The sequence below is a fragment of the Trematomus bernacchii genome, unplaced genomic scaffold, assembly GCF_902827165.1.
Source record: "Trematomus bernacchii unplaced genomic scaffold, fTreBer1.1, whole genome shotgun sequence".
Classification (NCBI taxonomy): Eukaryota; Metazoa; Chordata; class Actinopteri; order Perciformes; family Nototheniidae; genus Trematomus; species Trematomus bernacchii.
Window position 1 is genome coordinate 2,678,522 of NW_022987739.1, and position 142,389 is coordinate 2,820,910.

Sequence of the window (142,389 nt, forward strand, 5' to 3'; positions counted from 1 at the left end):
CAAGTACTGCTAACTGACTTATTTACCCTGAATGTGTACTTCTGTACATTTTCCTTTTATTTTATTTCATGTTAAATACTATATGCATGCCCTTTTATCTAACAGTGTGATATTTTTACTTTCCGTCTCTATCTATCCTGCTGTAACAATGTACGTTTCCCCTCTGTGGGACTAATAAAGGGATTCTGATTCTGAACAACATATCCAAGAGTTAAGAAAGCTACGTTTTCAAAATGGGGGCAATTTAAGTGACTTACTAATTCAATAACAAATCACCAGCAAGTCACACTTTTTAAGCAAAATTCAAATACATCTCCTCTGCTCGGTCATGAACTCAGAGCCACCACTAATCCTTTTAACGAAGAGGTCAGCTGTGGTGCAAACAGCCTTCAGTGCAGTATCCTTACTGTATACTGCTGCCTAGTGGCCTGGTTAGGCAGCACCAGTGTCTAGTTAATTCCCAACACTGTGGTTTCGCACTTTTGTCCCTCGGTGGCACCCGTAGATTTACGGTTAAGTCAGACGTGTATCTATCAAGACATTTCCTCCCTAAACAGCTGCAACATGAATGATTCCTATGAGCCGTCGCTTGTTTTTCTGAGACAATAGACTCATGAATTGTAAACAGGATGTCGACCAACTTGGCGTTATACTTAGAAAATCTTCAAAAAGACCCCGGGATGGATAGTGAAACAGGGATAATGTCTATCGACCAGGGAGGAGAGTGGGGTAAGTTAACCCAAACAGGAAAGAAGCGTTAGCTAGCTTTTAATTGAGGTAACAGATCAGATATACATAATAAATATAAATATATATGACTCTTAACTGTATCTTGTGACAAGGTTGCCGTTAAAAAGACACTCGTACATTTGCGGAAGGTTGATGTTGTACTGTTTACATCCACTTCATGTCATAGCAAATACAGTTAGCATTTCGTTAGCTAGCTGTATAAGGAAATGATGTGCTGATGTAACCTGCTGAGCCTGATCTGTAATGTAAATAATAACCATTAATGAGGCTTTAAACAGACACAAAGTCTAAAAACCCATTTTTGGCTTTTTATTTGTTTGATAAATGTGGTTGTACTAAGTTATTTCATGTACATGGCAGGGCTGTGAGTTGTATTTTTCAGGTGATGTTTTTGAATTTTTAGCATTGTTTACGGTTTTATTTGTCTTTTATAATAACATGTATACTGTAGGGCTGTAAAGGTATACTGTACTGTTTTAAAGGTATACCGATATTGCTGTGGTTTTTAACAAACAAACAAGCTAAAGGTGACTGTTATAGTAGGCTATTTAACATGGTTAAATTGACGTCAGGTGACATAGACAGACAGACCCATAGAGTGAAGCAGAGTTTAACAACATTTAGGTAACCAAATCAGATATATTTATTAGTATAAAGGTGCATTTAGTTTACATATTGTGACAAGTTGCAACGCTCGGACTTACCATAGACTGTATTTACATACGTGAAGAGATGTCTTGTTATCATGTGCTTTGAGTCTTAAATACAGATAGCATTGAGCTTAGCTACGTTCGCTGTAGTAGATGTTGATGGATGAGACCTGCTGGGTTTGGCTGTTTTGTGAAAAAATAACCAGCAATACGCCTAGACATAATACACACAGTGAACATGCCTAAGGTCCTGACCATACACTTTAGATACAAGGTGCTGATGCATAAAATAACAAGTTTTGACCGAGCACAACATTCGAATTTTGAACCAGGATTTGAACCAGTCTCACTGACCACCCGATTTGCATGTCTGCCCGATTTGCACTGCGCAAGCGCGAGTTGGTCTGCCATATTGGACAGCTACGTACGGCAAACCAAACAGGACACTTGACGTCCCTACTGATCTAATAACAGAGTTTTGTTCTTGAATCAACTGTTTTTATGAAAAGTCATATCCCTTTCCAGGAATCTCAACAGAAAAAGTTTGGCCAGACTAATACATTTCTAATGTTAAATACATGAAAACAATTTACAGTTAAGAATTAGATATTAATTATGAATGCCATAAATGATTGCATACATTTACAGTTTCTTTTTTTTTCTAGTGTGAAGGCTGCCAACCGACAAATATCACATATGTTCTGCGCATGCGTGGCAGGAAATAACTTTCCGTAACACGGCGGCGTCTGTTGTTTTTCCGACCCAGTTTTGATTTAATCACGCCCACTTCCGCTTGACGATTGCGTTTTCCTACGGAAGATGAATTTGACAGCTACAGTCGCTTCTAAATGTGAGATAAGATCACAGTTATGCATAGCTGAATAAATGTTGATTAATCGTTCAATATTAATATATAATATATATTTTTAAAATAAATTATTTGTTCAATTATTATTATAAAACATTTTTTATTTTATTTTCCTTTATTATTATTTTTCTTTTGTTTGCGTTCTCTTTATACATCCGTGACGCAGTCGTGCAAAGCTACGCTAATGCAGACGTGGGCGTGGTTTAATCTCAACTGGGTTGGAAACATGATAGATGCCACCAGGTGGCGGCATTATGTAGACTTGATACATAAATAGTAGAATTTAGTGGTTCTTATGATTCTAACTTCAGAACAAGAACTCACCAATTAGCCTAATATCCGACAGTTAGAATTATCGGGTACCACTTTACAATAAGACTACCCTTATAAAGGATTCATAAAGGGTTTATAATTAGGTTATGAATTAGGTTGTAAACACTTTATTAATCATTAAGAACCATTTATAAACCAGTTCTAACATCATATTCGCTACTTAGCGAGAATCAACTCAGTGAACAACAGATACCAAGGATGCTGGTTAATGAAGAAGACGAAGTAAGCTAAATAGCCAATATAAGACTTAGCAGTACAGATAAATGTGGGCTCACTATTTGGCAAGCAACCGGTCACAGTTGCCCTGTTTATCTCATGTCTTATAAAAGCTTATTAATGATTTATAAAGTATTCACAACCTAATTAATAAATGAATTACAAACTATTCGTGAACCCTTTATAAGGGTAGTCTTATTGTGAAGTGGTACCCAATTATCATATGACATAAAGATGTCTAATGAAAATAGTGTTTGCCATCTTCTCTTTGCGTCAGCCGTTTGTCTGTCGCTAGGCCGCTGTTTTTCGAAGCTGAGCAACCAACCCGAAGGATTTATTTTTGCCCCCAATCTCATGTCATAATTGGCCTCAGATTCGACATGTTGAACTGGCGAGCCACAGCTCCAAATTAACCAGCGACTGATTATCAACAATAGGCCAAAAACATTTGAGCCTGACATTTATTATTTACATTTTCCCCTAGCATTTATTTTACAGAAAATATTTTTGTTCAGTTTTTATTATTTAAATAAAATACAGTTGCATCATGTGAACTATCGGACATCGAAATTGTAAAAATTGGTAGTTTTGATCAGCACTGACGTTAAAAATAAATAAACATGAATTATGGACACAATGCCCACAGTTAAACAACTACATAGTAACAGCGTCAATTACTTTACACTATCCTTATTTGCCAGTTCATACCCAAATTGGATATTTGTTTTAATCAGACAGATATATGAGTGCATTTGTTGCTGGGATAAATCATGATATGTGAAATCTAAAGCCATGATTCGTCTGTTTATCTGTGTGACCGCAGTTTGACTAGATGTTTCATGCTTGTTGTTCCACAGACATTAGCCTGTTTGATGAGCTCGACTACATGGGAGATGCAGAAGAGCTGCTTCAGGCCCTGGAGCATGGCAGCTATGTGAGTAGTTCTTCCTCTCAGTATGCAAATGTATTTTGTCAACCTGAAACTCAAATGATTGTGGTTATTAACCGTCGGGGAGAGCCACAGCTGCAGGTGCACTATTAGCTAACATTGTAAAACATGTAAGGAAATGTGATACAGGAACAACAGCATGTTTTACATTGTAGGTGTCAGGTGTACTCAGGAATACTTAAGAGACTAACAGGAATTATTGGCAATGGTCCCTGTTTCTGCAATTGTCACAAATGCATGGCTCAGTGAACAACAAAATATATAGTGATTATTCAAAGATTCAAAGGTTTTATAGTCATGCACAAAGCTGCAGTGTAGAAATGGCAATACAATTCTTCTGACCTGAGCTCGTCCAACAATGCAACATATATCATAAAATAAAAAGTAGTGCAAAAAGTCTATATACATGTAAATAGAATATGGGATATGTACAAGATCAGAATATGAAATTAAATAATGTAAATTTATACAAAATCAAATACGGTTTATTGCGGTATTTATTATTATTATTATTATTATTATTATTATATGCACATTACTCAGATTGTTGGTCAGACATCTTTTCCCAATCTGCTAGTCTTTTGTTTTAAAAGTGTTTCTTTGATGTCTCAGGCCAATGAGGGTCCAGACCTGGACTTTGACATTGACATACTGCCGTGGAAGGAAGTTGACAGGAGCAGCTGCACAGGTACATGTTGACATCTGTGAAGACATGGTTATCACCTTTCAGCATAAAATAAGAAAAGTCTGAACTTTCCAATGTCCATCTCTTATATATTTTCCATGATGTAACCTGTGTAATGTGATTTGGCGGATAGAATATTCTTAGGTAAACTTTTGTTTTCTGAAGCTTGAAGTATTAAGTATAACCAATAGACCAATTATTGAAAGCATTTTTTTTTAACTCAATATTACAATAAATAAAAAAAGTCTAATTATCTACATTTGGGAAAGAGTACTAGCAGTTCTATATTGCCTTTCATTTGTGCGAAATATAAGGAAACAAAACAAGTGACTTTAATTTGTACATTTAATGTTTACATGGCTGCTTCATGATTTGATTTGCTATGACAGTCTTGATCACATGGTGAAGATGAACTTCTTTAGGCTACTTGTCTCCTGTGTTTGTGTGCATGTGTGGGAGTGTGATAGATTGATGTGGGTACAAAGTAATTCTGCCAACTTGCATTTATAGTTACAATTTTAATGTGATGATGAAGGCTTTGATGACCTGAGTCTGGAAATGTTTAATTTAGTCTTTCTTGAAAGTGCTTGGATTTCAAAGTTAAAAGATGTTGAAACCCTGAAGTGTGAATAAATTGGACACAGTGGTTTATGCTAAATTAACCAAAGGATATAGAAAGGGTTTATCGTTGAATGTATGTGTGGAAATAAACAGTGATAGTAAATCCTTTCTGCCTAAGAAGATAAGCCTCTATATGTGACAGATTTGTTGTCGTCTTTGTCCTTGTGCATCCAGATGGTGAGGTGAGCGTGGACTCTCTGTCACCTGCTCACACTCTGAGCTCCGCCCCCTCCCCTGGCTCTGTGGAGGCCCTGTCCCCATACTTCCTACAAGTAAGTCACTGTCTTCAACACTGTGACCTCCTCAGTTTTTTGGGTATTTCACTTGTATTTCCAATGCAAATGTGTACCATTGTTATCGGCTGTGGGTATTTAAATATGCTCCCCTCTTGGTGCGCAGTTGGGACAAGTAAAAGCTCCATCCAGATGGTGTCCAAACATTAACAGCTGCTCTTTACTTTTGGATACACACTTTAGACACTTATTAACAAAAGCCTTAAACACCTTGTCAAGTTAATAATTTGCCGCACGCCTGAGCGCTGCCCCGCCCCTTCGTTAAATATGAGGTGCTGACAACTTTAGCCACATTTGCATAATTTAGCGGGCAGATGTTTTCACAGTGTGTCAAAACAAGGACAGGGATTACATCTTTGTCTAGCCCCAACTATGTGTGCACCAATACTCTGTTACTGTATCACCCTGACTGAATCCAAGGACACATGTGTCTACTGGAGTCTTTGAATAGTGACAAGGACACTAGAGTCATATTTCATCTGATGTGACAGCAATCATTCTGTATTTTGTCAGATAGTGCTCTCTACTTTCTTGGGAAGGTTGTTGATGAGTAATGACAACTGCAGGCTAGCATCATTCACGACCCAAAAGCTACTATGACTTAATGTGCTTATTAGAAGCCTGTTGGTTGACAATATTAGGCCCTTGTGCAAAAACTGACACAGCTTACAAATATGCATTTTTGAGCAGCAGAAGTCATAATAATTCAACTTTGTAAAGTGGTTGATCAAGTTATCAGAATTGTATCAAAGTGTCAATATGGACAAGTGCAATATCCACATTTAAGGAGGTGCAATTTTGTCAATTTCGCCATTCTTAACAAAGTATTTTGGTGCTGCAAAGATGTCCTGGCCTAAAATTGTATTCTACACCTTAAAACACCTTTGTGTATGGTACCGATCCTCGCAACAATAATACCAAGATCGTTTGTATATTCTTTTAAATCCAAATTAGATTAATGTTGCAAATATTACAATTTCCCACAAAAATCAGAAATGCTTTTGTAATTATATATGTCTTAAGTGGTTGCCATTAGACATTGATTTGAAATTATTCAGTGCTACTGTTAAAGGGGTTAACATGACGTTGCCACAGGATTACAACCATGCTTTTTTTCACTTCTGATGTCTAGAAAAAAGAGGTCCAATATCTAATAGCAGCAATCTTCTCTGTTTCCCCTCCAGGACGAGGCTCTCTCTCCACAATCTCAGCTCTCTCCTGTTTCCTTCTGCTCAGAGTCCAGCAGCTATTCTGTAAACTCTCCTCCAGCTAAGAAAGCTCCGAAGAGGAACAGCCAGACGGCACGAGGTGAGGAAGCTCCACCACCAAACATCTGCTCGCTCAGCAGCTGTCAAATATGTTTCTACGCTTTGTTTAAAATCCAGTGGGGATTTTTGATCTCTGGACTTTTACCATTCTGGGATGTAATTAACCCAACGAACAAAGAAGAACTAGTCTCTCTCAGTAAAAACATACTGGAAAATGTTGGAAAAGAACTTGCTCCTAAAAATACACATTTCCTCACCTGAGCTTAGAACCAGCCTTTCCTTGTATTCAGAGATGGCAAAAGTGCACACATCCTTTACTCAAGTAGAAGTACAGATACTCGTGTTTAAAAATACTCTGGTAAAAGTAGAAGTACTGACTAAACTTCTTTACTCAAGTAAAAGTAAAGAAGTATGGGCTTTGAAATGTACTTAAGTAAAAAGTACCCATAACTAGCAGCTGTTTTAAAGAGTACCTGACCTCCCTTTATATTAATAGAACAATAATGTCATTGTTAGCTAATGAATGTTTCCATGCTAAACAACGGCAACATGACAACGTTTTCATTGGTCCCTCTTCTTTAGAGAAGACCAGGAAATGATGGATACACGGATCGTGTTCAAATCAATAGGCACGCAATGACTCTAAATAATAATGATCACGCCACCAAACACATATTCAAACTAAAGGAACCAGCCTGTTTGGAAAATGTAAGAAGTAAAAGTAAAAAGACGTCAGAAAAATAAGTAATGGAGTAAAGTACTGATACCAGAACAAAATGTACTTAAGTACAGTAACGAAGTTTTTGTACTCCACTAGTTCCCACCTTTCCTTGTATTAACCTGAATACTGTTTCCTCTTCTCACTCCACCCAACCCCCCATTCACATAACAGCCAGACAAGCTCAGCCAATCAAGAGGCCGATTCAGATTGGCCCAAAGGTTTCCATCCAGCCGAAGCCCCTGATTACAGCTGTGCCCCTCGCTCATGCTGCCCCCCTGCAGACAAAGACAATCATCATCCAGCCCCTGCAGACCACTGTGCTGCCTGTCATCAAACAAGCTCCGATCTGCATCCAACCAGCGCCCCCTCCAGGTCAGAGCTCTCACTGCAACACACAGAGACACGTTGCATCACTTCACACTGTATTGCATCAGATCACTGCACTGGAATTGTGACCAAGCACAATTGTTGTTCTCTAATTAGAGTTGTTTGTAACTCATTTAAATTTAAAGACAACCTATTATAAGTACTGTTTGTTTGTGTCTGATGAGTTTCGTTGTCATGCTTGCTTAGATAATCATTTCAATTGTAGTGTGTTGGCCAGCAGATGGTGCTTTAACCTTAGTTTATTCTCATCAGTGAGCTTCAGTCATCACTGTTCCATGCTGCAATCATTAAAGGTTAAATTATAACAAGTAAATCAAACATTAAAAGCGTATAATTCTTCTTTTTTAAACAAAATATGTCTACATTTGGGCTACGGTTGAGAAATAATACAATGCTGGGAATCAGCCTTTATAGATAAACAAGCGAGAAAGTTTGTTTTATAACCCACATTTAAACCAAACACTATTCATGAGCTATTATGATAATTTGTTCATGAAAGGGAAAAAAAAACAATTATTTTGTTTTCGTGGTTTAGCCTCCCCAGTTAACCAATCTGGTTACATCAGCAGCACTTAGGCCAACGTAAATACTTATGTCACTGCCTGGGACCCAGGAGGGTGGAGCATCTGACCTCCCTCCACTTGAGTTTAAACTTGGCTCAACTGTCATCCTGGTAAGGGCCAAGATGGCAGATAGCTTAAGCCAAGTTATCCAAGTTTAGGGCCCCGGCTGGAAGTCAAGCCTGCTCAGTGTTACGAGTCTCCATGATTTAAGATCTCTGAAATATTCACAGCTGAGGAGTGAGCTCTGGGCTTTATACTGGCAGATGGAGGAAAGGCATTGGAGGTATTTACTGATGAGCTACATTTTATTGAGTTTGACCGGTATTTATAAAAACAGACAGGTGTTCCTGAGGTATTACATTTCTTTTAATTTCATTCTCATAAATGTTTCTTAAAGATATTACATTACATTACATGTCATTTGTTAGACGCTTTTATCCAAAGCGACTTACATACATTCAGTACTGTGGACAATCCCCACAGGAACCACTTGGGGTGAAGTGTCTTGCCCAGGGACACAACGACATGCTGACTGCAATGGGACTCGAACTTGCTACCCCCTGATTCGAAGTCCAGCACCCTATCCACTGAGCCACAGCCGCAGATATTGATCTTGTTTGTTGGCACCAGACATTCATTAGCAAGTCTGGCTAACGATTAGTAATGACGGGTTGTTTAGTGTTAGAGGTTGCTCGGTCCGTTTGAGGAATGGTTCCTGGCACAATCTCACTGGGAGGGGTGCGTTACACTCTGGTAGGCTCCTGCATTAACAGTACATTTATAAACATGGAGAATATCATGTTTTTGAAGGTGCTGCATTTTTTCTTTTACACCATAATCCATTTTGAACGTGTGTCAGCACACAGGTTTATGTGTGTTCCTACACATAAACCTTGCACACCTCTCAGTTTGGAATGTGGAAGTTCAAGACCATAGGTCACGATGGTAAACATCTTTTCCACCTGTACTTTAAACACAGAGATTCCCGTTAAAGACAAGGGGTTAATGTAGGTCACCAGTTGTGAGGGGAGTTTAAGGAGCTGGACTTTACCATCTGCTGCAGGAGGGTCTTTCTCAGGCACACTGATGTTGCTTCCAGATTGCATAGAATATCAGGTTGAATGTGTTTGTTGAAGATGGCAAAACAAATGTGGGACAAGAACCTAAACATGAAAACAAACTGACACACATAATCACAGTCACAGAGTTTTTCAGTGGTAATCACACAGTCAAAATATGATTATAGTATGGCTAAGACCTGTCATTTAAAAATGTGTATGTGTTTCGTTCTCTTTCTCAGGACGTCCCATAGTGCTGTCTCAGCCAACCCAGGTGCTTCAGATCCAGACAGCAGGGGCCATCACCGCCAATGTGGTCGCCATGCCAACGCTCACCCAGGACAGGCCCTTCCCCCTCGCTGCGCCTCCGTCGGTCTCACTCACGCTTCGCTCCCCTTCCTCAGATGATGATGTGAGTCCAAACTCTTTATCTCTTTACTCTTCCTACTTGTTCAGCTGCACTGAGGTATTACCACAGGGGGGTGTACATGAGAGGTTTTAGTGCATGTAAATGGTCTGCAAAGGCTAAAATTCAAAGTTCCCTCCAGAGGGAGTTTCTCTCACACACTCCCCCCCCCCCCCCCCTGCCTGAAACACCTCCATTGGACTCCTTTGTTTACTTGTGTAACATAATGACATCATTATGTAACACTTGCGCTTCTATTGGCTAGAGCTCCAACACGTTGTTTGTGATAGGCTAAGGGGCGGGACATCTCTAAGCGGTTGACAAAATCACAACAGAGCCGGCCAGCTAACCAATCAGAGCAGACTGGGCTCTGGTTCCAGACAGTTCCATACATCTCTCTTTATATGTCCACTAGCCACGTGACATAAACCTTTTATTTGATCAGATCTTGAGATGTTTACAGGCCACTCAGATTAGCTTCATAGGTTACATCCACAATCATAGGGCGGTACTCCATGTTTCCCTTTGGTTGCACAAATGGGATGTTGTTTACAAAGAAAGCCAATCAGTAGATATATGAAGTAGTGTCACGTTCCCAGACCCTATAGATTGAAATGGAGATCTGATTGCTCAAACACAGCATTCTTGACATCCGTGACATATTGTATTTTATATTTTTTAGATCACCAGATTTAGTTGCTTACCAGATCTTTTGAAGGTCATACTCCTTCATACGACTACATAGTACATTCAAGTGTCTCCATGTGTCTGCTTTGACATGCGGGGACTTGCCTGCAGTCGCTTTAGTTGCTCCATGGGCGTGCGTGCGTGCACTTGCCCTTTGTAACTATGATGTTGTGGTTACCATGTTCACACTTGGACTGGAACCTGCCCATCATAAAATCACTCATCTTTCCCCATTTTTTGTATTTATTTTAATTTCACAAACCATTACTTTTAAATTCTGCGTGAAACTAAAATAAAGTGCTTTTTATTATTTAAGATGGTGACGATTTTTCCATACTGAAGGAAAATATATTAAACTTAATGGGCCATGTCAGTCTGGGAAGATACAAATGAGGCCAAAATATACAACATTACATTGAAGGATTTGGCCATGTTGTCAACACGCAAACTGATTTTCACTTTAAAAAGAGGCCGCTGCTTGGTAGTTGAATATAAAAAATGTTATCTTAAAGTGGACCTATCATGCTATATTTGAATAATATAGTGTAGGACCATACCTATATAAGGCATATTTATACTTTTTTAGCATTTTAGCATTTTAGCCATGCCTGAGAACAGCACCACCTACAGGCCTGGCATATGTACTACAGCGTCTCCAGCGCTTTCGAACGGCAATGGCCGTGGCTGTCTCCTCCTGATTGGTGGAGTTGGCCCAATAGCCGTAGCGCCACCGTCCTGACGTCAGGAAAGTGTTCAAATCTGGATCAGTTTTTATCAGATCCGTTGCAGCCCCTTTTTTTAGAGATTTGGGTATGGAGGAAAATAGAGAGGGTTGTGTTTTCTGACACTTGGTGAGTTCCCTGGAACACCGGGGACACATATTCATGTATAAAAGACGTACAAAAGTGCATTTTGCATGATAGGTCCCCTTTAAAATAAGTTGGTTGTCATGATTAGTACAGTATCAACAGTATCAGCCTCTTTGACTTTCACAAAGCCTTAAACCACCCACAGATGAGCTTCATTGGAAAGATGCACGTCATGTATTTGTTGTGCAGACTGTGTGAATGGTGTCATAGAAGGACACTGTTGCATGTGTTGCATTCAGGGGTGATGTCAGGACAGATATAAAAACATGCAACGTTAGCACACAGCTTCCTGATCTTCAGTTATCTCTTCCTTGTGCACTAATATCTCTTGGGTCTAATAAAAACTCAATTAAAGAAGTTTTGTTGTTTTAGAAACTCGAGATCTCTCATAAAAGCTTTTGTGCGTGCTTGTCTTGTTTTCAGTGGGAGAGTCCTGTTAAGACCTTAGGCTGGATTATTGGCCTTTGTTTCTGATTATCTGATTATTTGTTGCTTTCTGCTTGTCTGAATCGCCAGGCTCCGTCACAAAGTCAGAGCCATGCCGTGACTCTCAGCAACCTCTGTGTTGTTTCAGGCTTTGGTCTCCAGCACAACAGTTGATGACTTGCTCATGTCTGACCTTTAGTGAGTTGAGAAACATGGTCTCACTCCGTCTTCTCCTCTGTTTGTCTTGTGCTTTTTTAAGAGTGTGAGAAAAACGTCCACTTTCACTGCATTTATCACTCCTTGGCTAGCTGCAACTAATGTGGAAGGGAAGTTGAAAAATGCATAGAGGGGAGCAGGAAGTGACGTTTTTTGCAGCGGACTTATTACACCCATTTCAGGTTCATACTTACATTTTGGGTTTCTATTAGATAAAAAATGTTTCTCTCCCCCTGAAATGCTTTGTTTTCCTGTATGTCTCTTAAACACTCAACTGTAATTTTTTAGGATGTTGGTCGAGATACTCACATGGGACACGTTCATTTCGAATTGGCCTGCAAGCGACTTAGGAAGAGGAGCCAGACCTAAATGACTGTTTGAACAGCCAACAAAAACTGATTGGGTTGTCATATTTCCCACTTTTTAGATTGGTATGCACTCCAGATACCCAAATATGTGTTCTAAAGCACTGATAAAGTGTCCCGTTTTTAATTAGGAATACCATATGTGTCACATTCGTGGAATCTCTACTAAATCTTGTGCGGTGATTGCTGTGGTGACACTGGGACGATTACAGAAAATGGATCCAATCATCATCATCTTAAAGGAGTCATCACTCTGTGGCCCTGACGCATTACCAATCCACCAATGTTTCACTCTTATATTTTACCAGTCTGCTCAATTTATCTTGACATCAACAATGTTTTCCATCAGGCTTTTTAAATAATTAATCTCAGCTGAAATTGACCAAGTTCTTGTTTGTTAAATGATTCAACTTGACTTCTTGCTGTAAAAATAGTCGGCCCTAAATGGCCCGAGAGGAACTTGTCCAATTATCTCTTGGATAATCTAGTCTGGAAAACACTTTTCATGCCAGACCTGGCGAACCATTTAGAGGAATTCCCAATCTTTAGAAGCCAAAGCAAATATGCCTCTCAGCCATTTGTGAAGCTTACCAAGTCAGTAAAGTTTACAATAGGTGATTAAAGGGGAGGGACCGCACACATTCATTATAAAGAAAAATAATACTTGATTTTTAAAGCCAAGACCTCGAATAATTTCTCAAGTGAGAGTGATGAAATCGTTTAAACATGGTTGGGTGAATGTGGGAACAAAATATTGATATTGCAGAATCATATCATCTATGTAATGATTAAGGCAAGATGATGTACGTTTTGCTTAAGGGCAGCCAGTTAGCCAGAAGTGAGAAAAATAATGGCAACTAGAACGGCTTCAGAAAGCCTCCCACCAAGGCCGGTTACATAAATGAAAAATAATTTGTGTATCCGCCCTGCGATTCTGATCAGGTCCAACATTTTAATTTGTTTTCCTTGGCCAATGCTTCCTCCTCTCAAGTTTTATGAAAATCAGGATGTTTTTTTTCCTAAATCTGCTGCCAAACAGACAAACAAACCAACAAACCAAACTGAAATCTCCCTTGCAGAGGTGATAATAAAAGTAAATGGTCAAATATAGTGTTGCATAGCTCAAGAAGCAATTAGTCAAGCATTCGGTGGCTCAATAACATTACTAACACCGCAGTATCTGTCTAAAGTGGCAGTTTCTTCCCCAGAGCAATAATTGCACTGAACTCCAGCATGCAGTGACGCAATTTATATATATATTTATACACATTCAAACATATTTATCGCTTTGAGCACCAGGAAGAGCGCTTTATAAATGTAATGTATTATTATTATTATTATTATTATTATTATTTATTTGACTTAAACTGATATATTCCTGCACTTTAACTTGATCTGAATATTGAAGTATGAATGCTTGTTTGTATGTTGTCTCCTCCTGAATGTTGTACGTCTCTTGTTGGTTTTTGTATTTTTGATGGCACCTTTAAAAAAAAAAGGAGTAGCTCTACTCATCTCATTGTATAATGACAATACAGGATTGTATTCTATTCTATTCTAATCCAACATTAGCCACCACAAGCTAATGGTCATATATGAATCCAGGTTTTCATTTGTGAACAAAAGTGTTTTGTTTAACTGTCCAAGGTGGTACTTTGTTTCTGTGGCCTTGAGCTCCTGAGCTGTGTCTCGCTGTGTCAAAGTGTGTGTGTTAGGATCCACTGCAGCTGTGTTCACTTTATAACCTCACTGCGGTTTGGCTGCAGCGCAGCGGTGGGCCGTGGGATGTGTGAAATGCCTGTTAAAGATGGCATGCTACTGCCAGGTGTTAGTACATGTTGTATGTACTGTCTGTGTGTGTGTGTCACTGTTCACGTAGTTTACAGTACTCTGTTTTGGGCTAACGTTGGACCATATAAGCCGGGGAGTTAAACGGCTGCTAACGATTACATGCTGCAGACAGGTGTTGTGCAGGACGAAGCATTTGCGACAGCTGTAAACAGCCATCAGGGATTGGGTCTCTGTAATGTAATGAGCTCCTATACTGCCAGGGATTTAGCTGTGCATGAGTGTGTGTGTGTTTTTCTGTGTGTGCGTGTGTGTTCAAGACTGGAAAACAGTCCAGCCTGGCATTGCAGGCCTAAACAAATCCTCCCATTTGTAGGTTAGGAGGATTTACAGGATGGGACCCCAGCATAAGCGTGGTGTGATGCTAGATCCTACAAAGAGTCACCCTTCCTCCAACAAGGACGTTTTATTATTTATTCATTTATTTAGATATTTCTGTAAATGTGACAAGTAACCCAAGAGGCAAATATCCTCTGTAGTCATTAGACAGATGTTGTAAAGTCAACCTTAAAAATAAGTATTATTTGTGTATATGTAGGTTTTAGGTCAGTGCATGTAAATGGTCTGCAAAGGCTCAAGTCTCAAAGTCCCCCCCCCCCCAGAGGGAGTTTCTCTCACACACACTTCACCCCTGTCTGAAAGCCTCCATTGGACTCACTATGTCAAACTCACACTTCTATTGGCTAGTGCTTCAGCAAAATGTACGTGATAGGCCAAGAGGCAGGACATCTCTAAGCGGTTGACCAATCACAACAGAGACGTCCAGCTAACCAATCAGAGCAGACTGGGCTCTGGTTTCAGACAGAGGGTGAAAAGAGGTGCTGCAGCACAGACAGTATGAGAAAAATAAAGAGCTTTTTGAACATTAAAGCATGCGGACATGTCCCAGAGAGACACAAAAAAAACATTACTTCAAGCATAGCATAACATTTCCTGTTAAAAAAATAAAAAGTGTAATGAAATCATTAAAAACATGCAACATAGAGGCTTATAATACGGGAAATGCTAGTAAAAAAGACAAAACAAAATGAAATAACATTAATATCACATAGCAAGAAGATAGCTACAGGTTAAAGCAGTACGAAAGACAGCAGTGCAATTGATTGCTTTAGTGTTGACAGAGCTGAGTTGAGCTTGATTAAACCATTACACATTTATCTCATCATTCAAAACTCATAAAGAGGCAAATCTATCATAGATGTTTGGGGCGTAACAACTAGGCTCTTTATGAAATGCTCCCAGTGATTTAAACAATTTACCACATGATGCGTTAAATGTTTCATCTCCCTGGACTTCAAGCTCATGTTTTTTATTTCTCCACATCTGGTTGTTTTCGTCCTAATGTGTAAAACCTGCCTCTGTGTAATTTGATGCAGCAGTGAAACTACTGTAATCACACAACAAACCATTGTTTCAATACAAAGTGCACGATTATATACTTTTTAAATGTCGTTGACAAAGCAAGGCACGAAGGCAGTTCTTTAGACACGTTTTAAGACACTGCTCTAATATTTCCAATGGAAGAGGGAAAGCTACATAAAAAAAATACCAGTTTCAAGAAAAACAGCCAAAAGATAAAACTGAACTGAATCAGCAGGCTGTTTCTTCTCTGCACCTGCATTTTTTTTTTCCTGCACCTGCATGCTTACCCTATAGCACAGTTAAGTACCATGTGGATTTGAAAATGAAGAATAATGGAAACCAATTATCTCAAAAGCAGTGCTGGGGAAGCTGAAATTATAGCTTTGCGAGCTACCAATTACTTCACACTTGAAGAAGTTGAACTGTTACTCTAGAAAATATAGTGGTTCGGGTTAACTGAAGCCACTTAGAAAAAAGTGTTTCAAACTATGTTTAAAAAAATTATTGACAATTGACAATGTCAAGTGAAATGAAATTATAATAAAATATATTACCATACATTTGGCATAAATTGCTACTGAAATTAGATTATTTCAAAAAGGGCCACTTGTTCACCAAAACATATATAGATTTCACTTTAAGATATTTGTAACTTTTTACACTGTTTTGAGGACTAATGTGTAAAATTTTACTTAAAACGGTAATTTGACGCTCTTACACTGTATGAACAGCTTGAACACTGTTCTAAACATTTCCAAATTGATTTACTTGTAAGAAAATAAAAAGTGTTATTTCCTTTTAATAGCCCCAAATAGTTTATAGCTTTACTAGTTACTGTAACTACACTTAAATGACCAAACAAGACATTCAACTAATTACATTTCTATGCGAATATAAGTGTAAATGAACTAGCAGCAAGCTACTGCAAATTGTAGTTTAACTATTAGTTTAATTACATGTAGTTCACTCCTCCCTGACACTGCTAAAAGGTGAAGTGCAGCACACAATAGCTCTCATAGAGAATTCAACATCACAGGTGGACATTTATTTCACCTGTGGGACGCCAGCCACCTTTTCATAGGTGTTTATGACCTCCAGTAAAAACAGGAAGGGTTTTCACCTGAACTTGTTCAACAAAGCCCCCTCCCATTTGGATTAGGTTTACGGTTCAACACACACTTCCTCCTGCAGTAACCCTTCACATGCTGAAAGTAGATCCTTGACAGGCATATAACTTATAACCAGACTTTTCTTCACACTGTACATTTTACATTTATATTTAATTGAATATGCTATTCCTCACACATGCCATGTAAATACAATCCTACTTTTAAATGTTGTTAGGTGGACCTCCATTGTGTTTATTTGACTGAGTAAACTGATTTGTATCCTTCACTGTCAACATGTGTATATTTGACTTTTTAGTTCTGTTATATTTTCTAATTTGAGATGCTTATATTTTTTGTTTGTCTACTTTCTACTGCAATTCATGCTGCTGGAACCAAATAATGTCCCAAATTGGGATCGACAAAGTCAATCTTATCTAATCCCCACATGCTGAATATTACTAAATGTTGTTACTGGACATTTGTAGTTCCACATGTTTCTACTTATTTATCTATTTATCTATCCATCTATCTGTCTGTCTATCTGTCTGTCTGTCTGTCTGTCTATCTGTCTGTCTGTCTGTCTGTCTGTCTGTCTGTCTGTCTGTCTGTCTGTCTGTCTGTCTATCCGTCTGTCTGTCTGTCTGTCTGTCTGTCTATCTGTCTGTCTGTCTATCCATCTATCCGTCTGTCTGTCTGTCTGTCTGTCTATCTGTCTGTCTGTCTATCCATCTATCCGTCTGTCTGTCTGTCTGTCTGTCTGTCTGTCTGTCTGTCTGTCTGTCTGTCTGTCTGTCTGTCTGTCTGTCTGTCTGTCTGTCTATCCATCTATCCGTCTGTCTATCTATCTGTCTGTCTGTCTGTCTGTCTGTCTGTCTGTCTATCCGTCTATCCGTCTATCCGTCCGTCTGTCTGTCTGTCTGTCTATCTGTCTGTCTGTCTGTCTGTCTGTCTGTCTGTCTGTCTGTCTGTCTGTCTGTCTATCCGTCCGTCTGTCTGTCTGTCTGTCTGTCTGTCTGTCTGTCTGTCTATCTGTCTGTCTACAGTATCTATTCTCAACAGCATTGTGACAGTTGGCAGGCGTGATGAGGCTTGTTATCCATGTTTTCTCACCGTTTTCGTCACCTGCATTCATCCAGACTTGTGGAGCAGGTTTTCCCCCCACTTTGGAGTTATTCAAAAGCAGCGTTGACTTTTCCCCACAGACTTTTTATTTTATAGTTGAAAGCAGGTTCTACGTCAGGGTAGTCCACACTTTTTTCACCGAGGGCCACATACAGAAAAACATACGAAGGGCTGGGCCACTCACTAGAGGTGAGGTTTATTGCCTCATACGCTGAGTTATAAGTTAGCAAAATCAATCAAATGTAAATTATGCTTGATACTTGAAAGTGCCTTAAGAAAGAAAACCAACCTATATCACAGCTCTCCATAGGGTTTCATTTATTTTGTTGGCAGCTCATCCCACAAAACAGAAGCCTCAGATTGCTTATAATAAGGGGAAATATGAAGGGTCTATTTCAAGCTGGTTATGTAAATAAGTTATTGGGCCTTTTTTCTCATCAACTAAGATTTGTTAGAAAATGTTTCCAACTTTAATTGACTGAATTTATTTGAAAAGTGGGCTTATAAACACATGAATACTACTGTGTAATACATTTGTACATATATATTTAAGAAGTACAATATAAGACAAGCACAAGTTTCATTTGTGGGCTGTATTACATTATACTTTTTGAATTTGCTGAGGGCCGATTCAAAATGGTCCGCGGGCAGCATTTGGCCCCCGGGCCGTAGTTTGGACACCCCTGTTCTACGTTCTCGCCCATTCCAGGTAGGTTAATTGAGATGTGACATTCGGCCTGTTCTTGCCGCCTGCCCCACATTTCCTCCTCGGCCCTGTGAAGTTCCTCCCTCTCTCCCTGGTAACTGCTCACTTGCAGCGTTCCCAGGCTCGCTCTGGTGGCACGGATCCCAGTTCGGGGCTGGGAGACAGAGGGGTTTCTCAGGAGACAGAACACAAACACAAGGATCCAAATAACTTAATCACCAGTGGGGCTATTAGGCCCGGGATCTTAGAGGCTCACTCCGGGGAGGATGTTTGTGTTGGGAGAGGGGCAGCAGAGGGGTATCTGGGGACTGGATGGTCAATGGAGGTGTTTGTAGTAACACTGCAGTCATGGGTCCTGTCAATTTGAGACAGGTCATGCTAAGTTCTGTGCTATTTGTGTAACATGTCAGGCTTCACCCCACTGACCTGGAGTGGGAAAAAAATACCATTGGTCATCCTTACTGGAAACAAGCTTGAAAAAAACATTTTTTAATTTTTTAATTTTTCAATTATTTTAGTTTCCGCTTATCTTTTAAAGCAAAAAAGGCTACAATCTTATTTTTCTTATTATAATTTGTTTGTATAATGTTGATACATCTAGAGCTATGTTACTGTATATCCTTGCTGGGAACAAGCTTTAAAAACAAGTGTTATTTATTCATTAATTTATATATATATATATATATATAGTTCTGACATTTGGAAAGTCTTATTATTATTAGATTTATTTGGGCAACCAGTGCGTTTATTTAAGTGACATTGTTGAAAGGGGGATAGAGAGGGGATGACATGCTGCAAATGGTCCCAGGCCGGATTTGAAGGGGCAAAACAAACTAAATCTAAATAGAAGAAAGAGGAAATGTATGTATTTATTTACAAATGAACTGGAGTGTGTAAGGCACTGATTACAGCAATTAAGATGGACTGAACTTTCTTTCTTTCTGCATCCGGTCCTATAACATACATAGTACCTCTGTGTTTATATATCTCGGATGTGAACCCATTTCTCATAGAGTGACACACTCCGTAAACACATTTTTCTTCACGTTTAGAATAGAGGCGTTGCAGGCGACCTCCTGACCTCTCATAGGATGTCCGTGTAAATATTTTAAATCAGGAGCTTCGATCGTGTGCACTTAAGGGCTCTTTGGGGCTGATGTTAAAGCCATGATTTGTTGCAGAGGAGTCATTTATCTTACGACACATCTTGAACATGTCTTTGTTTCTCTGACACCGTGGTAAACAGGAGCATCCGAGGTGTCCTCTCGGTTAGAATAACAACGTTGTCCCTGGCTTTTATGTCCGCTTACCCTCTTGCATTTTTCTTACTCAGTATCTATTCTGTGTTTTGACTGGAGGTTTCTTTCTCATGGCAGTGTCCCCCTTTTCAAACTTCTCCTGTCTTGTTACACTTATATCCATTTTCCCTACTTTTCTGAGACACTTGTTTTGGTGTTTTCAAAGAAAGGGTTTGTTCAAATGTATGAAAAACTATTTTTAAAGAGGACATATTAATGCTCATTTCAGGTTCATATTTGTATTTGGTGTCTCTAGTGTGACATGTTTACATTTTGTAATGTTCAAAAAGCTCTTTATTTTTCTGCGACAGCACCTCTTTTCACCCTCTGTCTGAAACCAGAGCCCAGTCTGCTCTGATTGGTTCGCTGGCTGGTTTTGTTGTGATTGGACAACCACTTAGAGATTTCCCACTAGCCAATAGTAGCGTCAGTGTTACATAGTGATGTCAATATGTTACAGTAGAAAATCAAATGAGTCCAATGGAGGCGAGTTTGTGGGAGAAAATGATTTTAGTGATGATTTTAGCCTTTGCAGACCATTTACATGCACTAAAAACTATATAACACACTACAGGAAAGCGAAACCCCCAAAAAGCATAGTAGGGCCTCTTTAACTAAATGCCATTGACAGCCCAGATAAACATGTCACAGTAGTGAGAGGAAACTATGATCTACAACGCAACAGGTGGCTCAGAGAGGCATATCATCACATTCTCACATCACCACCCCTCTTTGGTGTTCGCCGAGGCGTTGAGTTGAACCATCCACATGTGACATAATACGTGACATGAGTAATAACGTCTGTCTGTTTCTCTCTTTGTCCTTTTCATGTTGCAGTCAAAGATCTCCCAGAGACAGCAGCGCATGATAAAGAACCGCGAGTCGGCGTCCATGTCTCGGAAAAAGAAGAAAGACTATCTGCTCACGCTGGAAGGTCGCCTGAAATTGGCGCTGTATGAGAATGAGTCGCTCAAGAGTGAGAATGGCAATCTGAAGAGGCAGCTGGAGGGCATACTGAGTGAGGTGAGAGGCCCTGCTCTGCTAATACACTGCACTCATAAACGAGACTGTGCACAAAAACAACAGCTCAGAAATGTTCCCAAGAATTACCCATGAATAAGATCTGTGAGTTTTAATACAAGATATTTCCTACATTTCCCTGCAGAACACGGTCCTGAAGGTAACGGCGCCCAAGAGGAGAGCCGTGTGTCTCATGGCGGTGTTGGTGTTCGTCATGCTTAACGTGGGACCAATGAGGTGAGCACATGATGCATAATGTGGGACTACAGATCTCTCTCTGTGTGTCTTAAAGTGGAAACTCAACTATTTGATTTAGTTTGGGAAAGCTTAAATTCAGTTTAAAGTTTGAGATACAAGAATATGACTGCTAACTGCAACAAACTGTGGATGCACACGAGTTTGATTACGGCAGGAAAACAAATGGGAAGCCCCACGATGAGTCATTGTGGAAATCGCCCCTCATGTGAGACATTACGCAACAAACGTTGATTGAAAACAGAGAAGAGCATTTCCAATTTAAGCACATTCACCCAAATCTACTTCACACATATTGCAGTTGAGAAAAACTTTTATAATCAGAATCAGAAATATTTTAATTATCCCCTGTCACAAAAAAACGATTTGCGGGATGACTAAAGTATTTCTGATTGTGACATTTTATTAACACATCGGCATAAAATAAAGTTACCAAAGTAAAAAAACAGTCCTACTACTATCAGCGATTTATGTATAACAATGGCTGTCTCTACCTATAGAGTATTTATTTTATGCATTGTAAGGTGACTTTGGGTGTCTCGAAATGCGCCTACATTAAACAATTATTAATAAAACCGGTTTATGTTGTGAAAACAATATGAAAAATTAATGCAAAAGATCGTATTCATACATATTGATCGTCCTTAAAAGCTCTGAGCAAAGGCACCTGATCTTAACAGTAACCTTTGTGGTGCAACCCAAAGTACTGCAGCCCAGTCATGCACATACTGTAACAGTCAATCACGAGTGAAAGTAAAGAACCCGACAATAGTTCATCACAAAGCCAATTGGCTCTTGTGTGAATCTTCCATTCCTCTGTTGTTGTTGCCAGAGTTTATCGGACTTTGTGACTAACGGGTGAATCAGCTTCAAAACACCGCCCTGGGTTTAGAGGAAAAGTTAACATTACCACTGACAAATGTAAAAAGAAAATCATTTCAGGCTACAAAAGAAGGATCAAACATTTCTATATGGCAGTGTTTCTTATCTCTGCCTATCATATCAACAAATCAAAATGACTTATGTAAAACTTCACTGGGGAAAAGGGTTTATGGAGAGATGGCGTAACCCCACAAAATCAACTGAGGTTCAACTCCAACTATAACAATAAATTCTGTGTTTGTGTTATACAAATATTTGCTTCTCCTGGGACTAGCTTTCTCCAGAAAGATGTGAGGATCTACTTTTTGGAGTGTTTAACGATATTCTTTCGTGCCCTGAGCTGGGAATATGTTTTCAGTTGTTCTCTAGAGCTTAAACATGAAAAAGGACCCATAAATGAGTTTGCTTTTGTGACTCCACAGTAGCTAAAGTGTGTGTGAGTCTGTACCTGTTGCTCACATCTGTGTGTTCTGTGTTTGGGCTCTCCTTTGGAATGTAAAGTATTCCCGCTTTTGAGAACGGGTGGATCCCTTTTGAAACGAGAATGCCACCCAGAGTAGTAGTACCGTTGAAGGAATCTGTGTGTATTTTTGCTTGTGTGTGTGTGTGTGTCCGTGTGTGTGTCCGTGTGTGTGTCCGTGTGTGTGTCCGTTGTAGGACATCATTTCCTTCCAAGTTTTTCACATGCCACAAGTTAACTGTAGATACTAAGCTGATTATGTAGTAGCTGACTATCTAGGATCTGTTCACACATCCAAAGGTGTGTGTGTGTGTGTGTGTGTGTGTGTGTGTGTGTGTGTGTGTGTGTGTGTGTGTGTGTGTGTGTGTGTGTGTGTGTGTGTGTGTGTGTGTGTGTGTGTGTGTGTGTGTGTGTGTGTGTGTGTGTGTGTGTGTGTGTGTGTGTGTGTGTGTGTGTGTGTGTGTGTGTGTTGTGTGTGTGTGTGTGTGTGTGTGTGTGTGTGTGTGTGTGTGTGGTGTGTGTGTGTGTGTGTGTGTGTGTGTGTGTGTGTGTGTGTGTTGTGTGTGTGTGTGTGTGTGTGTGTGTGTGTGTGTGTGTGTGTGTGTGTGTGTGTGTGTGTGTGTGTGTGTGTGTGTGTGTGTGTGTGTGTGTGTGTGTGTGTGTGTGTGTGTGTGTGTGCTCCTGTGTGTTCCTGTGTGTGTGCGCTTTTGTGTTATGCAGTCTGGACCAGAGTTCAGATTCTGCTCGTGGCTAAAAATGAAAAAACCCTCCTGTGCACGGGATGTGGGCCACGTGGAATTCAGCAGTTATTTAAGTCCATTCCCCTGTTCTTCTTTTCAGTGTTTCCTCCCCTTCTTAGTGTCCTGATTTGGCCTCACCTGTCTCTCCTCCTCCCTCACCTGTCTCTCCTCCTCCCTCACCTGTCTCTCCTCCTCCCCTCACCTGTCTCCTTCTTCTTCAGTCTGTTTCAGGGTGGCCCTGGCTCAAAGCTCAGAGATGTGTCCATGCAGCAAGGCGGCAGACACCTGTTGGCTTTCTCCTCGGAGGCAGAAACTGAGGCTGGGATGGACCCCGATTCTCTCGGCCCTGGCCCCTCTGAGACGGGCGACAGGTAATGAGCTCACCCCCCCCCCCCCACACCTTTCATAACACGCCATGGCAGTGAGCACGGATGCACCTGTGCCGAGGCTCAGTCTGAACAAGTACAGCTCATTACGACACGAGTAAACATTGCAAACTCTATATCTAAACGTCTGCTTTTCAGATGCCTCCAGGCTAGTAGGCTAGCATTTTAGCTTTGAGTAACAAGTTGGGAAATTAGGGTCAGACTTTGTTTGACATCCAGCTTTATATAACTAGTAACAGTTTATTATCCTAAAGGGTTATATATTTGTCTTTCTATTTAAAAAATGCGCACAGGCCCATTTGTAAATTGCATAAATAACATTCTTGTTTGGTACATTATACCTCCACCCCCCTGTCCTGAAAGCCATGTTTTGCAAGGTGGTCAGAGCGTCTGCATGGCATTGCCAGTCTGCGTTCTGTCAGATCTCTCTGTAGGGTATGTTACATGTTAATGCAAAACATTCGGCTGCAGTGTCAGGTTTCCCGGCAAGTCAGGCAGGAAGGAACACATTAGCCTTCACAAAAGGGGTGACAGCAGCAAACGCACCAGAGAGGAGGATGACGGGGGAGATATGAAACCTAATCTGGGGGTCCCACTGAACAGGAAGGTGTGTGTGCGGGTAGGTTAATACCGGCCCCTCAGGTAGAGTTATGATCAAGCCTCAGTGGGCTGACATGTTGTCCCGCAGAACCATTTCCAGAACGTTTAGAGACGGGAACACGAGGCGTAGTCGATGTGTTGGCTCGGATCAAGGGGGCCCAGGGGGGATATTACGTCGGTGGCGGGCATTTTTGTATTAATCCCCTCGCAGGTGGGCACCGACTGTGGACAGTCTACATCATCACCTCAAGGAGCATAATCATTCATTCACAGAGGTAGAACAGTTGTAATTGAAGTCACTCTGAGGAGGAAAGTTATGCAATGCAGAGGCCTGTTAATCCATAATGTATGTAAACCCACCTTAGTAGTGACGACCCAGACTGTTGGGCTGTGTTTTCATCTGTCAATTTCTATAATCAGAATGGATGTGACCATTTCTCTGTAGCATGTTTTAGGTTAGGGTTCTCAGCCACATACAGTATCTCTCCTGACATTTATGATGGGGTTAGTAGTCAAAACCGCAAAAACACCGTACACAATAAATGACTCAAACATGATAATATTTTCACCTATTTACCCTCAGTTCACGAAATGTAAAGGGGTCTCTACTGTGACATGTCTCCATGCTTTATTGTTCAAAAATGTCTTTATTTCTCTCATACTGCTGCAGCACCTCTTTTCACCCTCTGTCTGAAACCAGAGCCCAGTCTGCTCTGATTGGTTAGCTGGCCGGCTCTTTTGTGATTAGTTGACAGCTTAAAAATGTCCCGTCCCTTAGCCTATCATGTGGAATGTCAGCAGGCAGGGGGGAGTGTGTCGGAGAGAAACTTCCTCTGGAGGGAACTTTGGGATTTTAGCCTTTATAACTCACTACAGGAAAAGGAAAACACAAAATCATAAAAGGGCCCCGTTAAGAAAAACACAAACAGTCCACGAACAACAAACCAATGTAAAAATGTCACTCCAGGTTTTATTTTTTAAGCATTTCCGGTAGGGCTGCTCGATTATGGCAGAAATCATAATCTCGATTATTTGGGTCAATAATTGATATCACGATTATTAAAAACGATTATCCATTTACTTTGAAAACATCCATTTATTGAAAAAAAAAATGTGAACAGTATGTTTTTAACATTTGAACTTTATAATTCAACTGAAAAACCAATAAAAAATAAATAAATAAAAAAATTAAAATAAATAAAATAAAATAAATAATCGTTTTATTTCGATGATGTTGTTTTCATAATCGTTGCAAGCCAAAATCGTAATTGCGATTCAAATACGATTAATTGAGCAGCCCTAATTTCTGGTAGAGTGTACTCCATACAATGCAGTATGATTTTCATAATCTGCACCTCCCATCTCAGCGTCTTTCTTTCATCCAATAGCGATTGAAGATCTGCCATCTCTGCACATGTCAAGCATTGAGAATTTGAGTCATTAGAACTCATTACTAACCAATACAATTCAAACGGTTTATAATTGTCCCCACATTGAAGCCATGCTGCTTCCTTCGCTTCCTCTTGGTCGTCTGTTTCACCTCCGTCAGAAGGCGAGCAGCCATGTTGGCTCTCAGTTTCAAAGCATATTCTCAACATGTGGAAAATATTTCAACAGATTCTTGTTTGACATTCATACATTGATTTGAGAGCCTGGTAAAGTTATCACTTCTCTCTCTGTTTAACACCCTTTTATCTGTGTGTTCTCCCGTGTTGTAGCTCTGAGGATAAAGCCCTGATGGTGGTGAAGGACCCCATCCTCCTCAGACCACCTCCCCCCTGCCAGCCCCCTGTTAACAGGACCAAGTGTTTAGAGTAAGTTATGAACGTTTTAAAGTTTTAAATCATATATTATGCAAAATCCACTTTTTCATGTCTCTTCTACATCAACATGTGTCCCCTCTTCTTCATGTATTTTCTACATCAACATGTGTCCCCTCTGTGTAAAGAGATTCTGAAAGTTTCAGGAAAAAAGATTCTCTCTCTTTTTGTCCTGATCCATTTATATAAAAACCTGTCTGAAAATGAGTTGATCAGATTTTAGCGACTTTATGATGTCATAACGATTTGTTGGCTTGTGTAACCATTAGCCAATCACCAACCAAGGTAACCCCCCCACACCTTATCACCTGAATCTCCTCCTAGAGCACCATTGTGTTCTTTTTAACCAAATATCTCAGAGGGGCGTGGGGAGGGGCTCCTTATTTTCATCTAAAGTAACAGACAGAGAATCAGCACTTTGGAAACAGGGCTGAAACAGAGGGGATTATGGGTAATGCTGCAATGATCTGTTTGGTGTTTGGAGCCAAACACTTCAGAGACATGTTTTGTATATATATATATGAGACCTATAATACAGTGATGAAAAACAGCATAATAGGGGACCTTTAATGTACAGCCTACTTTTCTCCTTTCTGCATAATACAAAATCTCTATAAAACACATCTAAAGACCACACAAAAATGCTTAAATGTGACTTCAAATGTAAAAGCAAATCTGATTCCTGTTGATTGACAGGCTGGCCCACGAGTTGCGGGGCTGGGTCCACCGTCATGAAGTGCAGCAGACCAAATCCAGGCGCATGAGTAACGGCAATCACAAACCCACAAGGACCATTCTGGTAAGTCGCAGCATGTTTTCAAAAACGAGAAAAACATGTCTAATGGGCCGTGCTAGAATTAACAGAATGTTCAGTGTTCTGCTCCCGCTGTATTTTAGGGCCACATAAAGGATGGTATTTGTCAAACCCAAAGCTGCTCTTTCACCACTGTTTCACCTCCTCTCACACCTTCACCCTTTTGCTGCCTCTCATTTCTCTCCACCGGGCCGGGTTTAATCCGGCAGCCATGAGAAAGTAAACACAACACTTAGAGGGGCGCTGTAGGATTAGTGCCCCCTGCTCCTTTTTTTCCATCATTTTTTCAAAGTTAGTCACAGTAGGGCTAATCCACTGGGAGCTGCCAAGTTTGTATATAGCCATTCTTCATTTTTACTTTAAATCAAGGTTCAAGGTTTTTATTGGTCATACGTACATAGCTACAGTGTAGTTATGACGATGACAATCTTAGGTCACAGGCTCCTCCAACAGTGCAACACAATAAAACTGAAAAAACTGAAAAAAATAGTGCAAGTAAATACAAAAAGAAAAATTGTAAATAGTGCAATAAGAGTCTATATACAAGTTATTGGAATATGATATATTAGATAAATCATTTCTAAGTAGCAGCCAGATTAATGTTATGGATAGTACATACATAATACATAGGAAGGTGTGTTTATTTCTCACCTGTTTTGAGCTGTTCAAGCCTCACACACATATGTCTATTTCAATTCGTATAACTTTATTTTATATATTTTGTGTTTCTGTTCGATTGAACGGTTCTACATGCAAGTTTAAGCTTAAACTAGATGGGATTCATTTGGAGAAAACTGGACTCAGGACTGGAATGTGTGTGCTGATTTCTAGATAATGTGAAATAATTGTTGATTGTAATGAGTATGTATTTAAGTGTTTGACAGCGTTGCCAGCAGTGTATCCCGCTTTAATGGTTAGTTGATGCAAATAAAGACTTTTAAAGCTCATTCTTTCTCTTTTTTCCATCAGAAAACAGAGAATAAGGAGGATGCCCAGACTTTGACCGTCCGATACACAGATACTCCAGAGGAAAAGTGAGTACAGGCCTGTTTCAAAGTGTCAGATCCACACAAGTAAACACATTTTCAGGTTTAAATGTCTTTTTACAATCATTTCCATTAGATTTTTAAGCTGCATCTATAGACATCTAGAAGGCAGAACACGCTGTAGATCCATCAGGATAAATGCAGTCACTGCTGTTTGTGTGGTGAACCAACAATGTGTTGTAAACTAAAACAGTGAGTTGAGGCTTGTTTAAAAATGCTGACTGTAGTGTTTATTGTCAACAGGGTACACCAAGATAGATTATGTAAAGCAACTGTAGACACAACAAACTGTGTGTTTCATTGTTTTACATTTTATTTGAGCAAAGTGGCTCTTTGAGGGGAACTTGTTATGGGAAAAACATTTCTGGCTGAATTTCCTCACTTTTTGGCTTTTTTCAGTTTTTACAATCGGTAAATCAAATCTACAGAACAAAAGAGCAAACACGAGTTCAGGCAGGGGGGCGCCAGTTGGTCAGGATGGAAATGGAAAGATCTAGATTTCGAGCAATTAAGCTAGTTAGATTTTTTATATTTAGGCCACAAATTCTTTAAACTCCAGTACGTTTGTGAAACAGACTGCTGGAGAGCTTAAAAAATTATTAACGTTTATGACAGTTTCACAATATCTGAAGAAAATTAGACTAAAAAACAATAACATTAGTAATGCTATCAGCCTTTAACCTTTTTAACTGTTTTCTTGTGTGTTTTGTCTCTTTTTTGGCAAATTAATCACACATTTCAGGAACCTAGAGAGCACTGACTTGTTATATGTGGATAATTCTTATTCCTGAATAATCTTGTAGGTAGTGTGTCTGTATTGGGGATAAACAAACAGACAAATCAAATAATATTTTTTGGGTTTTGATATCTGAAAAAAAACTGTTCTACAGTAGTACACTTCTCGGGCACATAACATGGATTATCAGCACTTATTCAGATGAGTACACGTCAGTCTTTTCTCCCCAATTTATTTTAGGTGTTTCTCATATTTTTCTGTTATTTATAATCAACAGGAACCCTGGCAACGAGCTGCAGGTTTACTACGCTCCTCATCACACATACAGCGACTTCTTCGACGAGCTGAACCGTCGCGGCGACACTTTCTACGTGGTGTCTTTCCGCAGGGTGAGTTTCAACTCGTTTCATTAGATACACAGATCTGAGAAAAGAAACAAGGCATTAGCTTCAGCATAAAGTACAATTAAGAAGGTTTTTAGTGTAAGTTTTCACAACTCCACACTAGTCAATATGTGTCTGTCATGACATTTCTACTTCCAAACTCGCCATAATAAGCAAAAAGTGAATTATAAACAGTGTAACTTATGAATCATTAATATTATGTAATAGGTTTGTTTTTCACCAGAGAGGTCTGATTTGAAAGTGGGGGTGGGGGAGGGGATGAAACTCACTCGCCCAAGGGTGTAACTGCGCCTCTGCGGTCCCGTTTCCTTGATCAATTTGTAATCATCAAGAACATGTTTTATATTTCGAGGCAAAGCCATATGTCACACTCAATCTACTCGCTCTTTATTCATTTGTCAATGTTTCCACATTTGAGACTCACGGTATGTTTCTAATTTTCCACCTCGGTATAATTAATCCTGGACATCATCAAATCAATGTATTGAGCTTTTGTTATCATGAAAAAAACCACTTTCACTCCAAGAGAACAAGTTGTACCCATTATAGTTTGTGTTTCATCATCCTGGGAAGTTGCTGCTCCAAATGTGTCGCAATTAGCATTTACCTAACAGTTTGTAAAAATATAAAATAAGTATGTGTTACTTTAACACATTTGGATAGTGTCCCTAAGAGCTCATATCCCACTCAACACCTCTGGGTGATGTTAAGCCTTAAATCCTGAGGATTACTCATGGGAGTTTTGGAGCATGGGGTCAAAGTTCAGGACCCCTCGTCACAAAGCAAGTCACAAAGGTCTGGCTCTGGGTTGGCATGGCGACAGCAGCGACAATGATCACAATGGTGAGGGGGCGTCTGCAGGTCAAGTGACCGCCTGTCCGTTTCCAGCAGCTTTGTGTTGCATAAAGCAGGGAGGTGGTTCAGAAAGTGTAACACTACAGGGCTAAAACACTCGGATACATTGACTTTTATTCAAAAATATTTAAATATAAAAGTCATTCCAGGGGCTGATCCTCACCGACTTAAGATGTTGCTTTAATGAATCACCCAGATATAGGGATGCTGCCAAACGTTCATCTTGAATCAGGTGTAGTCCAAATTGTAACATAAACTAAAAAGGATAAAAACACTGGAACCTAAAAAATAAAACCTTTTGTCTAATATTTTTTTGGTTGTTTTGTATTACTTTGATATACGATACGATATACTTTATTGTCCCCGTAAGGAAATGTGTTCTGGACTCCGTCCTGCAGTTGCGCATACATGTACATATACAAACAAAGTAAACATTAAAATACATACACATATCATCAGTCATACACCGTTTGAACAAACACAATACACAGACGCACATACTGACAATGGCGACCTATTGCACAACCCTCACGGTCAACATTTAAAAAGTACATTTCATTACATGTGAATGTTAAGAAGCTTAATGGACATAGATATGATATGAGGATGTAGGGGTTGTTTGGTCTGTACCCATTGCAACATTTAAAAGCCAAAGTCTTTCTTCATAGCAAAGGCGCTATAAAAATTGAAATTATTATTATCATTAAGTCAATGTCTTCAAGTGCTGGTTTTATCCGACTTATATTAAAAAAAACAGAGTTATTCAGCTTTAGAGATGCAACAAATAGACAAATAATGGATTAGATGACAGAAAATGAAATTATCAATGAAAAAAAATCCATGCATTTCCAGACTTAATGTGGAGATTCTCTGCTTTTCTCATGTTTAATATTATAATAAATGTTTGTTTTTTTGGGCGGAGAAAAACTAAGCATTTTAAAACATCACCTTGGAAAACTGGGTCATCATTTTCTGAAATGTATAAGACCAATCCTTTAATTAAGAAAAAGTCATTTGCATAATTGGTAGCCTTTTTAGATTACCATCACAAGAAATCATCACATCTGAAGAAGCATGAAAGAAAGCCCTTGTTTACTTCATGCCTGCTCTTTCTGGATGTGATTATCCTACTTTTTAATTAAATGCTGAAGTGAATTTATCTTGGTTTTAATAAACTGTAAAGGCTAGAGGAATCAAGGATGTCTTATTGGGTTTGACAAAAGCACTTTACAAGGCAATAAAAACAGATCATGGATTACAGGCTTGTTATTCAGTGATTTGTATTTGCCCACACTTAAACCCAAAAATATGATGTGAGAGTAGAGGTCAAGAAGACACATTTATAACAACAACGTCACTCACAAAAAAAGATCGTGACCTTTTCAATTCTTCCCAACTTTTGCTAGCTTTTCTCACTCAGTTTATTTGCCTATATTTTGTTTCCTGGGTTTCAGGGTATATATATGTGTATGTATGTATGTGTGTGTGTGTGTGTGTGTGTGTGTGTGTGAAAAAACGGGCGTGCTTTTGTTTTCTGTCCCAGTCGGTATGATGTTATAACAGCACTGCCAAAGCTCTGGATTAAATTTGGAATTTTGTTTGGATTATGAACCAATCTCTACCAATTTTGACGTTTTTCCCCTTGATGCAACTCGTCTGGTTCATTATGGGATGTTACTCGCCAGCAGTTGAGGTCACTCTCTGCCGGGTGTTTCTTTAAACACTCAGGGATGGCCATGCTAAGGTCAAAGTTACTTTAAGACCTCTTTAGATGCAAAACCACCTGTGGCTTTAAGTGTGAAATGAGGCGATGGAAGAAATAACCCCCCAAAAGACCAAATATAGAATTGCTCTCTGTCCCGTCATTTTGCGTTTTCTCTCTCACCACCTGCGGCTTAATGTAAGTGTGCATTGAGGTGATGGAAACACTGCTTTCACCATGTAGCGTATCCCATAAGGTTCAAGCTAAATGCACCTGTTGTCATGGCAGCTGCAGCTGTTATGTCAGCTTGACAGGCTCTCCGGTCCCCTGATGATGAGCAGTAATGTGGCTGGTTGTTTCCCTGCCACCCTCCAAACACAGTCCATGCCGCCGCTCAGTCATTTTCAACATTTAATACTCCCTTTGGGTGCTTACAGCTTATCCTTAAAGCCGTGCAGTGCCATGACCGTAAATCACACAAACCCTTCATTCTGAAAAATACAAAGTATGACGCTGAAGCCTGAGCCCAACTTCTTAGCGTCATTTTCAAGAGGCCCTATTTTGTGTTTTTAGATTTCCCCTTTCTTGTAGTGTGCTATATGTAGGTTTGTGTGCATGTAAATGGTCTGCAAAGACTAAGATTCAAACTCCTTTGTTTACTTCAGGAACATAATGACATCACTATGTAACACTTGTGCTTCTATTGGCTAGCGCTCTAATTCATTGTACATTATAGGCTAAGGGGCGGGACATCTCTAAGCGGTTGACCAATCCCAACAGAGCCGGCCAGCTAACCAATCAGAACAGAACAGAAAAATAAAGAGCTTTTTGAACATTAAAGCACGTAAACATAATACAAATATGAACCTGAAAATAAGCACAATATGTCCTCTTTAATTCATCTTATCAGGCATTATGAAGAAGACGGTCTTGTTGACAGCAATGATCTACAAAAGCCTCCCACATGTGCTCTGGTTTTTAACATCCTCTTTATCTCATATAGATGGCATGGTCTCTCTCACGCGTGTCCTTGTATCTCACACGTTTTCAACATTTCTTCTTCCTATCTTCTGGCTGTAATCCTTTCTCCGACCTCAGACCGTACTCCCGCCTGTCTTCACCTTAACGCCCCTCATTTTTCAAATCACCCCAGCTGAGTTGCACAAGCCAAGTGTTGTATAGTTTTCATTTGGCCCCTCGATAGCTAGAAAAGCAACAGAAAACTCCAGTTTTCCAGGTGATGGTTGGCAAATCCTTTTATGTCATTTAAAATATATTTTCTTGCTTTACACACTGAGAAAAGATTAAATGGTATTTTTTGATTTCATACATGGACTGCATTTTTCTTTGCAACCACTCAAAGCGCTTTTACAGTTCTAGTTAGGTGTGTGTGTGTGTGTGTGTGTGTGTGTGTGTGTGTGTGTGTGTGTGTGTGTGTGTGTGTGTGTGTGTGTGTGTGTGTGTGTGTGTGTGTGTGTGTGTGTGTGTGTGTGTGTGTGTGTGTGTGTGTGTGTGTGTGTGTGTGTGTGTGTGTGTGTGTGTGTGTGTGTGTGTGTGTGTGTGTGTGTGTGTGTGTGTGTGTGTGTGTGTGTGTGTGTGTGTGTGTGTGTGTGTGTGTGTGTGTGTGTGTGTGTGTAATGACTTGCACTCAAGCTACTTTTTAATAGCTTCAGAAACTGCAGGACTTTGCTGGTTAATGCTCTTTAAATCTTAGACTTCTAACGGATTAATCTACTAGATTAATTAGTGCCATGAGTGTGTTGGTGGCCCAAGGGGAAGGATTATTAACTGATTTGATCTGCTCAGACGATGGGGCATGGCATGGAAAAAGGACTCAATTTGTGGAATTGTCTGACTCTTAAGGACCTCTGATCCTCCCATTGCGTCAATGATAACCTCATGTTAATGCAAATCCTCAAGGAGGTCATCTCTTTAAAGCTATCAATTCAAATCCAAATCCTCATTAACAACTGGCAAATGCATGCATAAATCTGTCTTATTTGCTGCCAGATGTATTTTCCTCTCGCTAACCTTCTCCTCTTTGTTCCCAGGATCATCTCCTTCTTCCTGCCACCAGCCACAACAAAGGAAGTCGACCGAAGATGTCTGTGGTGTTGCCAGCCATGAACATAAACGGTGAGCACTGCAGCACAGACGCAGTACAGTTGGGGGGGGGTTTGCTCAATCAACACGCTGTAACAGATGAGAGCAGGGCTGGGAGCAGATTCAGAAACACGTCTCCTCACAAGAATGCATTACTGGTGGTGAAAAACACTTGCAAGGAAAACTCCTTTGACCAAAATAAGGAGAAGAAGAAGATGGACCTTTTATTAAAAATTCAGTTTCCACTCTGTCATACACATGCGTTTTTTATACAGGTACATACAGTACACACTTTTTACAACATACATATACAAATACACACAGTTATATGCACACGTGCACATGCAGTTGAGAGGTCAGAGCGAAGGCAGCCAGTCCAGCCGGCACCAGTGAACAGTTGGGGGTTAGGTGCCTTGCTCAAGGGCACCTCGGCAGTGGCCCAGGAGATGAACTGGCCCCTCTCCAGTACCAGTCCACACTCCGTATGTTTGTGGTCCGATCGGGACGTGAACCGGCGACCCATTCGGTCCAAATTCCAATCCCCTACAGACTGAAACACTGCCATTTTGAATGTTAAGCCTTTTTGAAGGTGATTTGGATATGTGTTCTTTATATGCTTGTATTTTGTTTCCCAAAGATCTACCTATTTGGAGTGTTTTGCCTGTTCAACTTAAATGGATTTTTTTTTTCAGATTTTCTTTGCAATTACAATTTCTTTGACATCTGGCGTCTTGTTAGTGGAAGGTCTTTGCTCCCTACCTCCCTCTGAGCCCTTTGTAGTTTCTGTTATGTCCTTCAGACTCTGATTATCCTCTCTGTTGCATTTAGCTATGCTGTCAAGTGTCTGTGCAGCCACTAACCGAACCACACACAGACACACACATTTAAAGAAAAGAGAAAAGCTTTTTCAGTGTGGTCATTTCCTTTTTGCTTTGATCTTTTTTTGGATTGTTGAACAGAAAATATTGAACTTGAGGTTTAGGCAGCAAGGTTTATTTAGTTAGATTAACCAAAGTTATAACATTACACATATTATTATTTCATTAAAGATATTATACTGTCAAGAAAAACATTAGAAAATGCCTTCATGTTGGCACAACCTTGTAAGCACATTTTTGTCATCAACACTCAAATACATTTCTTGAATTGTTGGCTTCATATCCATCACCTTTACGGTTATAAAAAGCCAGACCCGTAGAGAAATAAGTCATTCAAAGACAACTCCACTTCTAAAGTCTTGAGTCTGGCGTTTTGTCCGTGCCAATCTTGTTTTCTTACCACCAGAAGTGACAGGAGAAGGTAGAGCTATCGAACGTTGAACTAGACATATATTGACGACCAAAATGTTCCAATCGACTTTCGTGAATTATCATCCCAAAACTTTGCAGCAGCGTGGCAGGACCTGTCAATCACTAGGTACCTCCACCCGAAAATACACGCTGCTTTATTGTCTATTTTATTCTAAATTGGACCATCATTTACATAATGAGGATACGGCTGTAATAAAGAAGACTTTAAACTAGCATTGGAGACCCTAAACCCATGTTTACCATTTTTATTGAGGTAATAAATCAAGTTACAATCTAAAAAGAGCACGGTAAGGCACTTAGTATAGTATAGTATTCGTTTATTTGTCCCCGAGGGGAAAATGGGTTGCAGCACATCACAAAGGCATTCAAACGATAAAACATACGTCAATGACAACAACATAGACACACTTGCACATTGGCTTCACTTTTAAAATCCAGAGTTTCTGCATGGAAGCAGCAAAAAGCCAGTATCATCCAGACCTGTGGAAAGTAGGGAAATAAATAATGTGTGCAACTTTGATACGTTGGCCACCTACATTTGGAGTTATTTGTTCAGGACAAAAAGTATTCATGGTCTTTGCAACCTTGGGAGAATGTAAGTGTTTTGTTTTGAGCATGCCACACTAAGCATCCACTCTGATTGAATCACTTGATGTCTACAAGCTAGCATTAAAAAAATCAAGGATATCAAAACAAATACAAGTCCTCCTTAAGGTTAAAGAGCATGGAGGAGGATGCTCATCTCGACCGCTTCATTTCCTCTCAAAGGAACAATTGCCACCCACAGCTTGTCATAGTGAGTGGCAATCAGAGTGCACTTGGTTGTGGTCAAGGGGAGGTGATTTCCATCAGTCCATTTTAGATGCAATCAACCTTTTACCTTTTTATTTGAACGCCTTACTTTTTAAAACATAATCAAATGAAAGCACTTTAACACTGAAACACTGTGCATGAGGTACGCCTAATATTTCAATACGTAATCGGCAAAAACCTTGGAGTTCGGTTGGCGCAGTTGTTGCCAATTTGTTTTATTTGGCGTAACACCAAAGTATGTTCTTGATTTCCATGAGCTCATCATAGCTTTTCCCCATAGTTCTTAGATCTGCTGGATACCAGATATAAAAAGTCAGGCGATCAGAGATTTCATTAAAATGTTATCTTTTTTTTTATCCAAATTCAGAAATGATTTATCATGTGGCGTCATTTTGACCAAGCCTGCGGTGGTGCAGTGAACTGAAAGGAAACCTGCTCAAGAGGGATTGTGTTTGCAGGGTGTGAACAATTAGGAAGACAGCCTGTTGTTGTTGGGTGTTTGCCTGGTGTTCGAATCACAGATCCTCTTGTTCCTCTGTTATCTCAGAGTCAGTGGAAAAGCACCAGCAACAGATTCGATTAGTCAACCAGCTCTAAGGGGAGTGAGTCAGTGGAATATGAGCTCTTAGGGAAGACATGGCCAGTGGGAAATAACTTTTTTTTTTTTTCTCGGAGGGGGGTGTTAGAGCTGAAGATTGATGAAGGTAAACATTGTTCTTGGTTGGTCTTGTCAGGGAGGAATGCTACGGTCCATGCTGGTCAGATGGCCCATTGAAATAGCTGCAAACAGTGAAATCCAAGACCTCCTTTTCAGCTAATTGATGAAATGGCCAAACAAAGGTGGCATTCAGGGAGAGATATCAGGTCTGGAAAGATTCTTGTTAGCTCAGGAAAAGGACCTTGGATTTGCATGATCAGTCATGGATGCACGAAGTTGGCCTTAAGTGCAATTTTCCTTTGTGCTTTTACTTAAAGGGGACCTATCATGCAAAATGCACTTTTGCACGTCTTTTATACATGAATATGTGTCCCCGGTGTTCCAGGGAACTCACCAAGTGTCAGAAAACACAACCCTCTCTATTTTCCTCCATACCCAAATCTCTAAAAAAGGGGCTGCAACGGATCTGATAAAAACTGATCCAGATTTGAACACTGTCCTGACGTCAGGACGGTGGCGCTACGGCTATTGGGCCAACTCCACCAATCAGGAGGAGACAGCCACGGCCATTGCCGTTCGAAAGCACTGGAGACGCTGTAGTACATATGCCAGGCCAGTAGATGGTGCTGTTCTCACTGAATCAGCCCTTGCAAAAACAGGGGTAAATTGAGCGAAATTAGGCATGGCTAAAATGCATGATCAGTTTGGTATTTTGAAAAAAAAAAAGTATAAATATGCCTTATATAGGTATGGTCCTACACTATATTATTCAAATATAACATGATAGGTCCACTTTAAAGTATTTTCCTGCTTGTTTCTGGTGCTAGTGTTCTTGAATCTATTATGCCAGCTGGATCATGTGGTATCTTTTAGAGAGAAGATTAACAGCAGTTTTATTTGAGCACAGATGCAGGTACGGTAGCTTCAGTTTCAGATGCCACAACAGCTCCTTCTGGAAGTTGACCTGACAGAAAGGACTCTTAACTGTTGCTGTTCTCCACACCCGCTTTCAACATGTAAAGTCCAATGTGTCGCACAGATGACAGCCTTCAAGTCGCATCTCAGATTGATGTTGTCTTTGTCTGAAACTTTGAAGTGCGAATGTACACATTTAGATGGGAAAGATGCTTAGAAATGCAGGAACACTGTCCCTTCTCTGCAGCGTGATTGCTCCACGGTGGAGGATAATTCTTTCCAGCTCCCTGTTGCTGCTCTCCTTCAGGAATGCCTTCCTTCTCCAGTCACTAAATGGTTTTCATCTGGAGGAGATGGATACACTCTGCTAATCTGGAGTGAGCGTTTGGTCTGTCGTGGTCAATAACTGATCATTGAAGATTTGAGACTTTGATGTAAGCCGTGGCTTGTTTCTGTCTCGCCGCGTGTCCACGGTTCATGGGCTCTGTTGGAGTTACTTGACCTCCTCCGCCTTGATTCTCTCTGAAAACATATCTGGCCGAGCGGTGGTTCCTCATAAGGACTGAAGGGTGTGTTTATTTAACGATCTCCCGAGTTTGAAAGTAGCTCAATCAAGTGGAAGCGACATGTTTGGAGAGGAGGAATGTTTGGTAGATGACATCATCTACAGGTGGATGGCCCGTGGCAGACGCACTGCAGTGTATGTTTGCCTCTCATGTGCTCTGCAGCCAACAGGCAGCTTTCAGTGGGGGTTCAAGGTAAAGCAACGCTCCACTGAAGGAGTCGGGGGGGTCAGATTTTCCTACTCCTCTAATCCAAACAAACATGCGCCAATGCTCTGAAAAGAACCCTCTTACCAACCCAAATGTTTAACCCTTCTGATCCTTGGAAAAATAAGCTTAAGCAAGTGGTTATTTGCCTCAGTGACATAATTCTCAGTGCTTAAAGCTAGTATTAGCCACGCCATTTTTGTCAATATTGATAATCGATCGCCAGACATTTCTCAACAAATATTCAACGTATTGCAGTGAAATTTTGCACAGATGTCCATCATCCCCAGGCCATGACTTATTCCCTCTTTAGTGGTGATGCCGTGACTTTCACTCTGTGCCTTTATGATGACATGAAATGTTACCAAAGCTAGTCTCCCCAATACTTTTAAAACATAATTGATCCGTTTACCTTTGGCTATACTGCCATCTGAGCCCCTCTTGTGCTAATTTGCCAATGTTAGCATGCCCAGCTAAGATGTTGAATATGGTTTGTACCTGCTAAACATCAGTATGTTCTGTGTGTTAGCAGGCTGATGTTAACATTTAGCTCAAAGTGCAGTGTCACAGAGCTGCTAGCATGTCTGTAGCAGTCTTGCTACTGCCTGTAAGATTATTTTCCAAAAGTAAAACATGGTTCGTTGCTCAACATTGGCTTTTGGCTTGCATTCTATTGTAGAACGTCTCAATCGATAAAAGATGAGCATATCGGCAGACTTTTCTAAATACACATTATCTGAAAGTGAATGTAATTGCCTTCCTATTAGATCCGCAATTATTTGATTGGCCTTGTAATTTTGTAATGATACTTTCTGATGAATTCCTTCCTTTTGGACATTAAAACAAAGTTCCCCTCATGAACATGTCTTCAGTGTCTGTGCCAGTCTGGCAGCGACCATCCTCTCGAGATGCTCTCTCAAGTTTCCTCAGATGTCTTGTTGCCAGACATCAGGCTTTTCTCAGCACACACCAGCTCCCTGTGTCGCTGGGACGTTCTGGAACATCTCCAGATGGCACCAGTAAAAGGGGGAAGGAGACCATGCAGAGAGGACGGTAGATCTGGCAGCCTCTTCAAAGAGCTGCTGTTTGAAGTGTGTGTGTGTGTGTGTGTGTGTGTGTGTGTGTGTGTGTGTGTGTGTGTGTGTGTGTGTGTGTGTGTGTGTGTGTGTGTGTGTGTGTGTGTGTGTGTGTGTGTGTGTGTGTGTGTGTGTGTGTGTGTGTGTGTGTGTGTGTGTGTGTGTGTGTGTGTGTGTGTGTGTGTGTGTGTGTGTGTGTGTGTGTGTGTGTGTGTGTGTGTGTGTGTGTGTGTGTGTGTGTGTGTGTGTGTGTGTGTGTGTGTGTGTGTGTGTGTGTGTGTGTGTGTGTGTGTGTGTGTGTGTGTGTGTGTGTGTGTGTGTTCTCTATTGAAGCTTCTCGAGTTGTTGGCTGAATAGAATTGAGAAATGTTGGCCATTTGAATAATGGTGACAATTATGGCCTACATCAGGGGTGGGGAACCTTTTTCCTCTCAAGGGCCATTTCAATTTTTTCAACATCCTCCGAGGGCCGTACAAATGATTGACCTCTGCTTAAAAATACTAAAATCACAGCCCATTCATTTCGCCTTTCTTTCATGCTGTGCAAAGAAAAAGCAACCTCGAGCTCGGTGTGGCATGACCACCAAAACAGAAAGATGTGGACACCAACATTTCACTAAAACTAACATTGATTACCTCTTTCCTTACGGGATACTTAAAGGAATACAGTGAAGTAGATAAGACATATGTATATTTGGCAAAACAATTATTATATGGGAAGTTGGGAAACCAATGGATGAGCAAAGTGTAGGGATAGGTTGGTTGTAATACAAAGCAATGAAGGTATACTTATTTTTCTATGTACTTACTTACAAAGTAAGGTCAAGGCATCCTGGCTGTAAAATGTGCAAATATATCAAGTAAAGCTAACTTTAACAAGACTGACAATTCCTTGCTTACTATACGATCTAAGACTGCTGCCCACTGGTGTGTCCCTGCTCAGTTTAAAGCTTTTTCAACAATATTTATTTAGAGAATATATTAAAGCAGTAATAAAGCTAGAAGTACAAATTAATTTCCATATTTATTCAAATATTTCTTGCTACATTCTTCCATGCCTGCATTTTTCTATATGGCCATTAGAATTTACACTATTTCCATTATATTCTTCATCCACTTTTCCACTCGCTGCTTTTCTCTCGGGCTTCTATTTATTTTTGGATATAAATGACCTAAGTGCTGGTAATGTCAGAGAAGTTTATTTTGAACTGAGCAGAATCTAAAGGTTCATCTGTGGAGCAATGACAGGACCTTGAAATTTGAGGGGGAACAATTCAAATGTGATCTCATCAAGCAGTATGCAGATGCACAGAGAATCACTTTTCCAGCTCGCCTTCAGACAGAGGCCTAATTTGAAACCGACATAGCGTGACAAAATCCAAAACCCCAGGATGACTTCCAGAGATTTCTGTTGGAGCACTGAAGCCATTTGAAAAGTTCCAGTTTCACTACAGGTGCAAAAGAGGAAGTTCAGCAGCAGATGAAGTCATACTCGGCTTTACATCTACTCACCATTTAATGAGATGAACATCCGTGGAGTCTTCTGGCGGCAGAACGGGCTATTGTATTGTCAGTGCAGGATCTGATAACATCTTTAAAGTAAACGTCTGTGGAAACCCTGCAGAATCAGAAGAAGCTGATGTCTTGTGCAGGTGGCTGGAAAAAAACTTTAAACAACTTTGCAAGGCATTTTAAATACAGCTCACTAAAACTGACGAGGTGTGTTGCTCCATATGGGGAATGTTGCTTTCATATGGACACGGTTATATAGGAAGCGACACGTTTTAAAGTTTTCTGTTAATACAAATCCACGAGGGATCCCTCAGCATGCTGGAAGCTTTCTCGAGTGAAGGATTTTATAAGCGTGTCCACTCTAAAATATGTTCTTCCCCCAGACGGAGCAAATTTAGGCTGCGGGAGACCACAAACCAGGAACCATTGTCTCACGTCCAGCATCTCAGTCCAAACTTGAATTTCCCGAGATAAAGCCAAAGCAGTTTCTTATTTGTAGGTCGCACGTCAGGATGACCTTGAGAAGAAAATGTATTCCTCTCTTGATAACAAGCTTTTAGTTTATTTTCATCTGTGGTTTGTTGCCAGTCTGAGTCACCACCTCTTCCTGTGGCTTAATCTTGCCAGAGTTTCTTATGTTCTTCTCTAAATACAACAAGAAGCCTGAGGGATCCTGAGTCTCTCTTCCTCTCTCCTAAACTCTTCTTCTCTCCTCTCAAATGTGCATGTCCTGCTTTTGTTTAGGCCCGTTTTGTTTATCTCTAAGAAGGAGAAATCCAGATTTTGACTCACCTCTGGACGCCATGTGTGTCCGGGCCTCCACCTTTCTTTCTTTATAGCTAGCTGCAGTTTTCAGCCCCCCCCCCCAACTGCCTCAAACAATACTCCTTTACAATCCCAAATCACTCTCTTATCATGTCTCTCTGTATCCAGTGTAACAAAAAACCTGCCATTGATTAGGGTGACGAATACAGTTTGGCGAGCTCTATGTGTGCCTTGAGTTGATTAAATCTTCTGCTGTAATATAAACCCACTGCTGACAGAGCAAACACACACTAGAATCATTTATCCATGCACTAAAACTGACATTCTGCTTCCTTTCCTGCCGTTACAGACAGCATCATACGGGACAAAGACTACGAGGTGATGATGCAGATCGACTGTGAGGTGACGGACACGAGGATCATCCACATCAGGTCGTCCAGCATCCCGCCTCTGCTACGGGTGAATCGCACCGAGACGTTTTACCAACACTCTCCGACTGACAGCCAGGCCCCGCCTCCTGTCAATGTGCTAATGGGGTCTGCTTAAGACCACCAGCACCTGTTATTATATATAACTCACCAACAAAACCCATGAGGACAAACAGAAGATGGGGCTTCAGTTAACACTCTTTATGTGTGATACATTTTTTTTTTAAACTCCCGCTGACTAGAGGTTTTTGATTTAGATTCTAATGCAACACAAAGGTAGCTCAAGTGGTCAGGACTAGTCCACTGCACTCTTTATCCGGGCAAATATCCGGAGGTAGTCTGTAATAGGGTCCGCTAGCTCCTTGTGTGGCATCTCTGACTTCTCCCTGTTACCCCAGATGCCCCACATAAGGGTAATTGCTTAGCGGCAGGGGGCCGAGCATTGAACCCTGAGTCACCCCGTCATAACACAAATACTTGTGCAGCTCTCCTCGTGTCCAAGTTTGGGAACAAGCCACTAAAGCCAGAGGAGAACACTGAAAAATGATTACACACCCATGACTGATCTCACTTGGAAAGCATTTTTGATATTAATGTTTAGAAGTACGACAAATTGTGTGTTTAGCTACAAAAAGGAGTTATGGGATGGTCACTGTAAGAGATGCCAGATTAATTACAGGCAGCAACCTCAGGAAGTCAGGTGATATGTGAAAGCTAGCAGGCTGTCACTATGTTGTTGGCTGGTTTCCATTGGTTTAAGGATTTCAGGTGCTCTGTTTTTAAGCATTGTATGATGAAGAATTTTGTTTTTTTGCACTGTGCTTCTCTTATGTGAATAATGGATTCAGCTACTTTACATATTTATTTCTATTATTATGTAACAGTTATACCAACTTCTGTACTGTGATACAATTCACTAATTTCTGCTGTCAAAAGTCTTCTGTAAAGACTTGATATTGTTTTGTCTGATTGTGCTTTTTGTGAAATTTGTATTCAAATTGACCACACAAATCTAAATGATTGTACATACATTTATAAAATGGTGGATGGGAAAGAAACGTTTTCATTAGAACTAGGAGATTTTTTACTTGGTGGACATCTTGAGATATTCATTACATTTGTGACCCCTGCCCCTTTTTATATGAATATAGTCTATGCCCCTGCCTTAAAAGTTGAGCTAAATGTTTGACATTTAACTTATTTTGAGTCCAGACGTCTCCGTCCACGGGCTGAATTGCACTTTTATTATGTGCACCTAGGCCTGAAAGCGCAACCTGCTGGAAGTTATTTTGCGTGATGGAGTTTTATTATCTTATTCGTTGGAAAGGTTGGCACTAAAAATGCACAAACTTGTAAGATAAGAATATACTGTAAGGTCTGGCTTCATAGGCCTCATATTAATGTTTCTTTAAAATTGATATTGAAAAACAAATGATACATCATCAGAATAAGAACCTTTTTGTATATGTTGATTAACAAAATACTTGTACCTAAAAGTGCTTTTTTTGTTTGTTTCAGCTACACAATTGTGCAATGGGTTAAGCTTTAGCTCAACAGATGCACATAAAATACTCTTTACTTGTGTTATCTTAAGCCAGGCCATCTGTGTCTATATATTTTTTCCTTCCTTTGGTTTGAAAATAAAATCGATTCACCGCAATGTTTTCACTGCATCCCAGAAGAACTTTGGGAGAAAGCAAGAGTACAATTAAAGAAACTTGTGAGGTTTTGTTTTTTGTGAAAAATACCAAAATAAACACTGGATTTTACATTTCCTTTGTCCGTATCCTTTTTGTGGAAATTGTTTTACTGCATTGTTATATACAAGTACAATAAAGTCTTTTTGTTGTCTCTAATACCTCAATTTACATCCATTAAACAAATCATTGTCTGTTTGTTTGTATTCATAATTTCTGCCTGGATTAGATTAGCCACATAAAAAAAGACATGTTTAAGTATTTCCACATTTTATTGCAGTCTCCTCTCAACGGTCTCATAAGGAGGGAATAGGTGTTTTCACAAGGCAAAGGTCAACGGCAAAACCTGTGATATTATCATTAAAACAGGATCTGTGGCATATGATGCAAAGGAAAAGGAATACAAAATGTGTATAAAACAAAAACAATTATTGAAATGGGGAATTGTTAAGAGTATGCTTTTATGTGTTTGAGTTATTTGACCCAAGATACAAAATAGTTCTGAACCCTTTCTACATAGTTTAGCTCATTGGGCTTTTTTACAGAATTGCAGTATACATTACATCGTGATGCATTGACTGAGGAGTCAGACTTAGGGTTAACAAATCTTAATAGGAACAAAACAATTTTCTCAAAATACACTTAAGTATATTTGTACATTTGACCCCCCTTTGTCTCCATCCTGAAGGCCATCTGGACTGATCTACAATCCATTCAAACCATAGAGTTAACTTTTTAATATAACTACCATCGACCCCGTATTAAGGGTCTACAAAGGCGAACTTTATGTTATATGTGACCTGGTGTCCATTGTCCCACGCATACAAAACCCCCTCTTTTGGATTGTAGTCAATCTGCGTGGTGTAGGTGTAGTTGTTGGTGAAGGGCATTCTGGGAGTCATCTGAGTGTTTGTGTGCGTGTCGAAGGCGTATTCCAGTCTGGCGTCCCTTATGTTGTAGCTGTCAACAGCGTACAGGACGCCGCACACGATGAAGCAGTTTCCGTAGTGGTTTCTCCTGAGCCCGGTCCTCCAGGTGGTCTCCCTCTGCATGCTGAGGTCCGAGGGGTTCAGCCGACTCAGAACGACCACTTCATGTAAGAAGCCCTCATCGTCCAGAGCCGGGTAGATGATCCACAGGCCGCTTTCATCTATGGCGAAGTCAACTTCTGAGTGACCGCGCCACTCCCCCAGCGACGACGTATCTCCCACCAGAGCATCGTGCAGCATCGTCCAGGAGGCCACGTATCGCAGACGCAGGTCAAACTTGATGATGTCTCGGGAGAAGGCGCGGTTGTAGAAGAAAGCCCCGTTGTAGACCACATGGCCAGTGCCGATCCAGTTGTAAGGAAGCTTGTATGATGTGGTAAAACGTCCTAGAAGGGACCAAGAAGAACGGATAAATATCAGATTTATTAAAGGTCCTCTATTATACTGTTTTTTATCAATATATCATAGGTCTCAGATATATCTAAAACATGTCTCTGAAGTGTTTGCCTCCAAACACCAAACAGATCATTGTAACATCCCATAATCCCCTCTGTTTCAGCCCTGTTTCAAAAGTGCTGATTCTCTGTCTGTTACTTTAGATGAAAATAAGGCTGCTTTTACACGGGAACGTTTGCGTTTATGCACAGTATGCGTTTTCAAAAAAGTCTTCCGTTCACATGCATTCGTTTCATTTAACGTGTCTGTTCAAACGAGACCGCTGAACACGCTGTAGTACATATGCCGGGACTGTAAGTGGCGCTGTAACTTCCGCCACAAAATACACCAAAAGCAGCGAAGAAGACCCCGGAGCAGCCCGGAGCAATGTTGCCATGGCTACCCTTCTGTTTATGCCCCGCGGTGGATTTAGCAACATGTAGTGGTTCATGTAATTCTCCATGTCCACTTGTTGCTGATGGTTGTGGTAGAGGAGCTGTAGATTTTGCACTAACATCTGTAGCATGGTCGAGCTGTAGATGTTGTACTAACATCTGTAGCATGGTCAGTAGCAGTAGCACTAGCAGGAGCTACTGACAGTAGCTACTGGGCCATGCTACAGCAGTGAGCAGCAGAGGCGGGGAGATCGTTATTTTTTCAGGAAATATTCGTATAGAGGCGATTACACGGACTCGTTTGACCCCCCAGAGAGTTTTGTTTGCAAATCTATCCACCTTGGGACCCGTTATCGTTTGTGGGGTCCGTTTGTTACGGCCTCGTGTAAATAATAGGGCTATACGCAAGAGAAACTATGCAGATACAAGCCGTTTCGTTCTCGTGTAAATGTGGCCTAAGGAGCCACTCCCCACGCCCCTCTGAGAGATATTTGGTTAAAAAGAACACAATGGTGCTCTAGGAGGAGATTCAGGTGATAAGGTGGGGGGGGGCGGGGGGGGTTACCTTGGTTGGTGATTGGCTAATGGTTACACAAGCCAAACACATTTTATGACATCATAAAGTGGCCAAAATCTGATCAGCTCATTTTCAGACAGGTTTTTATATAAATGGATCAGGACAAAAAGAGAGAGAATCTTTTTTCCTGAAACTTTCAGAGTCTCTTTACACAGAGGGGGACACAAAAAGTGGATTTTGCATAATAGCTGATCTTTAAAGCAAAAGGAAAACAAACATGAAGATGACTTACAGGTCAACACAAGACCAGGCTCTCACCTTGTTTGAAAACCTCCAGGTTGCGGAACTCCAGCAGGTTATTCCCGTAGTAGAAGTTAGTGACATATATTTTGACATTATCCGACTTTGGATCCTTCATCCAAGCTCCTTCATTCCTGCCAAAGGTGTTGTGAGTTACTGGTTCGGAGATGGTCGCCAAAGTGTCCTTACACTCCCCTGTAAAGAGTCACAACAAGTGAGGATTTAGAAGCAGATAAACATCATTCAGACGTACGTCACAGAGTCTGAAAATAATTAGAGGCTTTTATTTTAACCAGCTTGGATGACAGGGAAGGTGAGGTTGCCACAAAGGAGTGAGTACTAACACTCTGTATTCACAGAACAATATCAATTCATCTTTCAGAAAAATATGGAAAACTTTAAGGCTCTTTCCATTTGGTATTTCCATCGAATTAGGGCAAATGTTAACAAGAAAATTAAAGGCGTTCTTATTGTTTGGCTATATATTTGGCATTAAGATGTTGTACAAAACATTCACAGATGTTTTTTTAAGCCACTGGCATTGTGGCTTTAGAGTTAGGAATGTTATTTGGTTATTTGGTCCGTCAGTCCACCAATTGACTGAAAAAGTATTTGGAGGATAGCCAAGGAATTGTTTTCAGACATTTGTTTCCCAAGAGGGGAACCATGCTCACTGCTAGTTTCCCATGACTTCTCTTCTGGCACTAATATGAGGTTGCCATCTTAGTTTTTTTTAATAAATGTCTTAATAATAATTGGGGAAATTCCCATAACATGAATAGATAGCCTACTAGGAATACGAAGCCTGCTATTTTCTATAGGCCTATGTTGCGCCATCGCCAGATCAACTTCTTCAATAATCCAAAACTTGGGTTTATGACCAAATTCCTACAAAAATAATGGCATTCCCATCAGCATCCCCTGAATTCAGTTTTAAGAGCTGATTAGTGTGCTAGCATGCATGCTAACCCACTAGACCAAGATAGTGATAAAAAGTGTACCCGCTTAAAATGAGCTTGTTAGCATTGTGAGCATGTTAGCACTTAGCTCAAAACACAGTAGTACAGTATCACAGAGCTGCTCTCATACATTTTTGTAGATGTTTCCTTTAAAAGTGTGGATGAATAAGGTATTGCTTACATTTTTCAACATAAATAGTCAATTTACCAGGTTGTTTTGGGCGAGATTCCTCCTGCCTTTGCATTGGCTCTTCTGATTCCGGGTTTCCATACTCCCTCTCTTCCTCTTCCCAGCTAATCTTGTATTTCTGTCTGCCTGGATCAGCCTGCCGTGTAGTGGTCGTAGTGGTGGTTGTGGTGGTGGTAGTGGTTGTTGAAGCAGAGGTAGTCCCAGGTGTGGTGAAAGGCAGAGTAGTGGGGGGAGGCAAAGTCATCAGTCTCTGTGTGGTAGTCATGGCTGGAAAGTAGATGGATTGAGTTTCTTCTTCTGGTGTTGTGGTAGCAGCCTGTGTGGTGGTAGCCAGTGTTAAAGCTATTGTGGGGTGTGTTGCTGCTAAAGTTGGGGCAGCACGAGTTGTAATGGTCCTAGTGGAAGTGGGACTGGTAGTTGAAGCCTCTGTGGTGGGGTTTGGGGTGCTTGAATGAGCTGCAGTGCTACCAGGTAAAGTCAGAATTTGGTCTTTCACCTCCAAGGTAGAAGTTGCCACCATTTTGGTTAGTGTATCTCTTGTGGTTGTAATTTGAGACGGTTGGGTTGTGTTCATTGTAGTTTTGGTTGTTACCTTGGCAGTGGTGCTTAAAGAACTGTTGCCAGGTTCAGTCATCAAAGGGATTGTTTGCTGAGTGACTCTTTGAGTTGTTTGAGGTACAGTGTCTGCCGTCTTGGTTTTTTGTGTGGTAGCTGTCGGTCCAAACGTGATGGTTCTTGTTGTGGTTCCAATGGCGCTGGGGAACTCATACATTTTTGAGATGGGCTCAGTTGCTTTCGGTTTATTAGATGGGTTTGTTTCTATGGAACCTTGTGAAGGACCTGTTGTCTTTGGTCGAGATGATCGTGGTCCTGCTCTCGTCTTTGGGCGCGGGGGTCTGTGTTGAAGAAGATTCTCCTCAATGAAGAGATTAACGGGTCCATCACCACTGAATCCATGATATTCAAACACTAAAAAAGGGGAAAGGAACAGATGTGGTGAAATAATCTGAGCGCAATGAGACAATGAGAAATGATTTTTGTAAAGTAATCTGTGTCTGGAATCACAAATCTGTTCAAACAAACAGTTAGAGCCACAGTATTGAACCCATTCGTAAATAGTTGCAGGGCATCTGCATCCAGCAGCTGACAGATGGCAGACGGTTTAGAGAAGCACTAAGCTTTTATGTTCTGACATTCTCTGAAATTAATTAATGTAATGTGATAATCCATCCAAACTATGATCCTGTTTCATGGTTAGCAGAGTGTGGACGTATAAGGGGAATTCTATACTTTACCTTTTAAGGAAAGCTGTAACTGGGATGATCACATTTACTTCTGTCCATTTTAATGTGCAGATTTAAAAAGAAAATTTGAGTTTTTTTTCTGCTTTTAATCCATAGCATTTAAGCCGACTAAAGGGGTTTGTACTTACAGTTCTCTCCGGGATCCCCATCATCCGCCACCATCGGATCTGGCTCAGATTTATAAAAAGTCATTCCTCTGATGATCATGCCGTTGGGGCCGGTCTTCAGCACCTGAGCAGCCTCCTTGTTAGCTGGGGTTTTCGAGGTTACCAGAGGTTTGACCTCAATGATCTGAGTAGAACCATCTGTCTGTAGAAAGGACGGATTTTCCCCAATAAACTGCTCCTCATGCTTTTCCTGTTAGTGGACAGATGGATACTGACTTAATATGAGGCGAGAACAGTTCAAACTAAAGCATTAGCATGAGACCAATGTTTGATTAGATGCCCTATACATGTTTTTCAATATCAACAAACATTTTACTAAAGAGTTTTATGAGTTAGATGCACTTTAATGGTTTGACCTAGAATACAGGGGGAAATACTTAAAACATGATTAAGATAGTGTCACAATTAAATACACTTATAATATACTGTTGACAATGCACTTGCTTGGCAAATTAAAGCATTTGACTATTACCAAGAAACTATATCAAGATTGCATTTGCAAAACATGAACCAAAATGTCAACTTTGGAACACTGAAGGACCCTCAACAACGTCAAATGACTTTTTTCCAAAAGCAAATGTATTTATTTGATTAAAGGGGCCCTGGGTCTATGAAATAACAGGGCAAGAAACAGGTACTCTGACTATTAGAGGGACTATAAACAAACCAAAATATTTGCCACATTATCTGGACCAATTTATTTGGAAGTAAATTTGCAAATCCATGTTGTAGGTTATACTTTATCATGCCATGTGCTCAACAGTGGCAAGAACAGTAGATCAAACTGCAAAAGTAGGTCCAAAAACTATGTTTAAAACTGACGTTTGGGTAACACTCCTACAATTTACTTTCAATTTCTCTCTTCCAAATAAATGTGGTTAATCTGGGGTTTCATATTCTCGTTGATCTCCATTTGACCTGACCTTCATTTGCAGGATTGTTGTTATACTTTATTGTCTTTGTATCAATGTTTTGGCTGTAACTTTGTGATGTGTTTTTTGTGTGTCTTGGTCTCTCTTAAGAATGACTCTGTGTCTCATTGAGATTACCTGACTAAATAATAAAACCTAACCTGGATATGCAGTGGCCTTGCTCACCTCACTGAGTCTCCTCGTGTCCTGATGTTGTGGCGAGGGAACAGTTGGAAGGCTTTCAGTCGCTTTTGTCTGGATTGAAGGACTTTCCTGGGGCTTCACCTCATCCACATGGTTCAGAGACACGGCCTTCATGTAGTCATGGACAAATTGAGATATTAACAGTTATAATGTACATGTTTTTGAATGAGAAAATAGGCTGCAATGATTTCATGGCTAAAATATCTTTAAAAAAACTTTAACTTTTCTAACCTTTTCAAATGTCACACAAGGACAGACACAGCTGAAACTAGTAAGATTAATCATAGATGCGCTTGATTTATCCATTAATTGTATCAACTATACAGATGTGTTTCCCATGCCAAGACAAGTCTGTGAAAAGAGCAATTTCAGAACCAAATGCATCGATTGGCCTGACAGTTTGTGCAGTGTTGTTTTCCCTATGTCAGGCAGACTAAGAGTGACACATACAAAACATTTTCCATGCAAATATAGAAATGTTTTGGACAAAGTTTGACTGAGGGCTCAAGCCCTGGCCAGCTGCTGTTTGAAGTTGTGAGAAAACACCTATAAAAGCATGGTATTTTTTAATTCTAATCTAGTCTTCAAATCAAGTTGTCCAAAGAATAATATCTATTGTTTTAATGCAATGTCTAATAACATTTATATTAAATTCTGACAAGGGTTTTACTGGACATACTGAGTCCAGGAGTCACCTAAACGCACCTGCTATCCCCCCAGTTTGTGTGAATGTTATACCAACATATTTGCATTGATATTTTCAACAAAAATGCACACTGTTACTCTACCTTTTCCATGTTGTCCATGCGATCCACTAGCTTATTGGTAATGGAGTGCAACTTGAGTAGATCCATCCCATAGAAGGAGCCCTCCAGCAGCTCCAGGATGGTGGAAAGCTAAAATGATGAAGTGGATTCTGTCAAAAGGCTTTACTAATTCAGACATGACATTCTTAAAATAGGTTTATGCCAAGCCAATCCAAACTTTCTGGATCAAGTGTGGGACTATCCCTTCCTGAATTAGATCTAACATGATATTCATAACTCCAGTGATCCATAACTCTATAGAAACCAACAGGTGGGCTAAACAGCAGCTTTCAGCCTATGGGCGCTGCAGCGTGGGAACATATTTGTATCGGTGGGGAATGGAGCAGACGACACTTCACCTTGACATTCTCTTTCCCAGCCTCTCTAAGTCTTTTCAGCCTGTACTCCCCCTCACACGGGTTGACTGCTGACGGAGGAGCGATGCAGGCGCACTTGCACTCTGGTCCAGATGTGATAGTCTCCACGGTGTAAAAGTCCTGCGCGGTGGCGCTCCCTTCTTCTAACCGCCGGCAGGCGCTCCTGCTCAGGGGTCTGACAACACATTTACACCGACAGTCAGCGCCTTCCGAGAGGGCTTTCACTTTGTCATAATCTCCCAGCAGCTACAAAGAGAAGAGCACGAATGTATTTTCCACCAATATCAATCAAAAACTTTTACGCACGAAATTATAAAATGTTCATAGAACAAAGCACATTGATATTTCCTCCTACCTTAGACAGGATGCTCTCCTGGCCAGCTATCTCCTCCTGCAGACCCTCATTTTGCTCTACCTCGAATTCTGACCTGGGATCTGCACCCAAGATCTTTGGCGCTGCAGAGCACCATGGAAACAACGCACAGCACATGACGATGATAATGCATAACTTATACATTGTGAGGCTCACAGAGCACCGACAAAAAGAAAGAAAAATGTTGCAAGTATGCAAGCAGGCACAGCCTGCCTGTTGCAAATCACTTTAGCTGCCAACACGACTGCATAGCCTACTTCTGGCTCCAAAATCAGACAGGTGTATCCAGAAAAGCCATCAGACTGAGGGATTAAGCTTTATAGCGCGAGGCCATCCTGTCCATCGTCGGTGATCGCAGGTCAGTGTGGAGAGAGAGCAGCCGGCATCTGCAGCGGAGTGGCGGCAGGAGGCGGACCTGATCCCCGCGAGGAGGAGTTCAACTGCATAAGCCACCTCTCTGATATAAAACCCAAATGTGAATATCAGACAATAACAAAACAAAAAACACTAAACATTTGAAACTCACCTTGATTTGTATTAATGATTCAACTTAATATGTAAGGTCTTCAAGCATATTTCGAGGTCAAATACAAAGTAACCTGGTACATAGTGATGAGATTCCCAGCAGCAAAGTCTGAGCTGTGGTTCTGCCGCCCTCTAGCTGCAACACGGTTCATTACAATGACAACAAATCAAGTATTTGAAATTACCTGTTTATTTGCACTTTAAGGCACATTCAATGTTTGCAATTATTTCCAAGACAAGTCTTCCTGTAGTGTGACACACGTAAAGGTATATTAAAAAATAGATTCAGTTAAGGCATGTGGTGCCATGTAGGTTTGAGGATTGCAGAAAAATACATTTGTGGTGAACATTTAAAAAAAACCTGTGTTGTGAATCGGAAAGAAAAGCGCTGTTTAATCAACAAATGCCCGAGGCGAATCACTTCTTATTCTACAAGCAATCAATCTAACTACATTTGATAAGATTAAAGCACCACAGCCTTATTGTCAAACAATGTTGACCCCAATTTATTTTACAAATAACCAATAACATTATCTTCATAATATTGTAAATATTCTTCTTGATACTTTCATCTGTGTTGATATTTAATATAAATTATGCAAGAAACATTTCGGTCTTTAAAACACTGCTACTAGCCTCAGAATGTCACGCAGTGAGACATGTGGTGATATTTGAGTGCTTAGACTAAAAGTTCCACAGTGTCTGTTTATTCCCTTAGCACCCTTCACGTTCAATCCTTCTCTCTGCCACCACAGGCAGGATGAGATGAGAAATACGACTCCACAGTCCACTGTACTTGTCGAGGTCCATCCTGTCGAAAGCAACAGGATGGCCGTCAGAGAGGAACTTCTTCTGGAGATGGTCGTCCACCATCTCCTCCACAGTACACAAACGAGCCTCGGCGGGGATCTCCTCTTCCTCCCCCAGCAGCACTGTGAAGATCAGACAGGTCTTCTTGTAGGCGGCGTTCTCATGGTCGCAGTAGCGATAAAAAATAAGCGTGGAGCCTGGGGGCAGCTCCTCGAAGCGGTTAATGACGGCTACGGGTTTGTCTCCTTCGAAGGCTCCCTGCAGCTTGTTGTCGATGTCCAGCTTCACCTGGTCGCTGTCTTGGCTGGCTCTGCTGGCTCCGTCGATGTGGAGGACGGAGGCGTTGAGGGAGGTGGAGAAGGCGGCGGCCAGGCTCTTAGCCAAGCAGGTTAGAGTCCGCTCAGCCCCGTGTCCCGCGGTGAGGATCAGGCTCACTGGCTCGGTGGGCTGGGCCATCAGCAGGTGCCTCAGCAGGTGGATCTTGCTCCTGTCCCAGAGCACCTCACGCTGGTTAGGGAACCGAGTCTTTACTTTTTCCAGCTGCCTGAGGAAGATGTCTATCTTCTGCTCATCTTTTTTCTGAGGCGGCATCTCGGGTTCGAAGACATACTGTCCCAAGATGGCGACACATAACACCGCTAAAGCTAACATCAGGTAGATTCCAACTCCTGTGAAGAGAAGGCACATGTGTTGTGTCAATGAGTTGTTAATAAGTTACTCAAAATTGTGTGTCAAAAAATACATGCAATGTGAAAAAAGACAATCACTGAGAAAGTAAGGTCTCGTAAGGAACTTGTGTTTTACTTTTGTTATTCGCTCAGTTAGTAAACCCCCAATGACACTAAAAAGGAATAAGAAACAAGGTTACCTCCAGAATTTCCCTTAACCCCTGGAACTGTAGATTCGGCATCATCACTCTCCTCAGTGTTCGGGCCGATGGTTTCAATATTTTCCTGAGGACAGTCTTTTCTCTCCGGTATATCCTCTTCCTCTTCAGGAGCTAAAACGTCCTTTGTGACGCTTCGATCATCTGACAAATGAGGAAAAAACTGGTTAAAATGTAACTAAAAAGACACCCGCACAGCTGATAGTCACTTGGCAGCTATACGTCATGCTTCCTCACTGGCTTTATCTGTTGTGTAAGACTAGGAACGACAAGACAACAGCAGTTGAAAGTTATGGAAAGATATAACACATCAGACTCACTGTCTCCAGCTTCAGGATGTGGGTTGTTAGTGTCTGGGCTTTCTTCTCTTGGTCCATCTACTTGGTCGTCCTTTCCTTCACTGAGAGTAGGCGGGCTTATCGTTTCTGATTCTTTTTTCTCCCCAGTGTGGTGTTCTCCTGATACAATTAGGAAAGATTAACATACTCAGCAATATTCAAGTCAGTTTCTTTACAGTTGTGTGGGGTATAACAAAAAAAGGTCCAGTGTGATCATCATGAGAGCTGCCTTTTTAATCTTACATTATTTAAGACTGGAAAAGATATCAACTTTTAGCTCAAACCTGAATATAGCAAGGGCATTAACACTATTAAGCAGCTACTGAATAAAGCACTACAAGCAAATACCAACACCATACTACGACTGAAGGTTTGTATAAAAACATCCACAACAAGTGGAGGACCCTGGAGCTTACAGTAGGAAAAATAACTGCTATAAACAAAGCAATCGAATAAATACATGCCAAGGATGGTTAAATCAGTGCAGGTTACCTATTGGCTAGCCTGCACTGATTTGTGTGGGTAATTTATCTCTGTTCTGAACACATAGCTATAATTTTGCAAACCAATTACAAAAGGAAACCTTGAATGTTAAACACCTGAACTTTTGAAAGAACATCCATAACATTCATCTGGTTGTAACTTATATCGATATTCCAATTAATTTTATATAGACTATTCTGCACAATTTCTATTATATTCTATTTTATTTTATATACTTGCACTATTATCTGTTTTATTGTGTTGAACTGTTGGAGGAGCCTGTGACCTAAGAATTTCATTGTCATAACTACACTGTTGCTATGTACCAAGCCTTGAATCCTTGAATCCTTGAATGTAAAACATATGCAACCACAGAAAATATTATTGCTATTACAAAGCAAAAAAGGACTTCAGCATTTATATATCATAGTTCAACAATATTTCCGAGATGATTTTTTAATGGCAAATGCAAGTGGGAACGTCACCTCATTGCACATAATGAAACACACTACAAGTACTTCATAGAGCACGCAGTAAATTGACTATAAAAATAAAAACGTTTACACACTACTCCTAATGGCACTTGTTAGAGGTTTGTATCAAGCTTTCCCAAACGTGAGTAATATGTCTCTTAACGTGTGACTACAATGGATAATGAAGTCAGAATGACTTGTTATGACCCTTAGACAGGAACACTCACTGGACTTCTCCTCAGCTGTTGAGGTCGGTTGCTCATTTCCTGGTGTCTTTCTGTTGAAATCACCACAACTTCCTTCATCAGCCTGAAGTGGGGTTCTGTTCTCCGTCACATTCAGTGATGTGCCTTCATCTGGAGGCGCCATCTGATCTACAGCCGCAGCACTGTCTGTAGACAAATACAGAAATCAATTGTAAATAATTGTTATGAGTTATACTGTAGTCTAACTGGACGTCTAATGTTTCAAATTCCGCTCTATCGCAAAGTACTATAAGGTCTGGCAACCGTTTCTGTCCTACTTTGAGAACGAATTCTCTGACATTAAAACAACGTAGCCAACCCCCCCCCCCCCCCTTTGTTTTATTTATTTATGTTTTCATTTTTACTCTTGTACCATGTAGTTTTTTATTTAATAATTTATGTTTATTTTGTATATACCTATTTTGTATCTCTTCTGGATGTCAATTGATATTTTGTATACTTTCTGTGTGTGCTGTACTTTTGAGTGTTGAGCGCTGCTGTTTGTTATATGTGGAAAATCAATACAAATATTTGAATAATAATATTTCAAATTCCTACCTAACCTGACCTGTTTGATTTTCATTCCAGATCTGGTATATGTTCAGCCCTGTTTGCTTTTTTCTTAGCATACTTTTTGCATCAAATTCATTTGCAAATCCTTCCCATTGATTGTTGTAGATGACACATTAAGACTGATAAACTACTGTGACAACATCGGGTTCAGTGCAGAAACAATACTCACCATGTACACACTACACAGTGTTTTATGTCATAAATGTTTGTTTTTTAAATACTTTTGGAGGAAAATAAACACTGACATGATGATATGATATAAATAAAACCCTAATACATGGTTTTTACGTTAGAGACCATATGATTAGCACAGTAGATGCATAAACCCATTTGTAAAATACAAATCGATGACATAAATGCATTACTTTTGACATTGCTTGCGCATTTTACCTTGTGAGAGTTGAGCCTTTTTATTTGGATCGGTCACTTCCTGTTTGTTGTCGAATGATGAAACCTCTTGATCCGATTTAGCCTTAGTTTCTTCTTCCTTGCCTCCTGATAAAAACATATAAATAACACAACGTGTCAATTTAAACTACATTGTAAATGTTTTGTAAATATACTATTCCATTATAACTGATATTTGGACTTTGTCATTTGGTGTTTATGTACCTTCTGTGTGTTTCTCTGCCATGTCTGTGGGTGGAGGCTCTTTACTCAAAGGTTGGTTCAATGCTGCAAGACAGACAAGTGTATACAGCACTTGTTTTTATTATGCCAATGCCTGAACAGGTTTATCGGTTTTGTTCACATCCTTGTCACATGTTCAAAGTCTCAAGGTATGTAGTTACTGTCAAAAGGGAGCGGCTAAGGGCAGTCACTTTTTTCTCTTTATAACATTTAAATCTTCCCTTGTTTTCAATTAACAGTGGTTTGACTCCATAACATATCAGGCTTCCAATTGTAAAAACTGTTAGCACTTAAAAAAATAATTAACCTACTGTTAAAACTCAAAGTTGAAAACATTGAAAAGTCTGTTTTGAGTACTGAATAACATCTGGAGGGTACATTTAAACTGAATTTGTTGTGTTCTAGCAGACACTGTAAGCAAACCGATAATAGTTGTTAATAGGGCAGCTAGCAAAACTTGCTCAACAGTAATGAAGCTAATGGAATATATGTACGAATATTCAAATGTAAACTGTTGATAGTCCATTAAAGAGTTTAATGTGCAAATCAAACAGGAATTGGGAAATTATGTAAATGAAACACTGATAATAAACTAGAGTTGTTAGTCTCTAGGTGTGTAGCTGCAGGTAATGAAGCTGAATCTTGTTAGGTGAGACAGACACAATATTAAGTTGGTTCAGAGGATGCAGGGACATATTTGGTAAATACACATTACATGATTAGATTATTTTTGACCTTGCTTGCATATCTTACCTTTTGAGATATTCTGCTTTTCATCAGGATCTCTCTCCTGTTTGTAGTTACGTGGTAACACATCAGGATCCAATATAGACTGTTTTTCTTTTTCCTTCCCTTCTGATAAAAACAAATCAATGATGAACTATCATGTACTGGTAAGTGTAAACACTGTTGTATATGTATGTAAATATTTTAGCCCACCATAACTAATATCTGGCCTTTGTCATTGGTGTTTCAGTACCTGCTGTTTGCTGGTGATCTGGGTCTTGCTCTGCCATGTCTGTGGATGGGGCAACTTTACTCGAAGGATGGTTCAAACCTGCATTGAAATAAATTGGTATATAGAACGTTTGTTGTTATGGTAAAACCGGAGTACATTTATTAGTTCTTGACAGATTAGAAAGTCCAAAGTCTTTAGTGAACCTGCCAACGGGTAGCTTTAATATTCGTTTCTGGTTTCTCTTTAAAGCAAACTCCCCTTGTTTCAATTGCATTCATTGAATTAATTTAAACATAGACATAGGAGACGACTTAACTTTAAGTGCGTTGGTAACATTAACCTCTACCAAAGGTTGCCTCTTGTAAGCTATGCCCACACTTCAGAGAGAAATTAATGGTCACTTTAGTAAGACTTTATCTCTGGCACTAGCTTATACCTCGTCATATACTGTACATATATCTGCTTGCTTTGGAAATGTATTGATAACATTAGGCCAATTGTTTGTTATAACCAAGGTCTGTATAAAATAGGTAATAACCTGCCCAGGGACTACACATGTACATTAGCTAAAAAGCTAACTCAGGTGCATTGGTACACAATAATGACTAGTGTGCAGTGCACTCTCCCTGGTCAATTAATAAATAACACGCAAAGCTTCCGATAAGATGAGACAGCACATACAAACACAAACAATTTACTTTTGAAACTCGAAGTTGGAAAAACGTAATATCTGTTTCGAGTTCACCGCGAGTTGCTAAATAATATCTGGTGGCTAATTGCTACTGAAATTGCTGTAAAACTACCGACATTTTTACGTTAAAATATAGTTAGCTAGTTAGCAGCAATGTTAGCAGCTTAGCTTGAAACACAACTAATAGAAACCTTTACGTACGAATATTTAAAATTACGTCAACCGTTGAGTAACTCTAGCTAGCTAACCAGTGACAGAGAGATGCTGGCTTATGTGGTTTACAAAACAGTTAGCAACATGATACGTGGATATAGCTGCCGTCGTGTAACTTAAATTACCTACATATATGTTTAATAGTTTAATCTAATTACTCATTCTAAAAAAACGTACCTGTGATCACATCTGTCCAGCAAAACACTTCCTTATACCTTGCGTTACGTCCGTCGCTCTGACAGATCACAACATTCAGGCGGAACGTTCAGCAGTGCCCATGTTTCCATGGAGATAAACAGAATGTGGCGTTTCCGGGCATCAACGGCGTACTGTCAGAAAATGCTTCCCCTGACAACTTACGGGGAAGTCCATAGTTTGTCCGTATGTGAAAGTCGTATTGACTCTCTGATGTTTTTGGCATCGCTCTTATTGTAATCATAAATGGATTCCAGGGTTTCTGAAAGTAAGGAGCCTCGCCTTCTGAGGCGATCGGTTAGGCAGTCATCGAGTAACGTTGGACGTGAGCAAACTGACTGTTGTGACAAAAAGGGTTAGCTCCGTTAGCTTAGCATTTAAAGCTAAATAACTATTAGCTGAAATAAGCTCACTGAAAGTTCAACGGCAAAACCCGTTCAATGTCTGATATTACCAACGTTAGCTGACTGAAATTGTGTGGTCGATCCTTAAACTAGGAATAGAGAGGAATGGAGCTGCACGTTTACATGTTGAAAGTTATTTCAAACTTTGTTCAATCCAACGTTCAAGTAATTGTGTTGACTCATTCCCACAATGTATTTCTGATCCTTCTTTAGCATTGGGTTTTGAACTGGCACCCAGGGAACCTCTGAAGAGGACCAGAAGAGGGTTGAAACACCAAAGTCCTGTGAAAGCTGTCAATGGGTCCAGAGATGAGGAGAGTGACTCAGAGGATGAAGGTGGGATGCTCCAACGTAGTGTTTGCCTAACGTTAGTCATACATGGTTTGTACTATCCAAGGTGGAAAAACTAATTATTTTATTTCCTATATGACAGAATCCCCGAACAAGAAGAGCCGGCTGGAGCATGGAGGAGCAGAGGACAGCTGTGGTGATGCGAATGAGATGGAGGTTCAGGAACCAGATGAAGATCAGGAGATAAATGAAGAGCAGGGAATGGATATTATACAGCAGTCCTCTCATGCCTCTCATCAAGTACAATTAAACAAAGGTTAGGTCTGTTTTTATATTCTTATATTTTTTATACATATACATACATACAGAGTTTCAATATCTCAGTCAGCCAATTAATTTTTTCATCCAATTTAAGAAGAACACAAAATCCTTCAGATGTTCCTTATCCATAAGTGACACCCTAGTAGTGTTTGCTTTGTGCAACCAATAGACAACCATTTAAACGTTTTTTTTTAAACTATAGTATAGAACTCAAAATAGCTGCAAACTCACAAAGTTATAAACATCAACCAATTTAAAATGAGTTAATATTAACCAGTTATTAAACTTCTTTAAACCTTTTTTCATGATTAACTTTATAATAAAGGGACTAGGTGTTTTAGCTTAGTGATAATCAGATGTAATTCAATTAATATTTACTTACTTTGTTATTATTTAGCTATGCAGGTGCCATCAAATGACAAAGGAGGTATCCTGGTTTACTCTGATTATTTTACTATGACGTTATTAACCTTTAATTCATAGGACTTCTTTCCACCATCAGATCTAACACAGGCAGGTTTTCTCTCTTGTTCCTTCAGGCGCCCTTGGAGATATTCATTTATCCCCGTGTGTTCTGCTCAAGGAGCTCCGCAGTCATGCTGTAAATAAAGATGCAGATTGGATAATACCTAATAAAGGTAGGAGTGGCTCCTGCTGGCATGGCATGAATGTTGGTCTCCCTGAGCTAGTTGCCCGTTATATAGCAGCCTCTGCCTCTATATGAATGAGTGAATACTGACATGCACTGTAAATGTAAAAGTGCTTTGAGAGGTCATAAACAATGGAAAAGTGCTAATTAAATGCTGTCCATATATCTATCCCCTTGTGTAGGGCTGAATGAACTCCGCAGTCCTGCTGTACATGGAGATGCAGAACGGATAAGAACAAAGACAGGTGGGAAAAGGCTTTAGCTTCATTCTGCATAGGAATGATTACATCAATGTAGGATAAAACTAATATGGCTTGTTTGTTTTTTCAATTAAATCTTCAGCAAAAGGACCTGAAGCTCCCACCAAGTCTTCCGCACAAATCAGACCACCGGTAAACAGACATGATGTGCCCATCCCGAAGATCACCAGCATGGACGAGTACAGGAAGATGATGGAAGCTAAGGTCAAAAGCACTGGTAAAAAGGACATTTTTACTCAGCCAGATTTCACAGAATTGAAAAATCATGAGGAAAGATGCATTGAGCACCTGTCCAATTGATTTACCTCTCTAAAAATAATCACATTTTTACATTAATATGTTCTAACTCCCCTTTAGGTATACCTGTAGTTAACCACTATCCCCAGAGTGTGCATCCAGCCTCGGAGAAGTCCTGCATAAGACAACGTGTGAATAATATTCCAACACAAACACAAACCGTTCAGCAGAAAAAACAAGGTATTGAAGCCTCAACTTAAAAAAAAAATCCAGTTATTAGAAACATCAAGTGTAGATTGACATGGTTGGCATTCATTTAATGACATTTCTTTCTTTTACAAGTGAAAAAGAAAACACTTGCTATCAAGAAAAGCTCTGGATATTCCTTTAGCGGTAAGATATATACATTTAACTACATCATCTTTACACCCAAAGATACTTGTTCTACATTCATTGCAGGACTTTAATATGGTCTTATTTCCTTCCAGGATTCATGTGGGGTTTATGCCGTTTTATTCTCGTGGCGCTGATCGGTTCAGCCGTCTTGGTGGCATGCAAGATCATCCCTGTAATGAAGAAGAATGCAGATGGTGAAACAACCCATTCCAGGCCCATAAAGCCGGACATTTTTGCAGATCAGCTGTCTCTTCTTCAGGCTCAGTTCCCCAGTCAGCACTCTGAGTTGTGGAGGAGAAGCAAGATCCACTTGGAGAAGCACCTGAACACAGCGCAGCCCACAGAGCCGGTCAGTCTGATCTTTACTGCCGGCCGCTGGGCTGAGAAGACCCTGACCTGCCTGGCTCGGAGTCTGGCCTCCTCGTACTCCTCGGCCCTCAACGCCTCCGTCCTCCACATCGACGGAGCCAGCAGAGCCAGCCAGGACAGCGATGAGGTGAAGCTGGACATCGACAACCAGCTGCGAGCAGCGTTTGAAGGAGATAAACCCGTGGCCGTCATTCATCGCTTCGAGGAGCTGCCTCCAGGCTCCACGCTCATTTTTTATCGCTACTGTGACCATGAGAACGCCGCCTACAAGCGCGTGTTTTTGTTGTTTACTGTGCTGCTTCCTCAAGATGAGATCATTGGGGACCAGAGTCTGAAGGAAGTGGAGGAGATGGTGCTAGAGTACGTCAAGGAAAAGCTGATTAGCTCCAGCAACCACGGTTCTTTCAATGACATGGACATAGACAAGTTTGGTGGACTGTGGAGCCGCATCTCCCATCTCATCTTACCTGTGGTGTCTGAGAAGGAAGTAGAGCAGAAAGGATGCTGAAGACTCGAAGAAGTCAGAATTCCATTTTGGATCAGCCTGATTCTTCCTTGGACCGTACATTAGCTATGAGACAGAGAAGTAACTTGTAAATATAATGTGTGTTGTTACATTTCACATATAACCTTGAGTTCTAATGTTTGAAGGTTGTTTTAATCTCTCCGTCAGCAGTATAAGGTTGAAGAACTGCTCATGTTGTCCAGCACTGAGTTTTTACAAATGCGTACATGTACAAGCTTTTGAATAAGGATATGTACCATCATTTCATTTCCCAAGTAGGTTAGGAAATGCTCTCATCCAGGTTTAGTACAATATGTTTGATTGATTTGTTTTCTCCTTGTTCTGTGTCATTAATTGTTTCAACAGCACTTTGTTCCACATCTTTTTAACCCATCTAAGAAGAGTATCTAGTGAAAGATCAGCGTGGATTGCACTTCTTTGGATGGATAGAAAATGTTTGTTTGAGGTGTTGATTCATATTTCTTGTTTTGTATCAAATCTCTCATGCAACTGCTGGCTCACATTATATATCTGTTAAATGTCCCCATGGAGATGTGTTTCCCATTGTTCATTTAATTTTCTTGTGTACACGATTGGATTTGCACTAAAATCTTTGCTTTAATGATTCTTCTTATCAAGAGTGCTGGCTTTTATTGGGATAAATATTTTTAATTCCTTTTTTCCCTTTTTTTCTGATATTTATATTTGTGATATTTTGTCTCTTTCTAGATTGAAATATTTTTTGATAGCTGTATATATATTTTGAATATAAAAATATTTTTCTTTGCTGTCAAAAAACCACTGAGATGGTTTTACAACGTTGTCAATCACAGGTTATTACTGGGGGATTTTAATTTGTATTAATTTAATTGATTTAAAAACAAAACAGTAAGTCACAAAATGTGCCTTAATAACTCAAATGTAGAAGGTAAGAAAATATTTGAAATAAATAAATGATTTGATGCTATATCCTGACAACTTCAAAGCAGGCTTCTCACTGAAAGATTGCAAAGTTAAATTTCCAAATACAGGAACGTTTTTTTTCTTTTCTTCCTGTGTATTATTCTGATTAATTCTGTTTTGCTCACATGTACATGTGTCTATTTTCAATAAAGATTATTTTGATAACTAGAAGAGTTCATAATTAATGAATTTCACGGTTTGTTTCCTTTTTGTTTGCCCAGTTTTTGAATGCTAAAAGTCCGACCCTGGTGAAATGTGTCTTTATAAGAGTTGAAGAGCACTTGGAGTTTGTTATGTCTACTATGACTGAGAATATTAACCTGCTTTTGTTAATCATTTGTGCTAAAGGGAAAGTCCCGCAACACGTGTTCATTTTCCAGCTTGGAACCAGGAAGTTACAACTGTAAAACACTGCAGGAGTTCAATCATTTATTAAGAGGATAAGATGTAAGACTCAGTACTAAAGACCGCTTATGGATTTAATTTATGATGCTCAAGAGTTAATACAAAAGTAAAAATGCAACACTTTCAGTAAGAAACAAGGAAGGTAACAGAAGTTGTATTATTCCAGTGAAACTCAAAAGTCTTGGTCAAGGTTTACTTATTGTGTGAGTCATCTACTTAATCGTGGGTAAACATGAGGTGGGTTACCTTCAAACGAATCGTAAAAATCAAGTCATTTATGAATCATGCATTTTTTGTTCAAGTATTTTTGTTAAACATGTTCACATAACAAGTTAGTCCATCCATTGACAGTTTACCCTGTGAGAAGAGATTTGTATTTATGTGTGTCTGTCTTTCTGCACCCTGAAGGTTAGTTCAATCGGCCATACTGCACACCTAGATTTTAAAGGGGACATATTTTGCTCATTAATTGGTTCATGGTCGTACAGTTTTGTGGATTTCTACACAAACATGTTTACATGCTATATTGTTCAAAAACACATTATTTTTCTCACACTGTCTGTCTAAATATACTTATTTTAAAGGTCCCATGTCATGCTTTTCCGGTTATTACCCGTCCCCTTGTGTGTTACAGTATGAAGGTTTTTATGCATGTAAACAGTCTGCAGAGTCACAAACCCTCAAAGTACACCCTGTAGCGAGTAAAACTCTAACACAGAAAAGACCTGTCTGTGCTGCCCCAGAACGCCTCGTTGGAGATTTCTCTTTTTCTTCGTATAGTGACGTATTTGGGTATAGTGACGTAATGTAACGTAACGGCCGCGGACTTCCTCACCCACACACACTCGGCGGGACGTTGCGAGGCTCGCTACTGCGAGGAGCGGACAGTGTGAACTGGCTCACTGATGTGGGGTCTGCGAGACAGCAAGACACCGCGCAACTCAGCCTGAGCACACACACAAACTCCCAGCCATGCTGCGGGTGTGTGTGTGTTTCGGGCTGGGTTTCGCTGTGTCTCGCTGTCTCGCAGACGGCCACTGGGCTCACAGGGAGGGGGGGGGGGCAGGAGCTCCAACAAGCCGTTTAGGACAGAGAGTGAATACACCAGATATGCTGTATGAGAAACCAATGAGAGTTTGGAAAATTGCACAATATAAATCTATTTTAGTATACCTCAACAATGGAATTATGATCAGTAGAAATGGCCATGACATGGGACCTTTAACACACTGTCTTCTCTAATTTGCTTGCGATAAAAATTGCATGATACTCCGCGAGCTGCTGGTGGAGGTACTCTGATTGTTCTGACCTACACAGCCCAGACAAATTCAATGTGTTGTCTTATTTTACAGTTTGTAAATTGGTAGGCCCACCAGATTCCCAGGCTTGGATGCGCTAGCGCTAGTTTTCACTACGTGTACCCCTCATACAGGGACGAGTCCTATATGTAAACATTAAGTCTAAGTGATCTGCATCACTTTAAACCAAAGTGATGAACATTTTGATTATATTAAGACAACTTATATAGTATTTCAGTCAGACAACTTGCGTGTTCTTAATATGTTTATTATAAGCAGCATATAGTTTGAGTTTGGCGTCTAGGCTCGGAACGGGCCGTCGTCAGGGGGCCGCAGAAAGCAGGGTCGCAGCGTTGCGACGTCGGGACGGGCGTGAAAAACCCGGTGGTCCCCAGCAGGGAGGAGCGCTGCCCGGCCGCAGGCGAAGGCACAGCGGCGGCGGGTACGAAGTCCTCGGGAGGAAGGAGCCGTGTCCCCGGGAGGAAGAAGCCGTGGACAGGGGAGAGGCCAGACGGGGCGGCGTCCGAAGCCGCCGTCGGGGCGAACCGTGAGCCGCGGTTAGAGGAGAGGCCAGGCAGGGTCCAGAAGCGCGCCACCCAAGGGCCGATGAAGGCATGGGCGACGTCCGAAACCGCCGAGGCGAGGGAAGAGGCCAGACAGGGTCCCGAAGCGCGCCACCCACGGGCCGATGAAGGCATGGGCGACGTCCGAAACCGCCAAGGCGAGGGAAGAGGCCAGACAGGGTCCCGAAGCGCGCCACCCACCCGCAGCCGCATGTCCCGAAGAAACAGCTCCATGAGGTAGAAGACGGGTTCCTCCATACCTAGCAGGTCGCGGGAATGGCGAGCGACGTCCTCAGCCATTCCGTGGGGCGCACCGAGCCTCAGTCCGTGTGGCAACCACGGACGTCTCCAAGAATCTCCGGCATTTCGAGAAAAACAGTGTTTGTTTTTTGCCGTGTTCGGTTCAGTCTCGGATCCTTCGCGAGACATCACGTTGGGGTCACCAATGTAGTGCCGAGAGATAGGGAGTCGGAGGCGGTGGAATGAAGGTACGAAGTTAGCTTTAATGAGCAGCAGAAACGCACATGTTGTTGGGTCGCAGCCCGGGAAGACAAGAGAAAGCGAAAGGGAGGGCACGCAGTAAGTACCAACAACATGTATGTCCGTGTGGAAACAGTACCCCCAACCTGTAGTTCCATGATTGGATTATGTAACCCCGGTGTATGAATCAGTGATCACTACAATATATGGTTAATATTTTCCCTTTTACATTTGTTAGATCACATTAATGAATTAAAGTGCTAATTGTTTTTTTGCCCGCTGACCGGCTGGTCCTGTGGCTCGTCTTTTTTTTGTAACTAGCTGATGCTCAATCTCATCCTCTTCTTCAAAGTCACTGTCAGACTCAGAATTCTCAGAAATCTGAAACCTCTTCCTCTTCCTCTACATCATCATCAAATGGTTCTCTCTCCTCCAGAATCATCTGCAAGGCCCTCTGAGCAGAGAATCTTTTGGCCATCTTGATCAGTTGTGATAAGGACCCAAACTGGCGAAGCTTTATTTATTTTGTCTTGCCCCAAATTTGCAGTTTGGATAGTGTGAAAAAAATACACATTGGTGGTCATTGAAAATGTGTTCTGATATATGTTCTTCACAGAAAATGAGCCAAGGCCATTGAGGGTTTGACTTTTTTTTTTATCAAATCATTTTTCTTTAGCTAAATAATGAAAACGGGTCCCACAGACCCGAATACCATACAAGGGTTAAAGAGTACTATTTAGTAAATGTTCATCTGATTGATTTACCTTTGCCCTTCAACACAAGGGAAAATGTGAGTCATTCGTTATCATTTAATACCATCTATGTTTATTACTGTAATACAGTACATCAGATTATATCAGTTGTATCATGAGAGAAGCACATACCACACAGTTACTGATGATCTCACAGTAAAACCTCCCTTCAGAGGACTTGCCTGGTACGAGGAGATACATAACTACAAAAAAAAAGTAAATATCTGAAGTTTGAACGTGCTGTCTGTCTAATCTCTGATAAGAAATATCAGGGCCTAATTTATTAAACTAACCTTGGAAAATGAAAGCGCTGAAACAATTTTTGCTTTTTGAACATGCTGGCTTTATTTTGAGACCAGATTCAACACCATGATAACATTTGAGTATTTTTTTATTTAGAAAAAGATAAATAGATTTATTTTAGGTCAGTATACAAACATATTTTACTGTAACACATGCACAACACACAGTGAAAATGTGACTCTAGACTGCATTTAACCCATCCAAGTATTACAATCATTGGGCAGCTACTTTAAGGTGCCAGGGGAGCAGTGTAGGGTTCCTTGTTTTGCTCAAGGGCACCTCAGCAGTGTCCAAGAGGCGAACTGGCACTTCTCCAGGCATCACTCCACAATTGGTACTGAGTCCTTTTCGGGACTTGAACCAGCAAGTCTCCATTTCCCAGGCCATGTCTCATTGGCATTTTTATGAATTATTATATATTTTATGAAATATAATTAATAACTTTCAAATGTCAGTCAATCAAATTCAAATTACAAACCCAATATTATAAATGACAAATGTTCCTCGTTGCCTTGCACTCTGTACAGCATTCTGGGAATGGACCCTCCCTTCCAAAAACAAAAAACTACCCTAAAAATAACCCTGGTTATCTGAAGAAAAAGGGAGAAAACTTCAGGAAGGCAAGTGAAGAGGGATCCATCTCCCAGGACGGACACATGTGAATTACATAATAAAGCTTGATGCCCAGGGCTACTTTTCCTAACACCAAAATATCCCAAAAGAGACCGCAAAAGCAAAACACAAGTTTCCAACGCCGAGGATTACTTGGACAGCGATCACAATCACTGCTGCTGCACTGAGCTTCTTCTGAAATGTAGAGGTACAGTGGTAAATACCTGATCAAGTTGCATTTGTATGTATGATTAATGTACGATTGTTAATGAAAAGTTATTAAGACATGGTATTTTGTCATGATGTGGACAGGCGCTGACCTTTTTTCTTTCGTTTCTGTTTTTGGAACTCCCTGTAAAAGAAAATAGTGACATACGTTATATTTTCTTCTTCAAAAGAATCCATTCTGTATTAATGCGTGGTATTATAATCTTTTTAAATGTATACAACTAGTCATTTACCTATTTTGCTTCCACCCAGTATGGTTTTTCTGTGAATACTGCTTATATATACCCATATTACAAACAGGAGAATCCACACTGTGTAAGCCATCATCACTTTCACTGGCCAAGAGTCCTCCCTTTCCTTTCCACAGTTGTTAAACTCCAAAACACCTAGAAAAATGGTAGCGGCTGTGGAGAAAAGAAAATGTAAATCAGAACAACACATAGGCAGCTGTCTGAAGAGTTTATGCAAGGATCATAAGTCAAAAACCCTCAAAGTACACCCTGTAGGGAGTAAAACTCTAACACACAAAAGACCTCCCCAAAACGCCTCGTTGGAGATTCCTCATTTTCCAATGTTTTCTTCCTGGGTATCGTGACGTAGGGATACCCAGTAGCCACGCCCAGAGCTATGGCCGCACCCTCTGCCAGCCGAACATATATACTGTTGGAAGCTCAGGTTCAGTTCAAAACTGTATCCAGTCATGCCAACGAGGGTCTGTTTCCTGTCTTGTGAGGGGAAATCTTCAATGTATGCCTTACCGTGGCAGAACTACGACGAAGTCAGTGGTTGACATTTCTTGTTAACACTGTTCCTTCAGATGTTCGAGCTGGTATTGTACTGTGTGCGCGGCATTTCATGGACCAAAGCTTCGCAAACATTGCAGCGATTCCTGCCGGATATGCACAGCGTAGGACACTGAAGGATGCTGTTCCTACTCTATTTGGACCAGCGGGAGATTCGGTACACAACCTGTAAGTATGCATTGTTGTTTGTGTATTTATGATGTTTAAAACAAACAAGGTATCTACCACGACTGTTTAAATTGGTAAACGTTTTTCGGACTGCTAAGCCATTGACACAGTGCTAACTGGGCTAACTAAGTTGCTAGCGTTTCCATATATCAACTCCAATGTCAGCAGATGGCCTTACATGTATCTCATAGCAGGAGAATGTCTTCATTCACACACAAAATACTCATAGACAGTATACTCCGGGTGATTTACCGTACGGTAAGTCGCGAAACTTAATTACATTATAGTTGGCGTTCCTAGCGTGTATGCTACCGAGCTAAACAAGAAGGCTACCAAGAGCTAGACATGCTAGGGAAAACATTGTTTTTATGCCAGCTGGCAAGCTAACGAACCTAAAACAACTAAGTGTCTCTAATATTTTGTGATTTGCATTTGATTTCGTCCAGCCAGATCAGGAAACTCCTGGCGTATCCGGCGGACAACACATGACGGGATGACCACTCTGATGCCTCGTCCTAAAAAGCCCCAGCACCAGCTTACAAAGCTGCAATAAGCAAGATGCCGAAAACGCCTATAAGGGGAGGAATGGATGATATACAGTGTATGTATATTTACACATGTTCATTTTGTACATTTCTAAAAATAAAGTTGGATGGAAATACTTAGTAGCCTTTCTTCCCTGAATTATTTGCTCCAATAACATATCATTTTGATGTTCCGCTCAGAGCCGAAAAAAAGCACTGTGTTAGACATGGGCGGAGCCTCTCTGGTGGTTGACTAATCAGAACAGAGTGGCCGAGCTGACCAATCGGAGCACACTGGGCTCACAGGGAGGTGGGGGCAGGAGCTCCAACAAGCCGTTTAGGACAGAGAGTGAATACCGGTGAATACACATACTATACAGAAATGCTGTATGAGAAACCAATGTGAGTTTGGAAAATTGCACAGTATAAATCTATTTTAGTAGACATCAACAATGGAATTATGATCAGTAGAAACGGCCATGACATGGGCCCTTTAAGATATTTTTGGGAAATTGTGCTTAATTGAGTCTCCAGACCATGACAAAAGCTGGTACACTCAGCATTAGCTGGCCATGTCCAATGGTCCACCTGCTAGCTCGTCTACAACTGAGTAAGTATGATATGAAAGGAACATTTGTAAGTTTTAGGGGTGTTGGTTGGAGAATTTTGTAACATTTAGATCAAAACAGGCTACCTGTTTCACCCTGTTTTAGGTAGTTGTGCTAGGCTATGCTAACTAGCTGTTAGCTTTTGCCATTAAGGATATTTACTGGATAGGCTATGTACGAGAGTCATTTTGTACTGTGATATACAAAACAAATTATGGTAATCTCCTTTGATTGTTGTATTTGGCTCAAACTGTCCAAAAAAGGCACAAAACAAGTGTCCAGGTCATGTATGCTTGAAGTGAAGATTATGCACTGCCCACACACAGACTTTAGCGGTATTTGTTGGATTAAGTAAAATACCCAAATGTTCCACAAACTGTGAATTGGCAAGAATGCATATAAGCGTATTTCCCAAAATGTCAAACTATTGCTTTAAAGTCATTTAAAAAGTGTTCTCAGATAGGTAAGTGAATGCAGTAAAGTAGGTTTACAGTATCTGTTAACATTTTGTAAATATACACTTACTTGTAAAAATACAGTGGATGACAGAACACACTTTGATGGTAAGCTCACTGATCTCCTTTCTGGAACCGAACAAAAGACAAACACAAACAGCTGTGCATAAAAGTGTTGATGAAAGGGTAAAGTCAAATATTCATGCAGAAGAAGTCAAGAGGAAGTTGGACTTACAGTTCATGACTGGGTTCAATTCGGAGACAGACGATAAACAGCTCCATGAAATTAAAGTCTATTGCAACACACACTAGAGCAATGAAAAGGCCCTAAACATGCAGACAGATCGCACACACATTAAATAGTACCTATACAGTTTAAATGTGGATGTAGATATGTAGAATTGTTGTAAATCATGAACTATGTCTCACGTTAATGGGATCAGCCAAAGAAAACAAGACCAAGGCAGGTATCTCCACGGCTGCACAAAGCACACGGCTTAATATCTTCACCTACAAAATAATTCAAATTAACTTTCAATTATTGTAATTAATTAATAGTATTCACTTAGGGTTTATTTTTAAAGGCACAGATACATAACGGAAACTTGCTTAGCCAATTTCTCCATAATATTTAAAGCCTATTCTGATTTGTAATGCTTGTCTCAGTATATGGGCTTTTAAATTCAATTACATTTTTTAAAGGACATACCTAAAAGTGAATAAAAATAAATGCACAAAACAATAAACAGAAAATACATATGACCAAAAACGACATAAAATCTGTACAATACAACGAAACCCCAGTTTTTTTTCCCCTCCAAAAATCGTCAAATGTAATAACATTCTGTAGTTACCTCTCTATATAGTTTAAATTGCTCATTTAAGCACTAGATCCAAATGACCTACCTACCGATGCACAAAAGAGTCACAGAAAACAACACAAGCCCTAAAACTCACAGGATACCTTATTTAGATGATGCAAACGGGGTCCGTTGATGAGAAGAGTTATTAACAAAGGCAGTTCCTGTGGAGAGATGCAATGAGACAGGAATTCATCTTCTGCTATAATTTTTTTTACCAGGTGGCATAAATTAATAACAATCATACCGTTTTGACGGCCACCAAAACACTGTCAGCAATCATCAATACAGTAGCCGGTTCCTGAAGAAAAAACAAGAAAGGTGTGGAGCTGTGTAAATGCAGATATTGATATTCATTTATTAATTAATAGATTTCCACACAATAAAAAAAAGCTCAATCGAATCGTCCTTCTGTGTCCATGCTTACCTGTAATTTAGTTACATTTGTAGCAATTGGCGTTGTAGTACTTGTAGTAATTTGAGTTGTAGTAATTGTAGTAGTTGGAGTTGTAGTAATTGGCGTTGTAGTACTTGTAGTATTTGGAGTTGTAGCAATTGGCGTTGTAGTACTTGTAGTAGTTGGAGTTGTAGCAATTGGCGTTGTAGTACTTGTAGTAGTTGGAGTTGTAGCAATTGGCGTTGTAGTACTTGTAGTAATTTGAGTTGTAGTAATTGGCGTTGTAGTACTTGTAGTATTTGGAGTTGTAGCAATTGGCGTTGTAGTACTTGTAGTAATTTGAGTTGTAGTAATTGGCGTTGTAGTACTTGTAGTATTTGGAGTTGTAGCAATTGGCGTTGTAGTACTTGTAGTATTTTGAGTTGTAGTAATTGGCGTTGTATTACTTGTAGTAGTTGGAGTTGGTGCAATTGGCAATGTAGTAGAAGTTGTTGTTGGTGCGGGCAACTTGACCACAAAATCCACTCGTTCCCAGAAAGTGTCAAAATACTGAAGAAATGTGGCTCTGCAACATATCAGGGATGCAAAGATATAAATATCAATCATTGTGCTCCATGTGGAAGGCCTAATATTGAATCATGAAGGACAGTCAAAGTGTGCAAATACCTAAAAGTGTAGTCCAAGTTTTCTTCCGGCGCCGTCCAGTTTACTGCAAACACACTCTTTTCTGAACTGAATCTTTGACTAACAGCGTTGTCCTGAGGCGAGAGGAGAAGAGTAAAGCATCCAGAAGTAGCTTTATAGGGTTCATTTAAAAGTGTTAATGAAATAGGATTGGAGATAATGATGGTGTCTTACCGGTAAACCATTGCACGACAGGAGTCGAGTTTCCTGAGAATCAAGCACGATGAATTTCCCAACTACGTTCTCCGTGCCCGTTATTCGAGCCTCCAACATGAATCCTGTGAACTTATTGGATTGCTTGCTCTTGAGACAAACTTGGAAAAAGGTTTGAAGATTTATCAAAGAGAAGGGGAGGAACAGAAAATGAACACAGTAGTAAGTGGATGACCACTGCAACAAAGATTAATAGTGATTAACAAGCTTCAGGAAAATATTCTCTGTACCTGTGATAGGTTGTCCACGTGGGGCGCGATCGTATGTGATCTCAAAGGGTGGTTCAGTTCTCTGGGGTTCATACGGTATCCCGTTTCTATCTCTATGCACAGGTAACATAGAGACACACGACTCTGGGAATTTACCATTTGAATACCCATGCACCTTTGTGATGATCTCAAGGCTAATCAAAATCCACAACCACATCTGTAAAACAAAAGGACTTTATCAACCTTTTTCGTAAACACATAGAAAGTGGGAATCAATGGTGGAATGTAAATATTTACTCATGTGCTTTAGTATTTGTACTTTTGCTTACGTACTTCTATTATATGCAACTTCACTTCACTACATCTCAGAGGTAACGGCTGTTCTTTTTACTGCACTACAGTTGTCTCACAGTTTTAGTAGCTTAGCAGTTCAATTTAAAGTTCATCCCCTTCCTGTTCGGTGAAAACAATGCACTACCAAATTTGATAATTGTGAATTTGAATGTTTCGGACAATCTGAAGAGTGAAGAAAGTTAATTTGTGTGTCCAGAAAAACTTGCAAACTTCCAAAGCTAGAAAAAGACGATTTAAAAATGCTTGTTGGAACAGCTGGGAATTGCATCTTCACAAAGTTGAAAACAGGGCTGTTTTTCTGAGCTCATGGAAAAGTGACTTCTTAGAGAAATGTGGTTCTCACAGGATAGTGACCCTACAAACATGGGATTATTTTATTGAATACGATGCACTTCTGTAGATTAAACTACCAAAGAGTATATAAAGGAGTTTAAAATATAACAACCTTTAACATCTACAGCAGTAAAATGATAACTAATGTTACTGAAATATTTAGAAATCTACCAAAAAATATAAAAAAATGTAATATTCATTGGATGCATTGGTACCATAAGTATACACATACATTGTTATTTTGAAACAGGACAACAACAGAGCTACAAAACCCATACTTTTAACCCAATATACATTCAAACACCCTTAAACTAACTCATCTCTTTAACCTGATAGCCAAAAATGCAGTTTGCTGGAATTAGTAATATGAAATGTGTGTGGGAATCTGTATTGGAAAATAGGAATAACTCAAACTAAATTAAGGCTAAAAGTAAATAACAAGCATTTTAACGATTGCTTTCACTGTTTAATTTAATTTCTAAGACCAGTATTGAATAATAACAGTAAAAGCACAATGAGAGTAACAACCCTTTACTCTTACCTTCAAATATTTGTTTACAAGGTCCGGTACCATGAAACCAGAAGGTGAGATGTCACACTTTACTAAAACTCACTGTTTAATCCCTCTAAGAAAACCTCAGATCCTCCTTCCTCTACGGTGTGCAGTGTGTTTGTCAGAGAGCAGCGCAAAACAGCCTGAAGGAGGAAGTTATAAAGGGCAATCTAAGTGCACGGCTTGAACCCACCCACATGCAGTTTATGATCAAGAAAACAGTTCCACTTTGCTTAGACCTGTCTCATATCTCTTATACTGTATCGTGTTGTTTTCTAACAGTGTGTTGGTTCCTTTGAAACTGTAGTCTATTGTAAATACTTGGACTTTCATATATTTTTTCTGTGCCACTTTCTTTGTACTTCTGGAGTATTTTTACTGTGTATGTAAAGGGTTAAACCAGTTCATTGTTAAACAAATAAGTTAAGTTAAAAAAGTGTCACCCCCATATTTTTTATTGTTGATATCTCTTAGAAGTCATTAAAATGTATTACATTGGAACTGTGTGGCGGACTGATCACTAGAGGGTGATACCACTCGGGAGGATCTAGAACCCTGCAAGGGCAGAAACCTGCAGTTGAGCTACAAACAGCTAACATTTCTGCCTTGTGTGTTTGTCATATACAGGTGGGTTCTAAGTCCTTCAAATGACACCATAGTGTCCCAGTATAAGGGGTATAAGTGTTGTGAGTGTGTTTAGGCAGTTATGTATAGTTATGTGCAATGTGACGCTAGCGGCTAGCGGCTAGCGGAGCTAACGCTAAGGTGAAGGTGAAACAGTACTACGTAGACACGTGTTGCTTGGTGTATGATGTACATTTTACTATGAGAGGTATATTGTGTTTATGCATATAGGTTATATATGTTTCTTTGAAGTGTGTGTGTATTGTATTGGAATTTGAGTGTGAGGACACAGTGAGTTCTGAGTGTGACGATTTATTGTACATTTCTGTTGTATTTTTTTACCATGATGTCATCATTATGATAAATGCTGTTGCCTCATTATTCTCTAATGTTGTTGCCTCATAGAAATGAGCATAGATAAATGCTTTTGTTGTGGATTGTTTCCAAATAAGAAGATTCAATCCTGCAGTTGAGCTACAAACAGCTAACATTTCTGCCTCGTGTGTTTGTCATATACAGAGGTAGAGTCTGCTGCTGGCCCAGGTAGCCTACCCCTAGGCCTGAGGCCAGTAACATGTACAGTCGTATTTGTAGTATTAGTACTTTTACTGAAGTAAATGATCTGAATACATTCCCCACCATGACTATTATATTGTTTTGATTTTTTTTTTTTCCTTTAAAAAAAACAAAACATGTTATCAATGCCACAGCTAGTAATAATGATTTAGCAAAGCCAATGTAAAACTAATTATGATCACTCTGATCACTTGGACACTTTTGAAAAAGTTTGTCCAGATTGAAGTGGCAGAGGTCCATTTATTGAGAAAAAAAGTTTTGGTCAAGGTTTACTTATTGTGTGAGCCATCTACCTTAACGTGCGTAAACCTGAACCTAACCTTGGAAACTGAAAGCGCTGAAACAATTTTTGCTTTTTGAACCTGCTGGCTTTATTTTGAGACCAGATTCAACACCATGATAACATTTGAGTATTTTTTTATTTAGATAAAGATAAATAGATTTATTTTAGGTCACAGCAGCAGTATACAAACATATTTTACTGTCACAGATGCACAACACACAGTGAAAATTAGAATCTAAACCCATCCTAGTATTACAATCATTGGGCTGCAATAATAATATTACATTTGTCGGTAACGGAGTAATGTAACGCGTTACTGTTATAAATTCAGTAATCACACCACAGTTACTAACATTGCGTGAAACGCGTTATTTTGTATAAATTCAGTAATCACACTATAGTTACTAATATTGCACGAACAAATGACTAGATTGTCCCTTTGACAGACTAGACTAGTAGTTAATACATTATTCAGAAGTTTACAGTAACTTTGGATAATAACACGGCGGGTTTAATAAACGGAGCCTCTCTTTTCCTCTCTCCCTCTCCTGACAGCCCGTCTGTGTCTCATGCAGCTCGCTGATCCAGTGAATGAGTGACCCGACACGACAGTAAATAATAAACATTTATAACTAGTTTAGCTAGTTCCAGGGGTAGATAAGATTGCTAAATGTGATAGGTCTAACTTTTAACATTTTAAATATTTCAAGTCACGACAGGGATTTCCGCCGCACGTTTATATTTTCGTAACATTTGCGCGACTTGTCCACATGCAGCTGTCACAGGGGTTGAGCTGCCGACTGAGACAGAGAAATCAACAGCTATAACTTTCGAGGGGTGGAGGTATGCCCATTATTTTAAATTTGTCAGAAGAAAGGACAGGAATGTGACGGTAAGGTGCACCGCTGCAAACACAACAACATCACACCTCTCCAAGCACCTGCAGAGGCAACATGCTAACACGAAGCTAGTAGCTAAAGACCCCCGAACCCAGAGTGATGATGTTGAGTGAGTGCCAACTCCGAACAAGCAGCAACAACTATAATTTTCACCGTTATTAACTTGTGTTATGTCTTCCTTATTGCAATAGTAATTGTTATATGTGTGCACATGTAGGCCTACGTTTTAAGTTTAGGCTATAGGCTGTTGCTGAGTAACGCAAAAGTAATGTAAAGAAACGAGTAACGAGTAAAGTAACGAGTTACTTTATGTAGACAGTAACGAAGTAAAGTAATGTATTACTTTTTTTTTTTTTTTAAAGTAATATGTAATATATTACTTTTTTTGAGTAACGACCCCATCTCTGTTGGGTAGCTACTTTCAGGTGCAGGGGAGCAGTGTATGCTTCCTTGTTTTGCTCAAAGGCACCTCAGCAGTGTCCAAGAGGCAAACTGGCACTTCTCCAGGTATCAGTCCACATTGGTACTGAGTCCTTTTCGGGACTTGAACCAGCGAGTCTCCGTTTCCCAGGCCAAGTCTCATTGGCATTTTTATGAATTCATTAATAACTTTCAAATGTCAGTCAATCAAATTCAATTTACAAACCCAATATTACAAATTACAAATGTTCCTCGTTGCCTTGCCTTGTACAGCATTCTGGAAATGGACCCTCCCTTCCAAAAACAAAAAACTACCCTGAAAATAACCCTGATTATCTGAAGAAAAAGGGAGGAAACTTCAAGAAGGCAAGTGAAGAGGGATCCATCTCCCAGGACGGACACATGTGAATTACATGCAAATAAAGCTTGATGCCCTCGCCTACTTTTCCTAACACCAAAATATCCCAAAAGAGACAGCAAAAGCAAAACACAAGTTTCCAACGCTGAGGATTTCTTGGACAGCGATCACAATCACCTTTTTTTCTCCTGTAAAAGAAAATAGTGACATACATTATATTTTCTTCTTCAAAATAATCCATTCTGTATTAATGCATGGTATTATAATTTTTAACTGTATACTACTAGTCATTTACCTATTTTGCTTACATATACCCATATTACAAAGAGGAGAATCCACACTGTGTAAGCGATCATCACTTTCACTAGCCAAGAGTCTAAGTCCTTTCCACAGTTGTCAAACTTCAAAACACCAAGAAAAATGAGGACGGTTGTGTAGAAAAGATAATGTAAATCAGAACAACACATAGGCAACTGTCTGAAGAGTTTATGCAACTCAGGATCATAAACAAGTCTCTTAAAGCATTAGTTTAAGATTTTTTGGGAACATTTGCTTAATTGAGTCTCCAGACCAGACAAAAGCTGGTACACTAGGACGTCTAAAACTAAGTAAGTATGATATGAAAGGAACATTTGTAAGTTTTAGGGGTGTTGGTTGGAGAATTTTGTAACAGATCAAGACATGCTACCTGTTTCTCCCTGTTTTAGGTAGTTGTGCTAGGCTATGCTAACTAGCTGCTAGCTTTAGCCATTTGGATATTTACTTGATATGTACGAGTCATTTTGTATTGTGATATAGAAAAGAATTATGCTAATCTGCTTTGATTGTTGTATTTGTCTCAAACAGTCCAAAAAAGGCACAAAACAAGTGTCCAGCTCATGTATGCTTGAAGTGAAGACGAGTATGTGCGGATCAGCTGTGTGGGATTGTGGAGCTTCTATTCAACCTGAGCCTGAAGCAAGGCAGGGTACCACAACTGTGGAAGACGTCCTGTGTGGTACCTGTGCCAAAGACCCCTCGCCCCAAGGAATTAGCTACCGGCCGGTGGCGCTGACATCACAGCTGATGAAGACCCTGGAGAGGCTGGTCCTTGGACACCTCCGGCCCCTTGTGGGACCATCAATGGACCCGCTGCAGTTCGCCTACCAGCCTGCCATCGGGGTGGATGACGCCGTCATCTACCTGCTGCAGGTGGGAGAGGTCCCTCTCCCACCTGGAGAAGCCTGGGGGGGGGGCACTGTGAGGATCATGTTCTTTGATTTTTCCAGTGCCTTCAACACCATCCAGCCCCCGCTCCTGGGGGACAAGCTGCAGCTGTCGGGGGTGGATCACCACCTCACCTCCTGGATCCTGGACTACCTCACCAACCGCCCACAGTACGTGAGGACCAGGGAGTGTCAATCAGACACCATCATCAGCAGTACGGGGCCCCCCAGGGGACAGCTCCTTCAGTGACAGGCTGCTGCACCCCAGCTGTCACACGGAGGAAGGTCCTTCCTTCCTGCAGCGGTCAGACTATACAAGCAGCACAGCCCCTAGTAGACCCCCCCTCCCCCACACACAACACAGACTATATCACCCCTTGCTGCTAAATACCAATCAACTATGTGCAATATGTGCTATATGTGCAATATATATATATGCCGTTAATAACTGTGTAATTTATACCTGGCTGCTAAATCCTTAGAACCGTTACAAGGTGTGTTTGTGTTTGTTGCATTTTGTATTTTGTAAATTGTGTAACTTGCTGCTGTTAAATACCATCAAACTATGTGCAATATGTGCTATATGTGCAATACATACATTATATACATATGCCATTAATAACCGTGTTATATATACCTGGCTGCTAAATCCTAAGAACTGTTACAGGATTTGTAATTTGAAAAGTATTTTTTTCTTTATTTTTATTTTTTTTATTATATTTGTATTATATCATAACTTAGTACTTTTTTTTAACATATGTAACATTAAGCTGTCTGTGGCTCTTTCCTGCTGTAACAATGCAAATTTCCCCTCTGTGGGACTAATAAAGGTATTCTGATTCTGATTCTGATATGCACTGCCCACACACAGACTTTAGCGGTATTTGTTGGATTAAGTAAAATACCCAAATGTTCCAAGAACTGTGAATTGGCAAGAATGCATATAAGCGTATTTCCCAAAATGTCAAACTATTGCTTTAAAGTCATTTCAAAAGTATTCTCAGAAAATGAATGCAATAAAGTAGGTTTACAGTATCTGTTAAGATTTGATAAATATTCTTACTTGTAAAACTCCAGTGGATGACAGAACACACTTTGATGGTAAGCTCACTGATCTCCTTTCTGGAACCGAACAAAAGCCAAACACAAACAGCTGTGCATAAAAGTGTTGATGAAAGGGTAAAGTCAAATATTCATGCAGAAGAAGTCAAGAGGAAGTTGGACTTACAGTTCATGACTGGGTTCAATTAGCAGACAGACGATAAACAGCTACATGAAATTAAAGGCTATTGCAACACACACTAGAGCAATGAAAAGGACCTAAACATGCAGACAGATCGCACACACATTAAATAGTACCTATACAGTTTAAATGTGGATGTAGATATGGAGAATTGTTTAAATCATGAACTATTTCTCACGTTAATGGGATCAGCCAAAGAAAACAAGACCAAGGCAGGTATCTCCACGGCTGCACAAAGCACACGGCTTAATATCTTCACCTACAAAAGAATTAAAATTAACTTTAAATTATTGTAATTAATTAATAGTATTCACTTAGGGTTTATTTTTAAAGGCACAGATACATACAGTAAGGGAAACTTGCTGAGGCAATTTCTCCATAATATTTAAAGCCTATTCTGATTTGTAATGCTTGTCTCAGTATATGGGCTTTTAAATTCAATTACATTTTTTAAAGGACATACCTAAAAGTGAATACAAATAAATGCAGAAAACAATAAACAGAAAATACATATGACCAAAAACGACATAAAATCTGTACAATACAACGAAACCCCAGTTTTTTTTTTTTCTCCAAAAATCGTTAAATGTAATAACATTCTGTAGTTACCTCTCTATATAGTTTAAATTGCTAATTTAAGCATTAGATCCAAATGACCTACCTACCGATGCACAAAAGAGTCACAGAAAACAACACAAGCCCTAAAACTCACAGGATACCTTATTTAGATGATGCAAACGGGGTCCGTTGATGAGAAGAGTTATTAACAAAGGCAGTTCCTGTGGAGAGATGCAATGAGACAGGAATTCATCTTCTGCTATAATTTTTTTTACCGGGTGGCATAAATTAATAACAATCATACCATTTTGACGGCCACCAAAACACTGTCAGCAATCATCAATACAGTAGCCGGTTCCTGAAGAAAAAACAAGAAAGGTGTGGAGCTGTGTAAATGCAGATATTGATATTCATTTATTAATTAATAGATTTCCACACAATAAAAAAAACTCAATCGTCCTTCTGTGTCCATGCTTACCTGTAATTTAGTTACATTTAAGGAGACTTCTTGAGTGGTCCTGCTTGGTTTTGCAGTACTCGGCTCTGTTGTATCGGGTTCATTTGTACTTGTAGAACTTGGCATCGTAGAACCTGATGTTGGCTTTGTAGCAATTGGCGTTGTAGTACTTGTAGTAGTTGTTGTAATTGGTGTTGTAGTACACTGTAAAATGTTTGGCTGTAAAATTACAGTAAATTACTGGCTACTAGTTGCATGGATTTCACAGTAATTTACTGTAAATATTTCACAGTAATTGACTGTAAACATTTCACAGTAATTTAGAATAAAAGTACAGCTAAATACTGTGACTTTACAGTTGCCATGCCCATGGAATTACTGTGATGGAGAAGTACAGAGCTGTGGTATTATGGTACCTTGCTGTACATAAATTACAGTAATTACCTGTATTTTCACACTTTTACTGTAGAAGTAATGCAACACAGTAGCCAGTAATTTACTGTAAATATAAACATGTAAATAATACGATAATATATTGTAAATTTGACTAGTTAACTGGGATTTTACCATAACTACACAATTCAATCAGCTCAATCAACAAAGAAAAACAAAGAAAAAGAAAATGCCCATTTAAACTTTTTATTACTCCATTGAAGTGCAAAGTACATTTCACAGTGTCTTGGACATGTTGTTACGGCCCCAACCTCTACACCGCGGTAGTGGCTCGTGCTGAGACCCGCAACATGAAAGAATACACGCAAAAACCAGTACTTGGTAATGAGCATTTATTGATAATCAGCCGTTTGCTCACACAAGCGAAACGGGAAACAAAAATAGGTCTGGAGGACTGGCCAAAAGGAACAAACAGAAGGAGGGAACCCGAGCCAGCCACACCACGGACCGTAGGACCCAGAGCTCCCCCCCCCCGCAACCAGAAATCAATTATAAACCCTATGGGAAACAAAATAAAGCCGCGAAAACTGGACTACCAGGTCCTCCAGGCTAAACATAAACACATCTGCAAAAATATGGCTTACAGCTCAAAATGGCAAAGAGGTATGGAGAGTGTCTCCCGGCGTTAGGATAGGCGAGACATCCTTCTCCTCCAGCTTCTCTTTATATATACACGGCTGAGTGGAATTAGGAACACCTGGGCAGAGGCGGAGCCTGGGGCAGACCAGGTGCACCTGGGCAGAGGCGGAGCCAGGGGCAGACCAGGTGCACCTGGGCAGAGGCGGAGCCAGGGGCAGACCAGGTGCACCTGGGCAGAGGCGGAGCCAGGGGCAGACCAGGTGCACCAGCGCAGCAGGGAGACAGAAAAGAAAACAAGGAGGGCAGCACGTAACACATGTCTACACAGACATCCACTCAAAGTCAACAATTTTTCTGAAGAATGTGCTGACATGGGGGTTTAAATTGCCATGCCTCTTTTTGGCTTTCCAGCCCGTCTCAGGATTAATGCCCAGGAAGCACCTGAAAACATTTATTTTAAGGTACATGCAGCTGTGCCCCTTTCAATTTAAGTAAAACCTGCACCAAAGAAAGAAATTAGTATTTAAAGCCAAGCAAGAGCGATAAAAGCAAGAAAATCACTTAATTTGTTATGTTATCACAGAGGATGGTCTGAATACAGTATTTTACTATGAAATAATACAGTAACATGTTGTGACATCCTGGTAATAATTTATCCTGTACATTCACAGTAATTAACTGTGCCTGCATTGATTTCACTGTGAAATTCAAAATTACAGTATTATATTGAGAACATTACAGGTAAAGACTGTAAAGTGGTAAAACAGAAATGTATTGTAAAATATTACAGCTAAATATTGTAAAATCATGATAATATTTTACAGCGTACTTGTAGTAATTGGCGTTGTCATACTTGTAGTAATTGGAGTTGTTGTAATTGGTGTTGTACAGTAGTAGATGGCGTAGAAGTTGTTGTTGGTGATGGTGCGGTTACAGGAACTTGACATTTAAATCCACTCGTTCCCAGAAAGTGTCAAAATACTGAAGAAATGTGGCTCTGCAACATATCAGGGATGCAAAGATATAAATATCAATCATTGTGCTCCATGTGGAAGGCCTAATATTGAATCATGAAGGACAGTCAAAGTGTGCAAATACCTAAAAGTGTATTCCAAGTTTTCTCCTTGTGCCGGCGCCATCCAGTTTACTGCAAACACACTCTTTTCTGAACTGAATCTTTGACTAACAGCGTTGTCCTGAGGCGAGAGGAGAAGAGTAAAGCATCCAGAAGTAGCTTTATAGGGTTAATTTAAAAGTGTTAATGAAATAGGATTGGAGATAATGATGGTGTCTTACCGGTAAACCATTGCACGACAGGAGTCGAGTTTCCTGAGAATCAAGCACGATGAATTTCCCAACTACGTTCTCCGTGCCCGTTATTCGAGCCTCCAACATGAATCCTGTGAACTTATTGGATTGCTTGCTCTTGAGATAAACTTGGAAAAAGGTTTGAAGATTTATCAAAGAGAAGGGGAGGAACAGAAAAAGAACACAGTAGTAAGTGGATGACCACTGCAACAAAGATTAATAGTGATTAACAAGCTTCAGGGAAATATTCTCTGTACCTGTGATAGGTTGTCCACGTGAGGCGAGATCGTGTGTGATCTCAAAGGGTGGTTCAGTTCTCTGGGGTTCATACGGTATCCCGTTTCTATCTCTATGCTCAGGTAACATAGAGACACACGACTCTGGGAATTTACCATTTGAATACCCATGCACCTTTGTGATGATCTCAAGGCTAATCAAAATCCACAACCACATCTGTAAAACAAAAGGACTTTATCAACCTTTTTCGTAAACACATAGAAAGTGGGAATCAATGGTGGAATGTAAATATTTACTCATGTGCTTTAGTATTTGTACTTTTGCTTACGTACTTCTATTATATGCAACTTCACTTCACTACATCTCAGAGGTAACGGCTGTTCTTTTTACTGCACTACAGTTGTCTCACAGTTTTAGTAGCTTAGCAGTTACATTTAAAGTCCATCCCCTTCCTGTTCGGTGAAAACAATGCACTACCAAATTTCGTGATTGTGAATTTGAATGTTTCTGAAGAGTGAAGAAAGTTAATTTGTGTGTCCAGAAAAACTTGCAGACTTCCAAAGCTAGAAAAAGACGATTTAAAATGCTTGTTGGAACAGCTGGGAATTGCACCTTCACAAAGTTGAAAACAGGGCTGTTTTTCTGAGCTCATGGAAATGTGACTTCTTAGAGAAATGTGGTTCTCACAGGATAGTGACCCTACAAACATGGGATTATTTTATTGAATGCGATGCACTTCTGTAGATTAAACTACCAAAGAGTATATAAAGGAGTTTAAAATATAACAACCTTTAACATCTACAGCAGTAAAATGATAACTAATGTTACTGAAATATTTAGAAATCTACCAAAAAATATAAAAAAATGTAATATTCATTGGATGCATTGGTACCATAAGTATACACATAGATTGTTATTTTGAAACAGGACAACAACAGAGCTACAAAACCCATACTTTTAACCCAATATACATTCAAACACCCTTAAACTAACTCATCTCTTTAACCTGATAGCCAAAAATGCAGTTTGCTGGAATTAGTAATATGAAATGTGTGTGGGAATCTGTATAGAGTGGCGAAGTCACGCCCATCTACTTCCGCCCCATGGGACCTTATTTCGGAAAAATAATGTATTGAAGTCAATGGAGAGAGAAAACTTATCTTTCGATCCCGTTTGAATTGTGCCATGAATTACACATATGATGTTTGTCAATCTTAAAAAATCATTTCCATGTCAAAAAAGTCACAGTTTGTCGTAAAACTGTTGAAATATAAGACTATGAAAAATACGCAACTAGAAAGACTACAAATCCCAGAGTCGCGTAAGTGATGTCACAATTGTTTTCCTCCACTAAGAGATAGCTAAGATCAGCGCCATATAGATATAATCTATCTATATGGCGCTGGCTAAGATAAGATAACTTTAACAAGATGCCTGTGTGCTTAGTACCAGGTTGTTATTATACCAGCAATGGGTCTTGCTCGTTCTTTCGCTTCCCGTCTGATGAAAGGACCAGGAGTGGCTTGATCAAGCTAGCTAGTAGCTAGCACGTTAGTTAGCATTACAGCCTTGTCATTTTGATTAGCCTTAACATGAAGTAACATTAAGTAACCCAAAATGTTAAACAGTAAGAGTAGTAGTCATATTTCGTGAACCCTTTGAAGAGTACTGTCACCGGTGTGATCATTCTATAATACACAATTTAAGCCCGGGGGAGAAATGCTAATGCTAACGCTAGCATCGACGATCTTCTCTACTTCATGCTATCTGCACAAATGCATACCTGCCAACCCTACCGATTTGGGCGGTAGTCTACCGCTTTTGACATGTTTCTACCGCCTACCGATTTAGCTGACTCTCCCTACCGATTTTCAATCTTCCCAAACTACAAATAAAAATGACACTACATAGACACTGGACTCGACTTTTGGCGGACACCGTTTGCAGCGTGTCTGTGATCCCATCATACAAACAGTCCTCTGTGTTTCAGTCGATCGCAAGATGTGTCTAAAAATAGAACAACAATATTCTGTTTTATCGTTAATGTCCTATAACATAATCTTCCTGTGCCAGAATAATGCACTTGAACGCATCAAAGCTTTGTGATTGGCGTGACCCCATGTATCGGGGCGTGGCTGGTAGTCAGTGGGCACTAGTTTTGCTGTGCAGTCCGCACACACAAGGCCAGAATTATGGCAGAAGCAAAAGAGCCCCAAATATATAATTTTCACTCCGAGTGGGAGGATGATTATTTTTGTATCTATTCCAATTCAAAGTCCATCTGTCTCTCATCTGCAATGCGAGCGTGGCTTTATCGAAGAAGGGTAATTTAGGAGCGGCATTTCAAAACAGTGCACAAACGCTACGAGACGGAATTCCCTCCTAATTCTGCCCTACGCTCCCAAAAGGTGAGGGACCTGAAAGGACAGCTAAATGCACAGCAGTCCATTTTCACCAGGCCCAACAACAAGAGCAAGGCTGCTACCATATAGAGATGGCAAATCCGGATCATTTTACGGACTCAGGGTCTTCTGAGTCAGTCATTGAAGAGATCCGGATCATACGAGTCATTTGAGTCATATGAGTCAGCATGACCAAGACCGTAGAAATCCTATTGGTGAAACCGAAAAGTTGTTGCATTTCACGAGCATATTATTATTCCATATATTTTGAATATATATATATATTTGTATATATATATATATATATAATATCTGCATGTATATTTTATATTTCGACATGTATATTTTATATTTTATTTTTATTTCTATTCTTGTATATTTTGTAGTTTTGTTTTATTGTAAAATGCCTTTTATGCTGCTGTAACAACAACAATTTCCCAATTTGGGATCAATAAAGTACTATCTATCTATCTATCTATCTATTAAACTGACGTTATAATTAACCTCCGCTACACAGTGTATTTTGCTTTAATAAAAAATGTTGATCACAAAAAAAAGGGTTATTTTGAGTCTGCTGTTGACTCGTGCATGAGGACGAGTCTGCTGGATCTCTGGATCTGCTGCTATATACGGCTCCGAGTCCGCACGAGTCTGCTCTGCTGTGTGTTGCACACACAGTGAGTCAGGATTTGCGAATCCGAGTCTGCTGTGGACTCGTGCATGACGACGAGTCTGCTGGATCTCTGGATCTGCTGCTATATGGTTACGGCTCCGAGTCCGCACGAGTCTGATCCGCTGTGTGTTGCAGCGAGTCAGGATTTGCGAATCTGCGAATCTGCGAATCCGAGTCTGCTGTGTGGACTCGTGCATGACGACGAGTCTGCTGGATCTCTGGATCTGCTGTTATATGGTTACGGCTCCGAGTCCACACGAGTCTGATCCGCTGTGTGTTGCAGCGAGTCAGGATTTGCGAATCTGCGAGTCTGCTGTTGGAGCCGTCGGCTCCTCTGAGTCCCCACGAGTCTGCAGGAAGTTTCACTGATCCGCGTCCCCTCCCCTGAGCCAAACGATCACTTCTGGCAGCTATCCTGTATACTTGCTAAAGGGTAGGTAGATGGACTTGGGGTACGTTGTAATGTGATTTTACATGTTATAAAGAGAGTAGCGAGTGACGCAATTTATAGTTTTAATTTGTACGTCACACCAAGTGTGGGACTCAAGGACTCGGGTTAATGGAGAGGGGAGACTCGTCATGACCAGCTCATTTCTAGGATCCGGGTTAATGATCCGGATGAATCAGGACTCGCCCATCTCTACTACCATAGCATCTTATCGTGTCAGTCACGTTCTTGCGAAACACATGAAGTCTTTCAAAGACGGCGAAGTTGTGAAAGAAGCATTCCTGGAGGCTGCCGACGCGCTTTTTGGGGACAGTACAAATAACAGTAGCATTTCAACAGGTTTTTGATATAATAAAAACTCAAGTTAGATACCGTTATTAATCAGCTGTAAGTTTTAGTTTGTTTGAACTTATTCATTATAATTATTGTACAAAATGGTATAAGAATGCAAACTTTAAGATCTGTTCTGTTTAAATTGATTATAGTCTATTATCAATTCAGGTTAAGAAACTAGTGTTGCTTGCATCCTATTTTAAAGGCATTTCTTTTTATACTCTACTAAAATGCAACAAAAAAAGGGTTTGATTCTATTAATTTTGTCTTTTTTATTGCACTTTGGCAGCAGATTCCTGTGTAGCTTCAGATCTGAGTTGTCTTATTAGTAAAACTAATTTATACTTTTGTAGCAACACTATTTTTATATAATGGCAAAGAAAGGGTTCAGAGTCTTTTCTTTTTTCCCTGTGTCATATGTGGCAGCACTGTTCAATGTTTCTTGAAAACATTACCCACTGTAGTTTGTGACGTGTGAATAAACTCCAACTCTGTATCAACAACACTGTTGTGTAACTTCAGTTAAATACTTTTATGTGTGTAGATTAGAAAGAGGTAAGATAAAGGATCTGCAGTATTTTATGAAGTATTAATCGTACAAAGGTCAGTTTTATACAAGTAGAAGTGTGTATTTACCTGGTAGTAGGCTGTCAGTAATGGCTACGCCTCTCTATTTGGACTGGTAGATCTCGGCAGACTGGTAACTTTAAAAGTAGCTCTCGGTTCAAAAAAGGTTGGGCACACATTATTTTTTTTTTGACTTGCAAAATTATCTTTTAAATTGACAAACATCATATGTGTAATTCGTGGCACAATTCAAACGGGATCGAAAGATAATCTTTCTCTCTCCATTGACTTCAATACATAATTTTTCCGAAATAAGGTCCCATGGAGGTCCACCGGAAGGGGAGGGACTTCGCCACTCTATTGGAAAATAGGAATAACTCAAACTAAATTAAGGCTAAAAGTAAATAACAAGCATTTTAACGATTGCTTTCACTGTTTAATTTAATTTCTAAGACCAGTATTGAATAATAACAGTAAAAGCACAATGAGAGTAACAACCCTTTACTCTTACCTTCAAATATTTGTTTACAAGGTCCGGTACCATGAAACCAGAAGTTGAGATGTCACACTTTACTAAAACTCACTGTTTAATCCCTCTAAGAAAACCTCAGATCCTCCTTCCTCTACGGTGTGCAGTGTGTTTGTCAGAGAGCAGCGCAAAACAGCCTGAAGGAGGAAGTTATAAAGGGCAATCTAAGTGCACGGCTTGAACCCACCCACATGCAGTTTATGATCAAGAAAACAGTTACACTTTGCTTAGACCTGTCTCATATCTCCTATACTGTATCGTGTTGTTTTCTAACAGTGTGTTGGTTCCTTTGAAACTGTAGTCTACTGTAGATACTTGGACTTTCATATATTTTTTTCTGCGCCACTTTCTTTTGTGATCTGAATACATTCCCCACCATGACTATTATATTGGTTTGATCTTTAAAAAAAAAAAAAGTATGTTATCAATGCCACGTCAGGTAATAATGATTAACAAAGCCAATGTAAAAATAATTATGATCACTCTGATCACTTGGACACTTTTGAAACAGTTTGTCCAGATTGAAGTGGCAGAGGTCCATTTATTGAGAATACATGTATGGCTGGTCTGACTTGGAGAACTCAAAGGCTGCACCACATATTACATTCCTGGTTTTATTATTGTTTTGTTGTTAAATATGGCACAAAAAAACAGTTTTAACATGTTGCTCCTGTCCACAGAAAGTGGTGTCCAAACATGTTAATAAATCTTTAATAGATATAAATGTTTTTCATTTACATCTCATTTGGTAGAGGTTCATTATATTAAAAAAAACAAGAAAAGAAGAAGAAGAAGAATATGAACCTTTATTAAAAAGTATGTTGTCAGAAGAAAAAAATATCATTGTGTTTATTTACAGCACGGAGAGATAAAGAAATGCAAATATTTCTGCTTCCTTTTAACTGAGAGGAACTGATTAAATCTACATATGTTAGAGATGTTTGACATTAACATCCATCAAGTTTTATTCTACATTAATCTAATACATTTATCAGAAACATATCATCAAATACATTGTTTACAAACATCTTACATTATTGTAATATATGGAAAACCAGAGTTTACTGTGGCTGTTGTATGAAATGACACATTGCATAATATGTACACTGTCAACCATAATTACAGTAATACATAAAAACTCCTCATCAACATCATCATAATAAATCATGTGGCACTCTGTGAACATACGTCTACTATAATGGCTTCACTTCCATTGCCAGTAATGAACAATATTTTTCATGTGCCACCGAAAAAAAACAGAGAAATTCACCACGAATACATTAAGGTTACAAAGCACATTAGGAAACTGGTTATATGTAGCAATAAACAGAAACAGTGGAAGTGAATATTGGCGCTTGCTACAAACCTCAACATTTGAACCACTTTACCATGGATTTTTTACCAAATGTACACTGAAATCTGTCATTCTTTAGATCAGTAATCCAACAGTTAATGCAAGGAAGTTATGTACTCAAACAGCAACTAGTACATTGATCCACGTGAGAAGTTCTGCATGCGAAGACTTTGTTCTTCGGCTGAACTTTGGCGAATAAACATGCGATGCAGCATTGACTTCAAATGACTCCTAAATTTCACCCCAACAAACGCGTAAAAGACAGGGTTCAGGCAGCAGTGGGAGAAAGCAATGAGCCGGCACACATAGAAGGCATAGTCCAGCTGGATACTTGCTTCACATTTCTCAAATGGTTCAACCATATTGTCAGACAGGATCCTCAGAAAGATGGCCACATTGTACGGCACCCAGCCGAGGAAGAACACAGCCGCGATGCAGAACACCAACTTCACGGCTCTGTTCTTCGTGTGGGATCTTGATTTTGAGATTCTCCTCAGTATTTGAATGTAGCAGAAAGCCATGACTGTGAAGGTGACCAAGAAGATAACATTCTCTGGGGAGAAACCAATGCTTTTCCAAATAGTAGATTCATATTCACAGCCCACAGAGTGTTCACCTTGGTGGGGGATCGGAATGAGGGTGCTATAGAAGAGGGAGGGCACGGCTGCTCCGATGCTGATTACCCACAGAAGGAAAGACATATAAACCCCGGTGCTGATCTGCAGTGTTCTCAGGTCAGACAGAGGGTGAACCACGGCCAAATACCTGTAGATGGTCATGATGGTGAGGCAGAGGATGCTGCTGTAAAACCCAGTGAAGAAGACAAAAGTCACAATTTTGCAGAGGGCCTCTGAAAACACCCATCCCCAGATGTGGTAAATGGCCCAAAAGGGGAGACCGAAGGTGAAAACGAGGTCGGAAATGGCCAGGTTCAGGATGAAGACGTTGGTGAGAGACTTGAGGTTTTCATACAGCCCCAAAATTACAAGGACAAGGATGTTTCCTATGAGGCTCAGTGTGATCACAACAGAGAAGAACGCAGGAATGACCATGGACCCAAACTGGACCACTTCGCCTTTTTCACACAGTTCATCCTCGTAGTCTTGGTCATACTGGCTGATATTCAAAGAGTCATTCATTGCTGATCACTGGAACCTAGAAAATAAGTATGGGATAAGTATGTGCATTACTTCAGGTTCAAGAAATGTCACTGTAAAAAGAGTAAAAATAATAAAGGTCTTTTAACAAGAACTCTGAGTCTATATACTTAAAGAGGGTGCATTCAACATCATGCTACACTGGAACTCCTATAACGAAATTATTATGTTGCAACATCAATATCTTTAGTGTGCAAGATTAAAAAAAAGGACCTACCTCTTGCTTGGCGGGACTGATGTGTTGTTGGACGTGATGCCTCTCTCCACTCCAAAGAAATCTAAAAAAGTTGTAGCTTTTGTAATCTCGTGACAAGTGAGGCAGTGTTTTCTGTTCCTAGTTTTGTTGTACTAGCCTGACATGTGTTCAAGTCCTGAGCTCACCTGGATTTGTGGATTTATTTTTAAACAAACACAAATGGAATAGTTTTTGTTTTGTGAGCCCGAATTGTTAAATATTAATCTAGATTTCCGGTGTTAACCCAATACAGCGGCCTGTTTTAAAAACATTTTTTTAACTCGTGCATTAACTTGTACTTACTTTGGATAATCTGCAGCACTTACTGTAAACATGTTTTAATAGGAACTAGGAATTTAAAAGACATCTCTGAGTCGGATGACTTAAAATCGTGTAAAGTTAAACAAACACTATATATCTGCATGGCGTGTATTATCTGGGAATTCAGCATAGTGAAACCTCAGAAAAGAAGATATGACCTATGAAACTAAAAAGGGGTACTACAACACTTACATGACATTGGGGCACTTGTGTGTATTTTTTTTGTGTTTGTTTTATAGATGGATACAAATTGATAAAGCAGAGCCCAAGATGCCCTGATTTATTGTCCATAGTGTGGGTCAAGCTTTCAAACACTGGATCCTACATTTCCCACAATGCAACCATCTCATCTGCTGAAAACAAAACACACAGGCTAAGTATTAGTGTAAAATCAATTTGCGTCCTAAAAAAAGGGGACCAATTGACCAGTTGAATCGTATTATTAAATGTTAGTCTATTTTACTTGTAAAGTAGTAATACACAAACGGGTAGGCTTTACAAATGATAAAATACATATACATTTGAAAAGTAACGGTTTAGCGGTTTGAAATGAATGTTGCAGTTACATTCAATGTACTTTAAAGACAGGGCTGCCAACATTTGAGTTCAGCTTGTAGTGAGATTTTTTTTTTTGGTGAACCGAAAAAAGAAACGTCCATGTGTACAGTGTTACAAATGTATTGAACAAGTACAAACTAGGGTTTCCCATTAATGTACCGGGCGCTACAGTGGAGTACGCACATACACAGTGTACCCGCGACTCTTACAATGAAGGCTCGATAATCAGCTCACAGCATATAAAATGGCATATAGGTGTAAGCAGGGGTAAACTGCTATTTTATAAGTGGGGGTGGTCCTCACATCCTCTAGGGGGGTCCGGGGGCATGCTCCCCCGGGAAGATTTTTTTTTAAATATTGAACTTAAATGCATCAATCTGGTGCACTTTGAGAGCAAAATGAATTTAAGGATACATCTCTCAACACCCATATGAAACACAACTTTAAACAGATTTTCTTTTTCTTTATGGATATTTTACAAATCACTCACCTTTTAAACTGTATTCTTGTTTTACTGTCATATAGTATTTCATAACTGTTTTTCATTTATTCTCATAAATGGTGACCAAACCGTTTGAGACCCACTGAGATAACTAGACTAAACTAACTATCTAAACACTCAGAGAGTCCCTTACCTCACTGAGCTGTAGTTATCTCTCTCAGTCTGACAGCAGAGAGCTCTCCCTCTCCTTGTTTTAGAAACAGCTTCTAATATCCGTTAGCGCAGCTAGCTAACCAGATGCTAACAACAACAATGCAAATAGTGAGTTTGGTAGAAATATACTGTATAATAGTAAAGTTATTTAAGATGATGCCATATTTATTGAAGATTTTACATTATAAATATTCCCCAAAATTATTCAAAAGCATATTCTTCCAAACTCCTTGCTGTAGTATGACACACAGGAGACTATTGATGTGTGTAGTGAGTTTGGTAGTAATAAGCTGTATAATAGTGAATATTATTGTATTCTCTTTTTTCGGAGTTGCACTTTGCAGACGGTCCCTGAGCACTCGTTTCTTCTCCGGCTGCGGATAGAGACCAATGTGTCCAGCTCGGAGGACGGCGCGTATTGGCTTTTTTTGATCAAAATGTGATTGTAGCTCGTTGTCAACCTTACCACGGTACTTAGGAGACGTCATTTGTGTCTGAATAACGTTTTGTTCATGAGTTATTGATCCGTGAAATCAGAATCTCCCAATATCGTTCCAACTTGACTGAACTAAGCCAGAAGACTGTCTCATTTCGTAGACGGCTCGGTTTGCTGTTCCTTCACTTTATTTTTATATTTATATACATTTATTTTGGACGAAAACTTAGCGTGAGGAAAGGCAAGCGTGGCGTGAGTGCGTGAGATATGGGTTAATTGCGTGACTTTCACGCTCAATGCGTGAGTGTTGGCAGCCCTGTAAAGATGTGCAACAGACAACAAAGGACAACAGAAAAGTGGGATAAATTGTTGTTGTCATTGATCACATGACATCGGTGTTTACTTTGCTACGACAACCAAGCTACCTTAAGGGTCCCGCCTACCAAGCTCATAGTCATTGGTCGAAGAGATACATGGCGCTCTGTGATTGGTTAACACTGTTACAATTGTGACACTTTAAACACGTTTGTATGCACGCCTAAACGATCTGTGTTGTTATGGACTTGAGTCACATCTGTAAAAGTATGTCAAAGTTATTATTCTTTTATACATATTTCACCTGAAATGGTCTATAAACACGCTCGATTATCCAACGTATCGCTTGTCGGAAATGTCACTGCTATTTTCTAAATGCCTGCCAAAGGTTAACTGTGTAAAAGCTAAATTTAACGTCACTGTAAAAGCTACACAAAGCATTTACAAGTGTCTTTAAAGGATTGAGCTGCCAGCTGTTGGTTCTTGTCTGTCGGTTTTAAGGTTAGAAAATAAATATGAGTGCTTAACGTTAGTGTTGTGAAACTATTGTTGATGTTTTCAAACTGTTGAAACCTAACGTAGCTAAGTTAGCCGTTAGCTAAACAAAAACGTAACGTAAAGTGCGTTAGCTAACGTAACTACAGTGTGAATGCTGAAGTATTCAAATGCAGGTTTTTCCAGTATTTTCCCACTTTCATAACGTTGTATTAAGAAGGCATACAACATATTTTACATGCTTTGTTTACTTCCTTATAGCTAACTAACAGGAGTTTTCAGCAGGAGGAGGACACAGTAACATTTTGCCCATACTATCCAGTCACATTTCCTCTCTGAGTGTTATCATTTTTAGTGTAGTTTATCAGAGGTATTGACTTATGGTATAAATAGTTTATGGACTAGAGGACTTCATGTACAAGTAGAGGTGAAAGAAGTACTCAGATCTTGTACTTGGGTAAAAGTAGAAGTAGGAATACTATGTTACAGGTAAAAGGCCTGTATTCAAAATGTTACTTACTGTAAGTAAAAGTACAAAAGTATCAGCATCAAAATCAAGTACTTATGGAAATAATATACATATAATTACATAATTATATTTCGCAATAATACATACAATATGTTTTGATTCTAATTATTTATGCATTATTATGTTTATCATAGCTGGTGGAACTAATTGAATTACTTTTTTTACTGCTGGGTAGTTTGGGACTTAAGTCCAGGTGTAACTAACGTCTTATTTAAGTGTTCATATCATTAATCCATATCTTCAAAGTAACTAAAGGTATTACATAAATGTAGTGGAGTACAAGTACCTCAACATTGTACTTAAGTATAGTACTTGAGTAAATGTACTTAGTTACTTTACACCACTGTGTACAAGTCAAAAACATACAAATAATTCCTATATTGTGAATAATGATTTTATTTGAAAGCATTCACGTCCTCTCACACAATGTGTAGTTATATAAAAGTATGGGGATTGTACGTTTTGTTGCAAATATTTCTCCTGTGGGTTAAAAAGTATATTTGGACATAGACTTTATGGAGGATGTATCCTGTGTCTTGAACTTGTTATCAGGTCTCTGACTATTTATCTGATCTTACTGTAATCACATGTGCAAACGACTCCATTTGGGATCATTACTCTCCAGTCTTCAAAATATATTTCTGTGGCTATCATCCGTTGATGTTGCAGTTTTAAAATCATTTTAATTATGTTTTTAGTTATTATAGTCTGCGTCACTGAATGTTATAAAAATAAAAGTGCATCGTTGACGGATTGGAATACAGGATTACAGTTGAAAAATGTGTGAAGTGATATTTATTATACTGTCATACACGATCATCACGATGATAATTTCAGAGGATGAGCATCATAGGAGGACATTACATTTTAAGCATCAGTTTGCACGTACTACTTTAAAGCAGATGTGTGTCTCTGTAGTTGGCGTAAAGAAGTGGAATTCTTTGCCGAATGATTTAAAGGGCTGTAAGAAAATGTTTATGTTTAAGAAAATGTATAATGTATAAAAAAAAGTGTAATTAGACAGTACAGTATGAAGTTGACTTTTGATTGTGTTCTGGTTTTATGTTTCAGTATTTGTAAGCAACTGTGACTGAAAGAATATTGCTTTTATTTGACTTTTTAATGGTTATTTCTATATTTTGTTGTTGTTATAATTTTTTTGTAAGAATGGGCAGGTCAAATATGAATTAATGAAATTAATATAAAAAAATAATAAGATTTTCTTCTCCCTGCTCCTTTCCACCATGCGCTATAAAAAAAATATATATATATATATAAGTGTACGTGTTTTGTAAAGTGTACATGTCTTGTTTTAAAATAACTGCCATGTGTGAAATAAACATATACATAAATAAAATAAAATGCAATTTCTGATCATGGGACCTCTCATTAAAGTGTGCCCATGCTCATAAATTGCAGCCACAAGAGAGTACAGTAGATCGGAGCGTTTGTGTCCAGCTTTTGTTCCTGACCGTGTCTGATTCTCTGATTCAGCAGACTGGGTGTGACCCTGTGACCCCTGCGAGCGGTGGGGCCATGGCTGCTGGGGCGACAGTCGGGGAGAGCCAACTACAGAGGATTATCAGAGATCTGCACGGTAGGCCAGCTTTGTGTGTGTGTGTGTGTGTGTGTGTGTGTGTGTGTGTGTGTGTGTGTGTGTGTGTGTGTGTGTGTGTGTGTGTGTGTGTGTGTGTGTGTGTGTGTGTGTGTGTGTGTGTGTGTGTGTGTGTGTGTGTGTGTGTGTGTGTGTGTGTGTGTGTGTGTGTGTGTGTGTGTGTGTGTGTGTGTGTGTGTGTGTGTGTGTGTGTGTGTGTTGTTGTGGTGTCTGTGTCTGTGTCTGTGTCTGTGTGTAGCTGTGAATGAATAGATTGGCTGCAGTCAGATATTTGCAGCTGACATGGTGTGACTGGAGAGAGGTGAAAGAAGATTCATAATGACATGACCTGATTTCAACTTCAATACTAAGTACAATCTTTCGCCTGGAACTATCTGACCTTTCCTGGATGTCAAATTATTTGAGAAAATGTGCGTCTGAGCTCATGTTGCTGTAAAAGGGTGTGGTGGAGGCTCTGTCAGCATGCAGTGTGACCGAGAGTTCATACTGAGGATACACCCATCACAGGTGTCCTTCCAGTTTTTGCGATGGATACGAGGCAAGTGGTTGATTTGCAGACTAATTTTCCTTAATAGGGTACAACATTTGAGATGTATGCACTATGGCTGTGTGTAAGCAAAGTGTACAAAGATGGGAAAATATTACAGTGATGCAATTCTATTAATTTCCTCTGACTCTCAAATCAAATCAAATCAAATCAAGTTTTATTTATATAGCACATTTAAAAGCGATTTTTGGTCGAGCCAAAGTGCTGTACATGTAATAGTACATAGACTCTGTTTTAGGCCACGTGACTTTAGGTCTGTTCTAAGGAAATAACAATTGTCTGCCTTTTTGTTTCTCTGCGTCTCACCTTCCCTAATATACTGTATTTATCACTTCCTTTAATAAGCATATGTCTTTTCCTCTTGTATGTATTCACCAGGGTGAATCTACATGCATACTGTTTGTATAAATACTGTGTTATTAATGACTGACCTTTGTTTCTTGTTTAAACTATGTGAACTTCAGATGCTGTTGCAGAGCTTGCAAAAGAGTACAGGGAAAGTGGGGAGCCAATCACCGATGACAGTACCAACCTGCACAAGTTATCCTACAAACTGGAATACTTACTACAGGTGTGATTCAGCTTTAATTGTCAGACATGACTCAGTGCATACCAATTACTTAGGGAAGTTGTTCTTAATAACTAATGACATGCCTCAAAAAATGACATACATTCAACAGTTTTTAATTCCAACTGTTTCTATATATGTTTTCACCTTTCAGTTTGACCAGAAGGAGAAGACCACATTTCTTGGTACAAAGAAGGATTATTGGGAGTACTTCACTGACTGCCTGGCCAAAATCAAAGGAGCCAATGATGGGATCCGCTTTGTCAAATCCATCCCTGAGGTAGGAAGTTCACACACTCAAAAGCCTGTTTTATAATTGTTTTTGCATTGTATTCAGAGCTTCTAATATGCTAGGACCAAAAACACACCCAAGAAATCAATTGAAGTGTTGGAGCTAATGTGTTGCAACCTTGTAACTGTAACATATAGAAACAATTAGTTGTAACATGTTCAGTTTTTTCCCCATCTTGTTTTGTTTTATTTGTTAAAAGAAATGTGTAGATATTGATGTGCAGTTTGTCTATGAAGTTATGTGAAATAAATGTCTTCTTCTGCTTTAGCTGAAGACATCTCTGGGGAAAGGACGGGCGTTTATCCGTTACTCCCTCGTACATCAGCGGCTGGCCGACACTCTGCAGCAGTGCCTGATGAACCAGAGAATCACCAGGTAAATGATCAGGGAGCAATGTAGTCTCTTTGCAATGTTTTTCATTTCATTTAGATTTGCATAATGGCCTTTGCTGAGTTGCCGGTCAATGGATTAGAAAAAGAACCCTAACCCTAACCCTAACCATCACGGTGAAACAGCTTTACAATAAATTGCATTTCATTTACCAGAACATGTTCTGTTCAGTTTGATTCGATCAATTCCCCTTTCTTTTAAAGTAGTAGTCAGTTGTAGAGAGTAGCTGTAGAGAGGAGAGAGTTGAATATTAAAAAACATAACAAAGAAGAATTGAGTTACTGTTTTCAATCACATTTTCTGCAGTTTTAGTATTGTGCCATAAAATACACAACTAAAAGGGAACATCTTAATCTTAAAGAGGCACACAGCTGATATTTCGTGCCTTTCTTGATCAAGATGAAAATCTTGTCTTATGAGTGTAAAACATTTGACGAAAGATCCTTTTTTAGCCACTATCCTTGTTTCTTATCGTTTGGGTATTACCTACTGTGACCTCTTTCTCCTCTCTTCCCACAGTGACTGGTATTATGCACGGAGCCCCTTCTTGAAGCCCCATCTGAGTGTTGACATAATCAATCACTTGTACGAGCTCAATGAGGTCCAGTTTGATGTGGCTTCCAGAGGTCACGATCTTGATGCCTCCTGGCCAACTTTTGCAAGGTAAGGGGAGCAAAATCATAGAGAAATAAAACAGAAATTCATCTCAAAAGTCAAACTGCCATTGAGGAACAAGATAGCGAATTGTAGCCAGGAATGATCCAAGTCCAGACAAGAGGGTAGTTTCCTACATTTTTTAATCCAGTATCATCCAAAAGTACAAAGTTTGCAATATGTTCCCTGTGCCTTTGCTATGGCGTGTTTGTTTCACCCTGGTAAAAAACGATATGCCTACTGGTGCGCTTCTCCCACCTTCACCTGTCTCCAATATATACAATTATTAGGTGCCCAAATCACCCAGTGCCCAAAGATGCCTTCATAATAAAAGCATTCTGTTATTTCTTGCCCTATTTGTATTGGTTGTGTCTGTTTTAGGTCCTATATATATTCATGTTGCATTGCTGGAGGAGCCTGGGACTTAAGTTTTTCATTGCCATATCTACACTGTAGCTACTGTGGACATGACAATAAAGCTCTACATTTTCTATAAACAAAAACAGCAAGAAAAAATAAATGTTTAAATATTAAATAATATTAAAGCAATATATACTGTAGCTCAGACAGTAAATAATGACACAAAACTTAAAAAGGAGGTAAAACTACAACAATATCTACCAGATGATTACAGGTGTGTACAAGCCTTCCTATAAACCACCTTTGGAGTACAGTATTAGATTTATTTTCTAATCAACAGGAGGACACTGGGAAACTCACCTGGCCACATGTGGAAACCACCCACTCGCAGTTCCAGTATGAACAGTCTGGCCAGCACCTACTCCCAGGTAACACTCAAACAACATCCTGTCATTTCATCATCATCAATTAAAAATGTTCACCTATTATGCAAAATCCACTTTGTCATGTCTCTTCTACATCAACATGTGTCCCCTCTGTGGAAAGAGATTCTGAAAGTTTCAGGAAAAAAGATTCGCTCACTTTTTGTCCTGATCCATTTATATAAAAAAAACCTGTCTGAAAATGAGCTGATCAAAATGTTGGCCACTTTATGATGTCATAACGATTTGTTGGCTTGTGTAACCATTAGCCAATCAGCAACCAAGGTAACCCCCCCCCCACCTTATCACCTGAATCTCCTCCTAGAGCACCATTGAGTTATTTTAAACCAAATATCTCTCAGGGGGGCGTGGGGAGGGGCTCCTTATTTTCATCTAAAGTAACAGACAGAGAATCAGCACTTTTGAAACAGGGCTGAAACAGAGGGGATTATGGGATGCTGCAATGATCTGTCTGGTGTTTGGAGCCAAACACTTCAGAGACATGTTTTGTATATATCTGAGACCTATAATATATTGATGAAAAACAGTATAATAGGGGACCTTTAAAATACATGCTGTTCATCTCTCTCCTTCTCGTCCTTCCTTCTTGTTAGCAAGCCCACGAGTTCCCCTCCAGCCCTGACTATGGTCAGAATCTGCTCAATGACCTGAACGAATCCTGCACAGAAGAGGCCAGCACAGCTGAAGACCTTCGCCTGGAGCTGGACCAATCAGAGCTGAAGCAGCGAGGGCTCCTAGAGAAAGTGCAGCAGCTGGGCGAGGAGGCTGCTGAGCTCAGGGATGTAGTGGTGCAGCTCCAGAGTCAGCTGGATGTGTCCCTCGCTGCCCAAGAGGAGCAACAGGGCTTGCAGGGAGATCTGAATGCTCTGCAGGGAAGAGAAGAGGCCCTTTCCAGAGAAGTGGAAGCACTCAGGACTGGGGGAAAAGCTGAACAACAACTGCTCCAGGAAAAGCTGGCATCTGCTGAGGGGAAGAACATAGAGCTCCTAGCCAAATTAGACGGGGTGCTGAGTGAAAAGGGCCAGCAGGCAACCAGCCACTTTGATTCAGCTCAAAAGATCCATGAGTTACTGGACAGATTGAAGGAGGCAGAGAGAGGGAAGATGGATGCTGTAGCTGAGGCAGATGAGAAGAAGAGACAGGCAGAAAGGCTAGAGGACGAGCTGACACTGAAGGAAGCAGCAGCAACGCGTGGCGAAACAAAACTAGAAGCATTGGTAACATCTGCATCTGAGGAGAAGGCAACGTTGGAGGTGAAAGTGGAGGAACAGTGCAGCGCTCTTGATAAGCTGCAGGGGGCTTTGACAGTGAGAGAGAAGGAGACAAGCAACTTCCAAAGACAACTGCAGGACCTCCAAAGATCCCTAGAGGAGAAGGAGAAAGACATGGAGGAGGTGAAGGAGAGGGCACAACAAGATAAAGAGGACATGCAGAAGAAGTCTAATGGTTTAGGATCAGAAGTCACTGCCCTTAAGGAGAAGCTAAAGGAGAAAGACGCAGAGCTTTCCTCCAACTGCAAGAAACTACAACAGCTAGAATCCAAGCACCAAAGCCTGATCACAGAGAGAGGCAAACTGACCAATAACCTTGTTGAACTGGAGGGTAACGTCAAAGAACAATCAGCGAAGATAGAAGAATACAAGACTCAGTGTGGCAATTTAATAGAGCTAAACAAGAAATTGCTAAAAACAGAAAAGAGAAACGAGGGGATGAAGAAGGAGATGGTAGAAAACAGAAAAGTGACCGAGACTGAATTAGCTGCTCTGAGAGCTTCTGAGAAACAGCTTCGTGGCCAGATGGACGACACCAAGATGACGGTGGATGAAAAGGAGAAGCATCTGCGTGAGGAGAACCGCCAGCTGGATGAGAGTCTGCAGAGAGCCAACATGGCCGCAAAGCTCTCAGAGGCCACGGCAAAGCATCTGGAGCAGGAGAACCAGACTGTGAGAGAGGAGCAGGACACTGTGAAAGCAGCTCTCAGCCGTATGCAAGCCGACCTGAGGAGTGTTCACGCGCAGATCGGAGAGTTGGAGAAAAACTTAGGAGTCTCGCGTAAGAACGAAACCAGCCTTCAAGAACAGCTCGAAGCCAAAGACGCGCAACTAGAACATGAAGAGAAGAGTCTTGTTGAGCTGCAGTCCAGGTTGGAATCTCTTGAAACCAGGGAGAAGGAGCTGGAGATCGCCAAGTCTGACGCAGAAGCAACTTGTGCTAAACAGACAGAATTGATTGAAAGGGTTACCTCGGAGAAGCGAGTGATGGAGACATCTCAGCTGGAGAGAAGCGCGGTGCAAGTGAAGGAGAACCAGGAAGAGACGGGGAAACTTGAAGGCCGATTGGAGGTGTGCATGAATGACGTGTCCAGGCTGCAGGCAGAGATCCTGGACCTCAGGGTGCGGGTACAGAGATCTGAGGAAGAAAAAATGAAATCACAAGCACAACTGGAGGTGACGGAGGCCCAGAGAGATGAGCTCCGGACTCTGACCGAGCATCTCAAAGCCCAGACTGAGGCACTGAATCAAAAGCATGTAACAGAGCTCGTGGACTGCAAGAAGAAAGAGGGAGTTCTCATTGAACAGCGTGATAAAGAAGTAGCCGCCTGTGCAGAGTTGTCCATCTCTGCAGCGGCCACCCGCGAAGAGCTGTCCAAACTCAAGGCAGAAAACAGCAGGCTATCCTCAGAGAACGGCGAGATACGAGAGGGTCTACACAGAGCGAACACTGAGATGGCAGAGCTTGGGATCACCATCTGTAAGCTGGGTGCAGAAAAGGAGGAGGCTAGAGAGCACTGGGCCGGGGACGCCGCCAGGATCCAGGAGATGGAGAAAGAGGTGGAGCGACTAGAAGAGAGCATGGCAGAACTGCAGAGGGAGAATGCCAGACTGAGAGAGGAGCTGACAGAGAAGGAGAAACTTCCAGAGAGTATCATGGAGCTCAAGAAGCAGCTGGACAACGCCAAAAACCAAGTGCAGAGCGCCAAGGAGGAGGTGGGGGCCGCCAAGTTCCACCTGAGCTCTGAGAGCATGAGTCATCAGGTCCAGATGAAGGTGAGTCGGTCAGAAGCGAGTCAGCTGCAGCAGGCACTTACATTTTGTCATTAGAGTTGACACGCATTGAAAACACACATGTTATTACGCAAATTAGGTTTTTTATTTCGGGTGTCTTGCTGCCAAGTATTAGGGTTCAACTCTTTAGCTGGCAGAACATTTCAGACAATGTCATCCCCTCTATCTCCCCCTATCAACACATATTTCCATAAAGGCGCTCTGGCCCAAAAAATTGCATGACAATGTCAGTGAAGGTGGTCAAGCCTTTTAAAAAGTGTATTCCCAAACGCTGTGTAACACCATTAACACTCACTACTGGGCAAGCCTATTCTTTGCCCTAGTTATCAATCAATCAATCAATCAATGTAAATCGAAGAGATAATACATTTACAGCATGGGTCGGCAACCCCTGGCACCGTAACCAGTGGCACACTAGGAATAAGTGGAATAAGTGTGCAAAATATTTAAATTGTATTTTCGGATCCTGAACGAGACCGCCGCCAGAGCGCGTCTCCCCGTTACCTGCAGAAGGAAGCCATGCACGCAGCGCAGCCCCGCTCTGTTTAACTCCAGGTGACTTTCTGCCGCTTTCCTCCGTGGTGCAGGGCTGATCGTTTCACCACGGAGGAAAGCACAAATTGCAGTACCCATAAGGAGCTGTAAAAATACCACAGTTTTTGCGTGGCTGTGTCTTTAGTTGAAAGCCCAGTGGCGATCTGCTCATCTCTCATTGAAATAATATGCTACAAAGGGGTTGACTGGCCATCTGTGTGTTGAACTTTCCTGTTGGCTCCCAGACCGTAGTCGAGGAGGGCAGAAGCAACAAGCTTCAGGTTCAATAACCCACTTTAGCTTAAATGACTGGAGAGAGGCGAGCTCTTCTGGGGAGGCCGTTGCATTTATTTAGCTGTTCTTCTGTTTCACAAAATACATCACAGACCTCTGTTTTTCTGCTGCCTCGTTTCACTTCCAGAAACATACACACGCTCCCTCACTGTCGCTCTACCATCCACACACACACATGCACACGCCACACCCCTCTCTCTCTCTCTTAAAGGGACAGCGAACTCATCTCACTCTGCCTGACCCTAATATCATAACATGTGTGTTCTGGAGAATCACAGAACGGATGATCGTCCTTATTATTATGCCGTTTAAACCAATTATTTAAATGTGTTTGTTAAATTCGGCATCATGTAAGTTGTGCTGACGGGTACACACACACACTGCTTCCCCGCAGCTCCCCCCCCCCCCCCCCCCCCCCCCCCCCCCCCCCCCCCCCCCCCGTTGATAATTCTCGATCGTTGGCACGCTGATAACAATTAATTTTTTTAATGGCACTTCATATCAAAAAGGTTGCCGACCCCGGATTTACAGCATAGGTAGACCAAATGTTTGGAAATGCATGTGTCTCTAATAAGGAGATGAATCAACGAGGATGTCAACATTCCAGGGAAGTAGTATGATGAGGTTCAGCCACGACTCGAAATCCACGACACAGGACATCCAGGATCCAGGATCCAGGACATCCAGGATCCAGGACTCAGGATCCAGGACTCAGGATGCAGGATCCTGTGTCCTGGATAGTTATTAGTTTATTGGCCCCATTCACACCTGACATTACTTTGTAATCTGTATCTGAGTTTGTTAACTGGGCAATGACATCCAATCCATGGGTCTTTGCATTTACACCTGTTATCTAAATTAGTTTTATGGCTTGATTGTACCCACAATGTGATCATACATCAATATGCAAATGAGTGAGGCGGAGCAGGCTGACTTGTGAGTCTCAGGTTAAGGGAAGCACTTCCACACAAGGACATCAGTTGTGTTTCTAAATCACTTTGCCAGAGAAGAGAGTCCCTTGCGAACCAGATACAAATCACATTTTAATGCCAGGTGTACATTGGGTACTCCTCAAAAATATACATATCCGTAACCTCTTGAGATTGCAATGTCACTCCAACACTCAAACACTATATTCCAGACTAAAATATCATAATTACTATTGGATGGATTGCGATGTAATTGTGTACAGACATTCATATCCCCCGTAATAATATAAATGATTCCCGTGCTTTTGATCAAGCCCCATACTCGGTTTATGACCAAAAGTAAAACTCAGGAATCAGAAATCATTTATTAGTCCCACAGCGGGGAAATCATGACATTCCTATCAGCCTCAGCTGCATTGTGTGTTTTCTAATTAACAAACCTTAGCATGCAAACCCTCTCAATTATGTGAGGGTACATCAGAATCAGAAACGGGTTTATTGCCAGGTTCACACATACAAGGAATTTGACTTGATGTCATGGTGCATACATAACATAGCATCAGTACTGTATGTAAGCATGGTCATTTAAATTCTTGTTTTTCAGAGCGTTAATGAGCAGCTGGACACGGTGAGAGGTCAGCTGCAGGAGGAGACGAGGAGTGTGTCCAGCCTGCAGGACAAAGTGTCTGAGATAGAGGTTTGTGTCTTTCTACTACCTAAGTAGATACATGGTGACGGAAGAATGTGTTCTTTAACCTTTGCAAAGGAGAAACATGTCATATAAAACTAGAGTATCATTTGAAAGGAACGAAAGTGTGATGTACTGACTTCTAGTCTAAAGACAAACATGGGTCACGCAGTGAAAAGTGCAACGTCCTATACATAACCTGGAGCAACAGCAGCTTTATCATAAGTGGATTTTACAGGGATGGAGAAAGGTTACACTCCACAAGGGACATCATTACAGAAACATAGTTTGTTTAATACTCATTAACAGGAGGTGATTATATGACTTTTTTCAGGTTGTTTTTTTATAACGATTGATTTCTTTGATTGCATAAGGTAGATTTGAAACAGCAGTGTAATACGATTATAATTTTGATTTGTGATTAACTTGATTGTTGGATTTAATTGACTCTGGGTCACTCCAGGGAATGTTTCGATATATAATATACTTCAATATATATGAGCAAAAAAAAAAAAAATTAGGACTCCTACAATTGAATGTATGATATTAAACCAAGAACCAATTCAAGAACAACAATGGAACTACAGTATTGCTTAAATTATTGAGATGAATGTACTAATTTGACATTTGTATGCATGTTCTTATAATGTTTTTAAAGGCTTTGAATGGGCAGTACCTGAACCTAACTGGCGAGAAAGACGCTCACATCACACAGACAGAAACAACCATCCGTGAGAGTGAGAGCGAGATTCAGCAGCTGAGGGATTCTGTAACCAGGTGCGTTTATTTCCAGTCATACCTATAAATATCACCTTGGTTTAAAAAAAAAAATTAGCTACAGACTAATTTTCTTTGCATGTGCTTCTCCTCAGCGCTGAAGAAGCACACTTGGCTGCGCAAAAGCTCTGCGAGGATTTGAGGCAGAAACTCATCACAACAGAAGCTGACAGAGCAAACCAGAGCATGAAGATGACTGCAGAGATCGATGACCTCAACAGGACGAAGGGCAACCTTGGAGAGCGGCTCATCGAGCTGATAAGGTACGACCTTTCTCTGTCACAGCTGCGTTTCTTCATGAATAAAGAGGTTAAAGGTCATGTTCTCGTTGGATGTCTACCACCTTGTTATGTTCAGTTGCTGCCTGCTCTTTGATAGACCCAGTGGGTGTGTGTGTTTTTTTTGAATAGTTTCTTCCAGTATGAGTATCTCTCATGTTGTTATATTTGACAATGATGGGGGAAAATAAGATCGGAGAAGCAGGGTTGTTGTATGCTAAGAAAAGAGAGGGTGATGCTGAAAGGCCAACATGACAGGGGAAGTTGAACATAACATATTCTTCACTGCTACCTCAAAAGCGGTGATACTGTGTAAGGGATGAAACACAAATTCAGTGATTATAGTCAACTCCTTTGGGAGGTGCACACAGGATTTAAGCCTTTCATTGTTCAATAGGAGGCACACCTTCATTGTTGTACCAAGAATAGACAACGTGTAAAATGACATAGATATTTGAAAGGAAAAATAGTTCAGTCAAAGTGCATATAACAAATCAAATGGGCTCAGTCTTCAAATAAATGGGAAGCGCGACATATAAACCACAGATAACACCACAAGGTTAATTATGTTTTATATTTAATATTATAATATCAACAGGGTGGAATTAGATTTTGTTTATGCCGTCAATATTATTTTCTGATTTATGAAGTGATAGACAGACCCAAAATTCCCTTTGTAAAAACAATGACTTCTATTTGCCAAGAACATTAAACAGCACTTGTTTGTCCTGGCTTTGTCCAATGTTCAGATATCTGTTTTGTTGCAAATCTACAAATATTTTATAATAAAAGATGCCTTTTTTGTTCATCTTAACATTTCAGAATACTTGTTATACAAACAAATATGTTCATGAATCAATTGTGAAAGTTTCATTGTGTTTCCTTTCAGTTCAAATTATAATGTCCCCCCTTAAAACAGCTTTCAATGACACTCAACTTGCATTTGTCTTTTTGTGCAATACCAGGGACAAAGATGCTCTGTGGCAGAAGTCAGACGCTCTGGAGTTTGAGCAGAAAATGCGAGCAGAGGAGCACTGGTGGTCCGATAAAGAGACCACCAACTGCCTCGACTGCAAGGGCCAATTCACCTGGTGGCTGCGCAGACATCACTGCAGGTGGGCTTCAGTGGGCCTTATGTTGCTCCTTTTTAAAGGTCACCTATTATGCAAAATCCACTTTTTCCTGTCTTTTCTACATCAACATGTGTCCCCTCTGTGGAAAGAGATTCTGAAAGTCTCAGGAAAAAAGATTCTCTCACTTTTTGTCCATTTATATAAAAACCTGTCTGAAAATGAGCTGATCAGATTTTGCCCACTTTATGATGTCATAACGATGTTTTGGCTTGTGTAACCATTAGCCAATCACCAACCAAGGTAACCCCCCCCCCCCCACCTTATCACCTGAATCTCCTCCTAGAGCACCATTGTGTTCTTTTTAACCAAATATCTCTCAGAGGGGCGTGGGGAGGGGCTCCTTATTTTCATCTAAAGTAACAGACGGAGAATCAGCACTTTTGAAACAGGGCTGAAACAGAGGGGATTATGGGATGCTGCAATGATCTGTTTGGTGTTTGGAGCCAAACACTTCAGAGACATGTTTTGTATATATCTGAGACCTATAATATATTGATGAAAAACAGTATAATAGGGGACCTTTAAACTACGTGATGAAACCCATGCACAGCACTGAAACAGCCCTTTTAAGAGTTTTTAATGATCTGCTCCTAGCCGCCGACTCAGGTAGCCCAGCTGTCTTGGTGCTGTTAGACCTGACAGCTGCCTTTGACACTGTGGACCATAGCATCCTGCTGTCACGGCTTGAACAGTCCGCTGGCATCACAGGCTCTGCCCTTGCATGGTTCAGGTCCTACCTGACAGACCGTAGCTTCTCAGTGCAGCTAGGTGCCTTCTCCTCTGCCAAAGCCCCTCTTACCTGTGGGGTTCCCCAAGGCTCGATTCTGGGCCCCATCCTTTTTCTACTGTACATACTGCCCCTAGGTTCAATTCTCACAAAACATAATATTCCCTTCCACTGCTACGCCGACGATGTACAGATCTATCTGCCTCTCAAAGCAAATGTCAAACACTCACTACAGCAGTTGATGGACTGCTTAGCAGAGATAAAATCCTGGCTGAGCAAAAACTTTCTCAACCTCAACGAGAGCAAGACTGAGGTCATCTTTTTTGGACCGCAACCTCCAGCCTCTCCGGTTGATATTCTGGGCTCCATCAAAAAAAACATCCTCCCCTCGGTCATGAACCTTGGAGTGACCTTCACTAGCACTTTTAAATTCGACAAGCAGGTCAGCACCGTAGTCAAATCCTGCTTTTTTAAAATAAGACTATTGGCCAAAACCAAGTCGTATTTATCTTTTAATGACTTAGAAAGGGTTATTAACGTCTTTGTAACCTCGAGACTGGACTATTGTAACGCTCTGTATGTGGGTATGGACCAGGCCTCAATTAAACGCCTACAGCTAGTCCAAAACGCTGCTGCACGTTTGCTGACTGGCCACAAAAAGCGTGACCACATCACCCCAATTCTGGCCTCACTACACTGGCTTCCAGTTCGGTTCAGAATTGATTTTAAAATCCTTTTATTTGTTTTTAAAGCACTAAATGGGCTGGCTCCGGCCTATATAGCTGAACTGCTCCAGCGCTACACCCCAGCCAGAGCTTTAAGGTCTGCTGACCAGCTGCTGCTGGTAGTGCCCAAGACCAGGCTCAAAACCAGAGGGCACCGAGCCTTCGCAGCAGCTGGCCCGAGGCTCTGGAACACTCTGCCCCTCCATGTGAGGTCGGCCCAGACCCTAGGGGTTTTTAAATCTACACTAAAAACACACTTCTTCTCTCTGGCTTTCTAGTTAGAGCGGAGCACGACTCCTGACTTTTCCGTGTGTTTTATTTTTATTTTGTTTTTAAGATATATCTGTTGTAATTTATTGTCGTTTATTGTGATTTGTAGTAATGTGTTTTTTATTACATGTACAGCACTTTGGCTCGACCAAAAATCGCTTTTAAATGTGCTATATAAATAAAACCTGATTTGATTTGATTTGATTTACGTGCAGTATCACTTCTGAAAAATGTCTGAAATGGATTAAAACCCTTTTTTTCCCCAGGCTTTGTGGTCGGATCTTCTGCTACTACTGCAGCAACAACTTTGTGCTGACTAAGCACAGCGGGAAGAAGGAGCGCTGCTGCAGGGACTGCTACAACCAGCACAGCGCGGTGGTGGAGAGGTTCACAGAGGCGGAGCTGAGTCCTTCAGACACTCAGCCCCCCCCACCCGGAGCTGGACCTCAGCCCCCTCCAGAACCAGCCCCGTATAAACCCACTCCCAGGGTCACAGGTGAGAGGCAAGCTGGGGAGAAAACACATGCTGACCTGACAACTGCACACTTAACTTAAAGGTAGCACCCAAAAGTGGATTGCTGTGGTTCTCAGGCCGTGTGTAGCCAACTGGGAAGCAGAAGTGAAAAGACTAACTTCTTCATAAAGAGGAACAAGGACAGAAGTATAAGCCGTAGGATTGTTGTTTAGTAGGCAAAACGGGAAGATGGTGACATTTCAAATTCTTAACTTTCATTCTAATTAAAGGAAAGCTGCAAAATGTTACAGTACATGTATTTGTAGGGGCCCATTATCAGACGTTCATTTAGGATGGTTTAAAGGTCACCTATTATGCAAAATACACTTTTTCATGTCTTTTATATATAAATATGTGTCCCCTCTGTCGAAAGAGATTCTGAACGTTTCAGGAAAAAGATTAGCTCTCTTTGTCGTATTATGTAACAGACCCAGAATCAGCACTTTTTAAACAGGGCTGAAACAGAGGGGATTATGGGATGCTGCAATGCATGATATGTTTGGTATTTTGAGCCAAACACTTCAGAGACATGTTTTGTATATATCTGAGACCTATAATATATTGATGAAAAACAGTATAATAGGGGACCTTCAAATCTATACATGCAAAATGTATTTTGTGTGCTTCTAAGACTATACCATGAGAATATGTAGTGGTCCAACAGTCATTATATATATTCTTGTTTCTTCCAGTTTCAGACCCCAGCCCCAAATCTGACGACGGGGTTTTTGACATAATCACAGAAGAGGAAGTGAACGGCGTCTATGACAGTGACAACGTGTCCCAGACCACAGGGGGCTCTCTGGAGGGAGATCAGGAGCCACGGCCCCCTGGAGCGCTGGATATGTGAGTGTCATATTTATGTGGGGTCAGAAAACTGAGACCTGGTTCAGCTGGTGTCTCTGTCCTGAGGTCAGATCCCTCAGTTGGAGATAGCAACTTAGTACTGATGTCAGGTTTACACTCACAGATTAACATCCGGACCTATATAGGCATTGATTGCACCAAGCAGTGTGACATCTACACACAGTACATTCATTAAGTGTGTGTCTATGACTAATCAGAGCCTGTCAAATCCCAAATACTGCGTGAAGCTCTGGATGATCTTGGAATATAAAAAATACAATGGTTTCATGAGAAATGTAATTAGGTTTCAAATCTTACTTTGCTTATAAAGCAGACACACAACAAGGCTTTCTTCCGGGTTGTTTTCACCTTAACGTCTTGACCTCGTAAAGGTGGGACGCAGGAAATTGGGAACTGAATTAGTTCCTTATTATTGATAATATAAAATCAATGTGTCCATTGTGACCTTTATCATTCAGTTTAAAAAAAACAACTGATCAGTGCCTTTGCTTCCAGCAGCTTCAGGGTGGAAGGAAGATGCAGAAGTATGGATGTGTTACCGTTAGGTTGTTAATTTGATTGACATGGTTACATCATGATCATTATAGCTCTGAATCATTACCGTTGAAGAGTTATTTGCATTAAAAATGGTAAATATCACTACTATACTCATGTGTTTTGCAGAGGCACCGGAGATGTGACCCCTGATGACCCTGAAGACCATGTTCCCACTGTTCAGGATACAGAAATCAACATTCTCAAATCCGGAGAAGTCACGTGAGTCTTGGCTTTTGCTTTAAATTGTGTAACTGATGAGAGACTCAGTTTAAATACCACTGAAAACTCATTTTAAATGGTGTTCTTTTTGCAGGATGGCTGTCCCTCTCACCATTGACGATATTTCTGGGTTTGGTGAAGGTTCCCGGGAGCTCTTCATCAAATCCAGCTGTTACAGTGTAATCACTGTTGCCGTGGGTGACCGTGGGCCAACCATCAGCTGGGTGTTTTCCTCGGAGCCTAAGAGCATCTCCTTCAGTGTCGTTTACAGGGAATCAGCTGATGTTCATGTGGAACAGTCAAAGGTAGACGTCAAAGATAAATGTGTTGTTGTGAGAATCACTCCTTGTTCTCCTGCTCATACATTCAAATTGTAGTTGCTTCAAAACAGACTCAAAAGCAGAAGTTATTTACAGACACAAAGGATTGACCCTGTGTCTTAGGAGCCCCCTGCAGTCTTTTGCTAGTTGCTTGATCTTTCAAATATCACTGACGGAGGAAAACCCCCTGCAGGTTTTCAGTGTTGCTCAGCAGGTTAAGGTACACATCCTGCGCTTTAAATGTCAGGGTCTGTAAACGAACAACCTTTGGTTTCATAAACCATCTCCTTCTACTCATGTCAATATTTACTTACGTGAGATATTTACCTTTGATATATAATATAAATATAATTCAAAATGAGTTGGAATTAACAATATATTACATTAAGAACATATTATATTCTGCAAATTTCAGGCTCATATTTGTATTGTGTGCGTATATTGTGACATGTTTACATGCTAATGATCTCAGACAATAAGCCACATTTATCACTTAGTCAATCGATAGAAAATAGTTTTTCGTGCAAAAATGCCAAATATTTGATTTGTTCTTGTTTCTCAAATATTTGTTGATTTTTTTTTTTTTTTAATGTGACTTTTGAATTGTTGACAGGACTATTTGAAAACGGTCAAATTATGGACGTTTCCCACTCTACTGATTTGGATAGATTCGAGTTTTTATCTATCAAATTATAATTTCCAGTTTGACTGACAAAAATGATATTAATACATTTTACTGCATTTATTTTTATATATATAAAAACAACTTTTATTGCACACTTTCAGGTGTATATCAGTATGTAGTGTCTCTACTGGGACATGTCTCCATGCTTTAATGTTCAAAAAGCTCTTTATTTTTCTCATACTGCCTGTGCTGCAGCACCTCTTTTCACCCTCTGTCTGAAACCAGAGCCCAGTCTGCTCTGATTGGTTATCTGGCCGGCTCTGTTATGATTGGTCAACCGCTTAGAGATTTCCCGCCCCTTAGCCTGTCACGTACAATGTGTTGTAGCGCTAGCCAATGTCAAACATAAACATTGTTTGTACAGCATATGTTTTAAACGAGACTAGAGTATTATAGATAAATACAGTAGGCTCGTGAGGCGAGAGTTGTTAGAGAACCCCTGGCAGAATGTTTTTATCTGAACCCAGAGTTTCACTTCATGCGGATGTTTCTGTTCTTCTCTCAGGTCCTGATTCCTCTGACTCGCTGCAATTCCCATAAAGAGACAATTCAGGGACAGCTGAAAGTCCGAAACCCCGGCCTCTACACACTCATCTTTGACAACTCCTACTCACGGTACATATACCTCTGTCTTGATTCTTCCTCTCAGGGGGAGAAGCAGTGTGCGAAATACGATTAACACCTGAGCCCCCCTGAAAGCCTCAACAGCAACATTTGAGGGGGGTCTCAAATTATAATATTTATTTGTCACTTGCAATGGTCACTAAAATGTTTGTAAGCTTACTATGTCCAGTATTCATAATTCAAAACATGTATTCACAAATATCTTCTATTTTGGCGGGCAAAAGCATTTCCTCGCATAGAATGGAAAACAGACGGCTCTTTAACGGTCGCGTATTCATTCATTCATAAGAACGTCAGAATATAGAATTATTTGACGGCACCCCTGAAGACGCCAGACGGCACCCCGGTTGAGAAACGCTGCTATAGACTACTGATTGTCTTGGCTTGCATCCATGAAATATTGTATAGTGCATATTGAGAAATCTTCGACCGGTATATTGAGCAATAAACGGGAGATTATTGACGGGTATTTCGCACACTGGGGAGAAGCATATTAATTATAGAAATGCATTCACTTTGATGATAAATTCTGATCGGAAAGCCTCTTTCTACAGGTTTATCTCCAAGAAGGTCTTCTACCATCTGACCATGGAGAGACCCATCATCTACGATGGAAGTGACTCCCCTGAACATGGATGATATAAAGGATCTCAAAGATGGCAAATTCAACGACAGTTTCTAACTAATATGATTTTATTTTACCTCTTTTTCTCCAAATTTGTTTTTACCCAAGTATTTTATGTCTCCATTTTTGATTGTGTTATTTAAGTCTGTGGTCTTATTGTTTTTAGGTGTCCCCATGTTTTAACTGTGGCCTAAGTGAGGTGTTGTCAACAAGATGGAAACGTTTCTGAAGGAAACAGAAAGACAAATGTTTTAGTGTGTTTTTATAGATGTCCACCAAGTAATATACTATATGTACTCCAAGTTTGGCTAGCTTTTGGTTTAGTTTGAGACGTTTTGTCTTTCTTTTATTTTTGTCAGTCTTACTATTGGCCTCTCTTTTCCCAAACATGCTGTCACGTTAGGGAATGCAGTAGTATCAGTGTATGAAATATGATAAAGAATGTATGGTAAGTATTTATTGGCAAAAGACCCAGGACATATTTTATTTTAATTGACAAAGTACGGTCAGTTGTTGTGCAATCTTTTAAATCAAAGCAGAAAGGTGCAGACAAAAGGTTTGATCCTGGCTGTATTAATGATCCTGTCTGAACACTATGTTTGCACTTTGCTAGCGAAGGAATATACAAAAAGTAGAAACTAGAAACTGACCCGGAAAATTACAATATCTGTTTTATAAGAAACCGTTTAAACTTTGTGCAGATCTCAGGAGTGGGACATTGGAGTGTCCTGTATTTGTAGCATGTCCTTATTTTAATGTTTTTGGGAAAGAGAAAGAAGAAAAACTGCCATCTTAGTTTCTGTGTCAGGAGAATACAAATCAGCTTTCTCCATCCAGTTTATAGGACCTCATTAAGCGGAGTGCCTGCTCCTACACAGGCTGACTGGTGTCATTACAATGATATTCACTAAAAGTATATTAAAAACTGTCAGCTAATCAGCTACTGTACTTCTAAAGTGCCTATTATCTCTGATGGCCAGGGATTACTTTGCTTTTGAAGCATCGACATAAAACATGACACTTGGTACGAGTTGATACCATTCTGTAAAAACGTAATCCCAGTGACATTCAAATCACATATCACACATCAGCATTTGTTTTAAATTTTACTTTCATTTGGATTCTATTGTAATCCCTGGCATCTTGTTTAGGAAACCCTCTTCAATGTACTCTCGGTGATCAAATGGCTTTTATTATGTTTTAATGTTTCTTTTAAAGCAAAGTAATGAGAAAAAAATGATCCAGCTCGATCTCGGATAAATCCGTACACTACTTAAAAAAGCAAGGGCTAATCTCTATGCTGATGAAATCTTTTCTAGCTTCATAGTAAGATCTCTTATATTTTTAATGGCTATATATTTGTGCAATTTCTATGCAAAGGCTCATATTTTCATTACAGAGCTGCACTTTGTGATAATTACTTTACAATTTGTTACAAACAATACTGAATCGGTTAAGTTTACAGTATCTTTGTCAGATTTTTCTACTTGCCGATTTTGAAGGATCATTTTTGGAGAAGTGTAATATGCATGAATCATAACTACAGGCACTCAGTGTGACTAATAGACCTGTCAAACATCCAGTAAACATGAATAAAATGTGAGATCGATGACGTCTCTGACATCCACTAATCTGTGTCTCGTTAAGTGTGTGACATCTGGAACGACGGCATGAGATCACATTATCCAGAATAATACTCAGTGAATATGATTAGTTTTTGTGAGCTTATGCCAGAGCCTGTTCTGCTAATGATCTCATAAATGTGACAGTAAGCCACATTTATCACTTAGTCAATTGAAAAATGCCAAATATTTGATTTGTTCCCGTTTCTCAAATATTTGTTGATTTTTTTGTTTTAAATGTGACTTTTGAATTGTTGACAGGACTATTTGAAAACGGTAAAACATTATGGATATTTTCCACTTTACTGATTTGGATAGATTTTTGTTTTTATCTATCAAATTATAATTTCCAGTTTGACTGACAAAAATGATATTAATGCATTTTATTGCATTTATTATGATATAAATACAACTTAAAGAATTATATTGCACATTTTCAGGTTCCTATTTGTATTGTGTGTCTCTATGGTGACATGTCTCCATGCTTTAATGTTCAAAAAGCTCTTTATTTTTCTCATACTGGCTGTGCTGCAGCACCTCTTTTCACCCTCTGTCTGAAACCAGAGCCCAGTCTGCTCTGATTGGTTAGCTGGCCGGCTCTGTTGTGATTGGTCAACCGCTTAGAGATGTCCCGCCACTTAGATTATTTTGTACAATGTGTTGGAGTGCTAGACAATAGAAGTGCAAGTGGTACATAGTGATGTCATTATGTTAAAGAAGAAAACAAAGGAGTCCAATGGAGGCGTTTTAGGCAAGGGGGGAGTGTGTGGGAGAGAAACTAAATTAATTGACGTATGCACAAATTAATAAAATTATCAATCTATAAAGGAGAAATCTGAATGTGAACAAAACACTGTTTCTCCATCAAAGTCTCAGACTCATATCTCCGTTTTTCATCTGGCTTATCTCCTGTTTTCTATCTCTGTTCGAGTAAAGTGAAATACCAGCCCAACATTTCCAAAACTGTGTGTTTGGCGACACATTCAGGCTCCGGTACGTAGGAAGAGAGTTGAATTTTGAGAATCTCACTAACCAAACACAGCCTCAGCTGTAAAGCTTGCCAAAACACCTTCAAACTCCTCTTGGCCTTCAAAATAAAATACAGAAACTTCACAATCAAATAGGTCATCAGACTTCCATTATTCATATTGGTGGCTGGTACATTGTTTTCCATAGCTATAGGAATATCTAGACATTTTCACTCTTTAGCCATTTCCTACCGATATCTTGAGAATGCGATTTTTATTCTGAAAGCATACACAGGAAATGCTACGCCTGTATTGCTGCATGCTTGACTGGTGTTGTATGTACACCTGTGCAGAGAGCAGGGTCTCACATGCAGGAGGAGGGGGCTGCAGACTCATTGATGAGAGCTCCACTCCACTCTGAACAGAGGAACCGACAACATGTCCTGTCTCATCGGAGGGATCCTGCTCTCTCTGTGGCTGCCTCAAACTGTGAGTGATATACTTTAACTTACCTTTTGTTAACAATGAAAGAAGATACATTATTATTATTATTATTGCCACATAGAAAACTTTAGGCTCTCTTTTGCAGGGAATTGGCTGATGTGTTTCAAAAACGAGATAAATCTTCAAATGTTACCCTATTTCTCTTTCTTTTCCTCTCCTAGTTTCTAGATTTGCATTTGAGTTACTTTGCTTTTCACTGAGCTTTAATCAAAATCATCATAACAAACGAACTGTGTGTGTGCGTGTGTGCGCGCCCCAGTGCATGAGAGCGTGCACGCCCTGCTTCTGTCTGCAGAATCCTGATCTGCAGCTGATAATTTTCTTATCATTAGCGTGTGTTGCATAATAAACTACTCAGCAGGAGGGTATCAGCAGACTGATCTAAAGCCAGGAGTAGGCCTACTTGATCCATATAGGCTCACGAATGAATGTGATGTGAATAAGTATAAAGTGTGTATGTGTGTGCGTCTAGTCTTTACTGTTCAATGTGTGGAGGGTCTGGAGGTGTGTGTGTCTTACGTGAGTGTGTTTGTGTGTGTTGTCTTCTAATTCTAAGAAAAAATGCCAATATCCCATCACACCAGCATAGATTTTCCAATACTGTATTACCCTTTTTTTACATTTGAAAGTGTGAACATGTGTTAATATTATCTTTCACATTTAATTAAAATCCGTCTGCTGCAGATTTAGTGCATGTGTGTGGCCTGTGGGGTGTGATTATATGTTAATATAAATACACTTTATTGACCACACGTGCGAACAAGGATTTCAAGTTTATGTTTCACCATTTAAAAAATTCTGTGTCCCCTCTGTGTAAAGAGATTCTGGAAGTTTCAGGAACAAAGATTCTCTCACTTTTTGTCCTGATCCATTTATATCAAAACCTGTCTGAAAATGAGCTGATTAGATTTTGGCCACTTTGTGATGTCATAACGATGTTTTGTCTTGTGTAACCATTAGCCAATCACCAACCAAGGTAACCCCTCCCCCCCCCCACCTTATCACCTGAATCTCCTCCTAGAGCACCATTGTGTTCTTATTAACCAAATATCTCTCAGAGGGGCGTGGGGAGGGGCTCCTTATTTTCATCTAAAGTAACAGACAGAGAATCAGCACTTTGGAAACAGGGCTGAAACAGAGGGGATTATGGGATGCTGCAATGATCTGTTTGGTGTTTTCTTTTTAAGATTTGTTCTTTTTTTTGCGTTTTATCAGATACTTTGAAGATAATCAAAAGGAGGCAGAGGGAATCGAACCCCTGCCAAGGACACATTGATCCTCGGCAGTGTCCCAGTTGATCACTTTTCTGAGAGTTTAAACAAATTAAATTGATTTCGAATTCTGCTCCTGATTTTTTATATCTTAAAGTGGACCTATCATGCTATATTATAATAATATAGTGTAGGACCATACATAAGGAATATTTATACTTTTTTTTTTTTAAATACCAAACAGATCATGCATTTTAGCCATGCCTCATTTTGCTCAATTTCCACTTTTGTAGCCCTGTTTTTGCAAGGGCTGATTCTGTGAGAACAGCACCACCTACAGGCCTGGCATATGTACTACAGCGTCTCCAGCGCTTTCGAACGGCAATGGCCGTGGCTGTCTCCTCCTGATTGGTGGAGTTGGCCCAATAGCCGTAGCGCCACCGTCCTGACGTCAGGACAGTGTTCAAATCTGGATCAGTTTTTATCAGATCCGTTGCAGCCCCTTTTTTAGAGATTTGGGTATGGAGGAAAATAGAGAGGGTTGTGTTTTCTGACACTTGGTGAGTTCCCTGGAACACCGGGGACACATATTCATGTATAAAAGACGTACAAAAGTGCATTTTGCATGATAGGTCCCCTTTAAGTCTTTGTGAGAGTCAGCGTCTCAGTATTTGTGCATCATTTAAAATGAAATGACCTGCTTTATTAAACTCTTTCTCTTATTCATCATGTCCTCCACTGTCAGAGCATCAGTATTTAATGAATCAGATGAAATGTCCGAGCGTGCTGATGACTCATCTGTATCAAAATAGAAATGAGCTCACTCTCGAAGGGTTACATTAACTTTGGATTTATTGTAAGACAGGACAAATCTGTCATCTGTGGCGAGAGGAAAGCTATCGACAGCGTGAAGCGAGGCAAAATGAAAAGAGACCAGGGAGAAAAACACCAATAGACTTGTGGTAAAGGTCAGGATTTGTTTAAGAGGAGAAAAGCACTTTCTCAGACCTCAGAAGAAAGAGCAGGCAGAGATTTACAAAGGGCGGACGTCATAAAATATGGAAATATTAAGAGGGGGGGGGGGGGGGGGGGCTCAGCTTTTCATTGAGAGTTGGGTGGCCTTGAAGGAAAGTCGGTTGCCAAGAGAACATTAGATTTACATATATTAAATAATTTATAAATAATAACAGAAATATATAAAATGACACCAAATACTCAATGGTTTTAAGTTTCCTGATTTCAATAAAGAGTGTGTGTGTGTGTGTGTGTGTGTGTGTGTGTGTGTGGTGTGTGTGTGTGTGTGTGTGTGTGTGTGTGTGTGTGTGTGTGTGTGTGTGTGTGTGTGTGTGTGTGTGTGTGTGTGTGTGTGTGGAATATTACAGCAAGCAGTGGCAAACTCCATCTCTGTGTGTGTGTGCACATTCAAGTAAAGTTTATCTCTCACTTTCTGTTGACCTTTTCTCTTTAAAGGGCAATTTAAATGCAAAGACAGGTATATTTATTTTTCTAAAACTCATATTGAATTGATAGGTGCACAGCGATACAGTTACAGTTTTAAATGATCTTGCACACATTAATATAAAGACAAACACACACACACACACACACACACTCTTAACCACACATACAGTAGTCGCAGTGTGTTCTCTGAGTCAGCCCTGGGAGCTGAAGTGGAAATCTCTCTGAAGAAACAGCAACAGAGTGCAAACCACAGGAGTGTAAGACAAATAAGTCTTATTTAGTTTAACTATTTTCTTTTCAAACAAACACAACACACACACACACACACACACACACACACACACACACACACACACACACACACACACACACACACACACACACACACACACACACACACACACACACACACAGACTCTTTATTGAAATCAGGAAACTTAAAACCTCTGAGTTTTTGGTGTCATTTTATATATTTCTGTTATTATTTATAAATTATTTAATATATGTAAATCTAATGTTCTCTTGGCAACCGACTTTCCTTCACACACACACACACACACACACACACACACACACACACACACACACACACACACACACACACACACACACACACACACAGCCCTAAGAATTGTTTTAATGAGGTGTAAGAGCTCTTTCTCCCTCATGTCCTTCTGTGTCTCATACAAAACTTTAGAGAGGAATATTTGTCTGGTCATCTTCTTGGTTGTATATTGAATTTTCCCAAAATATATATCTTATATGAACTCAATCTGAATCCCTTCACAAGTAACCAACATATATAAATACAATAGGCTATATAGTTCCTTTTTTGAAGGGTGTTATGTGAAAATATCAACACAAGACTTGCATTTGTACGATGAATATATAAATAGTCAAGAAACCGTATCATTATATTTTATGATATGTAAAACAATTCCTTTCCTCACCGAACTTCAGAGACTGTTTGTGTGCTCTCTTTCTGTTTGACTATTTTATATATTTCTCTCCTGTGCCACAGTTCAGCGGCGGCTAGTATAAAAGTGCACCTCATTTTCTCCAAATTCAATGGCCTCTTTTTTTAGGGGGGGTAGTTAGTGGATAATGGGCTCTCAGAGAACATTTTACAGCGGACTGCACGCTAACCTCGCAGCGTGAAGTGGCCTTTCGTTTTTTTTGTTTCATGGCCCATAATATCCAGCCTTACCTTATGCAACCCCCCATCTTTCTGTACCCTGATGTCCGTTTCTGTGTCTTCAATGCTTCATAGTACCTCCCTTTATTCCATCATGTAGTTAAAATGCATGCAACAATTGACTCTTGCTTTGTTCCTCCCCCCCCTCGCCTTGCTTCCTCTCACCTGCACACTATTGTTGTGTAGAATGAAATATCTTAACAGCATGCCTTTGTATATGAACAGAAAAGCCATGGTGTGCCATTTTGGTGTTTTTGTGCAATGTGCTTTATTGTAACATGAGTGCACACGTCTTTCTGCTTTGAATATAAATGCCCTAACTCTGGCTCTTTCTACTCAATGCTTAAATACAACACAGTTTATCAGAGAACATGTCCCACCTTGAAACACACTTACCACCAACTAGCTATACAGGAGGCAGTGCAAACCATTTTTGTCTCCCTCGCCTGTCTTTGAACAGAAAGAGCAGTAATTGTGGCATAAATTGCACAATGACACCTCTCATAAAGTTATTAGCATTGCATTAGGAACAAAGATGCATGATTTTCTCATGTTGCCTTCAACATTTTTTGCTCCTCGTTGATGGAGGGACAGATGGTTGCATTATTTTTCGACTTATTTTTAGAAAATAGGGGGAAAACATGTTTCCTGTGCTGTAATTTACAACTACTTTTCTGTATAAAGTGGTATGTTATTCTGCACAAACACAAGTTTTTCTTTTCTAAAAAACCTATTACGTGTGAATGTGTGTGTGCGTGTTATATTGTGAACAAGTTGACAGTTAAGTAACAAATCGAGGAGAAAGGGGCCGAGGTGCTTTGGAGAAACATCAAAGAAGAGTTTCTGTCCAGAACAATTTCACCTACGGTTATCTATTTTCAAATTGTTTCGTGATGAATTTCAAGGCGAAGCTTTATTTCTGATTGGATACACAGCGTTTTGTGTTGAAACCGTTCAAATGCTTTGGCTTTAATGTGACTTTCAAAGTCCGACTGTGTTTCTAGAGGCACCTGTTCAACTATAGCTCGATTAAATTAGGAGATTAGCTTTTTATCTACTGGCACTTTATAGGAATATTTATCAGTGTGTCAAAGAAATGAATATGTTTGAATCTAAACACCCTTTTGAAACTACTGATTTATATTTTTCTAACCTAACCATGATGACAAAACATCTACATTTTGGCAGAGATGGAGTACTCGAGTGCCGATTTTCGGGACTCGCGACTCGACTCGGACTCGCGCACTGATTGACGCGGACTCGACGCGGACTCGTGAATTCTCGCGCACGATGACTCGGACTCTCCTTGGGTGACTCGGACTTGGACTCGGACTCGAACACAGGCAATGATGACTCAGACTCTACTCGGACACTCCTTGGGTGACTCGGACTTGGACTCGGACTCGAACACAGGTAATGATGACTCGGACTCGACTCGGACACTCCTTGGGTGACTCGGACTTGGACTCGGACTCGAACACAGGTAATGATGACTCGGACTCGACTCGGACACTCCTTGGGTGACTCGGACTTGGACTCGGACTCGAACGTAATGATGACTCGGACTCGACTCGGACACTCCTTGGGTGACTCGGACTTGGACTCGGACTTGGACTCGGACTCGACTCCGACTCTCCCTAGGTGACTTGGACTTGGACTTGGACTCGCGTACTGATTGATGCGGACTCGACTCGGACTCGTGAATTCTCGCACACGATGACTCTGACTCGACTCGGACACTCCTTGGGTGACTCGGACTTGGACTCAGACTCGAACACAGGTAATGATGACTCAGACTTGGACTCCGACTCGACTCCGACTCTTCCTAGGTGACTCGAAAAGTGGGGACTCGAGAGTGACTTGGACTCGTGAATTGGTGACTTGACTACAACCAGTGTTCGAAATGGGGGGGAGCCAGGGGGAGCTTGGCTCCCCCGAAGAGGGAGGGAGCTCCCCCGAAGGCCGACTTTGAGATAAATAGGGGGAGCCCCAAAAAATCGTGCATATTTGTGTCACACAGATTAGAAAGGTTGAGTTTCTGTAAATAAAAGTTCTTGAAATAAATTATAGTCATTGGTCATTACAGTTTCTGAATATTATATTGTGAATATTTCTGTGTGTTGCCATCTGTACGTGGCGGTGCTGCATTCTTTACGCTACTTACGTTGCTATGGTTACGGCGGTACCGGCGCAGTATTTGAAATGTTCATATTGATATTGTTTAACAACAACAAATTGGCTTTGTAATAAAGAAAATGGCGAAACGCAAACAGCCAAGCCTCGCAGCTTTTGGTTTCACAAGTAAAGAAGCAAAGGAGTCTAAAAATGAAAATGTCAACCAAACAACTTTTAGTTCGCCAGCTGTAAGCGGCGTTAGGGTCGATGCGGAGCCAGAAGAGGCTTCAACAACGGCAACAGCCGCCGGTTCGACCTGCACTAGCGAACATGACGCTGACGATGCCCATGATGGCCTGCCTTTTAACTGGACACTGAAAAGATGGAGTGAGTGGAAAGAGAAGTATCCATGGCTTTTCATAAAAAATAAAAAATTTGGATGTGAGATTTGCAAAGAGGCAAAAACTATATTGATCTCCTTGCCGCTCGCAGAAAAATCCACAGGAGTGCACCTTTCACCAGAATGGATTCAGGGAAAAGTCAGCTGTGATCAACAAAATAACCTGCGAAAAAAGATCTATAAGCACCATAAGAGCCAGGCACACGAAAAAGCAATCGCAATTTCGGAGATGAGAAAGAAAGATGTCCTACCAAACAAGGTATTAGCAATCAATGCTGATCTAATGCAGGAAACATATACATCGTTCAGATCTGCCTATGTGATTGCCAAAGAAGAAATGTCATACAGAAAGCTACCTGCTGTAATGTTCCTACAAAAACTCAATGGTGCTACCGTAGGGACTGTGCACAAATCGGACCATGCTTGTGCTGAAATAATCAGGCATATCACCGAGGAAATGAGAGCTAAATTTGTTTCCAACGTAAAAGACATGGGCTCACTAATTAGCATCACAATAGATGAGAGCACAGTTCATGGGCGGGCCTACATGATTATTTACGTGCGATGTGACATGACAGGAAAAGGGGAAGTGGACAATGTTTTCTTGGATATTGTTGAGCTTTCAGAAGGTACGGATGCTAACTCGCTGTACAGAAGTTTGAGGAAAAGCTTAAAACAAGCTGGACTGGATGACGAGTTCTTGGGGAAAAATCTAATCTCAATAGCAACGGATGGAGCAGCAGTACTCACAGGCAGAGTTGGGGGACTTGTGACAAAACTCAAACAGGATTTCCCCAAAGTGCAGTCTATTCACTGTCTAGCCCACCGACTAGAATTGGCTGTCAAGGATTGCCTTAAAGAAGTAGCTGGGTGTAATCAATTTGAGTTTTTTGTTGCAAAACTGTATGCTCTCTATCACCAGTCATCAAAAAATGCCCGTTTGCTCCAAGAAGCAGCAGCAGAATTAAACATGCAAATATTGAAAATAGGCCAAATCTTCACTATTCGTTGGGTGGCTAGTAGTTTTCAGACTGTGAAAGCTGTCTGGAACGATTATCCCGCACTGGCACGCCAATTCAAAACAGCAACAGACGACACATCATCTCGCAGTGACACAGAGAGACAGAAATTCAGGGGACTGCACAAACTCCTCACGAGCACTGGATTTCTGGCTGATTTGGCAACAATGAAGGATGTTCTTCGAGAACTTAAAAGCCTGTCGCTAAAACTGCAACGCAGAGAAACATCTTTGGTAGATGCAAGTTGCTACATTCAGCAGACCATCGATGTGTTGACAGCTATGAAAATCAGTGGCGGAAAGTCCACACAAAAAGTGGAAGAAGGCATTGCTACTGGCATGTTCAAGGATGTTGAGCTCTCAGAGAGCAGGCCCAAGATAAACCGTCTGCAGTTTTACCAGTCTATAATAGACAGTTTGAAGAAGCGACTGCCTGAACCGGACCTGGTCCGCATGCTAAAACCACTGGACAAGCGCTTTTGGCCCGAACAACGGAGCGCCCTGATCCTCTATGGGGAGAATGAAGTACGCGCACTGGCAAAAGTACTGGGGGAACCGGCCCGAGAGGCCATTGAGGAGTTTCGGGACTACAAATTAGAGAATAAATCTCCAGGGAAAGCCCTGCAAAAACTGCAGACAGCGAGCAAGACCTTTCTGCCTACATCAGCTGAGTGTGAGAGGGGGTTTTCTGCCGTCAATTCGACCGACACCGACAAACGCAACAAGTTGCGGGAGAAGAGCCTCTTCTCACTTCTCTTCGTAGACATCAATGGCCCCCCCCTGGAGCAATTCGACCCTCAGCCATTTGTACGGTCTTGGATCAAAGCTGGCCACAAACCCTCCACATCATGGGTTCCGGGACCGAAAGCGAAGAAGAAGCCGCCCAGGTCCCTGTGGTCGCTTTTACAGTAAGGTAAGTGAGTCAATTTTACTGTTTGAGCTTTGTGTTTGTTTGGACTGGCCCCAGTCCTACTGTTGATATATTTTTTGGTGGTGTGATTTATTAGGTTTTTATCAGACTGATTGACTTGCGTAGTCTAATCAATCTATAGGCGTTGCTCTTTCAGCAGCGCAGCACCACACACACACACACACACACACAAAAAAGAAAAAAGAGCTCCAATAAAAGCAGCAAATTCAAACCAGGAGCAACATCAGAACAGGAAAGACAGCTGCATAACAAACTACTGGGCACACACACACGCACGCACGCACACACACACACACACACACACACACACACACACACACACACACACACACACACACACACTTTGGTTTCATAGCCTGCTTGCATGTCTGTAACTTCTCGTCCGTTTTCCCTCCATTGTAGCAATCCACCCACAGGGGAGTGACAGGGAAGAAGTGAAGGGACAGTCAAGAAGCGATAGGGACAAAGCTGTTGACTCTGAGTATAGGCCTATTCCAGGCTGGTCCTAAAGAAGCCCCTTCCTTCCCCTTCTGCTGAAAAAAAGAGGCTATGACACACATGTCATGCACACATACAAAATTAAAATAAAATAAAGTTTTGAATTACGTGGAAGTTCGAATTCCATAGACTGTTGGATTAGGCCTACATGTGTGGTGTAGTGTAGTATTAACATTTCCATTCATTGTTGTTGCTCAATAATAAATAATTCGTTTTGGATAGCTAGTCTCATTATTTTCTTGGATTCATTTCAACTCATTTAAATTCTGAGGCCGCCGTGCCTATGTTATATAGCCTATACAAATCTGAAAAACGTTGCCATGTGTCCCCAACAGCAGCTGATGTCGTTGCTTTGTTTTGTTTTGTTAAATGTTGGCTAATGGCTATCAATTGGTTTTGAAACGGTAGCCTCATGTTGTTATTTATTCTCTCTGAAATGTTATTGTGCCTTGGCAGTAATACCGTCTGTAGTAGTAGCAGAGTGTTTTTATAGCAATTGATCGCATCCGCGCTGCTGCACCAGTCAACAGAGCGTGCGTGTGACATATTTAGTAGCAGGATGTGCACTAAAAAATAGGGCTCCCCCGAAAAGCAAATGGGTAATTCGAACACTGACTACAACACTGCATTTTGGACAAACATCCTGTGTGTGCCCTGCCAGCACACATTTAGCATTTTATTCTCAATTTCCAAACCCTTTTTTTCACCCAGTTCAAATTGTATGCACAACATTATGATGATGAAAAGTTATATCTATGCAAGGCTTCATCATTCATGTAATTCCATGAAATGGCTCCAGGTGGGTTTCTTTGGGTGCAGATGTTGCTGTGATTCTTTTAATGGAAATGTTTACAACCCACAATTAGTTCATGCTGTTGGAAGGCATTCAGAAAGCTGTGGGGGAAACTCTCCAGATGGAGTGTGTGTGATCCCAGAAGAGTATAGCCTCTGAAGTTTCCCTTCATTAGGAGTTCCCTCAGGTATTTCCAAACGCGACAGAGCTGAATCAAGGACAAACGTCTGTGTTTTTTACTCTGTGTTGTCCTCTGTGTTTATTAATATTCATCTTCTCAAACAAAAATAGAGTGTCAACGTGCAGCCTCTAAACTCCTACTATAGAAAAACTGAATGCAAATCTTTCAAAAATACATCTGTACAGTGTGCAGGCAATTCTCATGTGTTACATTTGCTCATAGACTAAGATCGAGACCATAAATGCAACAGGAATATGTTTACTGCGGTAATAAGTCAAGTGAGACGTAGGGTAATTTCTTCATAGTCTTCTATACAGTGAGACAGTCGCCTCCTGCTGGATGAGAAACAGGATGCATGTTTCAGACTTACGGCTGCCTGCTGCGTTGACCTTTACATTCAATGCCACTTAAGTCAAAGAGCAGCATGGGATAAAACATCAATTACACTTTAAAGATCCTCAGAGACTCAGTGATTTGAGAGTTGGATATGAGCACACTGGCAGCTAACATTCAATTATTTAACTGTGAAATGAAACGGAAAATATTTGTAATGCAAAAATTACATCAAGCACATTTAATCGTGTATAGTTTTTTAATAATGTATTATTCACAAAAGATCCTCCACTTGCCACTACCACCCTGCTGATGGACTGGAAGATGAATTGTGATCTTAGATTGGTCTGGTGGACTCACCTCTGGCCATTTGTGCCACTTCGACTCCTTTGTTTTGCCTTCCTATCATCTGGAAACCCTTCACCACCGATGGACCCATTCTGACAAACACAAGCATTTTACATTCATATCCATACTGTGCTTTATACCCTTAGTAAGTAATGCAATGATCAAAGAAAGCCCCTCCTCTATCTACACGTCTCATTGTCAACAACAACATCCGGCTTTGAAGCAGCTCAAAAACACATCCATATACGTCATAAACGGCTGACCTTACACAGAAAAGGTTGTGCCTTCTCCGTTATTATATGACATTCAAGATTCAAGGCTTTTATTGTCATGTGTACATAGCTACATTGTAGATATGTCAATGAAAATCTTAGGTCACAGGCTCCTCCAATGGTGGAACATACTAAAACAGACAAACTAGTTAAAATAGTGCAAGTAATACGAATAAAATATAATAGAAATAGTGCAAGGAGAGTCTATTAACACGTATTGGAATATGTATGTAATAATTTGTAAGTTGCAGCCGGATGAATGTTATGTATATGACCCTATCACCTCTCTTTCATGGAAAACATATAACAGCACGGACTGAGAAACATGTTTATTTTCACCCACACACACATGCACAAAATGTACAGTACAGCCAAACATACGATTACCAGTCTTCATAAGCATAACCTCTTTTCGTGCAGACTCCCTCCATCCACCCTCTTCCCCACGTTACTCTCCAACATCCGCCTTACATCCTTCCTTCTCCTCTCCAAGAAACAAGACATCCTTATTAGTTTTAGTCCGAGATAAATGTCAGCCGACATTATTCAATCCAATTATTCCGTTTTGATGTGGCATCGGGAACCGGAGGAATGAGCAGAGACGCAGTAACAGAATGATCTCTGTCGGGACACTAAATGGATAGAGAGAGGCCAGGGCAATCATCTCTGTCCATAGGGATGAAGTCATGTAGTGAACCTCCCCTCTCTCTGTGGAGTAAAGTGAGGGATCGTGTTGCTTAATGCCACCGAGGGAACAGGTGAGCTTTGCCAGGAGGTCACAGGAAAGGAGAAGTGAGTCAGTGCATTTAAAATGATTTGACCTACAGATGAAATGTCATTTTTATGGAGTTAAAGACTGAGTGGACACTGATTCAATGTCTTTCTTTCTGTTCCTCCTGTACCTTCGACCCTTTCTTACTTCATTCCTTTGATTCTGTCTTTCTTTCTTTCATTCGTCCTACTTTCCTTCCTTCCTTCAACCCTGTCTCTCTTTCTTTCATTATTTCATTCATCCTATCTTCCTTCCTCCATTCCTTCCTTCCTTCCTTCTTTCTTTCCTGACTCCAGGTTTTCTCGAGCCTTCACCCTGAATGTGAGTTCATATTCCAGCTGGAGAGAGAGGAGCGTCTCTGCCATCAGTTCATCGCCGAGCAGGGCAACACCAGCTCAGAAGGTGTGTGTTTGCCATTTTAAAATCACCCTGCGTCAACCCCCCACCCCCCATTTAAATCCAGGCGTGTTGAGTACAAGAGTTTAAGCTGGAGTAACTGCTTCACAGAGAGTCATCAGTTGTCACAGTGGGAGATCTATCACTGTGAAGCATCTGTATAGGAGACCATTAAGGAGTTGTAATCTATCTCAAGTGAAAGGTCTCGCTTTGAAACCTATCAGTACTTCCTCATTCTTGCCTTAATACAATTTAAAAAGAGGCAGATGTTATGTCTTTGAAATATGTCATGGGTGGTATCGTGCATTATACACCCCATTTACCTCCACTGTTTCCCCATATATATTTGAACTTTGTGTCGGCAGTGTATGACAGATGAAAGCGCATATACATGCCTCTTTATGGAGTTTCTCTTTTGATGTGCTACCCTGATAGACACCCAACTCACTTTTTTGTTTTAAACCCTCTTTACGAAAAGGTTGTGAGCCATTCTGGGACGCTGTGGCCTGCTGGTCTCACGCAGCCGTGGGGGAAACCGTCGAGAGAGGATGTCCTGCCGTCTTCTCCCTCTTCAGAAACAACACAGGTGACAAAAGGGGGAGGAGGGGGGAGTGATGTGATAATGAAGAGAGGAGCGGGAGTCAAAAAGACATTGTTGCTCTAATGAAAGAGTGTTTCCGATGCGGATCATTTCATGAAGCGTGTTTATTTATTTATTACACTGCTTTGTTTTTGTGTTTCTGAATGAGACTCACGCCTCGGTGCTCAGGCATGTCACAGTTGACTGAAATCAAATTAGTTCTTCTGAACAGATAAATTAGCAGCGATGGAAGTGGATTGGGAAACCCATACAATTGTTTTACAAATGAGCAAACAAGTAGTACCTTTGCGTTATCTGTTGGCGAGGATATAAATTACAGTTTCTAAAAAAGAGTCTTCAGTGAGGGGCCCTATAGTGGACAGAAAGATTCCCCTGTTAACAACAAGCAAGGATTCAATATCACCAGATAACCATTGTTTTAACAGTACGAGGTTATCACACAGCACTTAAATAAACTACATGTCAGGCTAAAAGTTGATCCCATATTTGGGTCAAAACAGCCAAATAATCCAGTATAATGTTACAGAGAAAGACTCTGGTCTAGGAGGCTCAGAGAGGACGTCAATCCTGTGCTGTCAATCAGCAAAAGATGCATTGTAAAATGTGTTGGTGAGGATATATAACAGTTTCTAAACAACACTTGTCCTTAGAACCAGTGGTGCTTTCAGCGTACATGCTTAATCTAAATGCTCTTAATGGGTTATTTTATTTTGTAAAGCAAAAGGTGTTATATAAATAAACCTGCCTTGCCAAATGTTGCATTCATGTTATATTGAAGGATAGTGAGACAGGTTGTTATCAACAAACAAGGGTTCACCGTCATTGATAACTAGTGCAATTGTGCAGTTCTCGATCAGCTAAAAGTGCAAATAGAAACCATTTCACATCATTCTGATAATGTTACGCAACAGTGTAACACCGAGGGACGTGTGTCATTCAGATGAGAGAAATAAAATGTAGATACCCCAAATGCTGGTTCCTGGCCCTGCTGGAAATGGTTTTGTTACATTACCAGGAAGGTTAAACACATTTGCTTCCTTCATCCCGACAAGTGGGTGAATCTAATCTGAAGGTGATCACACACACACACACACACACACACACACACACACACACACACACACACACACACACACACACACACACGCACACACACACACACACACACAACCAACCTCCCTCATCCAGCACCAGTCACTTTTCTGCCCATCTCCGCTGCTACTGCACTGAAACTGTACTTGGAACACTTTAAATATATTATTAACATGTTAAACTGTATACCCCGGTTATCTAGGTCCTTTGTTTTGTTTAATGTATACCATGTTTATCTAGGCCCTTTTTGTTTTTTGTTTGATGTATATATGTCACACTGTAGGACTGCGGGAAACGATATTTCGAGATTTCTGGATGTACAACATGTAGAATTCTTGACAATAAAGCTGACTTTGACTTTGATCTCTTTCTGGTCGATATCTCTTTGATATCTTGACCTTTTCGCCGCAGGTTCAGTGAGCCGTAACTGCACCAGCCGAGGATGGACCAGAGCTTTCCCCCCGTACCACATCGCCTGCAGTGTGGATGATGACATCCCTGAGGTGAGAAATGCCAGGGGCGAAGTAGATAAAGACGTCCGATTGCAGAATGGGAAATTGAGAGCGTGGGGGGGAGACAAAACAAGCAAAATTCAAAAAGAAATGTACCGTGTTACAAAAGGTTCTTGTCAAAAAATTGGGACAGTCTGACACACTGTAATTGCCCATATTCCATTTTCTTTTTAGCCTGGTTTAGATTTAAATATATGCTACCTGCCTCACAGAAGCAGAAGAGAAAATCTATTCTAATTAGATATTATAAATGTGTCTTATGTAAAAATACTTTTGCAAGGCAGTGATTGAAACAAATGTCACACATCCGGTAATAGCTGAAATTATCCTATTTCACAAAGAGGATTGGGCTTAATCTTGCCGAACAGTGCTTTTGGAGGATAATCATCAGAAAACTACTTTTGGTGCTTTAGAGAAAGAGCTTTTGTTGTATGTTAAAAAAAGACCTTTTAAGTCTTCCTATCGTGTAAAGTCTCTAATGACAAGTGATGATGGAAGTAGCTTTTTGGAGTCGATTCAATAGACTGCTTATTCATGTTATATCTCAAAATATGGAGAAAGCGTTCATGCTTTAATGCCACAGACGTCTCGACAATACTCTTTAGTTTGTTTATAGGTCAAACCTAAAGATTCCATTACAATAAAGGCAGTTTAGTTTAAAAGAGAGTTTTCCTGTGATTATTGCATCTACATATATCCTTATCCGAACAGAACCTCATTTTAAATCCCACACCACCCCGCTCCTCCGCTCCCTTCACTGGCTTCCAGTAACTGCTAGAATCCACTTCAAGACACTGGTACTTGCGTACCATGCTGTGAATGGTTCGTGCCCTTCCTACATCCAGGACATGGTTAAACCATACACCCCAGCACGTGCACTCCGCTCTGCATCGATCAAACGGCTCGCTGCACCCGCACTGCGAGGGGGACCCAAGTTCCCATCAGCAAAAACACGTTGGTTTGCTATCCTGGCTCCTAAATGGTGGAATGAGCTCCCCATTGATATCAGGACAGCAGAAAGCTTACACATCTTCCGGCGCAGACTAAAAACTCATCTCTTTCGACTCCACTTGGAGCGATAGAATTACTAACAAAGCACTTCTATACTAATAAAGCACTTATATACTAATAAAGGACTGGCTGATCTAAAGCCAGTTGAGTAGCACTTGAAATGTTTTGGCTCTATGAAACCTGATGTACTTATATGATTCTGTTTTCTTCAAGTTTGTATCTTCTTGGTCGAATGCACTTATTGTAAGTCGCTTTGGATAAAAGCGTCAGCTAAATGCAATGTAATGTAATGTAATGTAATAATCCAGGAAGCGCTTCTACCAAAACATTTAAAAGCATTTTTTGATCTCTTCAAGCCAAATGAGTCCTAAACTTCTTTTTGAGATATTACATTTATTTCACTAGGTACGAGTATTATCCTGTTTTATGCTAAATCTTCTCTTTCCATCTCCTTTCAGACAGAGCAGTCATACTTTGCCACGGTGAAGATGATTTACACCGTGGGCTACAGCATCTCTCTAGCGGTGCTGGCTGTGGCTGTGTTCATCCTGTTGCTCTTCAGGTAACAACATATTACATTTCAAAAGATTATGGTTTTACAGAAATAACACTGGTAGACTTCAATTCAGTTCTATCAGCGTGCAGTACATTTGAGATAACCCTTCAGTCCATTTACCACAGAGAGCGAGGCAAAAGCAATCAGAACATTATTATTGTTCGTAAACTAGATAATCCAAGGCACTCTTAGCCAACGTTCTGGGAAAATACCTTTAAAAATGAGACTCACTCACTCAGTTAGTGGCCTTCGTGTGGGCCTTTAGCCTTTGGCACATTTAAAAGGTTGTCCAAGTATAGTTTAAAAAAAAATAGGATTCATTTGGATTATGCTTGCACTTTCTTGTCAAGGGTAGGAAGAGAAGATTGACACATATTTCTTTACGCTAAAAATTAAGCAAGAGCTAACAGGTGATTAGCTTAGCTTAGCATAATACACTGACACCAGGAGTTAAGAGCTAGCCTGGTGCTCCCCACAGTACAAAAAGTGATTAAACCAATACCTCTACATTTTCCAAAAATGCAATATCCTGTTCAAATGCTACTCCTTCCACATACTTTCAGCTAGAGACTTCATTTGTTTAATTCGTACCCAAACAGTTATGTGAAAACGCAAAGTTGTGTTTACATTGTGCACATTTCTTAGCTGTTAGCTATTAGTGTAGTTGGCTCCATAGCTTCAGGATTTTATTTTCTTATCTAAATGTTGCCTCAAAATTATATAAACATATTTCTCAAAATGTGTGGAAGAGGGTCATTTCTGTTGTGAGAAGTCAAAGTAAAAAACTAAAATAACTATAATTAAATCCGTTGACATGGTGTTATGAGGAACTATACCATCATGTCCGTCCATAATCGAATACGTGCTTCAGCTTTATCTGTGTCATGCTTCTCAGTTTCAATAATTCCTGTTTTGGATTTAGACCCTCGTTGACATGGATCTAACTGGCTGTAGTCCACTTAGCAGCTGATTGGCACAAAGTCAAGGGTCTTCTCATCCCACAGAGCCAGGCCAGGCCAGGCATGAAAGCTCCCCTTTCTGTGTGCAGCTGTGCGGCTTCATAAATCAGTTTTTGGTGTAATCAATTTAAAATCGCAATATCAAAACTTGCATGTCTTTTTGAATTATCAGTTTTTGATTTTGACCTTATACTATAGGCATTTTCAAAGGTTTTATTTTCTTGTTAACTGGTTGGGTTTTCCTAGGGTCTGAACCTTTATCTCTGAGCTGATATAATGTGTAAACTGCCTATCAAAACATGCACACCATGGCATATTGAGCTATTAGTAAGCGTAACAAAGTACTGAAACAATTTGTTGTAAAGCAGAACTTATTTGGACCATTTGGACAACTTATATGCTTATCACAGCATACTTCTGTGCATCAGACAACACTACCGGACTTTTACTACATGTATCTTACCTGATATTTCAACAGGAGGCTGCGTTGTGCCAGGAACTTCATTCACATCCAGCTCTTCATCTCATTTATCCTGAAAGCTGTGGCTGTGTTCATAAAGGATGCAACTCTTTTCTCGAGTGAAGACACGAACCACTGCACCCTTTCCACGGTAAGAGAATGAAAAGAGGTTCTTAGTTGCATAAAGAAATTCCCATGGGCAGATTCCCCATTGATCTCATTGCATATCCCTCCTTATAATTCACTCTGTGTCTTCCTTTCTTTCTTTTTTCTAGTTTGCCTGTAAGGCCTCTGTGGTCTTCTGTCACTATTGTGTAATGTCCAATTTCTTCTGGCTCCTGGTGGAGGCGCTTTACCTCAATTCCCTGCTGCTTTCGTCCTTTTATCACAGTCGTCCATGCCTCTGGGGCTTCAGCCTGCTGGGATGGGGTGAGAGAACTTAACATGCAGTTACCTCCACTTATGTTACGCTGACTGAGCGACAAAACTTCCTATAACTTAAAGGTCTCCTATCATGCAACATGCCTTAAAGGTAGGGTAGGTAAGTTTGAGAAACCGGCTCGAGATACACTTTTTGTTATATTCCATGGAATGCTCTTAACATCCCGATAGCAATGAATATCTTAAGTGCTTTGACAAAAAATCCATAAAAAAATTTCATCTGTGGAAGCCGTAGTACTGTAAAAAGCACAACCAATCATTTTAGCCGGCCCGGCTAAAATAACTGGATGGCCTACCTGCCTGTCAGCCTTCCATCTGTGCACAAACTCATCTCGTGCCCTCATTGGTCATGTGCGCGTTCGTGTGTGTTGGAGGAGGGGCTCTATAAGGAAGTGGCAGATTTTCTCCGGTTGTGTATTTTCAAATTCTAGCGATCTCGAGCCGGTTTCTCAAACTTACCTACCCCACCTTTAATGTCCTTTATACATACATATGAGTCCCCGGTGTGTCAGGGAACTCACAAAGTGTCAGAAAATAAAACCCTCTCTCTTTTCCTCCGTACCCAAATCTCTAAAAACGGGGGAACAACGGAGCTGATCCAGATTTGCGGCCAATATCACGGCACTATCAGAAAGTTACTATCAGAAACAATGCACAACCTGTTTTGGACGTAATATGTTCTTTGTTTACATTAGCAAGCATCGCTAACACTCAGTGCTAACCTGTACTGGAGAGAGTATGTGTAAAGAAGCAGGAAATAAAAAAGGAACTCACCTTGTGGTAAACCCGCAAGAAAATAAGCATTTGAGCTCCATACTGTTTCAGAAATAATCCTTGAAGTGGTTTGGAACATCTTTAAGTCGCTAAGAGGCGAAGTTTGGCTAATACCCTTGACTCGTTACAAAATAGATGTCTGTGCTGATTTTCATATTTCTATGATAATAATAGAAACAATAAACTCAGGCTAAATAAGCTTTTTTGCTCCTACACTGAGTTTGGTTAGTTTTTGAGATATCCTAAAAATATGGCATATTTATTTTATACTTGGTCCGTAGTAGAAAAAGTAGAAAACATGGGTGATTTAAGGGTTAAAAAAAAGTATACCAACAGAAAAATAAAAAGACTGTTATTTATATTTTACAGATACTTGAGTTGTACATGTATTTCAGCTCAATGCGAGTTACACTTATACAGAAGAAGAGACATGCTAAGATTGGCAAGAATAACTGTTGCCTGAATAGTCTTTGTTGGTTTTTGTAAGCAAAACACTGTTTATTCTGTTTATGCAGCTTTGACAAAAAATCCATAAAAAAATGTCATCTGTGGAAGCCGTAATACTGTAAAAAGTACGACCAAGCCGAGATTTTTTCCGGCTGTGTATTTTCCAATTCTAGCACACTCAAGCTGGTTTCTCCAAAATTACCTACCCCACCTTTAATTATTTCCCAATAATTCTATTTTTTTCAATTTCCAAACATAGTGCTAAAATATATCACAATGACCACTTTCATCAACATCATGGCATGGGGCCTAAGAGGACAATTTGAGACCAAAACAATGTGTTTTTAATTATGCCTCCTCCCCAGAAAGCAGATGACTGATTTTAAACCCATTTTGCAGGACAGTTACATTTGTATTCCAGTCCTGTGATCCAAAAAAGATTCACATCTGTCTTTAGGGACAACAAGAGGCAGACAGATTGTGTTTTGAACAGCCAGAAACTGCCCTGGCTCGATGGCATCAGCTGTAATTACGAAACAAACTGAATCAAAGTTTGAACCCCCGTGGCAGCCACTACTAATGTATTAAATTGTGTTTGTGGGATGGATGTTTCTGTCACTAAACTTTCCCCAATTACAATAGAAATACTGCAATGTGTCCGAGTGGTTGCAAGGCAGGACATTTATTATATTGATTGCCTCTCCCTAACATTAGTTTTGCTTCTCTGCTTTTCCAAAGGTGTACCTGTGCTCTTCATCGTCATGTGGATTGGATCCAGGGTGTATTTTGAGGACACAGAGTTTGTATACACTACCATTTATATCGCCACAAGCAAAGTTATTTCTTATAACTATATGTTATTTTTACAGCACAGCAACTTAACAACAGTGTTTAGCATTTTCCAAAAATGCAATGATATTCAGTATCGGTTTAGGATGAAGAAAGAAACCCTTACGAGGAAATGTGTAATTTGCACTCACTTTGTACTCATTACTATTTGTTGCTGGTTATGAATTGATTTACCGTCATTGTACATCACACCCTGAAATAACTGCAAATGGACTCAAGCGTGCATTTCATAATGTCTTTCTAAATTAGATGCTGGGATATCAACGAGGACTCGCCCTATTGGTGGATCATCAAGGGACCGATTGTTGTGTCTATAGCGGTAAATGCTCACATTGTGCGGAAACAAACTAAATGACAGACTCTTAACAATGCATGAGACAGATTACAGATTGCTATGCAGGTGTTTACTTATTTTTAGAAATGAGAAATGATATGGGTGTCCTCACATCAATCCTAATCAATTACACACTTGGCTACCCATATTTTTTATCACAGTATTCAATAATCATCTTGTTGTAAGTGGAAATTAAACCAGTACCTGTTAAAGTCTTATTTCATTAGGCACGGAAAGGCAAGTTTATTTATTTAGCACATTTCAACAACAAAGCAATTTGAACTGCTTTTTATAATACTGCTACTTACCTGTTTATACCTTGAATTGGTCATTCTTTTTTTATTTTACATTTCCATTCATATGTGCTTCCCCTTTTACTATATAATATTTTATTTCGTCTTTGTTATTATTGTCTTTTGCTGTAACAACGTAGATTTCCCTTCTGAGGAACTCATTAAGTCATTCTTGATCTGATTCTGATTAAAGACACTCATTGGAAGTCAAGAATACAACCTTAAAAAAGCGAAAACGGTTAAGACACATATCAAATACAAGAATAAAAGTTACAGTGCATTGTAAGATATAACCAGTTATTTGATTTAATAAACGGTAGCAGCAAAAATTAATTGTTAAAGGTGGGGTAGGTAAGTTTGAGAAACCGGCTCGAGATACACTTTTTGTTATATTCCATGGAATGCTCTTAACATCCCGATAGCAATGAATATCTTAAGTGCTGTGACAAAAAATCCATAATAAAATGTCATCTGTGGAAGCCGTAGTACTGTAAAAAGCACGACCAATCATTTTAGCCGGCCCGGCTAAAATAACTGGATGGCCTACCTGCCTGTCAGCCTTCCATCTGTGCACAAACTTATCTCGTGCCCTCATTGGTCATTTGCGCGTACGTGTGTGTTGGAGGAGGGGCTCTGTAAGGAAGTGGCAGATTTTTTCCGGTTGTGTATTTTCAAATTCTAGCGCACTCGAGCTGGTTTCTCCAAAATTACCTACCCCACCTTTAAGTGTTAATTTCTTAATTTTTCTCTCGTAACCTTTGAATCAACAGGTTAATTTCCTGCTCCTCATGAACATCATCAGGATCCTGATACAGAAACTGAATCCTCGTCTGATCCACTTCAACAACTCGTCTCAGTACAGGTAATGTTTGTCTGCAGAATCAACAGTAATTCAGTACCTCCTCCCTCAGTCATTACACCATTTATCACTTTCATCTTACACAGAGTTGGATTTCCAATATTCGGCTGTGTTACTTGTTTATCTTGAGCTATTAGGCTTTTTAAGTCTGACGGACACATTTTCAAATAGTTTTCACTCTTTGAAACCTTTTTACTGCGACACTTTGATGTGGGGAGAGATGCAAATTGAGGGAAAACTTTTGATACACCACACTATATATTATTAATTCAGTCACTACTGAAACTCAAACTAGTCAGTCTGGCCACATCTACCTTTCCACCACATTGAATCACAATTTGTAAATGAAACTAATTGGCTGAAAGTGTTCAGGGACATCATGCATATGCAAATTGTATGAAAGACATACCAAAGGCATGTAAATAGAGTGTTTTATACTTAATTGAGAGTGATATTTCCCCCATATAAGAGCATTAACTGTGCACTCACATTTGTGTATCCTCACTTTGAACGATGCACCTGCCTCACCTTTCACCTCATCAACAACACTGTGTACAGACTGGCAGACACACACACACATCCTCTCCTCTCCTGGCACCTGATACGCGTGTCTGCGTAGAGGATGCTAACCGGAGTAGCAATCAGATTAGACAGAAAGACTCCCTGTGGTAGCTTCACCCTCTGCATCTCCCCCCCCCCTCTGTGCAACAGGCGCCTCACTAAGTCGACCCTCCTCCTGATCCCTTTGTTCGGTACGCACTACATGGTGTTCAATTTTCTGCCTGACTACTTCAATGTCAACCTGCGCCTCTGTATCGAGCTCTGCATGGGATCCTTTCAGGTACACACACCTTGAACACACACACACACACACACACACACACACACACACACACACACACACACACACACACACACACACATGTATGTTGGTCTATGTGTTTCTTTGTTAACCTCTTTGGGTTTAAAACCTTTTAAAGGGCTATATAAATGGAAAACTCTTACAACTCTAAACAATATATTAGATCAATTTTTGACATTATTTATTGAGAATAACGTTAAAGACTCATTGGATTAGTTTTTTTTTCTGCACTTGCAGTAAATAAAGTTGAAATTAGAAATGCTCATTACCATAATCTGTTGAATAAGGTAATAAAACTTCAACTTAAAATGGTCTTTTCTCCCAGACAGCTTATGTAAACCAGACTTAGAGTCTACAGCCATGCTAACAGCTCTGTGAGGCTTTAATGAGCAGCATTATGAACATGCTGACAGTAACATGCTGACATGCTGACATTTAGCAGGTAGCCTGTAGTCTTGGCTAATTCGCACTTACAGTAAAATAACTGGTATTGCCACTACTTTACCAGGTATTTGGTCGTAAAAAAAAAAGTTTGAAGTGAAATTCGAGCTGTTAGAGTCAAGGGATCACCAAAGTGATAAAGAAACTCATGCTGGGGTGGTCTTGCATATCTGTTCTAAAGATGAATAATAATAATTGTCCCACAAGTATTTCATGTAGGCTAGTAACAAAGGTGCATCATTTGCTCTGACCTAGGCTTTTGGTTATACAGTACAAGAGTTTAACAAGTAAGTCCAATTTAATTCTATATGTTTTAGTTTACAGCTTTTAATTTAGAGTATACATTGCTTATAGTAGCACATTATACATATATTACAGTCATTATACTGTCTGTATGGCAGCATTTTCCTGACCTGTTTTTACTTTTGTCAATCGATATTCAGGCTATGAACCCTTTTAATGATGTGGACTATTCCTAAATGTGTATGACTAAAACCATCTCTCTTACAGGGGCTCCTTGTAGCGATCCTCTATTGCTTTCTCAATCAAGAGGTCAGTACAAGCCTCAACACTCTCATGTATTATTTACGATTACATATTCAACAAAGCACGTAGATAATTTACAGCTCTCTGTTGCATAATAAACAAGAGCAACATGATACCAGTGAGGATGAGTGGGTAAGAGGTTTCAGGGCTGAACAAAATATATAATTTACGCCTCTCTTTCCCTCATTGCATAAGCAAAGGACCTTGAGAACATATTTAACCAGCAAGTACACAGACACTGTCTCAGTACACAATAACTCATCTGCCTCTTCCAAGTACTACCTTAGGGTAGTACTTGGAAGACACTTAATTATTACACACACTAATGGGTGAGTTAATGGAATCCAAATCTGTATCCTCTGATAGATTCAAGACACAGAGTAAAACAATACAGCGTGGTTTATTAGTGAAGGATGTTTTAGGGAAATGTATGATATCTAATGCTTTACATTTCACCTATACCCCAATAACATGGCGAATAAATACCTTAGATGACTTGAGTGGTGAAACGGAAATAAATGTTCAAATTGTGTGTGATTTGAAGTTAATGAAATACGTTAATATTTTTGGAAAATTGTCTGGTACTGGTAACCATTGGACAGATAGAGCTGTGTGCTAAGCTAAGCTAACCAGCTGCTGCTTACATACAACAGAAATATATGAGAGGGGTATCAATCTTCTTATTACATTTTTCTCTAAATAAATAAATAAACGTGTGTCCTTAAATGTCAAACTATTGCTTTTCAGTATATTACATCGCAGTATATGCTATGGTTGTTGTTTTTTAAATCATAAACCAATAACATTACTGTTTAAACACATACGAGTTGCAACTGCATCATCTTACAAGTTCTAAATCCCATCAATATTGCATTTTCTGTCCGTATGTGTGCTTGACAGGTCCAGAAAGAGGTGCAAATGCAGTGGCTGAGGTGGCAGGAGCGGAGCTATGGTGTGGTGTCACCTGCTGCTAAGTGTAGTCAGATGGACACACCCTTCTGATGATGGTCTTCACCCTCCGCCCACAGCTCCTCTGCTCATTGTGAAGTCACACAGGATTGCCTCTGTGCGTGTCATGTTCTGCAATAGGCTGCACAGTGTGCACAATAGTGGTTTAAAGCCATGTCTGTACGTTTATAAAGCATTCAAAAGATGACCTTTTAAAAGACTCTGCTCCAGAAAGAAGGATGGCATTTCATGACATACACACACATTTTAGAACAGATCCAGATGCCAATTTAATTTCCCTTGAGTCACTGTGTCAACAACTTCAGACAGTTCACCTTCCAGATTTCCTCGGGCCCCTCTCTGGTTTTATTAAAGAATAAGGAGTATGTGAAGCTGAGCGCTTACCCTAATGATGAAGGAATAATCAATTATGTAAACTGTTTCACCGGATATGGGTTTTTAGGAACCAAAAAAAACACTATCTTGTTGAGTGTGGTGGATGCCGTCTCTATGTAGATGCTAAAGTTAGATACAGTAGATTCAATTCCATGTATCACTGTTGCTGTAGCGTAACCTGTTGAAAATGTAATATACACAAATGATTAATCACTCAGTTGACTCAAACAGAAATTAAAATGGGTTATTATTACTGATATAATTCAACAGTAGTATAACATCGTACTACATAATTCATATTTGAACTTAGATTGATTATTTTGAGTTGTCTAGCACACAGGGAGATGAACTGTAAGTGTGTATATATTTATTCACTGAGCAAAATAATTTCTTTGTTTTCATATATTAATGTATTAATTCAAAGTGCGTACAAATTGATACCTTAATGGCAGCTTAATGAATGAATATCTTAAAGTCTGCTCATGATACACATTAGTGTCAGCATAGTGTGTGTTTTTTGTTTTTGCTTTTTCAGTGTAACCTGCACCTGTAACCTTTAGATCGTTGACACACTGATGAGAGTTGAGCAGCTTCTCACCTGTTGTGTGGTTTGATGTCATGAACTCAATACCATGAACATAAACTTTATCATGGTAACTACTATTTTTAAGTTATTTTACATCAATATATATGATGCTGACATTATACAGCGGTTTGTACTGCATATGAAGAACGATACAAATTGATATACGAGTGCCATAATTTGTTTACAGATCTATTTTTGTTAGAAATTAAAATGGATGTTTATGCTTTGTATGTGTTATAAGCCACAATACTCTTACAGTGTAGTTTATTTTATGCAAACAAAGCATTTGTGTAAAACTGAATGTATAAAGAAGTCAGACCTTTCTCTGTTGTTACATTTGGAAGTTGCTGCTATTCTTGTGCCTCTCTTTGTGATGTTTTATTGCCTTGTGAAATTAACAGGTTTGAAGTAGCTAAAGCATACATACGTTTACTCTGATTCATTATGGCTCTCTGCAATCTCACAAAATGTAAACATCATCAGCTGGCAGCTACGAAATGTAAAATCAATTATCTAATCGCTAATCACTGATACTGAAATCATAGTTGATTATTCATGTAGATTTCATTTCCAAGGATGTCATTCAGAAAAAACAATATGAGATTATTTAGTAAAATTACAGTTGTGCTTCATATGGAAAACCTTAATAAATGTTATCATTAAAGCAATGGCAAAACAATTTTCAATGTGTTCTATTTTTAAGAAGCTTACATCTTTATATTGCGTTTCATATGTTTGAATACATATTTTAGACAATGTATCTACTGTAAAATGATTTACAGTTAAACTAGTACCAGTTGTATAATTAAAGAGTACTGTTTATTAGTTTTAAACAGTATTACGCTAATTTCAGGTTAATGTTTGCATTTAGTGTCTCTACTGTGACATGTCTCCATGCTTCAATGTTCAAAAAGCTCTTTATTGTTCTCATACTGCCTGTGCTGCAGCACCTCTTTTCACCCTCTGTCTGAAACCAGAGCCCAGTCTGCTCTGATTGGTTATCTGGCCGGCTCTGTTGTGATTGGTAAACCGCTTAGAGATGTCCCTTAGGCTTAGCCTATCACGTACAATGTGTTGGAGCGCTAGCCAATAGAAGTGCGAGTGTAACACAGTGATGACACTATGTTGCAGAAGTAAATAAAAGGAGTCTAATGGAGGCTTTTCAGGCAGGGGGGGGGGGAGTGTGTGGGAGAGAAACTCCCTCTTGAGAAGTTTTAGCCTTTGATTTTAGGGGGTTTTTTTAGGGATTTTTTTTCAGGGATTTTAGCCTTTGAAGACAATTTAGATCAAAACCTAAACAACAAACGACAGGAAAGGAAAAATCCCATTATGGTTAAACTCAAATTACGTTTGCAGATTATTCCAGGTTGTTGGCATGCTGCAGCAGAATACAAGGCTTTTTCTCCATCTCTGTCCTCACAGTAGATATATAGTGTGTGTCATGTGATCAAACATAATGATGCAAAATGCACTTCTGCACAATGGCTATAGCCTACAAATGACTCATTAGTGTTTAATACGCAATCATGCAGCCCCAATTAGTAAAACGCTTTCTTGTAAATGTACTCTGAACTTCCTAAAGGAAAGTTTCCCTCAAACATGAAGCCCCCAGATGTTTTCACCATCAGGCAGGGTGTAATTGGCTTTTTGTTAACCTAATGTTCCCCGGCTGACCTAGGCTCTGACTGCTTTATGACCCGCATGTCAGGGTTCAGAGGCGGCAGCAGGGTGACAGTGATCCGCCTGCGGGCCTGGCTGCTGCTCCACTTTAGCGCTGGTTTGGGATTTGAGGAATGGGAAGTGCAGAGTTTTCAGACAGGATGTGGAGTC

General features: G+C 40.2%; 9 protein-coding genes and 1 long non-coding RNA gene across 25 annotated transcripts in view; 5 read left to right on the forward strand and 5 right to left on the reverse strand.

Annotated features, from left to right (window-relative positions):
• The first annotated feature begins 508 nt into the window (after positions 1 to 508).
• On the forward strand, positions 509 to 43,619 carry atf6 (activating transcription factor 6). Its single transcript, XM_034146334.1, has 16 exons — positions 509 to 729; positions 3,675 to 3,751; positions 4,379 to 4,454; positions 5,247 to 5,344; positions 6,550 to 6,673; positions 7,526 to 7,726; positions 9,605 to 9,774; positions 20,614 to 20,799; positions 20,942 to 21,033; positions 23,355 to 23,504; positions 25,838 to 25,933; positions 26,636 to 26,738; positions 27,723 to 27,787; positions 28,813 to 28,924; positions 33,548 to 33,632; positions 41,768 to 43,619. Exons 1-16 carry the CDS (start codon positions 630 to 632, stop codon positions 41,962 to 41,964), a joined length of 1,932 nt encoding a protein of 643 aa, XP_034002225.1. The 5' UTR covers positions 509 to 629; the 3' UTR covers positions 41,965 to 43,619.
• A 177-nt stretch (positions 43,620 to 43,796) lies between these two features.
• On the reverse strand, positions 43,797 to 51,873 carry olfml2ba (olfactomedin-like 2Ba). Its single transcript, XM_034146326.1, has 8 exons — positions 51,453 to 51,873; positions 51,080 to 51,343; positions 50,703 to 50,810; positions 49,897 to 50,022; positions 48,761 to 48,989; positions 47,347 to 48,297; positions 46,198 to 46,374; positions 43,797 to 44,918 (listed from the first exon to the last, which is right to left on the reverse strand). The coding sequence occupies exons 1-8, from the start codon at positions 51,612 to 51,614 to the stop codon at positions 44,305 to 44,307; spliced, it is 2,631 nt and encodes an 876-aa protein (XP_034002217.1). The 5' UTR covers positions 51,615 to 51,873; the 3' UTR covers positions 43,797 to 44,304.
• A 294-nt stretch (positions 51,874 to 52,167) lies between these two features.
• Positions 52,168 to 58,566, reverse strand: LOC117495202 (torsin-1A-interacting protein 2-like). 2 transcript variants are annotated; one of them, XM_034146343.1, is made up of 9 exons: positions 58,473 to 58,566; positions 57,413 to 57,490; positions 57,187 to 57,285; positions 56,416 to 56,478; positions 56,194 to 56,298; positions 55,213 to 55,377; positions 54,012 to 54,149; positions 53,674 to 53,835; positions 52,168 to 53,473 (listed from the first exon to the last, which is right to left on the reverse strand). In XM_034146343.1, the coding sequence occupies exons 2-9, from the start codon at positions 57,447 to 57,449 to the stop codon at positions 52,710 to 52,712; spliced, it is 1,533 nt and encodes a 510-aa protein (XP_034002234.1). In that variant the 5' UTR covers positions 57,450 to 57,490; positions 58,473 to 58,566; the 3' UTR covers positions 52,168 to 52,709. The 2 variants fall into 2 exon arrangements, with proteins under 2 accessions (XP_034002234.1, XP_034002233.1); XM_034146342.1 differs by having other exon boundaries at positions 57,187 to 57,288.
• Positions 58,567 to 58,632: 66 nt separating this feature from the next.
• On the forward strand, positions 58,633 to 63,071 carry si:dkeyp-82a1.6 (torsin-1A-interacting protein 2). 3 transcript variants are annotated; one of them, XM_034146335.1, is made up of 9 exons: positions 58,633 to 58,845; positions 59,108 to 59,230; positions 59,328 to 59,501; positions 60,046 to 60,144; positions 60,338 to 60,400; positions 60,498 to 60,632; positions 60,773 to 60,892; positions 60,995 to 61,045; positions 61,141 to 63,071. In XM_034146335.1, the coding sequence occupies exons 1-9, from the start codon at positions 58,737 to 58,739 to the stop codon at positions 61,923 to 61,925; spliced, it is 1,659 nt and encodes a 552-aa protein (XP_034002226.1). In that variant the 5' UTR covers positions 58,633 to 58,736; the 3' UTR covers positions 61,926 to 63,071. The 3 variants fall into 3 exon arrangements, with proteins under 3 accessions (XP_034002226.1, XP_034002227.1, XP_034002228.1); XM_034146336.1 differs by having other exon boundaries at positions 58,633 to 58,815; XM_034146337.1 differs by having other exon boundaries at positions 58,633 to 58,758.
• A 3,685-nt stretch (positions 63,072 to 66,756) lies between these two features.
• LOC117495199 (location of vulva defective 1-like) lies at positions 66,757 to 87,982 on the reverse strand. 3 transcript variants are annotated; one of them, XM_034146339.1, is made up of 13 exons: positions 87,822 to 87,982; positions 82,908 to 83,103; positions 82,639 to 82,778; positions 82,441 to 82,538; positions 71,372 to 71,906; positions 71,192 to 71,245; positions 71,049 to 71,108; positions 70,514 to 70,594; positions 70,320 to 70,411; positions 70,155 to 70,213; positions 67,760 to 67,930; positions 67,619 to 67,650; positions 66,757 to 67,490 (listed from the first exon to the last, which is right to left on the reverse strand). In XM_034146339.1, exons 1-13 carry the CDS (start codon positions 87,852 to 87,854, stop codon positions 67,386 to 67,388), a joined length of 1,656 nt encoding a protein of 551 aa, XP_034002230.1. In that variant the 5' UTR covers positions 87,855 to 87,982; the 3' UTR covers positions 66,757 to 67,385. The 3 variants fall into 3 exon arrangements, with proteins under 3 accessions (XP_034002230.1, XP_034002229.1, XP_034002231.1); XM_034146338.1 differs by having other exon boundaries at positions 66,757 to 67,493; XM_034146340.1 differs by lacking the exons at positions 82,441 to 82,538; positions 82,639 to 82,778; positions 82,908 to 83,103; positions 87,822 to 87,982 and adding exons at positions 72,008 to 72,099; positions 72,200 to 72,339; positions 72,469 to 72,664; positions 73,676 to 73,814 and having other exon boundaries at positions 66,757 to 67,493.
• On the reverse strand, positions 79,473 to 80,214 carry LOC117495233. The gene is made up of 3 exons (XR_004557167.1): positions 80,158 to 80,214; positions 80,015 to 80,074; positions 79,473 to 79,554 (listed from the first exon to the last, which is right to left on the reverse strand). It is a non-coding gene; the product is annotated as an uncharacterized LOC117495233 (long non-coding RNA).
• A 643-nt stretch (positions 87,983 to 88,625) lies between the features above and the next one.
• Positions 88,626 to 90,635, reverse strand: xcr1a.1 (chemokine (C motif) receptor 1a, duplicate 1). Its single transcript, XM_034146369.1, has 2 exons — positions 90,568 to 90,635; positions 88,626 to 90,348 (listed from the first exon to the last, which is right to left on the reverse strand). Exon 2 carries the CDS (start codon positions 90,330 to 90,332, stop codon positions 89,322 to 89,324), a length of 1,011 nt encoding a protein of 336 aa, XP_034002260.1. The 5' UTR covers positions 90,333 to 90,348; positions 90,568 to 90,635; the 3' UTR covers positions 88,626 to 89,321.
• Positions 90,636 to 92,486: 1,851 nt separating this feature from the next.
• Positions 92,487 to 114,205, forward strand: fyco1a (FYVE and coiled-coil domain autophagy adaptor 1a). 4 transcript variants are annotated; one of them, XM_034146307.1, is made up of 18 exons: positions 92,487 to 92,589; positions 95,389 to 95,491; positions 96,521 to 96,627; positions 96,779 to 96,904; positions 97,185 to 97,291; positions 97,826 to 97,969; positions 98,661 to 98,748; positions 99,357 to 101,810; positions 104,190 to 104,282; positions 104,932 to 105,050; positions 105,146 to 105,313; positions 106,294 to 106,443; positions 108,450 to 108,679; positions 109,390 to 109,543; positions 110,228 to 110,320; positions 110,415 to 110,625; positions 111,831 to 111,940; positions 112,504 to 114,205. In XM_034146307.1, exons 2-18 carry the CDS (start codon positions 95,431 to 95,433, stop codon positions 112,586 to 112,588), a joined length of 4,500 nt encoding a protein of 1,499 aa, XP_034002198.1. In that variant the 5' UTR covers positions 92,487 to 92,589; positions 95,389 to 95,430; the 3' UTR covers positions 112,589 to 114,205. The 4 variants fall into 4 exon arrangements, with proteins under 4 accessions (XP_034002198.1, XP_034002201.1, XP_034002197.1 ...); XM_034146310.1 differs by having other exon boundaries at positions 92,570 to 92,589; positions 95,392 to 95,491; XM_034146306.1 differs by lacking the exon at positions 92,487 to 92,589 and adding an exon at positions 92,886 to 93,137.
• A 9,031-nt stretch (positions 114,206 to 123,236) lies between these two features.
• On the forward strand, positions 123,237 to 140,198 carry ghrhrl (growth hormone releasing hormone receptor, like). The gene is made up of 13 exons (XM_034147870.1): positions 123,237 to 123,875; positions 127,493 to 127,598; positions 128,071 to 128,178; positions 129,697 to 129,788; positions 131,267 to 131,370; positions 132,802 to 132,934; positions 133,059 to 133,212; positions 135,184 to 135,244; positions 135,544 to 135,613; positions 136,692 to 136,783; positions 137,492 to 137,621; positions 138,594 to 138,635; positions 139,530 to 140,198. Exons 1-13 carry the CDS (start codon positions 123,237 to 123,239, stop codon positions 139,629 to 139,631), a joined length of 1,833 nt encoding a protein of 610 aa, XP_034003761.1. The 3' UTR covers positions 139,632 to 140,198.
• Positions 140,199 to 142,387: 2,189 nt separating this feature from the next.
• si:ch211-221n20.8 (neurogenic locus notch homolog protein 1) overlaps positions 142,388 to 142,389 on the forward strand; it is a 20,010-nt gene continuing 20,008 nt past the window's right edge. For all 8 annotated transcript variants that reach the window (XM_034146312.1, XM_034146313.1, XM_034146311.1 and 5 more), the window contains exon 1: positions 142,388 to 142,389. This exon is cut by the window's right edge and continues 165 nt beyond it. The gene's annotated coding sequence lies outside the window, so the exon portion shown is untranslated.

Excerpts from the sequence above, each read along its gene's own strand:
- fyco1a (XM_034146307.1), top strand. The coding sequence starts at position 95,431 with ATGGCTGCTGGGGCGACAGTCGGGGAGAGCCAACTACAGAGGATTATC. Across the intron at positions 95,492-96,520 it reads GATTATCAGAGATCTGCACG|ATGCTGTTGCAGAGCTTGCA; the intron begins GTAGGCCAGCTT and ends TGTGAACTTCAG. Across the intron at positions 108,680-109,389 it reads ACCCACTCCCAGGGTCACAG|TTTCAGACCCCAGCCCCAAA; the intron begins GTGAGAGGCAAG and ends TGTTTCTTCCAG.
- ghrhrl (XM_034147870.1), top strand. The coding sequence starts at position 123,237 with ATGAAGGATGTTCTTCGAGAACTTAAAAGCCTGTCGCTAAAACTGCAA. Across the intron at positions 135,245-135,543 it reads GTGTATTTTGAGGACACAGA|ATGCTGGGATATCAACGAGG; the intron begins GTTTGTATACAC and ends TTTCTAAATTAG. Across the intron at positions 136,784-137,491 it reads AACAACTCGTCTCAGTACAG|GCGCCTCACTAAGTCGACCC; the intron begins GTAATGTTTGTC and ends TCTGTGCAACAG.
- LOC117495202 (XM_034146342.1), bottom strand. The coding sequence starts at position 57,449 with ATGGCAGAGCAAGACCCAGATCACCAGCAAACAGCAG. Across the intron at positions 56,299-56,415 it reads GGCAGAGAAACACACAGAAG|GAGGCAAGGAAGAAGAAACT; the intron begins GTACATAAACAC and ends TGTTTTTATCAG. Across the intron at positions 54,150-55,212 it reads AACAGCTGAGGAGAAGTCCA|GAGAACACCACACTGGGGAG; the intron begins GTGAGTGTTCCT and ends TAATTGTATCAG.
- atf6 (XM_034146334.1), top strand. The coding sequence starts at position 630 with ATGTCGACCAACTTGGCGTTATACTTAGAAAATCTTCAAAAAGACCCC. Across the intron at positions 4,455-5,246 it reads TGACAGGAGCAGCTGCACAG|ATGGTGAGGTGAGCGTGGAC; the intron begins GTACATGTTGAC and ends TTGTGCATCCAG. Across the intron at positions 21,034-23,354 it reads CTTAACGTGGGACCAATGAG|TCTGTTTCAGGGTGGCCCTG; the intron begins GTGAGCACATGA and ends CTTCTTCTTCAG.
- si:dkeyp-82a1.6 (XM_034146335.1), top strand. The coding sequence starts at position 58,737 with ATGGATTCCAGGGTTTCTGAAAGTAAGGAGCCTCGCCTTCTGAGGCGA. Across the intron at positions 59,231-59,327 it reads GAGTGACTCAGAGGATGAAG|AATCCCCGAACAAGAAGAGC; the intron begins GTGGGATGCTCC and ends CCTATATGACAG. Across the intron at positions 60,893-60,994 it reads CGTTCAGCAGAAAAAACAAG|TGAAAAAGAAAACACTTGCT; the intron begins GTATTGAAGCCT and ends TTCTTTTACAAG.
- xcr1a.1 (XM_034146369.1), bottom strand. The coding sequence starts at position 90,332 with ATGAATGACTCTTTGAATATCAGCCAGTATGACCAAGACTACGAGGAT.
- LOC117495199 (XM_034146338.1), bottom strand. The coding sequence starts at position 87,854 with ATGGTACCGGACCTTGTAAACAAATATTTGAAG. Across the intron at positions 82,539-82,638 it reads TGTCGTGCAATGGTTTACCG|GACAACGCTGTTAGTCAAAG; the intron begins GTAAGACACCAT and ends CTCTCGCCTCAG. Across the intron at positions 71,109-71,191 it reads TTTTGGTGGCCGTCAAAACG|GAACTGCCTTTGTTAATAAC; the intron begins GTATGATTGTTA and ends ATCTCTCCACAG.
- olfml2ba (XM_034146326.1), bottom strand. The coding sequence starts at position 51,614 with ATGTATAAGTTATGCATTATCATCGTCATGTGCTGTGCGTTGTTTCCA. Across the intron at positions 48,990-49,896 it reads ACACGAGGAGACTCAGTGAG|GAAAAGCATGAGGAGCAGTT; the intron begins GTGAGCAAGGCC and ends GTCCACTAACAG. Across the intron at positions 44,919-46,197 it reads CCTGGAGGTTTTCAAACAAG|GACGTTTTACCACATCATAC; the intron begins GTGAGAGCCTGG and ends GGTCCCTTCTAG.